Raw genomic sequence first — 120,095 nt, 5'->3', positions numbered from 1 at the left:
TTTCCTCCCACCCTCTTTGGGCCCTCCTTCAAGCACCTTCCCAGAACCACTCAGGCTGGGCTAGGCGCCCTGCAGCGAGAACCCCAGGGCTTCCTTAGCCAAGCACTTATCATACATGTCTGCTTTCTTCCTCTGTAGATCAGGATCTTTCTCTGATAAGTGTTCCCTCCCTGGGCAGATCTCTGACATTCCCAGAAGTTCCTTCCTATGAGATTTCTTGAAACCTCAAGCATATTTCTGTTAGTGTGTTATTATGCTGTGATGGTCTCCGACTAACACTGAGAGGGACTTTGTCTTATTCATCTTTGTGGCTTCAGGTACAAGCACATTGCCCAGAACACAGCGGGTATCCAACAAATTATTTGTTGAACAAAGGGATAAGTATCTAAAACTTCAGAGAATACTGTTTTAAAAACCCTTACCCAAGGATTTTATTGATTTTAGAGGGGGTGGGGTGCAGAGAGAGAGAAAGGAGAGAGAAAAACACTGATGTTGAGAGAGAAACTGACCGTTGCCTCCCAAATGCATCCTGGACTGGTGATTGAACTCATGACCTAGGTATGCACCCTGACCCAAAACAGAACCTGCAACCTTCTGGTGTGCTGGATGCCACTCCAACTAACTAACCAACTCGGCTGGGGCTCAGAGAATACTTTTAATGGCAGGAGAAATAGGAATCATGGAAAAATCAACAAGACAAGTACATCGTAAATCTCTGTGGGAGAGCTCTGGCCAAAACCACACTATCCTATCTTTTTGGGATGCTTAGAATTCTGTTATCTACTTTTGTCTTCATCGCTATTTAATATATGCTAAGTTTACCATTATAAATTTATGTTATAAGCTTATCATGTCACTGTTTATAAACTACAAATAGTTCTAAGAACTTGGAGAGAAAATAGTCTGTTCACTGTGTATAGTTTACAATGCTAAGGCATAGATATTTCCCCACAATGAATAAATTTTCATAATCTCTTGTTTAAAAGTTTAATAATTTCATTATTAATGCCTGAAGTAGTTGTTAAAGCAAAGCACACAGAGATACATGTAAGAAGTTTGCCTATAAACACACTGATGGCCAAAAATGGAATGTGACTCAGATCAAAGAAATAACTTAAAAAACAGGCACAAAGTAAATCTTACTCTGAAATCTATTTTCAACAACAACTCAAACACGAATGGTCAAACTAAGAGATAGACTTTGTGACTTGCCATTAAAGCGTGGTACACTGATAACACAGGAATGAATAAAGGGAAGTGTGAAATACAAAAATGTTAATGTAGTGTTTATGGTGTTACACATAGAAGAAACATACACTAAAATCTTTGTTAAAGCCTCACTATAGCCTCACCAAATTTTGTTTAAACTTGACTTACCGTATTCTATGAGTGTTCCTGCTCCTCTAAGTAGATTTCTTTCCACTTCTTGAAAGATGTGTTTTAAAGCAATTGTGATAGCTTTCAAGAGCCAAAGTTAAGCTCAATAATGTTGGACTAACAGCCAGCTGAATAGGTATTTTTGGACGAAGCACTCTGACTGGTGTCCTCTCAATCATGCCCTGTTAAGTACCCAGCTATGTATTCTATCTACTTTAAGGCAGGCCCTGCATAGTGAGGATCAGGGAATCGTTACACACTAGTTTCTGCTAACATTTCCTCATGCACAACAATGGAACATTCGTGCATATGGCTGTTGTATGTGTTCATGGCTGCAGCTGACACATTTTAGGAGTTTGGTAGCAGCTCCAACAGTTAAGTCCTGCCTGCTCTGTGTAACTGAGAATACAGAAGCGAACAGTGGCTTCCAAACTGTGGTATCTGGGAGCAAATTTGAGAGACAAGTTTCCTGCTGTAGACAAAGTAATGAAGGGACTCTGTGAGCAGAAAAGCATGTCAAAATCAGAAGAAATCTTACATGTCTGGGAACCATGTGACCCAGATTTTCCAGTGCAAGCACAATTTCAGATGTTCTGCTCCTATAAGATCATGAGTCATGGGTCATCTGGGCCACCACCTTAATTTTATAGGCAAAGAAATTGAGGATGAATAATTTGCTAAAGATCACACAGTAATTAATGCCAGATGGAAATGCTAGAGTGTTCATTCCTCACTGTCCTAACCAATCCCCAGGACAGAAGTCAAGGTCTCTTGAAGTTTAATTCTAGACTATTTTTTTTTTTCCCACTATATTACACTGACTATGCTTTTTATGAGTTGCATCATTACAACATTTCCTCCTACAACAAGAATGAATGAAGTTGGGGGTTACGAGCTAGCAAGAGGTTATTTCAATGAAACTGGGAACCTTTCAAGAGTGAACTAACAGCTAGCAAAAGATCTAAACATGTGAACTTTATATTTGTTAGAAAACTTAATGTGAATTATAATGCACAAAAATAGACCTTAAAACAAAAAGTAGACCTTAAAAACTGACTCAATACGAACCATACAATAAAATGAAGAAGCGAGGGGGAAAAAATCTTAAAGAGGAAAAGTGGGCAACATACAGAGTGAAGCAAAAGAGGTTTCCAGTTTATTCTTGTATTATTACTTATTATTTATTATTTTCCATATGAACAACTGTAGATCTACTTTTGCCCTCCCTTGTATATTCAGGGATGCTTGTTTAGATGTCATGATTATTCACTACTACTTAAAAGGAGTCTTAGACATCAGGGTTTAGAAATTTTCTCAGTCTTGATCAAAGAGTTAACAGGAGAAGCAAGTCAGACAGACATATGCAGTCTGACTCTGGGCACTAGTGTTGTAGGGACCCCTCTAACCACCAGGACGTGAGAGGAAGCTGGGAAGGCGAAAGGCTCCGGGCCTCAGATGATTGACAGAGTCACAGGTTTCCGAATTGTTTAAAATGCTACTTATTTCTTTAAAAAATTAACTTTTCTGACAATAAACGTACTTACATTTTTGTAGAAATCCTGAAATACTGGAGGAGAAAATAGGAAGAAGAAAAGCTCTCATTTTTCGCACATCTAGATAACCTCTGTTAATGTTTGCCTATGTTTTTCATTCTTTTTCACCAAATACAGTAATATTTTTATAAAACCGAGATATCATGTTTATAGATTTTAACTTCCTCCTTAATTCAGTAAAATATTATGAGCATTTTCTTATGTTATTTAAAATTATTTGCAAGCAGTTTGTAAATGGCTGCCTGATATCAAAATCAACCCTACTGTATGTAATGACTTTCTCACTTATAAGTACTATAAATAATGCTGTGATCAGTATCTTTGTATCTAAATTGTCCACATTCCTATAGAGAGGAGCACAGAAACTGAACTACTAGGTAAGAGTTTGAACAATTTAAGGTTCTTGATAACATCTGTTAAGTTAACTAACAGAGAAGTCACACCAGTTACACAGTGGGGTGGGCCTGTCACCAGGTGAGGCACGTTACCACTGCCTCAGTCTCTCTGAGGGTAATCATACAGACTTTTTCCTGATCTGGAAGACAAAAGGAGCATCACAGTGATATTTTAGTTTTGTTTTGGTTATTAGTGAGTTTTAATATGTTTTCACATGAATTTTAGCAATTTCTATTTCCTTTTCAGTGAATTTTTGTATGTTTTATAGATTATGCTGTTACAGTTGTCCTAATTTCTTTTCCCTTTGCTCCCCTCCACCCAGCAACTCCCCTCCCTCCAGCAGTCCCCCACCCTTAGTTCATGTCCATGGGTTGTGCACAAAGCTCTTTTCAATATCCCTGTTTATTCTGCACACTCCTACTATGCTTCTTAATTCCTGCACCATTTTCCTCTCTCTCCTCACTTCCCCTTCCCAGCTGCCCCGCCCCCCACATGCTCCCCATACCTATGATTCTGTTTCCACTCTGGTTGTCTGCTTAGTTTACCTTTGTTTCCATTCCCTAGCCTCTGTTGTTGATAGCTGTGATACTGCTTTCATTGTAATGTTCATAGTTTTGATCTTTTTCTTAAATAAGTCCCTTTTCTTTTTCAGTGAATTACCCCTTGTGTGTTCTTTAACCATTGGGAGGGAGTTATTCTTTGGTAAAGTAGATATATAATAAATAAATGATATCCCATAATCTTTCCTCACAATCTATTTTCATGTAACTTGAGCAAATTATTTTCTTTTAAATTTTCTAAAGAAAACTTCATTGACTCGGAGTAAAATAAATTCTTAAATCTGTTACAATCGTATAACATTTAAATAATTATTAAATTAATAATTTTCCTCTAAAAAAATCATACATTAAACATTTTACAGAGAAAGGCGTTAGACCTAGCTCTGTCTCAAATCAGAAATTTTATCTTAAACAAGACAAAATTTCAATGATTTTAATTTTGTTTAGCTGTAAAATAAGACTCATAATCTTTGAGTCCAACTTCAAAACTAGGCAGTCTTGTGCTTACATAAAACAATACACAGCACCACCTAGAGGTAAAACATAATAATTTTATATATTTTCCATTAAAGATAAATCTTTAGTCTTTAGCAAAATATCAAGTTGATAAATTTTATATTAGCATTGAGTAAATGTATAAGAATTTTTGTATAAGAATTTTAGTATCCTCTACAAGACAGAATAAAACTTTTCTAATAAATAAGTCATAGCACTTGCAAGAATTCTTAGCTCTTATATAAATCTAGCTCATTTTTTCCCTACCATCACTTTTTTAGATCTACCATTGCCTTTGGCATTGCCTGAGAAATCAATGACATTATCTGAAGTCCGACTCTAATGACCATAAGTGTCACAATTACATAATAATGTGGTATATTGTAATACACAATATATATTGGGTATCCTAGATGCTGTCTTTACCCTTTGGGGCTCTCTGGACTTGATGAAACCATGATCAAAAAACAATTTCTCCATGATTAGATATACAGTGTCACACTTTCTGGCGTCAGCTTCAGGAAAAAGAAGCCCAAGTGGCATCAGAAAATTCCACTGGTGGCGCTCTGAATCTGTTTGGACTTCTCGAAGAAAAATGTAATCTATGGAAAGGATTGACCTCTATGGCTGTCCTATCCTGCTAACATCTAGATTATTACCACAGCTTTGTTTCAATGCTGATGTTAGCAACAACGTTCTCTGTGGGGGACAGACAGACATGGGGAGATGTGGGAAGCAGACAGGCTTGGTTTAAGAGGCTCTGACCGCTGTGCCTTGGAGCCGCCCCTGGCTGGGCCCTTAGCCAGCAGGTTGTCTCCCAGGCCTGCTCTGAACCCCACCCTTCAGGGGATTTTAAAGATAGAATAGAAATACAAAGTGGCTTTTAAGGAAAAGGGAACATGCTCTGTTTTTCTCTGAAAAGCCTCAAATACTTGTCAGTAAAATGTGAAAAACACAAGGATTAAGTAAGAGGAAGTGCTTTTGACCTTGTGCAAAATACCTGGATGTTTCAACCCTGTATTGATCTGCATTTCCCTTTCACTCCCTACCATTTGGGAAAGTGCTGCGTATTTTCCTTAAGTACTTCCGCATGTGGAAAGTGGATAAAAACTCTGGCTAATAAAGAAACGGGGGCGATTTTCCACTAGAGAAAACCCCCTCGCTTCCTTTCTCAGATGGAGAGTGTCTGAGTAGTTTCTTCGTCCACTCCGAGGGACCCGGAGTCTCCCACAATTCTCTTTATAACCCACTTTGGAACTGCACTATTTTAATTTGTACTTTCTAAATTATTCTGAGTGTTTTTCAGCTTCATCATGTTTAACCTTCTAATTAAACTCCAAGCTCTCCAAGTGACGAAGTATCTATCTTCTGATTGTCTTGGATTCACTCAGGGGCGTTATACTGTGAATGTTTGTGTGGACCAAGTGACAGTGCCTTGCTAGTGACTATGAAGACAATTCCTGTGACAAAGGTGAATGTACAAAGCAAATGAAGTTCAGGCACAGAAATGTTAAAAATTTGCTGTGACAAAGTTCAGGAAGAGTGTTGCATAAGATCTGAGTTGACCTTTCACTGATGTAACTTAGATTTAGATAAAAGAAAACAAAATCCTTTCAGAAACTGCCTTAAATCTGTACGGGATCCAATTTCTAACTCATATTTTGGGGAATAGATTCCCTTTGGAGAATTGCGTAATTATAAATTGTTCTGATCAGGGAAGAAAAAAAAATATTAAAAGACTTTCCCAACTGTATATCCTGAAAGTTTTCAAACATCCAGAAAAGTTGAAAGAATAGTACTATGAGCACCAATAAACCTACCATAATTAACATTCTTCAACTATATTTATTTCTGAAACATTGAAACTAAATTGCAGATAACATGACACTTCCCTCTGATATACTTGCTCAAACATCATTTAAGAACAAGGATATTCTCCTTCATAACCCCAATATCACTGTCACATGTAAGAAAAGTAACAATTATGCTCTTATCTTCAGTTGAATTTCAAATGTCCACAATTGTCCCAAGGTTGTCCTTTACAGCTGTTTTAAAATAAATAAAAGTCGAGATCTAATCAAGATTCACAAATTGCATATAGTTTATTTTGTCTTTGAAGCACTCATTTATTGGACACTTACTGTCTGCCAGATTATACTACAGGCTTTTGTATTTAATTTTCACAAGAAAATCTGAGATAGTTGTTATGTAAAATGGTAATACCTTACATCTGAATACTCTGTTATATCTTAGTTACTCATCATTATATTCACAGAATCCAGCAAAGAGCCTTGAACATACTAGGTACTAATACATAGCTGTGGAATAAGTAAAACATAGTGTGCTTGTCCATTCCGATGAAAAAACTACAATGAAAACCTGAAGATCAACTACCCAATTTATTGCGATAATACACTGAGGCAGAGGTAGCTTTGCAGCCACACTCTGCTTTTCTGGGCACTTTGGTGGGAATGTTTGAGCAGTCTCCTGTTGGCTGCCTCCAGCAACCTGCCACAGGTTTACAATTACAATTCACGCCAATTTTGCATCTATTCAATATATTCATTTTTTGGTTTTAATATTAAAAGTGGTTTTAAGTTTCACATCAAGGAGGAAAAGAGTATCCCATTTGCTTTACTAGGCTACAGGGCATACCAAATTTGGACACAAATAAATGAAAGGAAGCCAATAGCAAATATCAGGTTTAGCATCCAGACAATTTTTCTCCTTTGGGAGTTCTACTATTTTGAGGACTCAGATTCACATAAAGATACAGTTATTAATAGCATTAATACTTTAATGTTTGTGAGTTATGGCAGGCTAATCCCTGACACACTAGACACAGAATATTGCTAAAGAGGTAATTAGAGTGTAATGATTTCAGCTTAATTTTGGTAAACATTTTATTAAGTATTATCAGGTAGGTAAGTCATTTATGTCATTTATTGGACTAAGATGGCCTCTGATGCTTTGTGAGTCTCTTACAATCTAAGAGAAACATTTGCCAAGGAACTGTTTTAGAAAAGATGACTGATGATTTTTTACCATGAAGACTCTAATTTCTATGACATGTATGTAAAGAATCTGAAATAACTCAGTTTCCATGATAAATATTAATTACAGTAATCTGGTATATAAATGTATAGTACTGCCTTCCAGTTGTTAGTGGAATCTGCTACATCAGCCAACTCTGTAAGTCACCCACCAGCATTTAAGGTGAACAATGGAGCCATTCATCTTATTTGATTTTGACAATTTGTTGTGATATCTGTTTGCTTCTCTATGAAGAGGAATTATTTAAACCTGAATTCAAAGAAATACCTACCTTCCCCTGAGCAAGCATACATCTTTCAAAAAGACAATTTCAGTTACTTCTTTGTGTGATAAAATTGCATAAAAAGGCTGGTACTACTATGACTGATATGACTGTTTCCAAAATTTACACACCCCCCTCCCTTTTTAACCATCCCACTTCACAGACTGAAAAGGGAATGAGGCACCTTCTCTGGAGTAAGGTACCTTCAGGAAGGGTACAGAGTGGCAGGTGTGTTCAGAGTGTGTCCAGGTTTTGGTGGCAGCCTTGTCTACTCCTGCAGAATTTTTCCTCTGTCAGAAATTTGGCCTCAATTATGCAGATATCCGCAAATTGTTTTCCAGTGAATGCTGTACTCATGAAAACCCTGACCTTTGTTGAAGATTGCATCACCAGCCAGGAAGCATTTTTCAAATTACAGTGTCTTAGGAAACATTAGCAATGTAGAGCACAAAAACCCAGAGGAGCGATTTCCATTAATAATCATGTAGAAGGCCCTTAGTATTTTTTTAGGAAAGAACTATCCCAACCAAAAATATATAACTATTTCCTTTTAGAAAACTAGGATAAAAATGTCATGAGAGGAGAAATTTTGTCTATTTGGATCATTACTGCATCCACAATGCTAGCTTAGAGTAGGCATTCAATACATGTTTACTAAAGGAAGAAGCTGAATGTTTCAACTCCTGAGGCACCTAGTAGGCTCTGGAAGACAAGGCCCACCAGCAGACCTCTCAGACTAAGCAGAGCCATGAAGTGGGTGCCTGTGCTCCACACGGCTATATAACCTGAGGCAGCTCCAGAAACCAGGTAGAAACAACACATTTGAACTAGACCCAAAAGGACCTGAAGGCACAAGCAAAGTGAAAAAAGCAGGTGGCTTACCCGCTCAGCCTTATGCTCAAGCAACACTGGTGCTCTTCTTTCAACCCTCATCCACTGAACCGTGGGAGCTCCTTAGGACCAGGCCGATGCCTGGAAAACCCAAATCTACTAGGTGAAGAGATTTGTCTTGCCAGATATTAAGAATTATTTTCCAGTCTTAGTTACTAATACAGTTTTCTGGTATAATATAGACAAACGGACCAACTGATAGCTTAGAAACAAGCTTATATGTGGATTTTCGATATAAGACAGAAGTAACATCATAAATCATTGTAAAAAGGATGGAATAACTGGCAAATGGTGTTGGGACAATAGGATATCCATACTGGAATAAATTTCAATCTGTACCTCCTACCTAAATGCAAAGTTAGGACCTAACTATGAAACAAAAATCACTTTAACTCTTAGAAGGACACATGCTACAACAGGGATTAAATTTCAAGATATTATACTAAGCATAATAAGCCAATTCCAAAAGGACAGATAGTGGATCATTCCACTCATGTGAGGTAACCTGGAGTAGTCAGATTTATAGAGACAGGAAGCAGAATGGTAATTGTCAGGGGCTGGGGAGAGGGAATGGAGAATTAGTCTATAATGAGTAGAATTTCAATTTTGCAAGATGAAAAAGTTTTGGACATGAATAGTGGTGACAGTTGCATAGCTATGTGAATGTACTTGAAGCCACTAAACTGTACACTTAAAAATGGTAAAAATGGTAGAATCCTGAAATCCCAATTCAAAAGAACTTATGCACCCCTACGTTCATAGCAGTGCTATTTACAATAGCCAAGTGCTGGAAACAACGTAAGTGCCCATCTGTAGATGAGTGGATTAAAAAACTGTGGTACATTTACACAGTGGAATACTATGCAGCAGAAAGAAAGAAGGAACTCCTGCCATTTGTGATAACATGGATGGAACTAGAGAGAATTATGCTGAGCAAAGTAAGCCAGGCAACAAAAGAAAAATTCCTTATGCTATCACCTATTACAGGAAACTAGTGAACAACACAAACAAATGAGCAAAACTGAACGAGAGGCATGTAAACAAGGAATAAACTAACAGTAACAAGGGGGGAGGGGGGAGGGAAAGAAGGAGGGTAAGTCGGGGAAGGGTTTAGTAAAGGAACTAGTATAAATGACCCACGGACATGGACAATGGGGTGGGGATTGACTGTGGGAGAAGAGGTGGGCTGGGTGGGGGGGAGCAATGGGGAAAAAAGTGGGACAATTATAATAGAAAAACAATAAAAATAAATTTTTTAAAAAGGTGAAATGGTAAATTTTAGATTATGTATATTTTACTAAAATCAAAAAAAATCTTAGAAAAAATATAGACAATATCTTCCATTTCAGTAATACGACACAGTTATGCAGAAAGTCCCTCCCATCAATAACCTAAAATGTATAATAAACATTTAAAATATTCTTTCAAACACCACTTGATGACTCCCAACACCCCAAGATGCAGTTTTAAAGTGGTCCTGGATTAGGAGAACTCTCAGCATCTGGAAGAAGTATGTGTGACACCCTTTGAAGGAATTCACCTTCCTATGAGGCCTCACAGAATTGCTACAAATAATTTTTTGTGAAACAAGCAGCTTACAGCATAAAAATAACCAAACACATGAAACAAGGTGTCATGGGTAAAAACCAGCAGAAAAGGACTCAGAAAAATTGTTATTAACCTAAGGAGTAGTCTGTATGGTCTGAGATACAAAAAAAAGATGTGACAAATTTATTAGTCTGTATTGGTACACAACAAAAATAATGATTTATGGAGTAAAATTTGAAAAGACAAAATTAAAATGCAAAGCAACAGTAACATAAATCAGGAGGAAGATAAATGGAGTTAATGTGTTCTAAAGTCTTTACATTATACCAAAGGTAAAAGTATTGCTTAGATTATCAGAACTTTGATAGGTTAACATGCACGTTGAAATTTCTAGTAACCACCAAAGAATAGAAACAGTGGACTATAATTTCCAAACAATGGGAAAACATGAAATGATTATTCAAAAACACTGAATCAATAAAAAAACTTAATAAAGGAGAAAAAAATTGCACATATAGAAATCAGAAAATAAAATGATAGGTTTGAACCTAAATACATGAGAAATAATATTAAATTATAATGAACTAAAGGCTCCAGTTAAAAGGTAGCATTGCCAGACTAGATAAAATTAAAAATCCAATGATAATCTCTTTAAAAGACGTCAAAAACATAATGCAGATAGAAAAGTTTAAATTAAAAGGACGGTAAAAGGGTGTGATTTTTTTTTCCAAGCAAAATTGTCTGGCTGTGATGGTGAAAGCTTTTTTGAATGGGTGGCAATCTTTTGCCTGCAAGTGAAATTTTCACCTACTAGAATAATGGGGTATTCCAAGGAAGGCCCTTATTATAGCACCTATCTGAATGGCCTTGCTCTGGACATGAAATCACTGACATATGAACACACACAAAGCTAGAAGTTAAACTGTTCTATTGTAACACAGTCGTTAGTATCAAGATATTGTAACTTTATTGTAGAAAATTTTAATATACAGAAAGAAGAAAAATAAACTCAGTTTAATTGCTCCATTAAAAAATAAAATTTTAGGGGACTTCCAGCCAAGATGGAGGCCTAGACACTATGGGTCTCCCTCCACAACTAAGAAGGAATACAACTACTTCAAAACTAGAGATGACCAGAAATTCCAGAAAATCGAGCTGCATGGAGCACTCCAAGCACCAGACCAGACCACACAGCTCACAGTTCCAGTGCTGGAGACAATAAAGCCTCATTGCTTCTGACTGTGCAAACCAGTGGGGATTGGGGTGGAGGAAGGAACTGCCAGTCTCTCAGCAGAGTCCGCTTGTTTAAGGGCCCCCATGGTCCTAGAACGTTCGCAGACCCACACACTCTGGGAACAAGGGCCAAGGCAACAGCTAGAGAGGTGCCAGTCCAATACAAAAGTGGGAGAAGTGCCTGGAAACGGGGCGAGTGCTGAGAAAGTGCCACGGTTCCCTCTCAAACCCCTCCCCCACAGATAGTGCTACAATGTGGTGAAACGAGTCGCCTTGTGCTGATGAATACCTAAGGCTCCACCCCTTACAACGTAACAGGTGTGACAGCTCTACCTAAGGCACAGAGGCAAACAAACACAGGAGCCTGTTAAGATGAGGAGACAGAGAAGTATGGCCCAAAGGGAACGGATCAAGTTTCCAGTGGGACAATTAAGCAATGAGGAGATAGCCAACCTAACAGACGAAGAATTCCAAACACTGGTGATAGATGCTCACAGGCTTGACAGATATGCTTAAGTAGGGCAAATGCATAAGGGAAGAAGTGAAGGCTATCCTAAATAAAATGATGGAAAATCCACACAAAACCAATGGTGAAGAGAAGGAAACAAGTGTTCAAATCAATGATTTGGAATATAAGGAAGAAAAAAAAGTCAACCAGTATGAAATGAGGAAACAAGAATTGAAAAAAATGAGAGGCTTAGGAACCTCTGGAACAACTTTAAACAGATCAACATCCGAATCATAGGGGTACCAGAAGGAGAAGAGGAAGAACAAGAAATCAAAAGCTTATGTGAAAAAATAATGAAGGAAAACCTCCAAATTTGATGAAGGAAATAGACATACAAGTCCAGGAAGCACAGAGGGATCCAAAGAAGCTAGACCCAAAGGGGATTACACCAAGGCACATCATCATTAAAATGCCAAAGATTCAAGATAAAGAGAGAATCTTAAAAGCAGCAAGAGAACAGCAGAGTTACCCATAAAGGGGTGCCTATTAAGACTACCAGCTGATTTTTCAAAAGAAACTTTGCAGGCAAGAAGGTACTGGCAAGAAGTATTCAAGGTGATGAAAAGCAAGAACCTACAACCAAGACTACTCTATCCAGCAAAGCTGTCATTTAGAATGGAAGGGCAGATGAAGTGCTTCCCAGACAAGGTAAAGCTAAAGGAGTTCATCATCACCAAGCCCTTATTACATGAAATGTTAAAGGGACTTATTTAAGAAAAAGAAGATCAATACTATGAACATTAAAATGACAACAAACTCACAACTACCAACAACTGAATCTAAAAAATTAAAACAAAAACAAACTAAGCAAACAACTAGAACAGGAACACAATCATAGGTGTGGGGATCATTTGGAGGGTTATCAGCTGGGAGGGAGAAGGGGGAGAAATGGGAAAATGGTGCAGGGACTAAGAAGCATAATTGGTTGGTACAAAATAGACAGGGCGAAATAAAGAATAATATAGGAAAGGGTGAAGCCAAAGAACTTACATGCACGACCCATGGACATGAACTAAGCAGGGTGGAATTGCTGGAGGGGAGGGGGTTACTGAGAAGAGAGGAGCAAAGGGACAAGAAATTGGGACTACTGTAACAACATAATCAATAAGATATACTAAAAAAAAAAAAAACAACAACTACTTCTTGTCTCCAAGCTTGTTTTGGCTCTCTCCTCACATTGCTGGTAGTGGACCCTTCCTTCCTTCCTTCCTTCCTTCTTTCCTTCCTTCCTTCCTTCCTTCCTTTCTTCCTTCCTTTTTAAAAAGATTTTACTTATTTATTTATTTTATTTATTTTTATTTTTATTTTATTGCTGTTCAGTTATGGACACTTTCTAAGAGTGCAAATCTGATCATGGCCCTCCCCTGCTTAAAATCCTCCAGTGACTCCTCATCCCTTATAGCATCAAGTCTAAGTTCCTCTGTGTGACACAACAGGACCCTCTGTGATCTAACTTCTGACCACTTTTACAGTTTTGTTACCCACCCACATATGTTTTGTTCTCAAATACCCTGCACAATTTGCAGTCACTGAGTCACAATCTTTTTCACCTCCATTGTTGTACTTAGTGTGTTTTCTTCCTGGAATGGATTTTTTCCCCTCTCCTGTCTGCTTTTGAAAGTCCCACATAGACTTCAAACTCAGTTCAAGAGTCACATCCTCCAGGGAGATTTCTGTCATCTTCAGTCACAGTTAAATGTCTCCTTGTTCTTACCTGTCTTAGTGAACTTTCTACATTGTTCTAATGATTATTTAGTATAGTCGAGGGAGACAGACAAGCTTATGGCACTGTTCTTCCATGAGTGGTGATGAGAAAGAGTGCCCGCTCCACTCTCTCAACTGGTGTATAGTTCAAAATTCCTTAAACTGGGGTCCTCAAGTCCCCAACTGTTTTTAAAACAGTGGTTTATTATTTACCAACTATTCATTTCTCACCATAATGCACAATTAAAAGGTTGTTTGTTTTTTTTTATCCTTACCCAAGGACATTTTTTTTCCCATTGCTTTTAGAGAAAGGGAGAGAAACATTGATGTGATATAGAAACATTGATTGGTTGCTTCCCGTACATGCCCAGACTGGGACTGTACACAGCAAAATCAGGACTCGAACCCATATCCTTTCGGTTACTGGATGATGTGCCAACCAACTGAGCCTCACTGGCCAGGACAAAAAGTATTTTTATATACAAAGACCTCTTAGCTTATTAAGTCAGTATTTCTCTGTTGACACATTCTTAAAGATCTATAAGAGGTATTTATAGGAGACCTGATCATTTCTCAAGGTTGAAAAACACCATTCTGAACAACTGGCTATGATCTTTATAACCATGTCAGTTTTCCTTCATGAAAACCTAAGTGACCAAAACAGAAGAAAGCCCACACTATTAACCTCATTATCATTACACTGGTTATGGGGTATGACTCCCAAACACCTTTTGGGTGTTTTAGAAGTCAACCTTAATAAAACTGACACCTTCCTAATTCAGAAATTCGAGAAGCTTAGGCATAGAATGAAGCAGAGATGTTTAAAAAAGTAATCTGATTATTAGCATTCTAACCTAAATTAACCCCAACAACTACAATAATAGGACACAGTAGTGAGACTCATATCTCTGTGTTAAATAAAAATCTGGGCAAGTGGGAAAAGACTGGAGAGGTCCTTGGAGAGAGAGAAAAGCTTTAGGTATAAATGTAAGTTTAATCATTTGAGTGCGAGTTCTACACAGGTGACCACTGTTGAAGTGGAACACATTTCCCTCCTTCTCTAACCCTGGGAGTCAATGTCAGAACCATTTTGCTAACAAGACGCTGGAAGTAGCTGTTGGGTGAAGCACCGGTCAGGTGTTGCACCGCACTAACTAGTCGGCCGCCTCACTCACCTTTCACCACCTGCTATACAGGACAAGCGGGCCTGGCTAGGCCTTTGGAGTATCCCCATGGGCATAATGCCTCAACCAACAAATTCTCTTTTCCTCCCTCCATCTTTTTATTCTCCTTTTTAACATTTTTTCTTGAAATCCTGATTCCTTTTTTTCCCCCTCATAATTTACAGTCCCTATCTCCTTTGGGGTTCACCTCCATTCCAATTTTCCCTTGCTCAGTAAAGAAACAAGAGGTCATTTCTTAGAGTAGATATTTACTGAGGACATATGGGTGCCAGAAACTGTGACCAAGAAAGGCTCCGTTCCTTTGCCAGGGTCATCCTCAACCTGAAACGTAAACAGACATATTAAATCATTATAAATGATGGTAAATATCACGAAGGAAATTAATAAAAACGGGGAGAGGGGCACTAATTTAGATAGGATGGCCAAGGTATACAGGTTTCTCTGAGGAGGTGATGTTTAAGCAGAGAGCTGAAAGATTAGGGGACCTTGACCTGCAACAGATGTTGGTGAATGTTCTGGGCAGAAGGAACATGTTTAAAGACAAGAACTAGCTTGACCTGTGAGAGAAGCTGAAAAGCAAGGCTTGGCTGGAGCGCAGTGAGAGGAGCATGATGCCAGATGAGGATGTCCTGGAGAGGGTGGGCCCAACTCTCAACAGGCCTAATGGGCCAAGATGAGGAGTTTGACTTTTCTGAGCCAGGGGATGCCATGACAGTAGGAATTTTTCTTTTTTTTTTCCATTTTGTTTTGGTTTGCAGGGGAACGACATGATCTAATATAAGAGGATCACCCTTGCAGCTGCAGAGAATGGGTTGGAAGGAGACAAAACTGAAACCTGATGAACAGCGAGGTACATTGCTTTTTCAACATTCACGTGCATACAAGTAACCCGGAGATCTTGTTATTACGCAGTTTCTGGTATGGGGGCTGAGATGCTGCTTTTCTATTAAGTCCCCAGGTGCTACTGATGCGGTTGGTCTAAGGACCGCACTCTGAGTAGTGAGCTGCTGGGGGACTGTATGATATCCAGGGGAGAGATGACAGCGATTCAGAACAGAGTCATGGCAATAAAGATGGAAGAAAGTAGGTGGGTCCAAAATACCTTTCATGTTGAATTGGGAAAAACTAACCTTTTCCTCTCACCCCCCTCCCTTATTTTAAACGAGAATTCTCATGTAGGGTGGATGAATTTTAGGTCAAAAACTCTCAGTAGGGCTATATAGAAGTCTCATGTAAATGCTAGTGAAACTTCTGGGCCTGACTATGCTAAAAGAGCATTTCTTCTCCTGTTACGATCTTCCTCTATTGACATTTATTGGTATTGCCAATCCCAATCACCTTTCCTAATTCCTGGAATTCTCCCCAACCCTATGGTGGGAAGCATAAAATTAATAATAATCAGAACAGTGATTCTCAAAGTGTGGTTCCTCAGAGCAGCAGCAGCGGCACCCAAGGGGAATTTGTTAGAAATGAAAAGTCTTGGGCTGCACCTTATACCTCCTGAATCAGAAAGCCTGGGGGTGGGTTCCAGCAATGCCTTAACAAACATTCCGGGTGGTTTTGATGCTCATTCAAGGTTAAGAACCACCAAATTAGAAGATTAGAAAATATTAGTGTAAGTGGACATTAACATCATGGATCCAGGATCTTTCAGAGAGGATTTTTCAGAAAGATAAGAAAAGGAAGATAGAACAACAGTAACCAAATATGTTAGAACACCTGAAACACACGAGAAGAGGCCATCTGAGCCCCGTGGGCCATGTGCATGGGCAACTTTCACTATTACAGTCTGCACTTCCTGTGTGTTACTAATATAACAAGAGTCATAAACAAGTAGGGAAAAGAAAAAGTCTTATCTTCTTTTAGTGAAAATAAATTGTTTAATAATTTTCAGCTTAAGTGAATATTTGGTATTTGCTCTTATCATTGTACCTCTCCTTTGTACTAGCAAAAATTACAAATTAGGAGTATGAGAATGGAGGCACTTAAGGGTCACTCAAGGAACTTTTTCAAAATATACAGGGTGAGCAAAAGTAGTTTTATAGTTGTCATATAATTTACAATAGCTTTATTAACTCAACAAGAATAAACTGTGTTTCTTGTACTCGCAACTGTAAACCTACTTTTGCCCACCCCTGTATATCTCTCAGCTTCTCCCCCAACTGACATGTTGTTGTAGGAGTGGATTAGCACATGTATCTGAGAAATCTTCCTTGTGAGTCTAATCTACTTCCATCCTCACGTGTCCCCACATTCCCACCAACTACCTTAGCCTCTGTCAATGCAGGAGGAAGTATCAGGATCCCCACATGTATCTTCTGTCCATGATTGTACTTACTATCATGGACCCATTATGGTGTGAGATAGGATCTCTATTCTGAGGGAAGCAATTTTCTACATAAGAGAAATAACCAGTGAACAGTATTAGACTAAATGCAATCAAGTGCTCTATTGTGTAATAGAGACTTTAGGACTATTAAATTTGGAGAAGGACAAGATCTAGGTTTCCCACTCATTTTCATAATGTTATCTTCTCATCTTAGAATATTGAGGCCAGATGGTCTAAGCTGCCAGCAGGGCTAATATGTACTCACATTTCACTCATGCATATGAAAAAGAAATAAGAAGGAAAGACTAACAGCGGTTACATTATGAAACACACCTGAAAATTACAGGTGAGTTAGGGTCAAGGTAACCTAAGAGAGAAAACAAGAAAGGTCTTTTGATGAAGAGTTACTGTTGAGCTTGTGTGTTTTTCATGTTTCTCCATTCCTTTCCTGTTGCCTGATTCTTTGACATTTTGCTTCTTGTTTACGTTTTCTTTTTAAAAATTTATTTACTGTTTTTCTATTACAGTTCTCCCATTGTTTATTCTTTTAGTAGTGGATAAATCGGACAAGGGAAATAGTAAAGAAATTTTATAACTTATATTGTCCTCTTTAATAATAAAATTCTAGTGATGAGAACATTTCAAAGTGTTGGCTAAGCTTTATGAAGAGATATGGATGTGAATTCCAAGATGTACTGGTCAGTGAAAAAAAACAAAACATAAGGTGAGTATAGTGTATACATATGTAATTTCTGTTAAAAAGGTGAAAAATATAATTTGTATTTATGCATAACTGCTTTGGGAGAAATACACAAGAAACTGGTAACACTGCTCCTGAAAAAAGGAATCAGGTGACTGGTGCTCAGGGTAAAAAAGGGGAGTTTTCACTGGATACTTTTATTTTTCTTGAATTTTTAAACCATGTCTGTATGACCTATTTAAAAAAATATAAATAGCATTTTTAAATAGTATTGGCTAAGAAGAGAGTTAGGAATCTCAATCCTTCTTCTAAAAGGCTTCATGGTATAATAGAAAGCATTGTTTTTGGAGTTTAAAAAAAAACAAAACAAAACAGACCTGGTTCTAAAACTTGGTCTGCTACTCACTAGTTTTTTGTGACCTTGGCCAAGTTCCTTAAGTTAGCGGAGTCTCATTTTGAGCATTAATAAAATCGATATAACAAAAGCTACTTTGTGAGGATGAGATATTATATAAAACTACCTTGTGCTTACTAAATGGTAGCTATTATTCTGTGGATTTCAATGATCCCTGCTATCCATTACCACCAATTATGAGTTGGAGATTGATTAAAGGGAACCTGAGGCATGAATAAGACCTAAGAGTCTTAATTTACAGATACCAACTAACTACCTGTGGGGGAAAAAAACCAAACATTTTTTTAAAAATTGTATTCAGGTGCTTTTTGGGTCTTTGGGTACAAAAGTCCAAACGCTTTTTAAGGCTTCTTAAAGATTATCCTAAAAGATCAAGCAATTAATGGCATTTAATGATGGCCTCCTCTATAATGCATAATGGTTTTCTCTCCTTTGCTACACCCACCCACCTTTCCTACCCCTGTTTTTTGGAAGTGCTCACCCTATGAAAGCAATAGCACATAAGCCTTTTGCCTCATGCTATGTATACCTTCTGGGAAACCCAAGCTAAGACTGAGGCCTGTCTAATCCTACTGAAGAGCTTGGGACTGTGTAGCAGATACTACTGGTGCCCTACCCATATTCCTTCAGGCCTTAATATTCATAGGGCTTGCTTTCTGTACTGACAGAATGCGTACCTCTTGCTCTGCTAGTGGGCTTTCTTTGCCACTCAAAACCAAAATTTCCTCCCACTCTGTAGGTTGTCTTTTAATTTTCTTGATGGTATAGCATGCAGCCCAAAAGTTTTTAATTTTGATTAAGTCTAATTTATCTTCTTTATCATTTGTCCTCTTAGTACTGTATCTAAAAAATCATTGCCTAACCCAAGCTCACTAAGATTTATTCCTGTTTTCTTCTAGTAGTTTTACAGGTTTTTTTTACATTTAGGCCTCTGAACCATTTTTATGAATGGTTGAGGTAGAGGTCTAATTTCATTCTTTCACATGTGAATACACAGTAGTCCAAGCACCATTTGTTGAAAAGATTATTTTTTCTCCATTAAATAGTCTTGGCATCCTTATGGAAAATCAACTGACCATAAATGTAAGGGTTTATTACTGGATTCCCCATATTACTCCATTGAGCTATATGTCTATTCTTATACCAGTACCACACTGTCTTGATTACTGTAGTTTTGTAGTAAGGTATGAAATTGGGAGGTGCAAGTGCTCCAGCTTCGGTCTTCTTCTTCAAGATTGTTTTGGCTTCCATCTTTTGCTTTTTAATTTATACTTTTTGGATATTTTAAAAGAAATAATTTTGGATTCCAAAACCATAAAATATTTTTCTATATGGTTTTCTTAAACTTTTCTTGTTTGCCTTTCTCGTTCAGACCTTTGATCTATTTGGAATTTACTTTAGTGCATGGTGGGAGGCAGGGGTATAATGCCATGCATTTAAATTGTACTAACACTTTCTTTTTTAAGTTCATTCTTTCTTCTATTGACTCACAAAGCAAGACTGCCATAAATCAAGTTTCCATCTAGTTGGGTAGTCTATTCTATTCCCTGGTAATTTTTTCCTGTCCCTAAACTAGCACCACACTGACTTAATTACCATAACTTTTAAAAAAAGGTAATCTGTAAGACAAATCTCCACACATTTTTCTTCTTTAAGACTATAATTTTGGCTCTTATATATAAATTATAGGTATAGTTTGACAAATTACAACACAAAAATACTTTGGATTTTGACTGGAATTGCATTGACTGTACAGACCAATTTGAAAAGAACTAATATTTTAAAAAATAGTGAATCTTATTGATAACCATGCTACATCTCTTCATTTATTTAGACTGAGTCACAATATTGTAGTTTCAGGGGCGTCTTTTACAACCTCAAGTCCATTTAGGTCTTCTCTCCTTTATGCCTCCTGTCTTCTTCCTGCGCTTAAAGAGAATGCTTTCAACATATCAAATTAAGAAGCTTCGGACTTCCGGCCAAGATGGAGGCTTAGACGGACACGCTAGGTCTCCCTCTACAACTAGAGAGGAATACAACTACCTCAAAACAAAGGATAACTAGAAATTCCAGAAAATAAAACTACACGGAAGTCCAACATATGAAGTTATAAACCAGCGGTGCTATTTGGGCAGGTAAGAGTTAAAGAGGGCAAAGCTGTTTGCGGAGCGGCGGGCGGCGAAAAATCCCGGCGCAGTCAAGCCCCTGGCAGTGCGTGACCCCAGCACTGGGGAGAGCGGCCACCGCATCGCCTTGAACAGTGAGGCCCAGGGGGGCGGGAGGACGGATCCCGGTCTCCTAGCTGAATAACTGTGTGAATCCATCTTGGACCCCCGCCCCCAAAGAAAGAAAGCACCACAGGGCTGCGAAATAGGTCGCAGACAGGCGCCGGTCGCTGACTTGTGATGCGTACACAGGCACTGCCCCCGACAGCTGGCCCAAGAAAACAAAACGCATCTGTCAAAATGAGGCAGACAACTATAGAAATCCCGGTGACACAGCTCACCAGGCAGCAGATAGAGAACCTGACAGATGAGCAGATAAGAAACCTGTCAGAGGCTCAGTTCTGGGCCATTGTTATCAGGTGGCTTACAGAATTCACAAAAGAGCAGGAAAAAGATAAGAAAGAAGCGAAAAACTTTCATAACGAAAGGAACAAAACCGCATACGAGACAGATGGTGAGGAAAAAAAATCCAGAGTTCATTTCAACAAACTGGAATATGGAGAAGGAACAAGCAGTCAACCAATGCAGCGAGAGGAAATGGGAAGCAACAATGAGAGGATCAGAAACCTCTGGGACAGCTATAAAAGGCCCAACATAAGAACCATTGGTTTGCCAGAGAATGAGGAAGATGAACTAGAACTTGAAAAATTGAGTGAAAATATAATAAAGGAGAACTTCCCAGACTTGGGAAAGGGAATAGACTTGCAGGTCCAGGAAGCAAGGAGAGTTCCCAAGAGACTGGACCCAGGGAGAACCACTCCAAGACACATTATAATCAAAATGTCAAAAATTAAAGATAAAGAGAGAATCTTAAAAGCAGCAAGAGAGAAGAAAAGAATTATGTACAAAGGGGTCCCAATTAGACTATCAGCTGACTTCTCAAGGGAAACCCTACAGGCAAAAAGGGACTGGCAAGAAATATTCAAAGTAATGAAAATCCAAAACCTACAACCACGAATACTCTATCCAGCGAAATTGTCATTCAGAATAGAAGGACAGAGAAAGTGTTTCCAGGACAAAATAAAACTGAAAGAGTTCATTAGATCCAAACCACTGTTATATGAGATGTTAAAGGGACTGGTTTAAAAAACAGAAGCTAGGGAGATGAAACAAAGGCAAACTAAATAGGCAACGAGAGTGGAAAAGGAACTGTGGGTACGGGAAGCATATTGGGGGGAGGTCAACAGGGAGGGGGAATGGGGAAAGGGAGGGAGATGATATAGGAATTGGGGATCAAGGTAGGAGGGAATGGAATAGACGGAGAGAGGTTGGGAGGAACTGTATGCACAACTAATGGACATAATCTAAAAGGGGGGGACAACTGGAGGGAGGGGGGCCACCGGGTGGAGGGGAGCAGAGGGAAGGGAAATCGGCACAAATGTAATATTTTAATCAATAAAACACATTAAATCTGAAAAAAAAAAAACATATCAAATTAAGAATAATGTTAGCTGTTGGATTTGGTAGATAACCTCTATTTGGTTAGAAAAGACCTTTTTTATTGCTTGTCTGTGGAGCATTTTTTAAAAAGTCATGTGTGTTAAATTTTATCAAACACTTTTTTTTATAATATTAAACTAATCCTGGGTTTGTGAGATATACCCATCCTGGTGGTGGTATATTATCTCTTTTATACAGGGTCAGATTCCATTTTCTAACTGAGCTTATTTAGGATTTTCACTATTACAATTTTCACTATGGTCATAACAGTTTCTCTATTGCCTTAGTCTGGTTATATTGATATAGTGATATATAGGTATCAAGGTTATACTAGCTTTATAAAAAGAGCTGGTGAGCTAATCCTCTTTTTCTATCCCCTGATATAGTTTGTACAATATTGGAATTGTATGTTCCTTGGCTGGTAGAACTCTGCATCTAAAGTGTGCTTTGCAGGAAGATTTAATTTACTGACAATTTATTTCATGGCTAAAGAACTACTATTAAGAGGTTTAATTTGTTCTTGAGATTGCTTTCTGTCAATTTTGATCTACTTTTCAAGTTCTTTTAGCATAAACATGTTTAAAATATCTTATTATCTTTTCAATGTTGAAAACATTTCTGGCTAAATCCTCCTCTTCATTCCTATTATTGTTTATTTGTGCATCCTCTTTTTTCTTTGATCAACCTTGCTGGAAGTTTGCTGCTTTTTACCATGCCATCACTTGCTCCTCTTATTCTTACAGTTTTCTCCCTTCCATTTTGTTTATTCCGCTGTTTCTTTTCTAAGTTAGGTTTTATTCTCTGGGCACAAATTTTAGCGTTTCTTCATTTCTGATAGAAGCATTTAAGACAATAAGTTTCCCTCTAAGCTCTGTTTAGTGGTAGTTTTTCAGGTATCCAATTTCCATTTACTTCTGTTTTCCTAGTTTCTACTTTCTGCTGAGATTCCCCATCTGTTCACTTATACGTTTAAAGGATAACATCACCTCTTCCTTTAAACCCTTGAACATACTTATAATAGATGCTTTGAAGTCCACATCCAATTATTCTAACATCTAGTGTCATCTCTCTTTCTATTGACTATTTTGTCTCTTGATTAAGGGTCACATTTCCCTCTGTCTTAAATTACTTGTCTAGTAATTTCTTATTGTACATGAAATAAGTTCAGCTGTTACATTGTGAGGACTTGTATTTATTGTCGTTTTGAAAATAGTGTTGAGTTTTATTCTGATAGGTTGTTAATTACTCTGAGTCACCTTGATCCTATTTTGCTTTTGTCCTTAGTCTTAGAGCATAGACTTTACTGGAGTTTCAATTGAATGCCCAAGACATTCAATAAGATATCTCCATGGAATGAAATTCACAGTCTTCCTGCACTGGTATTTTTGTTAACTGCTCAGTCACCTCAGTCACTACTGGTAGGTCTGACATGGTCTTGCCTTACACATGTGTAACCAAGCACTTAGCCATAGTCCTGAACATAACCTTCCCACAGACCCCTGAGAGTTCCCTCTTCACAGCTCCATCATTTTGGGCATACTGACCCACAAGCTCACTCAGCAGTCCAAACTCTCATTTCTGCCTCTTCTACCTAGCCATACTGCTGCTCTGCACTAGCACTCACCTCCCTGCACCTCACATCAGAAGGGGCTCCCATTCAGAAAGTCAAGGCAAACATAAAGGGCGCCTGTTGATTCTGTCTCTTAAATATCTCTTGAATCAGTCCACACTTCCTCCTCTTATCTGCCAACCCCTAATTCATTTCCCCCAATTGCCTCCTAACTGGTTTTCCCACATATATTATTTGTGTGCTATCCTCTCCTCCATTCTGCACAAAGTGCCTAGAATGAGCTTCTATAAATGCAAAGGATCATGTCACTTTCTTCCATAAACATGTAAAACAAAAACCAAACAAATCTAAAACTTCAATGGCCTCCCATTACTCTCAGAACGAAGACCAAACCCTTAAGGAGGCCTCTGAGATCTGGATCCTGTCTACACTGTAGCCATATTAGCTTTCCTCCCAGTACTTCAAAGTGAAGTCAGTGCTTACTCTGCCTAAACTACTTTCCTTTGTACTCTCTGCTTAGTCAACTCCTCCTCATTTTTTCTTCTTTAGCTTCAATTTCTCTAAAACCCAAATAGGTTAAGTAATCCCCAGTTGAAAGCTCACCTAACATCCTGTCCTACTTCTGTATAAACTTATGCATTGTTGGTCTCCCCTGCTCTGTTATAATAAGTCCCACAAGGGCTGAAACTATGTCTACCTTATTCCTCTTTGTGTCTTTGATTCCTAGCACAGTGGCATATGGTAGGATCTTAGTATTTTTCAAATGATCAACTCACTAAAATGAATAAAGGATGTTTGAACAGAGAGTTTGTGATATGATAGAGGGTGTGAAGCAAAGCTTGAATCCTCAGGTGGAAATCTAAGGAAATTCTCCCTGGGGAGGATGATTAGCAATTAACATGGAGAACATTCTTTTCGAGGGCAACATGTGTGGTTCTTTTTTTATTTATTTTTTCATTTGCTCAGGTTTTGGCCTGGAAGAACGAGGCTCTGAATTTTGGTGTACTCAAAACATACCAGTAAGTGCAGAAGAAAGATAATCTGTGTCTCCATTTTGCAGATGAGGACATTGAAGTGCTGAGAAGTATAATACTATTTGTGGTCTCCAAACAGTTTGGTGACTTTTGAATTATAATGTGCCATATGTATTCTGTGTTTGACATTGAGGTATGGCCACTGTTCTAAAAGTGTTTTTATGAGTGGATAAGGCCTATGATTAAACAGTCTGACACTGATAACGAATCATCCACATCCTAAAATGTTTCCAACTGAATGTCAGCTTAATACAGTCATCCTTCCTTCCTGAGGTAATGACATTGTTCTCAAGAGATTTTTGCCTCATATCATCAAATAGATCATAACTAAGGTAAACTAAATTATGAAAACGAGTTTTTATGCACCCGACTTCCAGGTTATCTGTGTCATGGAAGCACAATCCTCCATAAATATGTAATTCTCTTTTCTTTGGCCACAGCTCTTCAGATAGTTTACCAGCCCTCTCATGCATTTTCATTTAAACATTATGTTCTAGCTGTGTGACTAACACTGACAAATTTTTCTGTGACAAGGATCTTCCTCATGCTTGACCAGCCTGTCATCACTTCCCCTAAATGCAGGGTGGTTCTAAGTGAATGATTTTTTAGAGGCATTCCTCCTCAGTGGCTGGGTGTGACCTCACAATCCAGCCAATAACTTTTAAAGAGTCTAGTAAACACTTTGGGCCAGACAAGGATGATTTCAGTTTTTTTTCTTCAATCACAATTACCTAATTGTTAAGACTCTTGGTCATCTTAAGGAAAAACTGACAGAATTTACTCAAAATGTTTGTGCATTGTAGCCTAGTTCTATAGCAACAGAAAGTAAACCGCTGAAAGAACAAAATTTTTCATGGAAAAATCATGATAAGTATATGATAAGAAGGGTCTTTATTCAAATTGTACCTCACATCTGGCCAATTACTTGGAAAAAAAAGCACCTAAAGCATTTTTGAACCAATTCTCTAATGCTCAAAACTTTTAAATTGCTTGAGGGTATAATATTTTGTGCAGCTTACGTTTATTTTTCATTTTTAACACAGTAAAATGTTATAAGAACTGAGGTTATGTTTAATAAAGTCATCATTAAGTTTTATTCTCAATCTACAATTTTCATGGGGAATTTATTATATGTCTCATCATTTTAAAGGGAATGACTGAAAGGGGGATTTAAAAAGTTAGGCATGATTAAGAGTTTAACAAATGATTGGAAAGATAAGACTAACACATGCAACACAATTATGCAGTAATAAACAGCACTCTGTAATCAAATGCTAGATTGTATAGTAGCCAGAGTTAGTGAGGATGTTAAAACATTGTTTCTGAGGATGTAAATTAGTAAAATCTTTTATTTTATTTTATTTTTTAGGAAATTGAGAATACCTATTAAATTTTCCATCATGATTCTCCTCCACCCCCCCAAAAGGCAGAAATAAAATCCAGATACAAGTTTTACAACCAAGGCTACATTTTGTTTTTAACTTTTTTCATGGACAATTTTAAACATATACAAAAACAGGAAAATGCATCTTTATGTACACATCACCAAGCCACACTAATAGTTTTATTTTCTTGGCATTATCTTCCTCTAGCAGTATTCACAAGGCTCACTTTCTCAGAATTTAACTCAAATCACCTCACAGAGGCCTTCCATGAACATTCTATTTAAAATTGTACCCCCCAAAACTCCCTTTACCTTTTCTCTTTCTTATTTCTCACCATAATATTTCTTACCTTCTATCACATCATACTTTTAAAAATAATTTCATTATCTGTTTTCAATCCAATAAATTATATGAAGGGAAGACTAGCAAATGCTTTCTTCATTGTTATATTCCATTACCTAAAATAATGCCTGATATATAGAAGCACTTAATAGTGAAAATCGAGGAATGAATAAATATGTGTTGGTATGGGGAGACATCCATGATATTACATTTGAAAAAATAGGGAAAGTGCAACACTGTTTGAATAGTATCATACCATGCTGGGTGGAAAAAAGCAGATTGTGACTGAGGCAGAAGCACTCACTAAACATTTTACTCTCCACACTGTAATTTCCCAGCTTACTTGCCGCTGGGCGGGGTTGTTGGTACTAGTTGTGTCTAATAAATTGTGATTGGAAGTGGACTATGTCTATTACGGGCCCAGGCAACAAAAACTGCATGTGTGATTTTTATAGTCTCTTCACTGCTGAGATGAGTAAAGGAAACATGTATTGCAGATTATGACCACAACATGGTGGAATCTCCAGTCCCCTGGGTCCCTGAGTGACTGCATGGAGAAACCACTCTGCCAATCTGTTAGGCAGGCAGCATTAGCAAGAAATAAACTTTCGTTCTGTTAAGTCACTGAGATTTTGTCATTTGTTACTGCAACAATACATGACTAATAGATGTACAAAAACTAGCATTTATTAAGCATTTACTATATGCCAAAAGCCATGCTGAACACTTTACATATCCTTATTAAAGCCTCACAAACCCTGTAAGCTAGGATGACTACAGTGTGATAAGGAAAGTGAGGCAGTGTGAGGACAAATAACTTATTCAAGGCTGCCAGCTAAATGGAAAAGCCAGAAATGGAACCCAGGCAGTCTGGAGTAACATCAACCAAGCTATTAACAGTAGTTATCCCTGAGGGCAGGATTATGGGGGTTGATCACTCTTTGTTCTGTATTTCTGTAATGTTACACATTTTTCAATAATAATTCATTACTATAATAAACAAATATATAAACTATATGTCAGATACTTACAGACTACAAAAAAATTGGTATAATCAAGGAATGTCTAAAAATGAATCTCTATTAATCTGTAGGCATAACTGGTTTTATGGGTGAATTCCAGAAAATAATGTGAATCACATTATAGTTCACGGTAAAATTGGATTTGTTTCCTGGGGGAAAAAACACTCCTATATATTTCAACTTTTGGCATTAATAAAATGTCCATACCCATAGCAGGATGAATGTTGCAGTTCTGGGGATGCTTTCCAGGTTTTTCAGTACAGAAGAGTACTTCTTAGAAGAAAAGCAATAATAACAAAGCAACTCCTTATAGCTAAAAATGGCTTTATTAAATGTATATTTAAAATGTTCTATTCAGTTCTATTTAAACAACATAAATATGGCATAACATATAATAATCAAGTGTAGCCTTGGCTGCTGTGGCTCAGTGGATTGAACCCCAGCCTGTGAACCAAAGGGTCGCTGGTTTGATTCCCAGTCAGGGCACATGCCTGGGTTGTGGGCCAGGTCCCTGGTTGGGGGCCTGCAAAAGGCAACCAACCGATGGATGTTTCTCTCATACATCAACCTCTCTCTCCCTCTCTTTCTCCCTCCCTTCCCCACTCTCTAGAAATAAATAAAATCTTAAAAAAAAAAAAAAAAAAAGCAAGTGTACCTATAGTTTCTCTGGTTGCCCAGAATCCAAATCCCCACTTTAGGAATTCATCAATATATGACTCTTAACAGGAGGAAACTGAAAGGCCAAAATATTGGTTGTCCCAGACTGTGGGCAGCCATGTAGCATGCATGTCACTTGAGTATAGAGCTATGATGGTGAGTATTCGGATTGCAATTCTATGATGCTGTCCCCATACCTGACCCTGACTATGTTCTTCACTGCCTACACACTCTTGCCCTTTATCATTTTCTGAGTCTGGTTCTCCAGCTTTCCATTGATTCTGTAAACTAACAATTCTCCCAGAGCTGGTTTCTTTTGCTTGGGAAGCAAGAGCCTGGCTACCAAGCATTAACTATTGGCAGCTATATAATTTGAAGGCACAGGATCTAGAAGAAAATGAGTCACCATTAAAGGACTAAGCAACAAGACCTAAATTTATTATATGACAATTAATATCATAGAAGCACCTTGCCTAGACTTAAGCTATTTCCACACTACACACTTCTCCCAAGTTTGATCTTTTGCTTTCCAGAAATTCCTGTCATATTTGAGTATTCCCTAACTTCATACATGTCTCCCTATGCTTAACTCCTATCTTTCATTTATAATGTGAAACACTTTCAAAATGGTGTTGTAGATTTAATTGTGATCCTGGACACACAAGTAATTCCAGCAAGCAGAATGATAAAAACAATAGGGGGGCTGCAGCACTCTCTGGCAGTCAGCAGTGAGCATGAGACCCCAAGTCCTTTTATAAGGATTTCAAAAGTTACAAAAAATAGAACGGGGTGGGGGTGGGGGTGTGTGTGGCTCTACAGCCAATAGTGAAAGAATTCTTACAATGTATCATTAACGTGTAAAATACAGCTAGGGTAACTCATGGCTTAGATAGCACCTATCAAGGATACAAAACAGACTGGCTAGTCCTCAAGGCCAGCTCCAATTAAGACTTTATTTACAAGGAGGCAGATGGAGTACTTAACAGACTTCTTTGTTCTCAGGATTCCATGACTCAGTGGCCTGTACAGCCTAGAGCCGCAGGCGGAGACAAGGCCGGCTTATCTCCTGAGCCACAGGACACCTGGATAGAGGAGCATGTAAACATGCCCCCAGAGATCTGAGTTTCTTCAACATGGTGTCATTATGTAACATGATCTATTCAACAGTAGAAACGCTTTAAATGTGTGGCTTAAGTTATAGAAAACAAATTACTGAACTATTTTATTAGCTTAAGTTCAAAAGTCTATAAAACAAATATAACCTCACCTATAAGAAAATCAAAATTACCTGAGTTTTATTTGCCTTATGGATATAATAATGCCCACTTTATTTCACAATAATTGTATAAAGACCAAATGAAATAGTCTGTGAACATATTTAGAGAATTAGTATTTTAAAGTATGTTCTGTATTACTTCAAGTCTTAAGAAACATTGTAAGACATGCGATTAGTTTACATACCACTAAAAAAGAAATAATGCAGCCAATTAAAAATTATAACACATGCTTCCTTTTCACTTACATTCACTGTAAGATACACCATTAGTTTATATACCACTAAGAAAGAAACAATGTGGCCAATTAAAAACTACAACACATACTTTCTTATCACTTGGAACTTTTACTTAATATCTAGTAAAAGAGCCCTTTATACTTAATTAGACATGGATTGGTATATCCAATTCTTGTGCAAACATTAAGTGGAAAATATGAGTGAAATAAATTGGTTGAAGTACTCTTAAAACTGCTCATGAATATAACATCACTGAATCATTTATTGACTTAATCACTGATATCCGTGTATTTCCACATAATATCATTATGTCTGCCTTCAAAAATGTTGGTGATACAGCATTTCTTATAAGAATCCATTAAACATTTTTCTGATTTAAGATGGCAATGTAAGAGGCTCCTGAACTCAGCTACATAAAGAATAATTCCCTCTCAATGAAATTCAGAAACTAGCTGAGTGACGCCCTCAGCAGCCAACAAGAAAATACCCACACTGAAATGGGTAGAAGAGGCTCTGACACACTCTCACCATAAACCTCCCACTGAGCACAGCGACACACCGACAGACAACTGGAAGAAACTAACAATTCTCAGCTTCTTCCTGAGGAGCAAAGGGTCCGTGTGGACCTCACAGCTCACACCACAATTTTTAAGACTTCCTCTTGAGATGTGGGCCCCCCAAATATCTAGCTTTGAAAAATCAACAGGTCTTGCACCTACAAGACCCGCAAGGCAATAGTGAACTAAAAGACAGTTCTTAAAGGGTTCATGGAAATTCACCATGGCTAACCACCCACGGCCCAATGCAGAGGCAGCAGATGAAAAGCTCCCATTCTTTCCATGAAGGAAGCTACTTACTTACCTTAAAAGCTTCAGCCTGAAGAGCAAATGGGGTTCGTGCACATGTCTGGCACAATGGTTTTTGCATCTGCCACCCAGAGGATGCCCCTCGATTGCCTGGCTCTGGTGGTCAACAAAGGTTATGTTTGCAGATCCCACAGGTCTGTAACAAAAAGTAGAGAAATAGTTCTTAACCATCTATTTCTCCAGGGTACTGCAGAGGCAGCAGATTGAAATAGCCAGTCTTTCTGTGAAAGAGGCTATTAGTTTACCTTGACAGCTTCAGCCTCAGGGGCAGGCATCTATCTATCTATCACATAGATATCAACATAGAGAGTCACAGAAAATGAAGAAACAAAGGAATACATTCCAAATAAAAGAACAAGATAAAAACTTCAGGAAAAAACCGACTGAAACAGAACTAAGTGATTTACCTGATAAAGAGTTTAAAAGAATGGTCATAAAAATGCTCACTGAGGTCAGGAGAACAACACATGAACAAAGTGAGAATTTCAACAAGGAGACAGAAAATAGAAGAAAGTATCAAACAGAAATCACAAAGCTGAAAAAGTCTAAAGAAGGGCTCATCATCAGACTAGATAAAGCAGAAAAAAGGATCAACAAACTTGAGGATAGGGCCGTGAAATTCATCCATCAGAGAAGCTAAAAAATAAGTAAAAAGGGGCTGATAGCTTAAAGGACTTATGAGACAATATCAGGTGGCCCGACATTCACATTATAGGCATCCCACAAGAAGAAAAAGGGAAAAGGATGGCAGAAAATTTATTTAAACAAATAATGGCTGAAAAATTTCCTTACCTAGGAAGGAAACAGACATCCAAGTTCAAGAATCCAAGAAAGTTCGAGACAAGATGAATCCAAGACACTCATACCAAGACACATTATACTAAATTGTCTGGATTTAAAGACAAGGAAAGAGTCTTAAAAGCAGCAAGATAAAAACAACTTATTATGTACAAGGGAACCCCCATCAAACCATCAGCAGATTTTTCAGGAGAAACTTTACAGGCCAGATGGAGTGGCACAATATGTTCAAAATGCTAATAGAAAAAAACTGCCAACTAAGAATACTCTACCCAACACAATTGTCCTTCAGAATTGAAAGAGAGTTTTCCAGACAAGCAAAAGCTGAAGGAATTGAGCACCAATTCCTTATGAGAACTGTTAAGGGGACTTAACAATTGGCCTATGAGAAATGTTAAGAGGACTTATTTAAGCTGAAATGAAAGGGTGCTAATTAGCTACAGAAAAAGAAATGAAAATATAAAACTCACTGGTAAAGGTAAATATAGAGTTAAATTTAGACTATTCTAATGTAATGGTGGTGGTTAATCACTTATAAATCTAGTTATGAAGATTAAAAGACAGAAGTACTAAAACTAACTATAATTACACTGATTTGTTAGTGAATGCACAGATAAAAATATATAAATTATTACACCAAAAATGTAAGATGTTTGAGGGGAGAGTAAAAGTGTAGTTTTAGAATGCTTTTGAATTTAACTTGTTAGAAAACTTAAATAGATTGTTATAAATATGTTTTTATATAAGCCTCATACTAACCACAAAGCAAAAGCCTATAGTAGATGCACAAAAAAACCAAATAAATCTAAGCAAACACATCACTACATAAAATCATCCAATCACAAAGGAAGAGATCAAAAAAAGAAGAGAGGAACAAAGGAATTACAAAACAGCCAGATAACAATGAGCAAAATATCAAAAAGTACATACCTATTAATAATTACTTTAAATGTAAATGGACTACATTCTCCAGCCAAAAGACATAGAGTGGCTGAATAGATAATAAAACAAGACCCATTAATATGCTGCCTATAAAAGACTCACTTCAGATGTAAGGACACATACTTGTACAGACTGAAAATGAAGGGATAAAAAAAAAAATCAATGCCAGTGAAAACCAAAAGGAAGCTGGGGTAGTTATACTTGTATCAGACAAAATAGACTTTAAGACAAAATTGTAGTAAGAGACAACGAAGGTCATTGTATAATAATAAGGGGGCCAATCCAACAAGAGAAAATAACATTTGTAAATATTTATGCACACAACATAGGCGCATCTAAACAGATAAAGCAAATATTAACAGATGTAAATGGGAAACATACAGTAATACAATAATAGGGGAATTTAATACCCCACTTTCATCAACAAATAGATAATCCAGTTAGAAAGTTAATAAAGATTGGACTTAAACAATAAATTGAGCCAACTGACAACAGTTCCATTCCAAAGCAGCAGAATATACATTCTTCTCAAGCACACATGGATGTCCTCTAGGATAGATCATATATTGGAACACAAATTGAGTCTTAATAAATTTAAGATCAAAATCAAGAAAGCATTTTTTCAGACCACAATGGTGTGAAATTAAAAATCAATTACAAAAAGAAAACTAAAAAATTTACAAACATATGGAGATTAAATAACATGCTACTGAACAGCCAATGGGGTCAAAGAAAAAAAATCAAAAGAGAAATTAGAAAATACCTTAAGACAAATGAAAATTAAAATACAGTATACCAAAACTTATGGGATGTAGCAAAAGCACTTCTAAGAGAGAGGTCCATAGTGAAAAATGCCAGCATTAAGAAAGATCTCAAACACCATAAGCAAGTAGAATAGAAGAACAAACTAAACCCAAAGTTAATAGAGGAAAGGAAATAAAGATCAAAGTGGAAATAAAAGAAATAGAGGCCAAAAAGACAATAGAAGAGATCAATAAAACTAAGAAGTGGTTTTTAAAAAAGATACACAAAATTGACAAACCTTTAGCTAAGACTCACCAAGAATAAAAAAGAGAGGGGACACAAAATCAGAAATGAAAGAGGAAACATTACAACTAATACTAGAGAAATACAAAAATCCATAAGTGACTACCATGAAAATTACACACCAACAAATTGGACAGCCTATTAGAAATAGATAAATTGCTAGGAACATACAACCTACTAAGACAGAACCATGAATAAACAGAAAATCTGAACGGATTGAATCAGGAAGATTGAATCAGTAAGAATGAATCAGTAACCAATGAGGAGACAGAGAAGTATGGCTCAAAAGGGGGAATAGATCAAGGTTTCAGCAGGAGAACTAAGTGACGAGGAGATAGGCAACCTAACAAATGAGGAGACAGACAACCTAACAGACACAGAATTCAAAACTCTGGTGATAAAGATGATCACAGGATTGACAAATATGCTTGAGTATGGCAAATGCATAAGAGAAGAAGTGAAGGCTATGCTAAGTGAAACGGAGGAAAATCCACACAAAACCAATGGTGAAAGGAAGGAAACCGGGGTTCAAATCAGTGATTTGGAATATAAGGAAGAAAAAAACAGTCAACTAGAGCAGAATGAGGAAGCAAGAATTGAAAAAAATGAGGAAAATTTCCCAAATTTTGCAAAGGAGGTGGACATAGAGGTCCGGGAAGCACAGAGGGCCCTGGGCGAGCTGGACCCAGAGGGCACCACACCAGGATGCATCATGATTGAGATGCCAAAGGTGAAAGATAAAGACAGAGTCCAGGGGGCAGCAGGAGAGAGGCGGAGAGTTGCCTACAGAGGGGTGCCTATAGGACTATCAGCTGATTTCTCAGAGGACACTTTGCAGGCAGGAAGGGGTTGGCAAGCAGTGTTCAATGTAATGAAAGGCAACCTGCAACCAGGATTATTCTATCCAGCAAGGCTATCATTTGTAATGGAAGGGCAGATGAAGTGCTTCCCAGACAAGGTAAAGCTAAAGGAGTTCATCATCAGCAAGCCATTATTATATGAAATGTCAAAGGGACTTACTTAAGAAAAAGAAGATCAAAACTATGAATACTAAAATGACAATAAATTCACAACTATCAATAACTGAATCTAAAAAATAAAAACAAAATCCAACTAAGCAAACCAGAATAGGTACAGAATCATAGATAAGGGGATCATTTGGAGGGTTATCAGCTGGGAGAGGGGAAGGGGAGAAATGGAGATATGCTGTAGGGATTAAGAAGCATAATTGGATGGTACAAAATAGACGGAGATGTTAAGAATAATATAGGAAAGGGTGAAGCCAAAGAACTTATATGCACGACCGATGGACATGAACTAAGGAGGGTGGGATTGCTGGAGGGAAGGGGGGTACTGGGCAGAGGGGAGCAAAGGAGAAATAAATTGAAACTACTGTAACAACATAATCAATAAAATATAATTAAAAAATAATGAATCAGTAACCAAAAAACACAACTCAATAGCAAAAAACCAAACAGTTTGATTTAAAATGGGCAGAGGATCTGAATAGACATTTTTATAAAGAAGACATACAGATGGCCAACAGCTACATGAGAACGTGCTAAACATCACTGTTCATCAGGGAAATGCAAATCAAAACCACAATGAGAATATCACCTTGTACATGTTAGAATGCCTATTATAAAAAAGACATTGGACTGTGGAGAAAAGGGAACTCTTGTGCACTGTTGGTGGGAATGTAAATTGGTTTAGTCACTATGAAAAAAATATGCAGGTTCTTCAAAAAATGAAAAATAGAACTACTATATGCTCCAGTAATCCCACTTGTGGGTATTTATCTCAAGGAAACAAAATCACTACCTAGAAAAGATATCTGCACCCCCATGTTCACTGCAGCATTATTTACAATAGTGAAGACATGAAAACAACCTAAGTGTCAATCAACAGATGAGTGGATAAAGAAGATGTGGTATATATATACATCAATTATATCTCAATTTTAAAAATTCATAAAATAAATAAAAAACATTAGAGAACACACCAATTATTCCATTAAAGTAGAAGCTATTGTCACCAGTCTATGTTGGGCTCCTCATTGCAAGTAAACCAACAGGCAAAGAAGGGGGCCACTCTACTGGCTGTAGTGACTAAATTTGACTATTGCGTAGGAATTGGGTTCCTATGGCACAAAATGGGCAAGAAGGAGAATGTCTGGAATGCAGATCTTTAGGGGTGCTTCTTAAAACTCCTGTATTCTGTGAAATTTTATAATTGTTTCACTCTTTGCTCAATTATAAAATCTATAGGATTCCGTTGTCCAGGAAAAACTCATTAAAAACATAAAGCCAGAATCTGATAAGAAAAGGCTAAATATTTCTTAAGATTAGTGGTGTTCATTTTTACATTTCATATATTCTTTTGTGTGTATGGGTAAAAACAAGGATGAATACAGAGATGTGAATGCCATCGGCCTCACTGATGTTTTAACTTGTGAAAACTGCATGAATCAGTAAACACGTTAACTGAAATTTGACTCAATACAATTTGTTACAGACTATGATGCTAATTCTTCGAACACTATTGTTTAAAGATAAAATACTTTGCAAATTTATTCTACAAGGCAAGAAAGGAGAGTTATTAGCTATGCAACTTTGGTAAATTACCAAACATTTCTGAACCTGTTTACTAATCAGTAAAACGGATACACGTGCTACGTATGTAAAAACGCTTTGGATATGAGAGCTCAGAAAAAAAGTCATTTTTTCTGCTAACCCAGGGTTTCTCAATCTCAGCAGTACTGATATTTCAGACCAGGTAATTATGTGTTGTGGGGCACTGCCTTGTGCACTGTAAAATGTTCAGCAGCATAGCTGGTCTCTACCTACTCACAGCCTCTATCATTTGGAGAGATGCCAGTAATAGCTCTACCCCAAAACATGAGGTTGAAAATGCTCCAGACGTTGCCGATTGTCTTCTGGGAGGCAAAATCACTGCAGTTGAGAACCAGTGTCATACCCCCATGTTCACACAAGAAGAATTTGAGGGAGAAATAAAACAATAGCCTAGAAAAAGTATAATGCAGCTTCAGGGAAGCTGGATTTGTGACTCAGGAAAGTGGATAAGGAGCTTCAGTTGCCAGTAAGCCCCAAAATCCCGAATAATGGGTGGACTATTAAGGAAAGGGGCAGCAAGGAGCAAATGAGGAAGGTAAGAGGCCCAGCCTTTGGTCTCCGAGACTCCGAGGCCCACACTAGTCTCCACTGACAGCGCTTAGCTGACGCCTAAGTAGAATTATTTCCACTAAACCAACAAACCGACGCCCTGGCGACGGCCGTAGGGAGCAAGCTAATAACGCTAACCTCCCGCCGCCACGGGATGAAGTCCCTGCCCAGTCTCCGCCCGCGCCTCGCCTCGCGCGTGACTTACAGCCGTAGGCCCCGCCCAGCTGCGCACTCGGCGGTCGCTCCTCGCCTCCTCTCTCCTGCGCCTCCGCCGCCTGCGCGAGGCCCTGCGTAAGCGGGGGCGGGGTGGAGGCGTTGGCGCTGCCACGTTTTGGTGGCAGCAGCGGCGACGGAGACTTTGGCGCGGGAGGTGGAGGAGGTGGGGCTGGCGCTGAAGCAGGATCCGGGTCCAGTGTTGTGTACTCGAGTGGGTGAGTCCGCCGGTCTCGAAGAAGAGTGCCGACTGCGGGGCTCTACAGGTGAGGAGGGGTGGGGGCCCGAGAGCAAGAGCGGGGCCGGGCCGGGGTCCTGGGTGCCTTGGTGGGCCTGCAGATTTATCAAACAGGTGTGACTCTGCCCTCTGGAGAGGCACAGTAGGCCCTGGGTGGGGGAACGGGCAGTTCCGTTTCGGGAGCCGGGCATTTATCCTTGCCAGCTGGGTGCGTGGACGCTGGGTTGTTGAGCGGATACGCGCCTGAAGGAGAGGTTAGGGATGATGGCCCGTGGCCCTACCGTGCAAGGGTGTCCCTGGCAGGGTCCGAGCGAAACTAACTTCGCTCACCGGGCTTTGGCGTGGGGATCGAGACAGCTGCTCAGTCTCTGCCGCCATCGATATGAGTGGGCTTCAGAGCCCTGGATCCCCTTCCCTAACCCCCACCCCGTTCCTTTCCGAGGCGCACCCCACAGCCGTTGTGAACCACTTAAGATCACCTGCACTGTCTACACCGGGCTTTCACTACGGGAGACAGGGACTTCCTTTGTCTCTTTTCCCGGGGCTTCTATCCCTAGAAACACTGAGTACTGTGATTTCTGTTACAGGAGCATAAATTTATGTAAACCGGATTCGGTTTCATTCTGTTGAACAGGAGATTATGGGATTAGTTTTGTTAAACTATCCACTCGTGAACGAATCGTGGAATGGATCTTAAGAAATCATTTAGATCAGTTCTTTTCAGGCAGGATTCACTGACATTTTTTAGCATAGGGGAGACAGAGCTACCTGTCTGGTATGATGATGTCAATTTAATACCATAGCGCAGAGCTCAAGATGGGAAAACGAGATAGGATACTAATCCAATTCACTCAATTGTGTGCTACCTTGGCGTCGCTTTCTGGAAGCTCTGTGTTCTTCAGTTTCCCGGTCCATAGACTGGAAGTAATTCCTAGATTAAGGATCAAATAAATGACCAGAAAATACTCAAGTGTTAAGTGTAATTGCATAATTTAATGAAATGGCCAGGTGTTGAAATCATCAGCGAATGGGGTGTTCTTTAGATTAAAAATTCAGTCAGATTACCTTGGCCAGGTGGCTTGGTTGGAGCCTCCTCCCATACAGCAAAAGGTTGAGGGTTTGATTCTTCTTCAAGAAACATACTTAGGTTGCGGATGATCCCTGGCTGGGGCCTATGCGGGAGGCAACCCATAGATGTTTCTCCCCACCCCTTCCTCTCTCTCTAGAAATCAATAAATGTATCCTTGGGTGAGATTTAAAAATTTTTTTAAGTCCTGTCAAATTATTATTAAAATTGATATGAAATGTATGTAGGTGAACCCAAGTCCCAAAGAGCACAAGTTTCCCTTTCCCCACCATTCACCATGTACTGAAGTAGTGTAGTGATGCCCCAGGAGCTCTTGAAATAAGTATGACAATTTAATTTTCCCTTAGATTGTTCTTAAATTTTTTATACCAACTTTTAAAATCTTCATCCCCAGGGCCTGTTACTTGTTACTTTCAATGCTTGCTTCTCGCAGCAGCTAGTCCCCATTTGTATTTGAGTGTGCTCTAGAGGCTGGGGAACCAAATTGTTGGAATTGTGTCCAAAAAAGTCAACTGAACGAAAACATGAGGTGATCTTAGTATAGTTTTTGTTATGTCATGTGTGGCAGCTTGCAGATCTTTTTCTTTATGAATTTTCTGAAATGTGACCTCCAGATAAATTTTATACCATTAATTTTTCATTCACTAGGCATGTATTGGGCCAAAGTTAGGCATAAAATGCATGCTAATTTAGCAGTTAAACAGGAAAGGATTTTGAGAAATATGTATGGAGGGTTAGGGCTTACTTTTTAAATTAATATAAAATATTTAAAATAAGACCCCAATGGTAATGAAGAGATTGAGCTTCAAGCAACTGTACGATTATGTTTGCTGAAATTTCCTAGTTTTGCAGTACCAGGGAACATCTTTAGATGCTAAAATATTTCTTTTGTAAGCAAAATAAATTTACCTATGTTGTTTTTTTCTAAAATCTTTTCAAATTTGGTATGAAACCATGTCTCACTTTAGCTTGTTCAACATATTAATTGGATACCAGCAGAATTTTACTATATGGGGCAGAGTAAGATAAAGGAAGATAACCAACCTTAAGTATGGCTCTGTTTTTGTAAAAATGCTCATAAAACATTTTGATACTAATTTCTGATTGCCTAGTTATGGGGCTATTACTTATATCCAGAATGCTTTGTTTAATGTATTTTGACTAGCTTGAAATTTTTACTTTCCAAATATAGGATACAAAAGCTGCTTTTGACTGCGTCTTTTGTAACAGTAAAGTAGGAAACTCTTTCATTAGTACATCTTCAGTACTAAGAGTACAGTCTGGAGTCATGCAGGAGTGGCTACATAATTTGTGGTAACCCATGCAAGATGAGAATGCAGGGCTCTTGGTTAAAAAATTAAGATTTTAAGACAGTGGCCCCAGAGAATTAATCCACCACACAGGTCCAGTCCCTGTGATGCTATCCTGTTGCTTGTTTTTAAATCCTAGGTTTCTTCCTATTGGCTATGTCATCTTGAGCAAGTTACTGTGCCTGCTTCCTGGTCTGCAAAATGGCAATAATGATGATAGATCTTTCGTTGTACTTTTAAGAGTTATCAGGCAGAAAGTGTTCGATAAATGTTAGTATCATTGATTTTTATGATCATTCATGGAATAGGACCATCTGGTTGAGCAAATGGACAGGAAAATATTAGAATTTATTGTTTAAAATTCATTAGTACAGGCTTCATAATTCTAATTCTTCTGTCTCTCTCTTGGAAAGTATTAACCCTATTTTGCATGTTTTCTAGGCTACTTTTTATTGTAAACTCAGATACCTTTATAGGAAAAAGGAATCTAGTGTACAAGTACCTTGAAATTGTCTTAATGTTCATCTAACTTCCCTTCTAAACTTTCTTTAAACTTCATGGTTACAACTATGTTAAATAGCATGGACATCAAAATGTTTAAGTAGTGTGTTGCCTTGAGGAACTTAAATTCTCAATACTTTCTGGCTCCTGCATGTAATGTACACATTTTACTTTATTGATAAATATTTAGCCTATCTGCATACCTGAAAAACAACAATATTGTTACCCATCATTCAGATGAGAGTCCATAAAAAAGCTTCAAGGGCCCAATTATCAGGGACAAACACTAAAATACATGTACCAAAATTAACGTATAAAAAAATCATTTCGCCCTGGCTGGTGGGGCTTAATGGATTGAGCGCCGGCCTGCAAACCCAAAGGTCACCAGTTTGATTTCCGTTTGGGGCACATGCCTGGATTGCGGGCCAGGTTCCCAGTTGAGGGCGCTCAAGAGGCAACTGATTGCAACCTATTGATGTGTCTCTTCTTTTCTTTCTCCCTCCCTCTCTCTCTAAAAATAAATAAATAAAATATATGTATTTTAAACCCTGCAACCCCTTCTCTCCCCCACCTTCTAAAAAAATTCTGTTTCAAGTGGATAGTAAGCTTGTTAAATTTGATAGAACAATTTAATTATCAAAATCATTTCCTTCCCTTAACTATTCTCAGAGCCAGGTACAGTGTTGTTTAGAATATAACATGATCTGAGTCCTTTTTGAGGGGGAACATAAAAGAAAAAACCTCTCAGTATTCTATATAATAAAGTATGATTTTTAAAAATTTCTTTTCTATCCAAGAATGTTAACTTTTAGTTTACCATAAACATAATAGGCAACCTATCATTCTTTTTGTAGTCCCTGTCCAGCACAGTGCCTGACTCATTAATTGATTTAAAGGTGAAAAAAGTTAACAAGAATTTATAAACATGAATTTTAAATTAATTGCTAACTAAAGGCTATCCCGTTGAACACTTGCAATGTGACAGGCACTGTCAGGTGCTTGTACACAGTAATTCATTTCATCCTGGCCATAATTTCCTTTCTATTGTGCAATACAAATAAAAAAACAGATTCTCAGAGTTTAACTACCTTAGCCACAGTCACACATTTGCCATTTGAACCCCAGGTCTGATTCCAGAGCTCATGCTCTTTCCAGGCCGAGGTTTAAATCCTGGCTCCACTAATTTTATAACCTTGGGCAAGTTACTTAACATGTCTGCGTGCATTTCCTCATCGGTTAAAGGTGAGATAATAATCATCTTTATCCTGTGGGACTGTTGAAGTAAATGAATTAGTAGTGTGTCAAGTTCTTTGAGCAATGGCTGGCACATATTAAGTGCTGAACAATGTTAACTTCTATTATTACACTACCCTACCTTCCCAAGCCTCTGTTACTCTGCAACATTACCTATATAGTTACATTGGGTCACACAGGCAGTTTAACCAACCTTTAAGGAAAAGTTAAGAGTTGCCCTATAGGGAACATATGGGAGTTGGGTTATTACGGAAATTGTCCTGCCATTAAATTTTTCCTATATTGCTTCCTGGTTTTATGATAGTATATTATCATATATCATTAAATTCTTTGTTTTGAAGAGCTAGAGGCAAGTGTCAGAATAGTTTCTTTAACTGGGTATAGGGATAGAAATGAAATGCTTTATAGTCGCTTAATAATTGTTAGGAAGACACTTTCTCCAGCAACTCTGCACCACTGAAATGCCTTCCTCTCCTTTTTATGCTTTTATGTAATTTTTTCATCCCTTCTATTTTTATATCTAGTCTCATTTTTATTAGAACCTGCTGATTTCTAAATGTTCAAAAGAAAGGGGAAAATGACATATTTGATCATTTTTTAATAACATGGAAAACACTAGCTGTTCTTAAGATGCTTAAATGCAGCTGAGAAACTTATAAAAACCTGCTGTGAAAAATCTAGTAGATACTTTTAGTGTGAACTTATCATAGTTAAGATCAAATATTACATACAATGAACACAGAATAATTTGAGCCAGTTTATCAGTTCTCTTCAGTTCATGATTCATATAAAAAACCAGGCTTCATGCCCAATAACTTCCATAGTGTCAAATAAAACCGATAAATGGTTTCTTAGCCCAGAAATAAAATCCAAAAATGTGAAAACATTTCTGGCCAAGATGGAGGCTTAGACTGACACACTCTGTCTTCCTCCACAACTAAGTAGGAATACAAATAGCTCAAAACCAAAGATAACCAGAAATTCCAGAAAATAAAACTACATGGAAGCCCAACGTATGAAGTTATAAACCAGCGGTGTTCGTCCGGACAGGCAGGAGGGGCGACTGGAGCGGAAAAGTCGGGCGGTGCTGTCTGCTAGTAGCAGGGATAGCAGTGGGACTGAGAGAAATGCCAGGGGAGCAATCCCGGCTGCAGTCAAGACCCAGCAGCTCGCGATTCCCACGCTGGGGAAGGCAGACCCCCCATTGCCCCCGACTCTGAGACACCGAGGACGGAGGAAGAGACTCCTGGTCTCTCAGCAGAGAGTAATGGCAGGAATCCACCTTCGACCCCCGCCCCCACACAAAGCGCCACAGAGCAGTGAAAAAGGTCACCGGTCACTGGGTAGTGACCAGTGCACAGGGCTCCGCCCCCTACAGCCCTCCCAGGAAGCAAAGGTAAACAGAAAACTGTCAGGATGAAGCAGACCATGATTGAAATCCCGGTGATGCAGCCTGATGCAGCTCACCAGGCAGCAGATGAGGGACCTAACCGATGAACAAATAGGAAATCTTTCTGAGGCTCAGCTCAGAGCTATAGTCATAAGGTGGCTTACAGAATTAACAAAAGATTTGAAACAAGAAGGGGAAGGAATGAAAGCTAGTCATACTGAAATGAACGAAAACACATACGAGACAAGTGGTGAGGAAATAAAACCCAGAGATCAAATCAACAAATCAGAACATAGGGAAGGAACAAACAGTCAACCAGGGCAGAAAGAGGAAACAAAAAGGGAGGAATACGAGTAGAGGCTCAGAAACCTCTGGGACAGCTGTAAGCAAATGAACATTTGAATTATAGGATTGCCATAGGGTGAGAGAAGAACTGGAAACTGAAAAATTATGTGAAAAAATAATGAAGCAGAACTTCCTGAACTTGGGGAAGGAAATAGACTTACAGGTCCAGGAAGCACAGAGAGTTCCAGAAAAAATGGACCCAGGGAGAACCACTCCAAGACACATTATAATCAAATTGTCAAAAATTAAAGAGAGAATCTTAAAAGCAGCAAGAGAGAAGAAAAGAATTATGTACAAAGAAGTCCAATTAGACCGTCAGCTGATTTCTCAAAGGAGACCCTGCAGGCAAGAAGGGACTGGCAAGAAATATTCAAAGTAATGAAAATACAAAACCTACAGCCACAAATACTTTATCCAGCAAAACTGTCATTCAGAATAGAAGGGCAGAGAAAATGCTTCCAGGACAAAGTAAAACTGAAGGAGTTCATCAGATCCAAACCACTGTTCTTTGAGATGTTAAAGGGACTGGTTTAGAAGAAGGAGGATCAAAATTATGAACATTAAAATGAAAACTGCATCACAACAACATAAGCTAGGGAATTGAAACTAAGGCAGTGAGTGTGCAAAAAGAATTATAGGTATGGGGAACATATTGGGGGGAGGTCAGCAGGGAGGGGGAAGGGGGAAAGGGAGGGAGATGGTACAGGAATTAAGAAGCATAGTAGGAGGGAGTGGAGTAGACAGAGGTTGAGAAGAACTACATGCACAACCAATGGACATGGACTAAAAGGGGGGGACAACTGGAGGGAGGGGCGTCACTGGGTAGAGGGGAGCAGAGGGAAAAGAAATTGGGACAACTCTAACAGTATAATCAATAAAACATTTAAAAAAATGTGAAAACAGGTAAGAACTCATAAAAGTCATATATTCACAGAATTCCCATAGAAAAAAATGTTTGAAAAGACCTGCCTAAAGTGGGCTTTTAAAGTTTAAAACTTAAATTTAGTCACTTCTTTACTCTTTGATGGTATTCATGCATTCTTCTATGTGTTTGTAGTTGTGATATTTAATGTTAGATTCGGGATAGCTAAAATAAAATATCATATATCTGTTGAAGAATTTTTCTTATTGCATTTTTATTAACTTCCGCAGCAATCAGTAACTTCCCTTCTATTAAATAAAATAACATTTAAAGTTGTATTTTAGACCTTACTGCAAAGATGAAACTTGATGAAACTCCTATGTTTGACCCAAGACTACTCCAAGAAGTGGACTGGAGCCAGAATACAGCTACATTTTCTCCAGCCATTTCCCCAACACATCCTGGAGAAGGTTTGGTTTTGAGGCCTCTTTGTACGGCTGATTTAAATAGAGGTATGAACTAAATTCCCAAATCCTGATTAGAATTATAATTAACGTTCTGTTTTCTCCACAAACATCATGATGATGATGATAATTTAAAAAAAGAATACTTGCCTTTGGATTATATTTGTATAAATTTTTAAAGTGACTGAGGACCCTCAATTTCAATGTGTATGTGTCATGGCAAAGATCAGATATTACTGTGAAATATTTCAAATGACTTAAGTACAACACTGCTCCTTCCTATAAGAAGCCAAAAGACTTCTCCTAAAGGTGAAATTATCATTTATAATGACACATATGGAAGAATCTTCTCTAAGAAGCTGGATGGAGAATGAGGGTAGAGATCGTTTGCCTTGGATACGTTGTGAAAGGTTTTGTCTACATGTTATTTTGTTTTTTAACATCTAAATTCTTCAAAATGATTTTCTTAATTTTTAGTAATAGAAAATCAACTTTGTACAGTTTTCTTTTGGTTAAGAAATATGAAGAAACTAATTTTGGTCAAATTAGTCATTGAGTATATAGAAGTTAACACTCTCAGAGTTCTAAAATATATTGTTTACATAAATTTGTGATGACATTAATGAAATTAATCAGGAATATTTAAAAATGTCTCAACTTGTATTTTTATTTTGTATAGTATCATATTTGGTCATTGAGAATTTTGCACTTTTAAGTAAATCAAAGCACATATTTGGGAAAATTACGCATCCTTTGCATTATATTTAATGCAAATTACATTGAGAAATGTACGTGCTGGTTCTATGAATATTGAATATTAAGGTTAGTACCTTTCTAAGAATCTTTCTAGGCAAAAATATTGGTAAAACCTATTATTCTTTGTTTTAGGTAGTGATTATAGATAGAAATAAGGGTTTTAGTTTAATCTTTTGAAATAATTTTGAAATGATTCATTAAAGTTTTGAAAAAATAATTGCCCATAATCCCACCTGCTTATTTAGTACATTGCTTCATTTGATATCTTTTTCATTTGCTCTTCTCATGATTTGCAATTTGTTTTTGCATAACTAGGTTTTTTTAAGGTACTAGGTCAGCTGACAGAGACTGGAGTTGTCAATCCTGAACAATTTATGAGTAAGTACTATAGCCTCTATTTTCTGAATTTAAAGAAATAAAGGGAAACAAAACTTTATTTTTGTTTAGAGCTCTGTTCAGTCTTACTACATGTGCTTATGTTCAAATAGAAGTTTTTCAGGTAAGTAATTAGCTATTTTTATCTTAAAAATTTTTTTTTCAATTACAGTTGACATTCAATACTATTTTATATTCGCTTCAGGTGCACAGTGGTTAGACAATAATATCCTTTAGAAAGTGTTTCCCCCAATATTTCAGGTACCCACCTGGCACCATACATAGTTATTACAGTATTATCAACTATATTCCCTATGCTGTATATGTCCTGTGATTTTTTTGTAACTACCAGTTTGTTCTCAATCCCTTCATCTTTTTTACCCAGCCCCCCAAACCCCTCCCATCTGGCAGCCATCAATTGTTTTCTGTATGCATGAGTTTTGCCTCTGTTTTGCTTGTTCATTTATTTTGTTTTTTGGATTCCACATGCAGTGCGGGGTTGAAGTAGTTTACAGTTATGAGTACACGCAACACTGAGTTTATTCTTGTATTATTATTTATTATTGTATTTTTCCATACAACTATAAACCTACTTTTGCCCCACATTGTATAACTGAAATCATGTTATTTGTCTTTCTCTGTCCAATCTTTTTCACTTAGCACAATACTATCTGGGTCTATACATGTTGTAATAAAGGGAAAGACTTCATTCATTTTTATGGCCGAGTAATATTCCATTGTATATATGTACCACAGCTTCCTTATCCATTCAACTTTTTATTGGAACATTTAATTAATTTACATTTAAAGCAGTTTGACGGGTATGTAATTATTGCTCTTTTTGTTTGTTCCTGATTATTTTTATAGTTCTCTTCCTTTCTTATTCTCTTTTGTGTTGATGACTCTCTGTAGTGTTGTGTTTGGATTCCTTTCTCTTTTTTCTTGTATATCTCTAGTAGATTTTGGGTTTGTGGTTACCATGTGCTTTACATGTAGCAAAGCTAGGCTTATAGTAGTCTCTTTTAAATTGATGGTTGTTTAATTTTGAACACATTCTATAATTCCTACCATTTTTATTTACTCACCCCTTCACATTTATGTTTTTGTATTTATCTTTGTGTTTATGTGTATCCCTTAATTCATCGTTGCAATTATTCATGATCTTCCTACTTTTGCCTTTCAGCCTTTGTACTAGCTTCAGTGTTGGTAATCCACTGTTTCTATTGTTTGCCTTTGTCAGAGAGAACTTTTTTCTTTGCAATATTTTCTTATTTTTTATTTTTTTCTTCAGTAAGAATCATAAAATTTCTTGTAATACTAGTTTGGTGGTGATGAATTTCCTCAGCTTTTTCTTGTCTGGGAAGCTCTTTTTCAGTCCTTCAATTCTAAATAATAGCTTTGGTGGATAGAGTAATCTTGGTTCTAGGTCCTTGGTTTTCATCACTTTGAATATTTCTTGCCATTCCCTTCTGGCCGGCAAAGCTTCTGTTGAGAAATCACCTGACAGTCTTATTCAAGCTGCCTTTTGGGTAACTGTTTTTCTCTTGCTGCTTTTAAGATTCTCTCTTTAACCTTTGTTATTTTAATTATGATGAGTCTTGGTGTGGACCTCTATGGGTTCCTATTGTTTGGGACTCTGCACTTCCTGGACTTATATGTCTTATTTCCTTCACCAGATTAGGGAAGTTTTCAGTCATCATTTCTTCAAATAGGTTTTCAGTCCCTTGCCCCCACTCTTCTTATAATACTCCTATGATACAGATGCTGTCACACTTTGTTATTCCAGAGGTCTCTTCAACTGTCCTCATTTTTAAAATTCTTTTTTCCTTTGGCTATTCTGATTGGGTGTTTCTTGCTACCTCGTCTTCCAAATAGCTGGTTGGATCCTCCTATCTAATCTGATACTGATTTTATCTGTGTGTTTTTTTATTTCAGCCATTGTATTCTTCGTTTATGACTGATTCTTTTTTATGTTTTCTCTTTATTTCTGTCTCCTGTCTCTTTGAAGTTCTCACTAAGATCATCCATCCTTCCCTTAAGTTCATTGACAGTCCTAACCAGTGTTGAATTCTGCATCTGGTAGACTGCTTGCCTCCATTTTGTTTAGTTCTTTTTCTGGAATTTTGTCCTCTTTTTCATTTGGGTCATATTTGTTTCATTTCGGCAGCCTCCCTGTGTTTGTTTCTATGTATTAGGTATATCTGCTATGTCTCCCAGCCTTGGCAGAGTGACCTCATGTAATGTGTCCTGTGGGGTCCAGTGGCACAGTTGTCCAGGTTGCCTGTGCCAGGTGCTCATTAGGTATCCCTTGTGTGGATTTTGTGTACCCTTCTGTTGTAGGTGAGCCTTTACTGCTGTTGGCACATCAGTGGGTGAAATTGACCCTCAGGCTGACTGGCTGTGAGCACTGACCATGACTATCGCAGACAAGCTGTTTTGTGGGCATTGACCCCATGGATCGGTATTTGCTTCAGTGGGGCTCTGGTTCCTTCTCAGTCTGCTCTTTGGGTGTGTTGTTTGTAATGTTAATTGGGTGGTGCTTTGGTGTGGTCTGAAGCTGGCCACCAGGTGTATTGGTGCTGGGGCCTCTTGATGCACACAGGCCAAGGTCAGCTGCTACCTGTGTCCAGCCTGGAGCCACCTGGTAGGGTTGGTAGCTGCTTGTGCTGGGCATTAAGGTGCCTGGACGTGGTTATGCTGTGAACTGAAGCTGGCCACTATTACTGGGCTTGGGACTGCTAAGCAAAATAGAGTGCATGCTGAGGCCAGCCGTTGCTTGTTTGGGGACCTTTGAGAGATTTTAAGAATGCCCATAGTGCACAGGCTGGCCAACTGTGTGGATTAGCCTCTGAAAGAGGGTTGGGCCTGGTGGGTGAAATGGGTGGGCAGGGTTTCAGAGAATCACCAGGGTGGGTGAGAGTGGTGTTACCCAAGTAGATGGATACTAAGATTTGGTGCCTACCTGCACCTGTTAGCTGTGCTCGCGAGCGGAAGGCTCAATAAAAGAACAATGGTGCCTCCTGGCACTTTAATCCCAGAGAGCTGTGCCTCCGCCCTCACCTTGAACCCAGATAGTTCAGTTCCTTCCCATGTGTCCCTGGCACTTTTTGAACTCCTGTCCTTCTTCTGGAGCTTAGGGCGCTTGTGAGTGAATGAGGCCCTTTAAAAGTAACCCATCACCTCATCTGGATTGAATCCCTACTGATTTTCACAGCCAGCTGTAGTGGGGGTTCCTCTTTCTGGCACTGGTGCTTTGGGCTGGGGACCCTGGTGTGGGGCTGAGATAACCCTCCCAGTTCTTAACCTCCACACATGGATGTGGGACCAGCCCATTTCGTGTCTCCATCCCTACTAGTCTTGATGTGGCTTCTTTCTATCCTTATAGGACTTCTGTTCAGCTAGTCTTCAGGTGATTTCCAAGGGTGGATCTATATTTTAGCTGTAATTTTGATGTGGTTGTGGGAGGAGGCAAGCACAGCATTTACATACTCTGCCATCTTGATCAGAAGTCCAAATTAACTATTTTCTTTTTTAAATGTTTTACATGGCTAAACTGTTTCAGCATACAGATGTAGTAATTATCATGTTTTGCAAAATACCTGACCACTTCTAGATAATTTTGCAGCATAGTACTTAGGTGGCAACTCTAGGGACTGATTCTTCTTTTATTGTATTTTATTTTTCATGTAGTTAATTCAGAGAAATTTAATCACTAAATCAAAAATGTAAGAGAATATTTTCGATACATTTTTGGTTCTTTTCTGTTGAATTTTAAGGTTAGCATGTAATTTAGTTATAATCGAGCTCTCCCCCACCTCTTGAAATACATATGAGAGAATGGAAGTCAAGGGAGGTTGTGACTCACCCAAGATCACAAGTAGTTATAGGTAAGGAAAGACTAGAACCTTTTTGACTCCATCCAGTGCTCCAACAGTCTTTTTTCTATTTTCTGTAATTTCTTCCTTTCTTTCAATAGCTAATTTTGGTTTTGTAACATACCTCACCCTCTGGAGATGAAGACCATTATTTTGATTCTCATTGTTTTCTTTTATTGACTTTCTTCTTCCTACCCCAGACCCCTATCTAGAACAGGACTGTGGAACTATGTGAGACTATTAGGCTAATTTTTTATTCCTGAATTTCTCTTTGCATGCATATCAGATTACATGAGAAACTTATTTCAGCAATATAAGTACTAAAAAAATCAAATTTGAGAGTAATGTACTTTTTCTATCTTTGCTCCTATTTCCTGTGACTTGAGAAAATTACTTGGAAAAGGAAGTATATTTTTCACATACTTCACAGGTGCTTTCAAAGGAAACAAAGCTAAATGATGATTCTAATTTCTAAAAAAGCAAGTCATGTAATCATGAAACACTTGAGATCACAAGGGAAAGACTGAGAACTACTTTCGTCAAAATATTTGGAAACCAAAGACTAAAAATTACAGAATGGAGCCATGTAAAAACATTTTGTTAAAATTTGCAGTTTGTTCTATTCAAATATCTGTTAAGTGTAAAGATTGAAGAAATTAATGTAAAGTAAGTAATGATTCATTTGTCACAGAAGTGGCACATCTACAATTTATTTAAGTGCTGTTCATCTAAAATGGCTGCATTAGTCTTGTTTTTACTTTATTAGCATATTCTTTACATGTATGAACTGTATTCTAATATATTGATTGCTGATATTTCAACTACCTGATCATTTTTAAGTTTTTTTTAAAATAAAGTATAAATTACTGTGGTGAATAGCTTTTTAAATGCTCAATAATGAAGTCAGCTTATCCCAGTATTTTTAATGTCTTCTACATAACATTGCTTTCCAATTTCCACAGAATCCTTTGAGCACATGAAGAAGTCTGGGGATTATTATGTTACAGTTGTGGAAGATGTGACTTTAGGACAGATTGTTGCTACAGCAACTCTGATAATAGAGCATAAATTCATCCATTCCTGTGCTAAGGTATGTGTTTCCAATAATGCTTATGAGCTAAAATGGACAGGTGTTTTCTAGCAAAATCTATGTTGAGTTTCCATTAGACAAATTTGTTTTCTTACTACTTTTCATTATAAAATAAGAGGTATATTGCCTTGAAAAAAGTTCTGCTTCTTAGAAATCACAGAGGCAATTTCCCATTTTGTTCTAGTTATGAGGAAGAACATTACTAACAATATGAATTTTATTTGCTAAAAATTGTTCTGTAAGGTATTATATTTGATGTGGTCATAGAGAAACCAAAAAAGCACCATGAAATTTGGCAGTAATCTTTAGAATGCATAGTGCTTTTCTGAAAAACAGTACTTTGAATATACTACACTACACAAATTCCATCAAATTTTAAGTGGTAAAGGGTTCAGAATACTATAATCTTTTCTAATTGTGACACTTCTAATGACTATAGAGGTCCTTTAATTCTCATAACTCACATGAAGTAAAGATAGGAACAAACAATGGGGTGGGGAGGTTCAGGATATAGACAAAATAAGATTAGGCCACAAGTTGATGCATTCATTATATTACTTCCTCTACAGTAATAAGTAAAAAAAAATTGATTTTGCATTTTAGTCTAAGTTTACAAAACATTTATTTTTGTCAGTAAATTTTTACCATCCATCATTTATTGATTCACCTAAAAACAAAACTACATGCTTAGTCCTTTAAATATTGTAAACAGCCCTGGCTGGTGTCTCAGTGGATTGAACACCAGCCTGCAAACCAAAGGGTCACTGGTTTGATTCCCAGCTGGGGCACCTGCCTGGGTTGCAGGCCAGGTCCCCGATTGGGGGTGTGTGAGAGGCAACCACACATTGATGTTTCTCTCCCTCTCTTTCTCCCTCCCTTCCCCTCTCTCTAAAAATAAATAAAATATTTAAATATTCTAAATATTTTCAGAGAGGAAGAGTAGAAGATGTTGTTGTTAGTGATGAATGCAGAGGAAAGCAGCTTGGCAAACTGTAAGTAGGCAGAAACAAGGTAACCCTGAATAAATTAAGATGCTTTTGTTTCAGTTTATAGTTTCTTGTCAAGATACTTGTTAAACATGTTTTCCTGTTTGAAGTTCATTTTAGGCGTCATTAATTATTAACCCATTCTCTACAGTTGGGACTGAATTTAATGAAAAGTATTTTTATATTAGTTTTCCTATAAAGGTTGAGAATTGGAAGTGTACTGTTTGACAGACAGTAAGGGTGAGTTTATATGTGTCCTATTTATTAACAGGCTAAAGGTGATCAGATAATGTATATTTAAAACAAACTAAAATGCTTTGGGTGGTTTTAATACTTGTCCACTTACAATTTGAATATTTAAATGAATATAATGGGAAAGGCTTGGCCATAAACCTATTTCTGATATAAATTGAGATTTTGTGTAATATTCATATTGTTACCAAAATCCATTTTTATTAACAAATGCTCTGTGCCTCCCCCACCCCTTTTTTTATTTTCAGGTTATTATCAACCCTTACTTTGCTAAGCAAGAAACTAAACTGTTATAAGATTACTCTTGAATGTCTACCACAAAATGTTGGTTTCTATAAAAAGTTTGGATATACAGTATCTGAAGAAAACTACATGTGTCGGAGGTTTCTAAAGTAAAATCTTTTAAGAAAGACAGTTGTTAAAGGAATTAATGCAACAGCGCTATGTACCCTTTCTAGAGTTAAAATAGTTTGCTGCAACCCAGTGACCTCCACAAATACTGGGTTGAAAAAAACATTGTAATAAAACAAATATAATGACATGTAAAAGATTACTTTGGTTGGTGGGATATCTGTGAATTCAGATTACAAATGAATGATATAAAGAGGATGATTTTTAAGCAAAGGAATATATTTTTAACTTAAATCTTTTCTTGCATTGTATTTTTCTAAAGTTTGGCTTCATTTCTTGGTAGTCACAGTATAGGAGTTATGTGTTTGTTATCTGTATTGCTTATTTTTAAAAAAGGGTAAAATGAATAAGACTTTCTTATCATTCATAAAATTAATATTTTTGACTCAAAGAAACATCTAAATACAAATTAAGATTACGTCATTTCCCATATATTACTTGAAATTGGATACGTTAGATATATAACTAAATGTAGTACATTCCAACACTTGATCCTAATACTGTACCAGCAAATAATCTGGTCAGCCTTTTAAAATAGAAATGAAAATTAACTTAATAATGTGACAAGATTCAAAGTAAAACAGTTTAAATGTATATCTAAAGGTTTGTAAAATTCTAATGTAGGTAAAGTACCAGCTATCTAATATGTGAAATATAATACTTATTCAAGGTACCTAAGGGCAAATATAAGGTACTTTTTAACAGTGAATTAGCAAGTCATGGCATATATTATGTATTTCTAACCTAAATTCCAATTTTTTCATAAGTGAAGCCTCTTAAGAGGAACATTTTTATGAACAATAGATTATAAAATTGAGTGGAATATTTAAAAATGTATATTTGTTACATTCTTAAAATGTTGAAGGAAGCTTTTCTATTTAATGTGATTATGAGAGTACTATTGAATATTATTCTGATCACAATCCTGTTTTGATTTTATTTATTTTTTAAAGTTGAAGTAGGTATGAAATGTTAATGGTTCTAATCTTTTGCATTCCATGTTACATTAAACCTGTTCATATGATGACTAGTCTTCTTAGAATCCTGATGATGTCTGCTTTTCTTGAGTCTTCTATTGAACTATTACATCGTCATAGTTTATAAGTTTAGTTTTGTATTCTTATAAAATGAACTTGGAAAGTAAAGACCATCTGTTTCTCATCTCTTTCTGACTCACACCTGTCTCAACTGGGTTAATGACAGCAACAAAGCTAGTTTTGCCTTTACTGTCAGCAGCTTTATCAAGTACACCCATGTTAAAAAATAAGCCTAATAAAAGGCAAGATTAAATGCTTTACTCCATTTCTTACTGCTGAACAATTTTATGTAAAACTGTCTACAAGGTTGATATTTCAAAAAATTTCTTTAAGTGGTGTTCTTAAGGTCTTACCTTAAATCCCCCTAAAGGGAATAGTTACAAGCAAGGTATAATATCTAAAAATTGTGTCGTGAAGAAAATGATGTTCTGTATTTAGCTTCAGTCATCCAGACTAGGTTAGGAATATGATTTTCTAAGCCATAGTGTGAGTAAACATGAGTACAAAAAAACCTGCAAAAAACTTATTTAACAATATTCACAAATTTGAGTATTGTTTGCCTTTGAAAAGGTACTGTATAATGAAATAGCAGTTGTGCCCCATATATTGTGTATACATGTATTTCATTGATTCTAAGATGCATATTTTTTTTTTACACTTAACATTTTGAAAATCTGGGTGCACTTTATGATCAAGGGCTTAGTTTATTCAGTAACACTTCGCCTTTTAGTGCTATCTAAAATAATGGTGTAGTGATGATGGCATGTTTGATTTGATGAAGAATAGTATGTTGGTGGGCCAATGAGGGGAAGAGATACAACGCAAGAAGTATTTTTTAATAGGCTAGAAACCTACCATTTCCTTCAGGCATGAATTTTCTTTACTTCCAACTCTAAACTTTTATCAATTCCTAAAATTACACTGGCACTGAAATTTGGGCCTTGCATGGACTACTGACCATATTTTTTGTGTGTGTGTGATCGCAATGTTTTGGAAGATACTCTTAAGTGCTTATCAATTTTCAGTGTTCACTTATCTTTCTTAATCTGGGGGAATAAAACCAAGTTACTCTTCCACCTAGAAGTCAACAATCTAAGTAAAACTAAGGCATAAGCAGTATAAACAAGCTTTTCAATCATTTTGAGGTATAATGGCACAACAGCTTTAATACAACCACCAATCTTCACAAAATAATTTTAATACTTTGTGTCTGGGCTAGCAGCATCTTGCACTGTGACATTCCTATACATACATAAGCACTTTATCTAAGTACAAATGTTAAAAGCAGAGTAACATAATCAATTGCCTATACAAAGGTAAGTAGACACTGTAGGTTATTTTTCTTGAATTTTTGCTGCATAGTAAATTGCAATTACATGTCAGTATGTTACTGATCTATAGTATACACTTTGAACTGTGAGGTATGGCAACTCCCTATAAAGAGAGCTAACATGTAAACCTGAATATTTTGAGTGATTTTTTTTTAGCTGCCATGAATGGGTAAGACAAAAAAAAATCCAGCTTTCAAAGACCCTAGGAACATATTTTTTAACCAAAAAATAAAATAAAATCTTTTAGTAACTCTCAGCTATTTCCTAACATTTCCTTTTCGAAGCATTGTTGAATGGATAACAATAAAGTAAATACTGAAATGAAGCTACTAAGTTTGTTGCAGAAGTGTGGGCTAAGCCAGTTACTAAAAAAAAAAGTCCACCAGGTAACTGCTCATTTACTTTACATCAAGTTGAGATACTAATATATGTATATATGCATATATATGCATCCCAACTTTATAATTCAAGAATGCAGTTAAATACTTCTAATTTACCTGAATTACCATGGTAATAAGACAATTAGAAACCTTGTATTCTCTAAAAAGAACATGCTTAACATTTTCTGACATTCTAAATTCAGGTGAAGCACAAAATCCCCCCAAAACATATATTCTGCTCTAAAACTTAAGTGGTTGAGAGTTCGTAGCTATAACAATTTAACATTTCCACCACAGAGTAGATACAAATAAACAAAAGCATCGGTTATTCAAACATCTAATAGATTTTTTAAAAATATGAACCGATTAACTGAAAATAGAAGGTAAGATTGCCATTCAAGTTTGAATATTTTCAATATTTAAGCTTCACACTTTCAAAATGGATAATAAAAGTTGTCCTATGTTTTAATACAATTTCACTTTAAATTCTGTGCCCAGATTATATATTTAATCTTTAAAATTGGGTACTACGTCACTTACACATTATTCAAATATTCTAGCAAATAAATCATGATTGGTTAAGTGTAGTTAACTATCACAAAACATAAATGGGAAAACCGGCATACAGAAATGGAACCAAATGGAAGAACAGGAAGAACTAGTTGAATATTAGGTGGAAGAACGGATCCAAGATAAAACTTGCAATGTTCTTATACGAAAGGAAGAATAAACATCATGTTTTGTCCACAAGACAGTCCCTTTTCCTAGTATTTGTGAGAGATGGTCTTTTAATGTACAGTGCTGGGCAGGCACTTTAGTGACAACATAAAAATTATAGTGGTTAGAAAAAGTGGAATATTACCAACTATAAATTAAAACAACCAAATCTGTATTTTTTGGCCCAACTACTAGAGAGATATGTATGTATACTTAAGAAATTAATTTTAAAAACCTAGATGTACTGCTATGAAGATTCTTTTGAGCAGAATTTCTGCTGAATAAAGCATCATATATTATTAGATTACAAGAGAGATCTTTGCTGACTTATCCAACAGTGATCTATTTACAGGAAAGGTGTGTTACCTGGCAATTTACCAACTAGAATTTCTGAATACTCAATGCAAATCTTGACTCTACCACACCAAATGACCAAATCACACAACAGAGTACAAGATCACAATGGGATTAACAATATGCTGTTTTCAGGGTGGTAAAATAAAGAGAAAATGGGGTGGGGATGAGAAGAGGAATACCACCTGGGTCAACAGGAATAAATTCTCAATTTACAATTTTAATTCATTTCTACTCTCCTGCTATGCTGGATAAAACAAGCTTTTACTGTATTATTATATTTTAGGGAGGAAAGCCAAGCAAGTAACTTGGTGTAATGTTACCTTGCATATTACCTATTGGTACCAAGGGAGCGTATGGAAATAAAGCACCTCGAGAGAGGACTGAGAAAAGTGAGATAGAAAGGCGTTTTGTTTGTGCTAACCTAAATCATCAACTATAAAAAGTTAAAACACTCCTCTCCTCCCTCACAACATACTTAAAATAGAAAAACTGTTTTTCTTAGAATATATATAAATAAGGGAGAAACAGGATCCATAAAGTGACTTTGGATGAACTCAATGTAAAGAACTGATTAAAACACGAAATTTAAAATACACTAAGGTCTCCCACAAATCAATTTCTCCAATAAACAAATCTTCAAAGAAAAGCTTCTGTCTGAACCAGAACAACCTCAAAGAATCATCAGACAATATAAAATGGAGTAAATATTTCCAAATTATTTACTGAGGTTTCTTCAAGCCTCAGACTCTCAGTTTAATTTATGGTTTAAAAACATTACAGAATAATGTTAAAAACTTTTCATTATTCTACATACTAATTTAGAGGTCATGAGGATTTATTTTTAATGATGCAAGGCACTTTTCTTTTTTGGGCTTCATTTAGGAAAAAAATAGTGCTACATTGGTTTATTCTATTTAGAACCATTTTGGATAAAGAAAAACAAGCTAAGCAACTCTAAAAGAACAAACACATTGGCTTTTAAGAAATGCAAAAAGCATCTTTTGTTCATTAAACTTTTTCTACAGACTAAACAAATTAGGAAGGAAGCAATACTTGGATCATCTTTAAGTAGTTGGCTAATGTCATGATTTCAAGATTAATAATAAAGGATCAAGAATTTCTTTTTTAAACAGAAAAGGGTAAATAAGCTATTTAATTATACTAAAAAAGAAATGTGCAAGATTTTGTTAATGTTTCTGTAAGAGGCTCCATCATAAAACTGAACTGTAAAATTATTTTTTAAATGTAATATATAGAACACAAAATGAATTTTTAGCAAACTTTAAGAAATTCTGTTATAAATTACCCAGATTTTATAAACAAATCCCTCTAACTTGCATTTTGTTTAAAGTAATAACTTTATATCATACAAATAAATTTCAAGTATGAAAAAGTGCATTATTGCAATAATACCTCTTTGCAAGTCCAAAATTCTTGGTTTATAATAAAACTGTAAAGTGTTTAAAAAAAAAAAAGGGAAGAAAAGGAGTAAAACCATCAGTGCCATCTATTGCAGAAATCCAACATCTTAAAATGTTGCTTAACAAGTTGCAAAGAAACACATCTGGAAGCAACATACAATTGAAAAGAAACTAGTTGTGTTTTTACCATTTTACATTATTATTCTCTCTAGTGTTTTCTCCTTCCCCAAAAGAAATTCACATCCTCTATATGTTGCTCTTGATTTAGCCATTCTGTGCCGTCGCAACTTGCATGCTTCCAAAATCATCATCTTCTTCAAGTGTTCTCTTCAAACTGCCTAAAATTGATTACATGAACATAAAAGATAATGGGAACTTAAATAAATTCATTTATTAGAATGTTACACCTAATAAAAGTTTCATTTTTAATGAAGTGTTGCCATGTATATATACTATGAAAATTCCATGACTAAACTTCCAGCAAACTTTAGTAAATTCTCTTGTTATGAATTACCCAAATAACTTTGTATCTTCATAACAGGATACATTTCCCTCTTGAGAATTTATCATTTACAATATGTAAGACAAGCTTAACAAATTTTTAAAATAGTTTCAAATTAGAAGTTTTAGAGATAATGGTACATAAATAAGTGGTTTTATAAAGTTTATATTTTTTAGGTACCATAATCATGTGACTTAGGACATAAAACTTAAGAAATTAATTTTAGATTTGTATGATTTTATTTTGTAGATATAATTATCTTTGTTTTCATAGATGCCGCTGAAAATATTTTTCCACTGAAGCTATGGTTTTTATAAACCAACAAAACTAGAGGTGAGAAAAAGGGTGGCAGGCAACAGATTCTTCACATCAGTCTGTTAGTAGAGAAATTTCTCACATAGAATCAAAGCTGTCCCTATATACTCAAAAGGTATAATAAAAAAAAAAAAGTATCTCAATGGAGGAAAACTTGAGGGAACAATAACTGGTAAAGCAGATGCTATATTATATGTCTAACAATGGTGTGGCCTTAAATATATGCTCTAATGGTTGTGCTAAATCACAGTAATTATGTTAAGTCAGAGGGCAGATTCCAACATGAAACTAATGTGTCACTGTAATCAAATAAGGATAAAAATATAAATTAATACAACGGGATAAAGAGGATAATATGCTAGCCATGCTAGCCATAAAAGGCTAAATACCACTGCTCTAACTGAGTTTCAGATGAGGTGCTGCACTTGCCTTCTACTAAGGGAGGTAAGGTACAAATAACTAATGCAAGATAAAGTGAGGGGTAGAGATAAAGGAGTTTCAAATGACAGGACTGGAGGAACAGTAAGTTAATCATCATGTCTTCTTAAGGCGGTAACACCTGAACTAAGTTTTAAAAAAGACTGAATGTGATGCTTTCTAGGTGGAAAAAAAGACACAAAAGAAACCATCATGGAGTGGATATATAAAGAGGAACAGAGGGATATCAAAAAAGATCAGAAGAGCCTTTGATTAGGGTCTATGACACTATCTGTGTTTTTTTCTGTAGGAATTATTCCAATGAAGGCTTTTGTACAGGAAAAACATCACAATTAGAACTATCTTTAGTGAAAATAAATCTGGCCACAATGTTCAGAACAGGCCAAATAAAAAGTTTGGACAGGAGGCCCAGATGGGACTGAACTAATTAAGATTAAGGGTACTATAAAAGAGGGACGGGCCCTGGCTGGTGTGGCTAGTGGACTAGGCGCTAGTCTGCAGACGGGAAGGTCGCTGGATCAGTTCCCAGTCGGGGCACATGCATGGGTTGTGGGCCAGGTCCCCAGTTGGGGGTGTGAGAGAGGCAACTCATTAGTTGTTTCTCTCACACATCAGTGTTTCTCTTCCTCTTTCTCCCTCCCCTGTCTCTAAAAATATTAAAAAATAAAACAAAGAGAGAAGGAACTTTAAAGGTACCGAGGAAACAGACCTTAGCAGATCTGGAAATAACTAGATGGAGGTGGCAAAAGAAAGAAAAGCATTAATGGCCTTGGCCGGGTAAGTGAGTTCATTAGAATGCCATCTCCAATATGCCAAGGTTGTGGGTTTAATCCCAGTCAGGGCACATACAAGAATCAACCAATGAATGCATAAATAATAGGAACAACAAATGGATGTTTCTCTCTCTCTCAAAATCCATAAATAAAATTTAAGAAAAAAGTTAAATGACAACTAGGAAGTTGCATCTGAGGGATGAATGTATAACATTACCACCATGGGCTGTGCAATATTGTGAAGTGCTGGCCTTGTGGTTCAGATCCCCAGTGCGACACATTACCAGGCCCCACACAAAGCAGGTATGTAACCTGTCCTTCCTATTGTATAAGGTGTTTGGTTCCAAAAAGAATGAAATGAACTTTGGGAGAGAAAAAGCACAAATAACTAAATTCCATAGTACTCTAACAGAGTAAAAAGAACAGAGCAAACAAGGGTAACAAGATCTTGGAGAAGGAAGGTAAAAGTTATAAGATTTTGTGAGTGTGATTGAATCATTAACTTTGAAAATGGGGAAGGGGGCTCTGAAATAGGGATGGGAGAAAGGATTGAAATATCCATGGCAAGAGAAAAACTGGTTACTTGACATTAATCACTAACTTGAAACATACTTTCATTCAGTAACCACCATTTATTCTTAAAAAGATCACTCAGCAGATAATACACATCTATTCATTATAAAATTAAAATCTGAAATTATCTTGTTTTAATTCAATAGTCTATTCAAAGTTTTCTAAACAATTTAAATTGTTCAATGTAACTTGTAAGAAGCAAAATATGCTTCTTTTCTGCCTTTTATACCATCATCTTTTTCCCCACCACTTTCTCAAAATGAAAAAATCCTTACCTGTGGTACCAGAATGGACAGATAATGACCTTTCTATCTGGAGTGGTGACATCATCTGTATCGTTAATTTTGCTAGGTAGATGGCTTCATATTCCTTAAAAAATTATAATTTCAACATATATTTATATTGTTGGATACCCAAAACAGTAAGTGATGTGTACATTATTGGTATTCTTAGTTTATACTGAAAAATCAAGTACTATATTGTTGTAAGAGAAAGGCAGGCTTAAAATTTTTATCTCAAATTTCACATTTACTGATGAAACTTTAAATTAAGGCAGGCCAAGGCCAACAAGTTACACTAGGGTATCACACACTTAACTATTAGTCAGTATGTGTCTGGGCATTATGATAAGATAAGTACGATACTTTCACTACTATTATTCTGATAGATGAAGATTTAATGAGAAAGCAGGGATAAAACAATTAGACTGAGGGAGTGGGGACTGCTGGGTGGAGAGGGGGGCAAAGGGGAAAAATCAGGACAACTGTAATAGCATAATCAAGAAAATATAATTTAAAAAAATTAGAAAAGTGGCAAAGTTATAATTTGAAGATGAGATGAAATGCTAAGATAATTAACTAGAAAATTTTTTAGAATCAATAAGAATTTAATAAAGTTGCCAACTGAAAACTTAATAAAAACCAGTAGCTTTCGTATATACAAATAGCCAATTAGAAAATGTACTGGAAGAAGAAACAATCTCATTTCTAATGGGAACAAAAGAAAAATAGGAATAAATTTCATAAATGCAAATATTCTGTGCAGAGAAAACTTTAAAACACTAATGGATATGGAAGTTGATCTGAGTAATTTGAACATGTTCTTAAAGTGAAAGAATAAATATTTAAAGGGGCCATTTCTTTCTGAACTACGAATGTAAAGAGAATATTATTAAAAACAAGTATAAAAAAATTACAGGACTTCTTCCAGTAGAGTTAACACTAAGATATAAATGTAAGAACCTGCCAGGAAAGTTCTAGAAAGAACAATGTGGGGATCTTGAGCCATACCATAAATTGTTTATATATTATTTAAAATTGATACAGGTGCAGCAATAAGGAGATCAATGGGACAATACAAAGTACAGATATACACGCAAGTACAGATCAGAATTTGCTATGAATTAAAAAAAAAAAACATTTCAAATCAGCTGGCTAAAGACAGATTTCCCTAATAAACTCTTATAAACCAATGAGAAAGAGACCTACAACCTGTATGAAAAATGGGCAAACCATAAGGACTTGCAACTCTTACCACCATTATAACAATAACCAAAAAGCTTGTTAAAATACTTTTGACTATTGATATTGATTATGGTATGGCCAAACAGGTACTCCTTGTTTCTTGGTGGTGTTAAGATTATATTATGTCAGCCTTTTTAGAGTCAATTTGACATCACATTTCAAATGCCCTCTAACCCAGCAATTCCACTTTGATCAGTTATTTTACAGGGATATTCACACATGTAAACAGATATACCTATTATTTCTTGCAATACTGTTTATAATCATGAAAGGCTAGAAACAATCTAAAGGCCTATGTATAAGGAACTGGTCATATAAAATTGTTATATATGTACATATACATATAAAAATATTCTGTAGATAGAGCTATATATGCTTTTTAAGAATGATCTTTAAGACACTATGGAGATTTATTTTTCATTTTATTCTCCATAGGCATTGTTGAATTTAAAATTTTTTAACAATGAGTATGTACAACTTTTGCAAATACAGAAATCAGAATAAAAAGATGTTTTTACACAACAGTGTTAATAGGTGCTCTTAAACTGCGGTTAGCTTTGTGTTCTATAATATAAAATGGAATAAAAAACATTTTACACAAGGTAAAGATAGAGATACCACTGTTTCCCTTTTAAGTGAAATAAAAATTAAAAGTAAATTAAAAACAAAAATGAGGTAAGATTTAAAGTATGGTAACTGAGACAACATATATTGATGTCTAAACCTAAGATGTATTCCTGCATAACTGGATGTAATCAGCCATAGCATGTTCTATAACCTATGATTTTCCTTCCTGGAAAAAATTAAATGAGTCTAATTAGATAATCATCTTTTTTAGTGCATCTTCCAGGCACCAGCAAAATCTGAAAAAATATGGAAAAAAAAAAAGCATATAAAATTTGAAAAGCTGTTCTATATAGTACACTTAAAAATCAAAACTTTGTATGTGTGACCAAACTGTAGGAAAAAAATGGAAGGAATTTCTAACATTAATTATTAATCTTATATTTAACAATGTGTCTTTAATCACTTTTTCTGGTAATGGCAGCTTTTAAGAAAACTCTTTTGGCCACAATACCCAAAGCAATATACAGATTTAATGCAATCCCCATCAAAATCCCAATGTCATTTTTTTTTAAAGGGGAAAGAAACAAAACTCCATCACATTTTATAGAACCACAGAAGACTTCAAATAGTCAAAGCGATCCTGAGAAAAAAGAACAAAGCTGGGGGTATCACAGTAGCAGACTTCAAATTATACTATAGAGCTAAGATCATCAAAACAGGATGGTACTGGCAGAAAAACACACAGACCAAAGGAACAGAAGTGAGAACCCAGAAATAAAACCACATGTATATGGGCAAATAATTTTTGACAAAGGAGCCAAAAACACACAGAGGAGAAAAGAAGGCCTCTTCAATATATGGTGCTGGGAAAATTGGAAAGCCACATGCAAAAGAATGAAATCAGATTATAGTTTGTCCCTTTGTATAAAAATTAATTCAAAATGGATCAAAGACCTAAATATAAGATCTGAAAATATAAATTACATAGAAGCAAGCACAGGTACTAAACTTACAGACCTTGTTCATAGAGAGTTTTATGCATTTGATCCCAAAGGCAAGGGAAGTAAAGGCAAAAAGAAATTAATGGGACTATATCAAACTAAAAAGCTTCTGCAGACTTCTGGTGAAGATGGAGGCGTAGGTAGACATGTCTCCCTCCACAACTAAGAAGGAATACAACTACCTCAAAACTGGAGACAACCAGAAGTTCCAGAAAACTGAGCTACATGACAGTCCAACAAACAAAGACGTAATGAAGAAATACTCATCCTACACAGGAGGATCGGAGAGGACTCCGTGTGGAGGCGGAGGCAGAAAGCGCAGTCACACATTAAAAAAAAGTAGGGAGGAACACCTGGGAAACGATCCTAGCCCCAGACCAGATGGTACAGTTCATGGTTCCAGTGTCAGAGGAAAATAAAGCCTCATGGCTTCTGACTGTGCAAACCAGTGGGGGTTCGGGCGAAGGAAGAAACTGCTGGTCTCTCGCAGAGTCCGTTTGTTTAGAGGCCCCCATGGTCCTAGAACATCCACAAACCCACTCACTCTGGGAACCACAACCAGGGCAACAACTAGAGAGGCATGAGTCCCATACAGGAAGTGGGAGAAGTGCCTTGGCGAGTGCTGAGCAAGCCGTATTGTTCCCTCTCTGATCCCTCCCCCACATACAGTGCCACAATGTGGTGAAACAGGTCTCCCCATACTGACAAATACTTAGGGCTCCGCCCCTTACAACGTGACAGGTACGACAGCTCTACCTAAGACACAGAGACAAACACAGGAGCCTGTCAAGTTGAGGAGACAGAGAACTATGGCCCAAATGAGGGAACAGATCAAGGTTCCAGTGGGAGAACTAAGCAACAAGGAGATAGCCAACCTAACAGGCACAGAGTTCAAAACACTGGTAATAAAGATGCTCACAGACTTAACAGGTATGCCTGAGTACGGAAAATGTACAAGGGAAGAAGTGAAGGCTATGCTAAGTGGAATGAAGGAAAGTCCATACAAAATCAATGGTGAAGGGAAGGAAACTAGGGTTCAAATCAATGATTTGGAACAGAAGGACGAAATAAACAGTCAAGCAGTACAGAATGAAAAACAAGAATTGAAAAAAACAAGGAGGGGCTTAGGAACCTCTGGGACAACTTTAAACATGCCAACATCTGAATCATAGGGGTGCCAGAAGGAGGAGAGGAAGAGCAAGGTACTGAAAACTTTTGTGAAAAAACAATGAAGGAGAACTTCCCTAATTTGGTGAAGGAAATAGACATACAAGTCCAGGAAGCACAGAGAGTCCCAAACAAGCTAGACCGAAAGAGGACAACACCAATATACATCATAATTAAAATGACAAAGGTTAAAGATAAGAGAATCTTAAAAGCAGTAAGAGAAAAGAAGAGTTACTTACAAAGGGGTTCCTATTTGCTAACAACTCAATACCAAACTGATTTATCAAAAGACACTCAGCAGGCACAGTGGAACTAGCAAGAAGTATTCAAAGTGATGAAAAGCAAGGACCTACAACCAAGATTACTCTATCCAGCAAAGCTATCATTAAGAATGGAAGGGCAGATAAAGTGCTCCCTGGACAAGGTAAAGCTAAAGGAGTTCATCATCATCAAGCCATTATTATATGAAATGTTAAAGGGACTTAAATTTAAGAAAAAGAGGATCAAAACTATGAACATTAAAATGACAACAAACTCACAAGTATCAACAACAGAACCTAAAAAAAAATAAAAACAAAAACAAACTAAGCAGATAACCAGAACAGTAACAGAATCATTGATATGGGGATCATTTGGAGGGTTATCAGCTGAGAATGGGAAGGGGGAGAAATGGGAAAATGGTGCCGGGATTAAGATGCATAATTGGTTGGTACAAAATAGATGGGGAAGTTAAGAATAGTATAGGAAAGGATGAAGCCAAAGAACTTACATGCACGATCCATGGACATGAACTAATAAGGAGGATGGGATTGCGGGATGGAAGGGGAGTACTGGGTGGAGGGAAGCAAAAGGAAAAGAAATCGGGACAACTGTAACAGTATAATCAATAAAATATACTTTAAAAACAAACAAACAAAAAAACCCCAACAACAAAATAAAAAAGCAACCAACCAAACTGGAGATATTTGCTAACAACTCAATACCAAACAATCCAAGTAAAAAATGAGCAGCAGACCTGAACAGACACCTTTCCCAAGAACATAAAAATGTTTAACAGATCTATGAAAAGATGTTTAACTTCACTAGCTATGAGGGAAATGTAAATTAAAAACAATGAGATTCTACCTCACACTTGTTAGAATGACTATTATCAACAAGAAAAGTAATAACAAGTGCTGGAACCGGCTATGGAGAAAAGGGAACCCTTCTTCACTCCTGGTGGGAATGTAGACTGGTACAGCCACTATGGAAAACAGTCTGGCGGTTCCTCAAAAAATTAAGAATAGAGTTACCATTTAACACAGCAACACTTGCCTTGGTACCTACCAAAAAAACTCGAAAACATTTATTTGCAAAGATGTATGCATCCCTATGTTCATTGCAGCATTATTCATGGTGGCTAAGTCATGGAGACAACCAAAGTGTCCTTCAATAGAAGAATGGATAAAGATGTGGTACATATATACAATGCAATACTACTCAGCCATAAGAGAAGATGAAATACTGTCATTTCTGACAACGTGGCTGAACCTTGAGAATATTATGCTAAGTGGAAAAAAGTCAGTTAGAAAAAGCTAAGAACCATATGATTTCACTCATATGTAGGACATAAAACTGAAACTCATAGATACAGACAACAGTATGGTGGTTACCAGAGGGAAGAGGGATAAAGGGGGCCAAATATATGGTGACAGAAGATGGTCTGAATTTGGGTGTACACTTGAAACCTATATGATCCTAAATGTCACCCCAATAAATATAATTAAAAAAAGAAAAATTCTTTTAAATAGAAATCTAACCTTGAAAGAAGAATCAAATCAGAGTATGGCAATTTTTAAGTATTTACAAAGTAAATTCTACACCTAAATTATATGAACATTAGATTTTAATTATCCTACTTTCTGACTGCCTTAAAGGGGAAGAAAAGTTACCTGAAGTTGATGGACAAATCCAGCATTAGGATTAATACAAAATCTTCTTTCTTGAACATAAGCAAATGCATCTCTAAAAACAGAAAATTAAGGCACTGTTATTAGTTCATGAATTAATTTTTCCGGAATTCATCTAAAATAGAAACATCTAAAAATTTATCTAAAATAGGAAATCATAATCATACAGCTTATACTCCAGAGTAGTAGTGAGTTGTACTAGAAAACTGATAGCATGGTCAGACGAATTACAATAAAATGGGATTATAATTCCTATCTTGGAGGGCTATTGGAAGATGGTAGTAAGTGTCAAACTCCTTGTAGAGAATCTGTCACATAGTATTTTATTGTACATACTTAAAATATTAAATTGGTCAAATGAGAAGTATATCTACTTCTTTGTGTTGTTATGAAATTTAAATGAGACAAAAATGCCTAGAATAGTACTCGGAACATAGCAGAGACCCAATAAATGGGAGTTACTTTCACTATTATTACTGACAAGACACCAATTAGAGAATATATAAAACAAAGTCTCCCAATGCTTGTTAATCTTTTTCATTAAATAAAGCATTTGTATTCAAATAATATTCCTTTAAGAACTGATAATTTTAGGCAAACCTTTTCATTATAACTTAAATGCAAAGGATACAAAAAAAAAAAAACAAAACCCCAAAACAACTGAATAAGCATTTGACTGTTTATTATGTGTTAGGCATGTGGCTCCAATGCTGAACATAGCTCAAATGAAGACCGAAATGGGGATCTTGGTATAAGATGGAGAGGTTTAAAAGTGCATGTCATATTAAGTTTCACTGGCCATGTTAAGAATTATTAAGGATCAGAAACCTTTGAGAGCTTCCTGAAGTTAAGGAGATGATACAATCAGATCAGATTTATCTTTTGAAAAGATCATTCCAACTGCAGTGTCAAGAACAGAACAGACTGGGGAAAAGAATACAGGAGACCACTAAGAAGGTTCCTATTGGAAGAGTCCAAGGAAGGCGCAACTGGAGCTTGGGTAAGGTGATTAAATGATGACATGAAAGATATACTCCATGTATTGGACTGGCCAGAGAGTCCATGTTTTTTTCCTGTAAAATAAAAGGCACATTTTCCATTTTCACCAATAACTTTACTCATTTGGCTATTTTGAGTATGTCAGCTGTCTCCCACTATTGGGTTCTAGTAGGTAGAGGCCAGGGGTGCTGCTAAACACCTTCCAATGCATAAGACAGCCCCACAGCAAAGAATTGTTTGGCCAAAATGTCAATAGTACCAAGATACTTTGAAAACCACTCTGACACATTCAATCAGTCCCAGCACCGTCTCCATACACTACACAAATCTTTTGTGTGTGTTTCCATTGCGTTTTTACCTTTCTTGAAATAATAAATCATGATATGTTGAAAATGTTGCACATTTTCTTCTATCTTTAATATTAAAAGGGCTACACAAAACTTTACCAATTTTGATATTTAAAAAAAATTCATGCTGATATGACAGCCGTCACAATACAATCTAACAAAACTTTTGAATGAAGTTAAAGACAACTAAGTGCTACTAGAGCCATCTTATGGAAAAAAAACCAAATGAACTTTTTGGCCAACCCAATATATTTTAGGACATAAAACACACAGGACTGGGTAAAAGATCAGTTTGGAAGATGAGGAGTAAAAGAGAAGGAGATGTCAATGATTGCAAGATTTCTAATCTGTATAACACACAATAAGAAAACAAACACTACACTAGCCAGCTTTTTGCTTTACTTTAGGGTGAGAAGCTCATGACCGCTTCTCTCTCTTTTTATCTTTGTAGATGCTTGGAAAAGATAATTTTAGATAAGAAAGACTATACTAAATTATGAATAGAAGCTAAAACAATTCCTAAGTAATTTTTCATCCAACTACTGTTAAAGGAAAACATATTAGACATTTAAACAAAGAAAGTGGCCCTGGCTGGTGTGGCTCAGTGGACTGAATGCTGGCGTGCGAACCAAAAGGTCACCAGTGTGATTCCCAGTCAGGGCACATGCTTGAGGGCATGCAAGAGGCAACCACATTGATGTGTCTCTCTTCCCCTCTTTCTGAAAATAAATAAATAAAAATCTTAAAAAAAAAAAAAAAAACAGAAGGAAATTGGCCTTGGCTGGTGCGGTTCAGTGGATTGAGAACCAGCCTGAGAACCAAACAGTCGCTTGTTGATTCCCAGTCGGGGCACATGCATGGGTTGCAGGCCAGCCCCAGTTGGGGGCGTGCGAGAGGCAACCACACATTGATGTTTCCCTCTCTTTTACCCTCCTTTCCCCTCTTTCTAAAAATAAATAAAATCTTTAAAAAAATTAAATAAACAAGGAAAGCAGAAAGCAATAACATGTGTCTAGGAGTTCTTAAACTCAAGACTAACCAGTTTCTAGCAGTAAGTAGTTTTCCATAGATTACTGAACTCTCCTTGGCTTCTTAAAATAACAACAGCATTAGCTCCATAAAACCAAAAAATTTAGCCTAGATAAGGTAAACAAGCTACAAAGGTTAAGAGACTAAGCATGGGTTATAAGGGGTACCTCATAAAAAATAACTAGATAACAAAATCAAAAGAACATTAACTTCAAACTCCCAACATCTCCATTAAGTTCTATTTTAGTAAGATTTAAATTGTGGCTAGGTTTCAGAGTACTTTCTTACCTGTACTTCATTCCAAATGTTTCCATAATGTATGCAATAACAAAGGCAGCGCTGAAGAGGGGGAAAAATTTTAGGAAAAAAAAACAAAACAGAAAACACAACTCATTAATTAAATGCTACAGAAAAAAAGGATGATCTTAAACTTCATACCTCCTGGAGATCCCTGCATTTCCATGGACAAGAACTTTTCCTGAAAAACAAGGAATAGTTATTCTGATAGAAAAAGACCTGATTCAACAGCTAAAATATATTGAAACTCTGTACTGTACTACATTAAAATAAATCTTTTCTTCAACATTTTATATATACCACTTGGATATTTATAAATATTCAAACTGTTACAATTTATTTGCACTAACTGTGTGGAGAATATAACAGACTTTTAGGTTTAAGAGATTTAAAGCTGACCTAGAATTTGAAAATAGTTCCATGGGGATATTTAAGAAAGGCTAATGAAACTAAAAAAGAAGTCAAGAAAACACAAACTGGGGATAGTCCATTATATATAATTACAACTTCCATATCCTGAATTTAAAATGAATAGTAACTAAAAAATTAACTAAACAAATAATCTCCTAAAAATAAACATTAGCTAAGTAAATATTTACCTCCAGTTTGTAAGCTCCCATCAATAAATTCTTTAGTCTGAAGGCAGAGACAATGTGTTATAATAAAACATGTAGATTAACAAACATAGAGTGAAACAAAATATACTGAAAATAATTTCCTGCTAATATATATGAATAAAAATTACATTAAAGAATTTTCAAAATGCTACAAATACAACTATTTCAGGTTTTAAAAATTATATAGGAATTAAAATTTAATTGAAGTCAATAAATTCAAAGTGTGATTTCTCAAATTTTAGGAGATAATAAAAAGGTTTTAAAAATAATAAATATTAAAAAAATTTGTAATCCCACAATTTTCAGTCATAACAAAGTAAAAGTTTTAGAACCACAATTAAGTGGTCAAACCATAAATAAATTTTAAATGATATTAAAATGCTGATACCTACCATGGGAAAAAAACGTATTATATTTTCAACTGGATTATCTGCAATATCCAAGACTAAATATCTGAAAATAAAATATTTTGTGATAAGCATACTTTCAGATAAAACTCATTATGTATTAAAAACTTTGAAAACTTCTAGACAACCATATAAGAATGCAAAACAACTTTCAAAGTATCATATTCCCAAGAACTAGACAATACATTTTCTATTGCTCAAAACAGGATTTAAAGTCTTAAATAACATTAAAACTTCTCTGAATTTTTAGTATAAAATAATCTGTCTAGTTAAAATAGAAACATCACAAGTAGGAAAAGATGTTCCCCTAAATCAGAGTGGTCCTAGAAAATAAAGACAGAAAGTGCATGAATTCATTCTTCTTCTATTTCCACCACTTCCCTATGACTAGAATAGAAGATTCTTCTCTGAATGGCCTTGTGATCCACACCTCCTTATAATTCAGAGAAGCCTAAAGTCTGAAAGAGAAGGAGCTAACAAAAACTGAAGGCAGTCTGAAGGAGCCATGAGTCAAACATTCACTGTTTAAACTAACATTCAGTAGGATAAAAATGTCAAGAGACCACCTGTCCTAGAATTTTACACTTTGGAAAACAGTTAAAGTAAGACATTATTATTAATATGCTAGGCTTTTTGTGTGTGTGAAAACTTCCATATCTAAACTATTTAAGATAACCTGCTTATTAACACAACTATAAATAAGTTAATAAAATTAATTTTTAACATCAGTATTGTTTTAAAAATTACAGTTAATGATCATCAGGGCTTATGAAAGAGAAACTGGAGCTCAGGATCCAAGGATAATCCAATGGAAAAACCATAAGGATTCTGACAATGAAGAATATCCTAAAGTGATTGGGCAGGCCTGATATATAAAACATTGCTTTGGGGGAAAAAAGGTTAATTCAGAGTCAAACTAAAATATTTTACTGCATGTCATTTTGAAGGTCAAAAACTACTAGTTGACCTATCAATCTATAAGCCAGTACTCTAAGTACTCTTAAGTCTAAGGAGAAAACATTCTCCCTTTAGGAAAAAGAACCTTCTCAGGGTATTAAAAATAAATGTGTAGTATGGCATTTTAAAATATAACATTTTCATTTTCTATAATATACATAAATCTGTATGTATTATGCATAATACACATATACAATAGAGAAATATTTAGAAGGAAATATAGCAAAATGTTAACTAAAGTGTATTTTCTGGGTTGTGGAATTATGAATGACTTCTAAAATATTTTTCTTGGTATCATTCCAGTTTGTCCAAAGTATGTATACAGGACAAGTATTTCTTTTACAATTAGGAAAAAAGCAATCTTATTTTAAAATACAGACATACATCTTTTAAAACTAGTTTTTATTAACTGAGAAATATGTACATGTAGTCTATAAAATATATCTGCAGTGAAAAATAGGTCCCTATACCATCCTAGACCCTGAATTTCCCTTCTCAGAGGCAGTGACTGTCAAGTTTCTAGTCTATTGATCCAGAAATTTTCTATACATATACAAGAATATATATGTCTAATGCTTTTAATTTATTTTTAAATATAGTGAGAGTATACATGGTCTGTACCTTGATTTTTCTTTCTTTTTTTAAATACTCAACCAAGGATATATTTATTGATTTGAGAGAGAGAGACAGAAAGAGAGAGAGAGAAAAAGAGAAAGAGAGAGAACCATCAATGTGAGAAACATCAATCACGTTCCAATTAGGGATTAGACCACCAACCTAGGTATGTGCCCTGCCTGGGAATCAAACCTGCAAACTTCTGGTATACAGGACGACACTCCAACTGAGTCACCCAGCCAAGACTGATTTTTCTTTTCTTTCTTTTTTTTTTTTTTAAAGGATTTTATTTATTTACTTTTAGATAGAGGAGAAGGGGGGAAGAAAGAGAGGGAGAGAACATCAATGTGTGAGAAATACATCCATTGGTTGCCTCTCACATGCCCCCAACTGGGGATCTGGCCCGAAACCCAGGCAAGTGCCCTGACTGGGATTCAAACAGGCAAGCTTTGGGTTTCCAGGCCAGTGCTCAGTCCACTGAGCCACACCAGCCAGGGCAAGACTGACTTTTCTTTTAATAAACCTTAGGAGATTATTCCATATCAACACACAGAGAAATGTTTCATTCTTCTTCATGGTTACAGTATTCTATTGTGTGTTCACACGATATATTTCACAGTGTCTTCTACTGATGGCCATTCAGGTTGCTGTCATTTTTACAAACAATATAGCAGAGCATTAAAATATTTTTAACATAAATGCTTTTATATAGACACAAAATATCTCTAGAATGATACTCAAGGAAGAATTTTGATAATAACTGCCTCCCAGGAGACAAAGCTAGCTGTCGAGATTTAGAGAAGGAAAGAGACTTTCATTATGTACCTTTTTGTACCAAGTGTACTATACTCTTAATTTTAAAAATAAACTTATAGAACATTAAAAATCATTACATGTTCAATAGCACTCATTATAAGATAAAGGAGAAAGGCAAATTAATATTATATTAAACACTTTTTAATCCAGTAGATTTGGAAAAATCTTTAATGTTTTATAATTCTGTTTTGGAGAAATACCAAAAAAGCAAACAAACAAACAAACAAACAAACCCAGAGTCATTCTTGTAATTCCACAGTGGAAATGTAGACTAATCCAATTCACAGGAGGGCAAGTTACAACATCTATTAAAATTTTAAATACCCAAATCCAGCAATTCCACATCTACAAACTTATCCTACTGATGTATTTATATATGAATACTGACATGTACAGGGATACTTACTATATGTGATATTAGCAAGTCTGGAAACAATCTAAATGTCCAACAATAGGAGAAGGGTTGAATAAATTTTATTGTAGTCATACAGTGGATTACTGTATGACTTAAAAAGAATAATGCATCTCTCAGTAACAACATAAAGCAACCCCCCACCCCCTAAAAAAGCCAGTATATAAAAACAAAAGTTTATTTGTAGGAAATATGCTTACATATGTAACATTACTCTAAAAGGATACTCAAAAAATAAGTAACAATTGGGATGCCTTTAGGAGGGGCCTTGAGTATCCCCTTGAACACAGGAATAGGGAAATCTACTTTACCATACACATTCTTCTGAACGTTTAGAATTCTGCATTATGTGCATGAATTACTTATTTAAAATATTTTAAAGAAAATTTATTTTTGCTGCACATAACATTTTAATAAATCATGGCAATAATTCTTACCTAAATAATTGTTGAAAGTTTGGTTTAATAAAGTTTGCTTCAATATTTTGTCTTATGCATATTATATGGGTTATTCCATGTTTCTGTAGTATAGGTAGCTATAAAAAAAAAAGGCAAGGGAGAGAAATAGTTTAAAATATAAAACATTATCTTACTGTAACACAGATGTTTGAAAATACACAATTTGGCATTAAAATACAGCCACATCTGAACTTTAAATAAAGGAAATTAAAGCTAATTTAAAAATAATATACCTGAAGTAATCAGCAAGAAATTTCAATGATTCACGATAATACAGTAAATGTCCTCAAAAGGTTACATCTATAATTTTAGAGCTTGATGGGAGTTTAAAGATAATTTATTTGGAAAACAATACTATATAGTATTTAAAAGCATGGGCTTTGGAGTTATGAGAGGCCAAGCTTTATATCCCAGCTCTTCTAATGACCTGAGCTCTGTGGCTGTTTTCTCATGTGAAATGGGGAAAACACTACATATTCACTGAGTGCTTGTTAAGAATTATATGTGATAACATATAAGGTGTTTAGCATAGTGCCTTCAGCACCTGTCAAGGGTTTTCTAAATAGGGGTTACACATATTGACTATAATCTTTTTTCTTTAGAGGGGACTAAGACATAAACAGTTGTTCAACATCACTGACCTAGTTAATAATAGCAACATCAGAGCCAAAAATTCTAGGTTACTCCTGGCCTCTCCCAGTACACTTTCTCTATTTCAAGGCAGAATTAATTTATACAATTCACAGAATCTAATTAAACCTTTCAGGGTTTTAAAATTCTACTAAAATTTAAAAAGGCAACTCCAAATACCTTTTTTTATCATGTGGTGCTTTTTTGGCTTGAATTATAGACCAATTTAACACAACTGTAGAAAATATCAAAATTTTATTTGCAAGTTATTATAGGTTTCAGTGAATTTATAGATAACAAGTTATTTTAATAGCCAAATGTAAATCCCATGGACTTTATACACTGATTCATATCAAATATATGTAACAGTGCCTGGAACATAGCAGTTGTTCAATAAATGAATGAACAATTCATGTTGGCATGATATATCAGAATAATCTTGAGTTTTCTATCATATGTTAATCTTAAAAATCTATATATTTAATTCCCACTTTCTACATTAAATAGTCTAGAACAGTAATACTAATAATTCATAAGAATAGTCAAAGGATAATCTATATTTGTTATGGACTGAATGTTTGTGTTTCCCATAAAATTCATATGTTGAAGCCTACACCTTCCAAGGTGATGGATTTAGCAAGTACAGGTCTTTGGGAGGTATTAGACACCTCTCAAGGTAATTGGCTTAGATGAGGTCATGGGGGTGAAGTCCTCATGATGGAATTAGTGCTCTTTTAAGAGGAAGAGCCCGTTTCCTCTCTGTTGTGTGGAGACACAGCAGAAGGCAGCCTTGGCAAGCCAGGAAGAGGGAACTCACCAAAACCTAATCTTGTTGGCACCCTGATCTCAGACTTTCCAGCCTCCAGGACTGTGAAAATCAATGTCTACTGCTGAAGATCTAGTCTTTTATTATAGGCATCCATTATTTTATTATAGCAGCCTGAGCTGATTAAGCAAATATGGTTTTCAAAAGTTTTAAATATTAATTTTTGCAGTAAATTTTCTATGTCTAGCCAAGATTAGAATTCAATTACCTTTGTCTTTTCAAGTATATCCTGAGTAAGGGGAAGGCAGGTAAGCATTTGATAAGATTATTAATTAATGTTCCATAATCACATTTATCCAACCTCCAAAATGAATTCAACATTATTTATATTTGATCTATGATATATGAAGAAGTTGTAATATCTATTAATGTGAGGAACTATAAGACAACATATAACAATCTGAAGTTATATGTTAAGGACAATAACAATTTGAAGACCTATTATGCTATTGATAAGTAAAAGCAAACCTTATCAAAGTAGAATCCACATGTAATATAGAAAAGTGTTTTTTTTACTATTCAATAGATTTGGTTATATAAAGCAAATTATGACCTTATCATACCTAAAACAATATAAAAGTTTTACAAAAGAAATACTTTATTAGTTATTATAAAGAGCCTTAATTTGTCCTTTTTAATTAAAACTGTATTTGAATGTAATGAAGGATAGGCTTAAATAATGAGTCTTAGAAAAGGAGTTTATTCTTCAACATTTCTCTATCTCCATTATAATTTTCTTTTTTAAAATCCTCATCCAAGGATATGTTTTGCGATTTTAGAGAGAGAAAGAGAAAGAAAGACTGACAGACAAGAGTGACAGATGTCGACTGGTTGCCTCCCATACATACCCCAACCAGGGACTGAACCCACAACCTAAGTATGTGCCCTGACCAGGGATCAAACCCGCAACCTTTTGGGTTTATGGGACAATACTCCAACCAGCTGAACCACCCAGCCAGGGTTCATTATAATTTTTTGTTTTGTTGTTACATATTTTTGGAATGATGGTATTCAAAGAAATATGGGTGACTCAGGATGGGAAATAATCAAATTTTGTCACACAAGTCTTTCCTCTGTCTGATAAAATCATGGTGACATTTAGAGGGAAAAGAATTTGAGGAGAAAGATCTGTAAACAAATACGTATTATTTAATAAAACATATGGTATAATGGAAATACAAAAAGCAAATAACATAATGTAAAACCATCTTTAAGAGCAGTATTTTGTGAATACTAAATTATTTGTGCAATAACTTTATATTTGTCTTTTATAAAGTTAGTCACATTTAAGTCCTACAGTTACCTACCCTATCATTTCCAACCCATCAAAATGACTAGGATGCCTCACCTGTCAAAAAGCCTTCCAGTTTCAAAACGAATGACTCTAAAAAACTCCAAGTCAATCCAAACTTACAACGACATCAAATTGTATCAGGAAAGCTTAAAATTCTACCATTTTTACAAAACCTACTGTAGGCAGGTATACATAAGAATACTGACTTCTAAATAGCCAGAGTTTAAGAGAGAACATTTGTGATACAATGTTTCACCTTTTAAATCAAAGAGAATTATGATTGTTGTAATTCACAGGGCTGAATCCACTAGGAAGTAGCAACAACATTGCTACATATATTAAAATGAAATCTATCCTCTTAACTGTGTAACTGAAGAGATCAATTTCAATTTGACTATATAAGATATTTTTACATAGTGCAATACTTTGTAATTAGGGAGCATCCAGACCTCTAAACTCTGGAAAAACAAAAATAAGATTTGAGTCATTTCAATCAAAATGAATGTGTGTGCATGCAAACACAGATAGCAACACACACACTGACCCTTGATATAGGGAAAGGTTAATTAGAAATCCTTATTTTTGGCTTTATATTTTTAGAGGGTAAATAAATCATTAAATAAAGGTCCATTCTTTAGTAAATCAAACATATGGATTTCATAAGAAAAATATAGAAACTCATTTGTGATTTGTGGTGAAACACTTGAGAATCATTGGCCCAGTACAATTTGGAAACAAGTAGGTACTTCAGAGTGACAATTACTATTAACATGCAATTATTTGTGGAACCCTCCCTCAAATAAAAATCTTACTACTAAAAAAATTAAGTACTCCAAAAAAGTTGGCAATAAAGTCTCTTGATAAACCTAATCTAAAATTCATACCTTGCTTTTCATAGCAGAAGAATATGGGCCTAAAAACAATCCAGGTAAAATTTCCTAGGAAAAAAAAATTGAGATATTTACAATCAGCAATTTAAATCTACATAAAATATGTACCATAAAAGTAGATTTGTGGAGTGTTTACATAGTTGTTAAAATAATTTGCTAAAAAGCTTGTTGTTTAGGGAGCATTTCCTAGCTACCTTGAGAAAATAACTGGAAAAACAAATGCAGACATGCTTTATATATCAAATGAGACATTCGAAGTTCAAATGTGGTTCTGAATAATATATTCCAGATATTTGAAATACCACAGTGGTCTTTCCCCCCAGTTTTACTGACAATAGTGCTTTTATAAAAAGTTTGGGTAGAATTAGTACATTGTATTGTTATCTTTTACATTAATAAGACATCTGTAATTTTACTTCTATTCTCTGTTATAATCCAGAAATACGCATAAAGAAAATCTTCCCTTTGGAATTACACAAAACCTAATTCAACCAGGTCAAAAGCAGCACAAGATACAAGATTAAACTGTTACTGATAGTTAATAATAGAAGAAAAGTATAGCAAAGTTAAAAAAAAAGATATCAAATGTTTGCTTAACAGTTTCAACAATTTAAATAAGTACCTTCTGTATGCTGAACTAAAATTTATTCTATGTAAATTCAACATAATAAGCTTTCAGTCAGGCTCTATAATACCCAAGATACTAATAAAGTAGTTCAGTTCTATAGAATATATTTGTGTATAGGTCTGATTTCTCCTACCAGCTTCTTATGGGCAGAAATAACATTTTACTCATCTTTGCATTCCCCACAGCACCAAGTAAAATGCCTCATGGTACTCACATATTTTTTTAAAAATAAATTTTCACTAAGAATGAAAAGAAACAGGTTTTTAGAAGTCAAAGGATTCCCAGGAGCTGAAGACATTTCTTGACCCTAGGTCTAGCAGAGTTAACTGTAAATGCTGAGAAACGCAAAAGAAAAATGAACTGTTATGAGATTTAGCTATAACTTAATTCGTTCCACACTGTGAGTATTCAACTCAGTCTTCTGGAGGAGGTAGTTATGAAAGTTGATTGGAAATCACTAATATAATACATCATATAGTATCTAGGGTATGATACAGCCTAATTAACAGCTTTCGGTATACAGTCAACTCTCTTGAACTTATCTAAACTAGACAAACATAAAACAAAAGGAATATAAATATCGAGCCCAATTTTTCAGATGTAGAAAAACAAAATGACTCGCTAAGCATGTACATATATTACTATGTTCATGGGTCTAATCTAAAAAAAAAAAAAGCAACAATTCATTTCCCATCTTTTAAGATCCACAATTAACTTTAAATATATTATTTAAAAATACTTAATGATGAACCTAGAGATCATGAGTCAACAGATGAGCCACAAAGGATTTAAATCCTTTGTGAAATTAGGTTAAGTTATTTAATGATAATAATATGAGTTGGCTTAATAAACAAAAAAGGTGGTCATACCTGCATCTCTCGTCTCATAGGGTATGTCCACTCCTTAAAAAAAACAAACCACAAGAATAAAAGTAAATAACATTATAAAAAATTTCACCCAATTAAAGGTTAAAGATGTGACATCCAAGTGTGTGGATTTTTTAAAAAACAGATCATACTTTAAGAATATTCTATAAGAATAACAGATTCAATTGGCTTCACAAACACCTGAAAATTTAAGTGACAAGAAACAATTAAGGTATTCTTTAAATAATCTGGCTTCCAAAATTATGATTGTTACTTCATACAATGGATGGAATGGTTCATTAATTATAAGAATAGATATTCCAGAAGTTTCTCCCCCAAATAACCCTCTAAATCAGAGATGTTAAATAGACATTTGTCATTCATGACAACTCAAATCAACTGGCAGTCAACAGCTAAAACAATGCATGGAGAAAGACTATAGATGAAAAGTACTGTGATCAATAAACAATATCTGTGATGTATGAAAGAAGAATGGTATGTGACAACTATTTGCCATCCCTGATCTGAACTGCCAGATGCTTATCAAACAGCCTTTTCCATATTTTACTTGGGCTTAAGAATCTGTCTGGTTAATTCTCTTGAAAGATACATTTCAACAAAACACAGATTTCATTCTGTCTTCAGAATTTAGACTAAGATAAAAAAGATAAAAAATAATGCAAAATGCCAATGGCAAAGAATAAAATATTTTAAAAGTTAGAAAAAGAAAAATGTTACAGAGAATTGACACGAAAAATCAAATATAACACAGATAGTCCTAATTTGTAAACAGACTGCATTCCAAGTTTCTAATTTGTTTGCTGCATAAAATTCAGAATTATAAAGTCATTAGGTTTCTAAAGATAAAACTGGAAGTTTTCTTTTTAAAAATTTTTATTTTGAAATAATTTTAGGATTACAGAAAAGTTGCAAAAGAATGTATAAGAAATTCCCTTTATCCAGATTCCCCAAGTCAGAAAAGTTTCTTTTTTTTAATCCTCACTCAAGAATATGTTTATTGATTTGGTGGGGGGTGAGGGGGGCATCAATGTGAGAGAGAAAATCAGATTAGTTGCCTCCCATATGCATCCTCAACTGGGGACCGAACCCATAACCTAGGTATGTGCCCTAACTGGGAATCAAACCTGCAACCTTTTGGTGTATGGGACAATGCTCTAACCAACTGAACCATGCGGCCAGGGCATCAGAGAAATATTTTTAACACATAATGTTGAACTGTATACCTATAGTAGAAAGGGAGAATACTCCTGCAATGACAGCAGGCTTTTAAAAAAAGAAAGAAAAAACAGCCCTTGCTGGTGAGGCTCAGTGGACTGAGTGCTGGCCTGCAGGCTGAAAGGTTCTGGTTCGATTCCCAGTCAAAGCAAATGCCTGAGTTGTAGGCCAGGTCCCCAGTTGGGGGTGTAAGAAAGGCAACCAGTCAATGTTTCTCTTCCTTTCTCCCTCCTTTCCCCTCTCTCTAAAAATATTTTGTAAAAAATAGAAAATAAACAGAAAATGTATCTTATTTTTAATCTTGAAAATTGGTCTCAGCAATGTAGAAGTAGACTGTAAATCCTGAGAAACCATCTATGTAATGATAGTTAAAAGATACTCTGAAAAACTATCTTTAAATGCACAGCTAAAATAACAAGCAACTGCTTTCTATCACTACAGATTAGTTTTGCCTATTTTTGAACTTCATATAAGTGGAATCATACCGCAGTACTATTTTATGTGTGGTTTCCTTCATCTCACCTAATGCCTATGGGATTCATCCATAATCCCTATGGGATTCATCCATGTTGTTGCGTATGTCAGTAGTTTGTTCCTTTTTATTGCTGTGCAGTATTCTACTGTATGAATACTCCACAATTTACCCATTCTTCTGTGGAGATTTAGGTAGCTTCCAGGTTTTTGCAATTACAAATAAAGGTGCAATGAAAATGTTATGTGCCCTTTGGTGGACAAATGCATTAGTTTCTCTTGGATATGTAAATAGCAATGGAATTGCTAGATCACAAGGTAAGCCTGTATTTGGCATTACTAGACAGTGCCTACAATTTTCTAAAACCAGTTTACACTCCCACCAACAGGGTATGGAGCTTCTAATTGTTCCACATCCTCATCATGGCCATATTTTAAATTGCACTATACAGTAGTCCCTCTCTATATCGTGGTTCACTTATCGTGGCCTCACTATGTTGCGGGATTTTAAAAAATATTAAAGTATTTATTGCAGATTTTTCACTATATCACGGGATTTTGTGGTACTGTATACGTTATGTTGTTAAAGTTACATAGGTTTAAGAGTGTAGAATTTGTTTAAGAACATAAGTAGTGTTTATAAAAGTGTGGAAAAGGTTAATAAGGGAGTGGGAAAGGTTAATAAGGGACTGAGAACTGTTTATAAGTGTGTGGGAAGGGTTTATAAAGCCTTAAAATATATATAAATACTAAAATAAATGTAAGGTTCCTACTTCACAGATTTTCACCTATCCCGGGGGTGTGTGTGTGTGTCCTAGAACGTAATACCCGCAATAAGTGAGGGAATACTGTATATGTGAGATAAGAGACAATGCCTAGGACCTGCTTAAAGTGAGAAGTCAGATCAAGAACAAAAAACTGGGACCCCAAAAGGCAACACTCTCAGTGAAAGATAAACTAAGGAGGGGGAAAAATGAACCCCCACCTCATTCTCAAAGAATGAGTACTCCTGCCTTTCTTAGCTTTGGGTCTGAGTAGAATGTGGTGGAATGGTGGGGTGGGGTCTTCTTAACCACAATCTAGCCTTCACTTAAGTTTGGCATTAGAATTCAATTATCTTTGTGAGGCCAAGTGAAAATTTAACGTCAAGTGGTCCTGGGTACATAGTGTCCATGGGTTCCTGGGAGAAAAATAAACGCATTTTTCTCCCCGAAGGTCCATACCCTAAACCTAGATCAGAAATAACTCACACAGTAAGTTCAATGAGCTCACAATTTTAAAAAAATGACTTAAAAAAAGGGGGTCGTGGAAATGAGTTACTATGGAAAGCATATATAACTGAATGACATCCACAGACAGCAGATATGACAATAATGAAAAATATAAAACATTTAATATAATGACACATAATAATATCAAAAATTTGACTAACAATTAAGAAATTGATACTTAAAAGAGACAAATGAATATGTAGAAATGAAAAACTGCAATTGAAATTAAAAATAAAAAAGTGGACAGGCTAAACAGAAGAAAGGACACAGATAAAGAGAGAATTTGTGAACTGAAAAACAGAAGTGACCTTTCAAATGACCCAAATTCAGAGCTGGAAAGGTCTACCATCCATAGATTCTAAGACCACAGAAGGAGAAAAAAATAAAGGAAAGATATTATTACACAAGATACTGTTCTTGACGTCAGAAGAATGGTGGTATGAGAGGTATCCCCAGTCTCTCTCCTTCAAGTTACAGGTTGAACAGCTATAATTCAAAAAAGGATTCCCTGTTGAACACAAATACATCTGAGAGATCCACACATTGAAACATCTGAAAATGCGTAAACTTGGAAGCAAACAGGTGAGAAAGAGGCAGTATAGAGACAGGTGATATTAATGCAGCCCAGAACTCACTCAGGGTCTCCTGCGGGTGAGGAATCAGATTACAGTGTACATTCTCTGCAGCACTTAGGAGGCGAGAGGTAGAAACATTCCTGGCCTGAGTGGTCAGCACATACTGTAGCAAAACCCAGTAATGGGGTTAGAGATGAAACACAGAATTATGGCAGTTGTGGCCTGGCAGCCCCCACAACCAGGCAGAAAACAAAGCCACTGGAGCCTGGCTGCTTCCCCTCTCCCTGTCTCTCTTACTCACCCTCCTTCAACCTCCCAGAGCTCAGAGCTCAACTCCTCTCACCTAGAGCGAGCAGCAGGCCTCAAAGGAAGCTGTAGTGGTGAGTGTCCAGTTGCAGGGCACACTATGTGCAGCCTTGAGAACTGGAGAGGCAGACGCACTCCTTCCTGAGTGACAGGCACATACTGGGGCTGGTCCCCCTGACAGAGGTGTGACAACTGTGCTTACTGGGAGGAGAACAAAGCCACAAACTCAGAAGCCAGTCTCTCCCAGCCCACGATACTCCCACCCATAGCAGCAGGCCAAGGGGGCACCTGGGACACCTGGGACACAGTGCAAGAACAGGTTGCAGGGGGCTGCACAGGGATTTCACAGGTTCGAAACCCCCCACCAACCAGATTCCTCCACAGGCGTGGTGCTCGGAGACCGAGAGGATCTGGTCACAGAGAAGACGCCTACTTCCCAGGGAATACGGGGCATTTTCAAACATACCACAGAAATCCAAGTAGATGAAGCAGTGCAAGAGAAAACAAAAACTTGCACTTGAGCACAACTTAGTAATTAGAGAAATAATACTCTTTAAAGATAGCAGATTTCATTCCCATAAATGCCTAGACAGAGAAAATTTCATCAAATACCATGAATAACCAAAGTAACAAGGCACCTTAGAATAAAAATGAAAAATATCCGGAAAATAAACTTAAAGACGCAGAAAGATGTGATTTAAATGACAAGGAGGAGGATAAACGGTGATGGAAAAATTTTTAAAAAAATTAAAAATTAAAACAAATGACAGAGAATTCAAGACTGCAGTTCTGAAAAAACTCAATGAAATATAAGAAAACTCAGGCAGTTTAATAAACTCAGAGGTTTAAATTCAAAAAAAAAAAAAAGAACCAAACAGGCACTCTCTCACCAAGGCATGCCTGCTTGAATCTTCTTTTCAAGAGTACTTTCCTAAACTCCAAGGGAACCTCTTTTGCCTCTCTAACTTGTTTCCTTAGCCCATTTCTTCTCTCACTCACTTTTACTCTGAGCTCCAGCACAGGGGTAGCAGCTTTGAAAGGCACCAGTGGTACACAGGGAGAAACTGAAGTGTCTGGCATCAAGGTGAGAGGAGGCCATTGTCCTTTTTCTAACCCCTCCCCCAACAGAGCCCCAGAGTAGACAAGCTGATATGCCATATCTGAGACTCCATCAACCTGGCTAACACTGTTGGACCTGCCTTGGAGATCCACAGAGACTCCACCCCACCCAACTTATGGGCCACCCAAGCTGCTTTTCCATATGAATGCTGGTCTTGGCTAGTGCTTCACAACTTCCTAAATCCTATCAAACAAGCCACAGCTGGTGTCAATGAGCTCCAGGCCTGGCACTACCAGCAGCCAGCTGAGATTCACAGCTTGGCTTCACCTGGGAATCTTCAAGGCCATCACAAGGAGCAGCTATCCCAGATTGCTGTATAGCTCAGGCAGGGTGCCTCAGGCAAAACAGAGGTGGGGGCTAACCTTGGCCTGCACCACCAGGGTAACTCCAGGGCCAGTGTCCCTAGTGGACAGCTACAGACCACGCTGGAGCACCACCACCCTGCCCACTGCACAGCTGATCCTTCATGGAGGGCAGAGGTTGGTGGTCAGTGGTTACAGCCAATCCTTGCAGCTGACTGGCCTGGGTAAATCCCTCCCATTGATCTGCCAACAGCAACCAAGGCTCAACTACAAGAGGAGGGTGTACTCAGCCCACAAGAAGAATGCACCTCGAGTACCCAGCTTGGGTGATAGGGGAGGCTGAGCCACTGGACCCTACAGGACACCTACTACATTAGGCCATACTACCAAGAAACGGAATCAAAGCAGCTCTACCCATTACACAGAAAGAAACACAGAGAGGCTGCCAAATTGAGGAGACAAAGAAATATGGCCCAAATGAAAGAACAGAAAACCCCAGAAAAAGAACTAAACAAAACGGAGGTAGCCAACCTATCAGATGCAGAGTTTAAAACACTGGTGACCAGAATACTTAGAGAAATGATTGAGTATGGCCACAAAATAAAGAAGTGAAGGTTATACAAAGTGAAATAAAAAAAATATTCAGGGAACCAAAAGTGATGGGAAGGAAGCTGTGATTCAAGTCAACGACTTGGAACAAAAGGAAGAAATAAACATTCACCCAAAACAGAAAGAAGGAACAAGAATTGAAAAAAATGAGAAGAGGATTAGGAACTTCTGGGACAACTTTAAATGTACCAACCAATATCCAAATCATAGGGGTTACAGAAGAAGAGGAAGAGCAAGAAATTGAAAACTTATTTGAAAAAATAATGAAAGAAAACCTCCCTAATTTGGTGAAGGAAATAAACATACAAGTCCAGGAAGCACAGAGAATCCCAAACAAGCTTGACCCAAAGAGGACCACACCAAGACACAGCATAATTAAAATGCCAAAGCTTAAAGATGAGAATCTTAAAGGCAGTAAGAGAAAAGGAGAGTTACCTACAAAGGAGTTCCTATAAGACTATCAGCTGATTTCTCAGAAGAAACCTTGCAGGCAATAAGTATTCAAAGTGATGAAAAGCAAGGACCTACAATCAAGATTACTCTATCCAGCAGGGCTATCATTTAGAATGGAAGCGCAGGTAAAGTGCTTCCCAGACAAGGTAAAGCTAAAGGAGTTTATCATCACCACGCCATTATTATATGAAACGTTAAAGGGACTTACTTAAGAAAAAGAGGATCAAAACTATGAACATTAAAATGACAACAAATTCACAACTATCAACAACTAATCTAAAAAACAAAAACAAAAAATTGTAAGCAAACAACAGAACAAGAACAGAATCACAGGTATGGGGATCATTTGGAGGGTTATCAGCTGGAAGAGGGAAGAGGGAGAAGTAGGGAAATGGTACAGAGATCAAAAAGTGTAATTGTTAGAAACAAAATAAGACAGGGGGGAGTTAAAAATAGCATAGGAAAGGGTGAAGTCAAAAAACTTACATGCATGACCCGTGGACATGAACTAAGGGGATTGCTGGAGGGAAGGGAGGTACTGGGCGGAGTGGGCATGGCGAAAAAAACTGGGAAAACTGTTACAGCATAATCAATAAAATATACTTAAAAACAAACAAACAAACAAAACTCATGTCATTTCACCAACATTGCCCATAACATATGGTGTCATGATTCAGATCACCTTATCACCTTCTGAGTTGGCTAGAGGCTCCTCCTTACACCTCCAATATCCTTTCTTGGGACCTCCTTGTGACAGAGCTAACCTTTAGGATCTTAACCTTTAAGATCCTGAGCCCTTTCTCTTATAATCTGAAAATAAATAAAGAACAAAACAAGTTCTGGAGCTGAGGAACTCAATAGAAGAGATAAAGAATAAACTAGTCAGCTTCGGAAACAGCACTGACCAAATGGAGGAAAGAATTATTGCTATAGAAGATAGAAATCTAAAAATGATGCAGATGGAAGAAAAAAGAGAGAGAGAGAGAGAAAAAAAGCAAGCAAAAGGAAAGAAGGAAAGAAGAAAGGAAGGAAGGAACAAAAGAAAGAAGGAAAGAAAGAGCGAGAGCAAGCGAGAGAGGAAGGAAGAAAGGAAGGAAGGGCTCTATGAGAACTATCTGACTCCATCAGAAAGAGCAGAACAATGGGTATACCCGCCCCAACCTTGTGTGGCTCAGTTGGCTGGACGTCATACTACAAAACGAAGAGCCACCAGTTTGCTTCCTGGTCAAGGCACATGCCTAGGTTGTGGGTGCAGTTCCCTGATCAGGGCATGTGCGAGAGGCAGTCGATCAATGTTTCTGTCTTACATCAATGTTTCTCTCCCTCTTTTTCTCCCGTCCCTTCCCCTCTCTCTAAAAATAAATAAATAAAATCTTTAAAAAAAAAGAATGGAACAGCTATAGGAAATCCTCTTATATCAATAACCACCACAATGTAAATAGACTCAACTTACCAATGAAAAGGCAGACTAGCAAGGTGGAACAAAAAACAAAACCCAGCCATATGCTGCCTTCAGGAGATACAACAGCTGCAAGGACAAATATAGACTCAAAGTGGAAAGGTAGAAAATGATACTCCAAGCAAATGGCATCCAGAGAAAAGCAGATGTACTTATATCTGAAAAAATACATTTCAAAATTAAAAAAAGGTAACAAGAGACAAAGACAGACATTTTATAATGGAAGGGGGCAATACATTAAGAAAACTAAACACTTATCAGTATGTATGCACCCAATCATGGAGCACCAAAATATATAAAGTAGTAACAGAACTAAGGAAGAAACTGACAAAAACAATCATAATAAGGGACCTACATACACCAATGACAGCTATGGATAGATTATCCAAACAGAAAAATCATTAAATAAATATTCTCCTTAAATGACACATTAGAGCAAATGGACATAAACATGTACAGAGCCTCTCACATCAGAACGCCAGATTATACATTCTTCTCTAGTGCACACAGAACATCTCAAGGATAGACTATATATACACTGGGACACAAAAGTAGACTCAACAAATTTAAGACTGAAATCAGACCAAGCATAGTCTCTGACCACAATGCTTTGAAATTGGAAACCAACTATAAAAAGAAAGCAGGAAAAACAACAAATATGTGGAGATTAAACAACATGCTATTAAAGAACAACTGGATCAAAGAATAAAAGGAGAGATCAAAAGACACATAAAGACAAATGAATATGACGTATCAAAACTTTTAGGATACAGCAAAAGCAGTCATAAGAGGGAAGTTTATATCACTACAGGCCTATCTCAAGAAGCAGCAAGATCAGTCAAATGGAAAAAGTCAAAAACCCTATGATTTCACTCACATGTGGGATATAAAACTGAAAACAACAAATGAACAAACGACAAAAACTCATAGACACGGAAAACAGAGGGAAAGGGGAATGGGAAGAAATATTAATAGAAAAGGGTAAAGGGAGGTCGAATAAATATATGGCGACAAAAGGAGATATGACTTTGGGTGGTAAACACAATGCAATAGACAGATGATGTATTATAGACTTGTACACTTGAACCCTGGCTGGTATGGCTCAGTGGACCTAGTGCCTGCCTGTGACCAAAGGGTCGCCAGTTTGATTCCCAGTCAGGGCACATGCCTGGGCTGCAGGCCAGGTCCTCAGTTGGGGCCGCACAAAAAGCAACCACACACTGATGCTTCTCTCCCTTCCTTCCCCCCTCTCTAAATATAAGTAAATAAAATCTTAAAAAATTATACTTAAAATCTATATAATAGTATTAATCATCACCCAAAAATTTAATAAAATTTTTAAAAGAAATTAATGAATGAGAATTTTCCAAAACTGGTTAAAGATACCATGCCTTAGAAACCAGGAGCCCAATAAACCCCAAGCAGGATAAGAGAAAGAAATGTCCAGGTGAACAATGAAACAGCAGCCAGCAGCATACCAAACAAAGAGAAATCTTTTTTCCAGATTAAATGCAAATAGAAAAACGGAAATGAATAGATCCCAAAAGATCTACACATATGCAGTCAATTTTCCGGAAACATACCAAAACAGTGCAATGGAGAATGAAAAGTCTTTTAAGTAAGTGGTGCTAGAACAACTGGATAAATATCTGGAAATTAAATGAATCTTGATCCTACCCCCAGACACACATACACACAAACATCTATCTTCACTGCTGTATCTATTTCCAGTGCTTGGTAACAGTGCCTGGCACATAGTAGGCATTCAATAAATACTCACTGAATCAATAAAAAAAGTGTGTGTGTATAAACACAAAAGCAAAAATGGTAAAACTTCTAGCAGAACACAGGAGAATATGTTTGCAACCTTGGAAAAAGCAAAGATGTCTTAAGAGAGTGCAAAAGGTACTAACTGTAAAGGAAAAATAAACTGGTAAATTACATTTCGTGAAATTAAAAACTTAAGCTCAATGAAATGCACTGCTAAGAAAATGAAAAAGCAAGCCACAAAGTGGAAAAAAAGATCTTTAATACATACATCCAACAAGACATGTATCCAAAATACATAAATACACATCAACAATAAAGTGGCAACACAATTTTTAAAATGGACAAAGACATCCTACCACTGAAAATATAAAAACGGCCAAAAGCAAAAGAAAAAGTACTCAACATCACTAGTCATTAGGGAAATTCAAACTAATTAACTAAAAGATACCACTATATACCCAAGGCTAAAGTTAAAAAGACGAACACCACCAAATGTTAGTAATATAGTGAAGCAACTGCAACTCTCAAACATCGCTAATGGAAGTGTTAAATGAAATGTTAAAAATATACCCACCCTGTTATTTAACAATTTTACTCCTCAGATTTACCAAAGAGAAGTGAAAACATATGTCCACAAAAAGACTTGCACAGAACATTTAAAGCAACTTTGTTCATCATAACCCCAAATAAACCAAATGTCTATCCATGGTATTCATATAACGCAACAGACTAAGCGATAAAAGAATCAACTACTCATAAACACAACATTGTAGATGAATTTCATATAGATATTATATTCAGTGAAAGAAGCCATAAACAAGAGTCCATTTTGTATGATTTCATTTATATGACATTCAAAAACATATAAAACTAAACTCTGATATGTTGCCCATTATGGGATGAGGTAGGGAGTGCCTGGAAATGGATATCAGGTAACTTTCTATGTTGGTAAAAACAGTCTATACCTTGATGGGGTAGTTTCATTGGTATATACAGGAGTGGGCAAAAGTAGGTTACAGTTGTGAGTACACAGAACACAGTTTATTCTTGTATTATTACTTATTATTGTATTATTTTCCATAGGGACAACTATAAACCTACTTTTGCCCACCCTGTACTAAAAGGACAAAGACAGTGCCACTGGTTATCATGGCACCATTTGCTGAGCAGACCTTGTTAAACATGACTGCCATTTTACTCTTGTATGTCCCCAGGACTGAAAAATTACTAGAAAAGCAAGAACAGAACGGGACTACCCACTTCCCATAGCCACAGGCAAAAGATAACACTGGAGAAAACTGCAGCTTACACAAAACCAGCTGAAACCTCCTGTGTTGCAATGCCCCTAACAGCCCAGTGGCCACACAACACCAACCCTCACCCTCTATAATCCAATAAAAGCTCAGTCCCAACCTTTTGGTTCTGGGTAATTTTCTGTGCCTAGCCCCTTTCCTCCCTTGGAAAGAGAAAAAAACTTTGCCCTCTGCATTTTCCTCTTTCTGTGAATTTTTTCACAGCTTGTGTCAATGGCCACCCTAACATGTATTTTTACTGAAACTCACTGAATTGCCCATTTAATATCTGTGCATTACACTCTATGCAAATTTTATTTCTAGTTGCTAGATGAGCTGCTACCCCTATTCATGAATCAATTAAAGCTGCTTAGCTATTTTTGTTTTTTAAATTTTGTTTTTTATCAAAACCAATCAAGATTCTTTCATTAATTCAACAAACATTAGTTAAGCTTATGATAATATACCAAACACTGTGTTAAGTGAAAGAAACAATGCCAAATAAGACAGAAATTTACTGGTCCTTATAAAACTTTTAGTCTATCATGGAAAATAAAGAGGAAAAATTATTTTGCTTCTGGGTTCTTGACTGAGATATCCCTGTAATAAAATATTAACTGGGAAAAAACCCACAAAAGTTCAATAAGATGTATAATTCCTGTATACATGGGAGTGTTAAAAAACAAAATTCACCCTAGTGAGTTTGAAGATTTAATGGGTTCAGTTAAGCAATTCATGATTGGGCAGCATCCCACCTAGAAAACAAGGATATTCTAATGAGCTGTACAAAATGCAAAGCTTTTACAGGCAGAAAGAGGGTGCGACTAAGAAGTTAAAACAGTGGACTATTTCAGGCAAGGACACCACTTTCCCTTAAGGGAAGGCAAGGGGTCTTATCAGGCAGATTACTTCACTAGTATTGAAGAGAAAATCCTAGGCTGATTATGTGTCTGATAGAGGTTGAACTGCAATTAGATCAGGTATTTAGGTTTGGTATCATGGGCTTTCAGCATGAGTGACACCATTCTGGGTCTGTTATTTTCTATTTAGAAAGGAGGGACCCAAAGCTGAGTAACTTACCAAAATGGCTGAGGCCACCATCTTAAATATCATCTTCAGCTGATGACAAAAGAAATTGGGAGCAGGGGAGTCAGTTATGGGAGGTTATCGGGGAAAAGCATAGTAAACAAGAGTAAGGCCATTAGGCAGATGTATTGTCTTCTACACTGGTAAGTGTTTCTAGAGGTAAGGTCATCCCCTTCTTCCTGGTTGGGATGGGAGACTTCCCTACAAAAGATTTTTCCTTACAAAAGTAAATGTCTTTTACAAAGGGTAACTTCTATATGTACTTGGTTTCCAAAGCTTCTGCCAAACCTGCCATTTCTTAACATTAACCAGCCTGAAATAATCCTTATGCCAAAGAGACATATTTGGTATTTATGTAATGTGCTGCACTAGATAATTACAATGTCACTATGCAACAGAAGTGTTCTCGGCTCCATCACATGGGACCACCATTTGTATACGTGGTCCTTACTGACAGAAATGTCATGCAACTGCATGCCTGTAGTTAATTAGCTGAGGGCAAGGGGAGCAGTGGTAGCCATGGCAGAGGAAAACAGCAAATGAAAATGTTCTGCAGTAGGGGAAAAGTGAAAGAATTACAGGAACTGAGAGGAGATAAACATAACTAGGGTATGCAGAGAAGAGAGAGAGGAAGAGTAGCCATAATGAGGTTAGAGGTAGGTAGATGCAAGATCACACAGGACCTTCTAGATGATGTTAGGGGTCTGAACTTCATCCTTAAAACAACGGGATATCATGGTATAGTTTTAAACAAAGGAGTGTCAATCTTTTTGCAAACATATGAAAACAGCTAAATGTTTGCTAGTTAAGACTGAAATGCTTGGCTTGACTCCTTCTTGTGCCTACATTGTTCCATGGCCTTCGGGTTAACAGCTCCTGCTTAGTCTTGCATAGAGATGTGCTAATCATTTCAGGAATTCTGCGTGGGGTTGAGTTTTACAAAAATAGCTCCTCCCATTTCTTAAGATGGATTTGAGGAACTACTAAGGTTCCCATCTTCCTGACTGGTGCCCCTCAATCAATAAACTTCCTATGCCAAGCTCTGATGTGGTGGGCTTTGGCCTTTAAAGCTTTGGGCACTTTGGACAGGTAACACTAGCACTGTCCTATAAAGAATGCCCTGATCAGTATTTCAATAATCTTGAAAGTAACATTCTTAAAGAGATGATAGGATCATAGCTTGATCACATCAATCATTAAGAGCATTCATTACTTTACATGAATTCCATTTTTACAAAAGTAAGATTTGGATTGTAATTTAGCTTTCCATGTAGCGCTTCCTATGTGGAAGACACTGTGCTGGCTGGTCACGCTAATTAGATTTAAAACAATTTGACACCTCACATATCTCATTGGAAAGTAGAAAATTAACCTTCTGTTTTATTAGTTTATCATGAGTATCATGCCCTATTTAATGGTTATTTATAATTCTTCCTGCCCAAAAAGCACTTTCCATCTTCTGTGGAAATGTCTACCAATGATAAACTTCACTACCCTAGCCAGGGAAGTGACCTAGCCTGGGCCTTTCATTGTATTTACCACTTCCCGGCTAGTGACTGATCCAAAGGACAGGCATATGAGCTAAGTTGGCTCAGTCCTCTAGATTTTAAACACTAAAGGTTGGAGCAAAGTGCTTTTATTCCTCAATGCGTAGGCCCCATCACGGTATAAGCCCAGAGCAGATGATGGCCAAACTCCTTGTGAAAAAGCCCAAGGAAAAGCAGTGACGCGGAGAGAAAGTAGAGACAAGCGCTGAGAGGCAGTAGCAGTTCAGATGTATTAAAATACTGTCTAGTCAAGACCCCGAGATTAGCTGCACCTCTAGCTTTCTGGATTTAGTTACTTCTTTTCTTCTTGCTTAAACTAGTCTGAGTTTTGCAACAAAAAGAGAAGAAACATCTAATGCTATGAAATAAACAGTTGGCTTTCAGTAGGTAAAATTTCCATCATTATCTATTAGGCTTTAAACAGTACTTCTGCCCCCCAGAAAAGAAAGCTATATTCCCACTAAGATTTTATAATTTTTGCAGGGATAACACATATTATACACACAATAGAAGATTAAGTGTAAAGGTTTTAAACCTTTTACTAAAAAAGGAATTTATTTATTTTTAGAAAAAGGGAAAGGGAGGGAGAGAGGAAGAGAAATATTGATCGGTTGCCCCTTGCATATGCCCCAACTGGGCCAGCTGGCATCCCAGCCATGTGCCCAGACCAGGAATCAAACCAGTGACCTGACCTGTTGCTTTGGGGAATGACACCCAACCAACTGAGCCACACTGGTCAGGGCAAGTCGTTAAACACTTTAAACTAGAAATTTTAGGATTTTATAAAGCAGGGAAAAATAAAAGAATTAATAAGATTCATGAGATCAAGGTTCTCACTGTGTTTGTTACCATGGCATATCACTTATTCACAGTAAGCTATCATTTCTTCACCTGAAAACTGGGAATGCTCTACATTATTCCTAAGATTGCTTCCAGTGCTGAAATGACTGAATAATTTTGAGGATATGTAAGCATACTCCTTATATACACTATTCTATATTAAACAAAGAAAAGAGTTAAATTCACTTTTAAACATAAATTCAACTTTCCCCCCCCCATTTAACTAAGAGTCTACTCTGAAAACATATGCAATTTTCAAGGATCACTACCACAAGCAAAAGATCCCTCCAAACAAAAAATGTGACATTCTATTAAATAGAATGAATATCTGAGGTAAACTGGTCTCTTAAAATCAGACCTTTCTTTTTCCAATTAATTTTTAGATATTTAAAACTAGAATTTGTAGATGTCTTTTTCTCTTTCCTTGATCATGCTAGAGCATACCTTATCTTGTTACTAAATTAGATTTCAGAAAATTCTAGCGACAGATAGAGGGGGGAAAACTCAACTCAATACAAACGTTAGACAGGGAAGAAGTAAAGTGGGTTATAAAAAGAATCCCAAATTAGAAATCAGGGGACCAAGTTATAAAGAATTTTATTTCATTATTAACTTTCCCCCAAAAGGAAAGATTTCTGATTTAAGTTTTCAGATTCAAATGAGCCACCTTTGTAGCTTTGCCTCAAAAAAAGACAAATAAAAACTACTTTGGGAAATTTTTAGAAGGCACATTTTGAAGGTTAGGCCCCAGGTCTCTTCCACATGTGGGTGGGTGGGTGGGGGTGTGGAGCATGTGTCCTACAAGCGAACTCTGTGACACCGAAGATACCCGTCAAATTGAGAAAAAAGCAACATTACCCTCATGTTGCTTTGGCAATAAAAGGGGAACCTTACTCCAAGTAATAAGTCCTCGACGCTGACCTAAGGGGGGAAAGGGATTGCTTTTGCTCATCTCATTAACCTAAGTACACCCGACCCAGACCCAGACCCAGACCCAGACCCAACCACAAAGCCGGAGCCTCAGGAAGGAAATAAGAACTGCCTCAGGGAAAGAACCAACCTACCCTGAGCTGGAAGCTCCACCCCGAGGTCCCGGGACGCCCTCGTGAGGCAAGAGGGCTCCTGTACCACTGGAGACTTTGACGGTTGGGGCCTGGGGTTGCCCCTCAGCCTGTGCCGGGCCAACTCACCTCGGCGTCCTCTTTGCACTGTGGGATAGAGGGAAACTCCAGCTTCAAGTCCTCCATGATCCCGGCCGGCGGACTGGTGGGTGAGGTGGGAATAGGAGTTATTTGCCAGCCCGACCCTCGGGCTGGCAGTGAGAGGGAGCGCCGGTGAACTGGAGGGTTGACGGAGAGGCAGCGGCCTTACAACTAACACACGCAGACCAAAGGGTCCCGACGACTCCGGCGGCGGCGGCGACCACAGAGCGGAAAAGGAGGGTTGGGCGGCTCAGACCCGGCCGCCATGCTGCTGCTGTCTCCCTACCCCCGATTCTCCGCGCCCCTCAGGCCGCCCAGACTCCGGCACAAGCTCGAGCCACACAACCGTCTTCCCTTTTCGCTCCCCGCCCTCCCCGCACCGCCCCAGCCAATCCCAGCCCACGCGCGCCTTCGGCCCGCCTGCCGCGGCCGCCAGGTGTCAGCACGCCGGCGCCCCACCCCTTCGCGAGAGCGCCGACGCTATGGGGGGGCGGGGCCTCAGGGGCTTCTCAGCTCTAGCTCACCGGGTGGGGGTGGGGGAGGCGGAGCTGCGGCAGAAGGCTGGGAACATCTGAAGGTCCTGGGAAAGGCAGTAAGGCAACCTGAAACAGCTAGGCCTTTTCCAAACAGACGCAAATCTCTTCTTCGGTGTAAGAATGGTCAAACCATTCTAGCCACCAGTAGCTGGCAACTGCATGGAAAACCATAGTTTCTCCCTTCTCAGAATCCTGCACAATCTGAGGTGAGGTTATAACCAAAAAAGTAATGAGTGAAGCATTCATCTTAAAATTGTTATGCTACCTAGAAAATGAAACACCCATCACTTTTAAGCAAATTGAAATGGTGGACTTGTATATATGACAACTAGAAAACCTTAAGAAATGCAAATAAAGTCTTAAGAAACAGAAATGGAATTGATAGCTCAGTAAATTGTACATAATGCTGAAGAAAGTTCTCTCCTTTTAATTTGAAGTTTATTAATATTTAAAGATGGTTATAAACTACATGGCTTTCAGTATCTCTTAAAAAGGACTCGAGTTAATACTACATTGTTAATAAAGATTGGGCATATGATGTTTTCTCTGGATCTAGGGAAATACTATTATCCTTTTTGTTTTAAACAGGTGAGGAAATTCAAACTCAGAACCCACACATAAACATTTAAGATCTGTACACCAAACTGATTCTTGAAAAAAACAAAAAGCCACCAAATACTAATTAAATTGCAAATTACAATTAATAAAGTAAAAAGAATCACATGGATATTTGACCAAGACTCCCCCCCAAATATCCTATTACTTTTTATAGTTATATTTATGAAATGCATTGTCAAGATACACAGAAATGGAACTGTTCAATAACTTGAGTAATAGGTGGCTAGTTTCAGTGATCCATTTTCTCTACCACTATGGAATCTGTTCTCTACCTTTTAAGGTTATAAAACGATATACAATACTCTGCTAGTAACTTTAAGGAATGACTGTAATTACCCAGGTCATTTATAATTTGATTTTTAGTGTTTATGAACCTGAAGTTGGGTTTTTTTTAAACACCTTTGATAAGATAATCCTATTTGATGCCCAATGATGATTTCCTATTGTAATTTGTTAGTTTTAACTGCCACATATGAGAAAGAACTGTATATAGGTAATAGAACTTTTGTCTTGAACATTTCTGACATCAACACCCCATACATCAAACACTCTTAGCCTGGTATCCATAGATACCTATCGAGTCCATGGATGAACTTGGAAAATAATAAATCTCATTAAGTTTTAGTATTTGCAAAACTGTATATAGTTATGTGTGAATTTTTCTGGGAAGAGGGTCCAGACCTTAACATTCTAAAAAGGGAACTAACTATTATCTCATATAACCTAAGAAAACCAAGTCACATTTATTAGTAAATATTATTTTCAATCATAATCTTAAAGGTTATGGATGTGCATGTACTATTTAAATTACCTATTACACAGCATAATCATAGTAGGTGAAAACTGAATAAAGACTTTCTGGAAGGAGGAATATATATAGACATAAAAACACATGACAAGATATTGACATGAAAACTGTGGGTACTGTTTTAAATTAAAATTCAAAAGCCAACAATGTAAATACAACTTTACTTCAGTTATTAAATAATTTACTTACTAAAGAACCTGAAGGACTATAGTAAATGTACTCTTACAAAAGACAGTATGTGTAGAACTGAATCAAACAGATTTTATTCAACTCTTTAGGATGAAGAAAACAAATGATATAAAATAAGTCATAAGAAATGCTCTTTGTACTACTATCTCAAACCATTTTCAATGTTTTACAAAATGCTTACCGAGCAAATACGAAAAGCCACAACATACTCTTATAACTTTTGCTGCAATAAATGCAGCATTAACAAATATATATATTTCTTCTGTACCAATCTTAAATGTATAATTACTGAATTACTAATTTTTGTTATTCATACATATTTTTAATCATACTTTTAATGAGATCATTGCCGATACATACATTATTTTCCTTAACTTCATTTTTACAGTAAGCCAATGTCTGTCATGCAGCCATCAAAATCCTTACAGTAAATTACACAGGTTTGTAGTCTAATTTTGACTCTAGCTTCTTAGAATCAGCCACTTTTCTGACTGCTTTCATGAAGTCTTCCTGTACTACAAAATCATGATCAGCACGAATTGCAAACATACCTGTGGAGAATAAAACAACATGACTGCTATATATATATGTAAATTAAGAAAACTAAATAATGTAATTATATGAAACAAATGTGAAGAAGCCTAAATTTACTACTTCTGAATCAGTAGTTCTGATTTGTTAAAAATAACTATCATTGTTATAAATTTCCATAGCTATCATGAGCATTATTTTCCAAACCGAAAGCTAGAAAACAATGAGACAATTATCTGAATATTTAAAATCCAAATCACGCAATCCCTGTACCCAATGGCATCTTGAAAAACAACAACAACAAAAAAACACAACTATAAACAAAACATACACATTTTAAGCAGCCATATGGTTTATTTGTTTTAAGATTTTATTTATGCTTAGAGGGAGGGGGAAGGAGGGAGAAAAAGGAGGAAAGGAACGTGGATTGCAGGGCCCTAACTGGGACCTGGCCCACAACCCAGGCATGTGCCCTGACTGGGAATTGCACTGGCAACCTTTACAGGCTGGTGCTTAATCCACTGAGCCACATCAGCCAAGGCTAAGCAGCTGTTTCTTAATTCTAGAGGCAGCAGTTCCTTGGAAGGAAGGAGCACATGTATGGTTTGGGAAAACACAAAATACCTCCAGTAATTCTGATAGCCCTTACTTGACAATCAAAAACACAGAGTATAATAGGACAGTTTAAAAAGCCAATAGTGGCTTTAACAAAGCTCAGTACCATTATTCATGTATTACAATTACCTTAATAATATATAAATCGATATTTTAATGACTTTTCTATTCAAGTATCACAATTCAATATTTTTCCTTCAAGTTTCTGGTGTGACTTGCCAAATATTAATTGACAAAAGGATAAAAGTTTTTGTGTGTGTTTTTTTCTTTTTAACATTATGTAGTTATATCATGGATATAGATCCCAGGTTTTGAGACACTTCTCATTTCATGATAAGCTACAGCTGATAAGGTATCACTATCTACTAATTAAATGAATCCTACCAATATTTTCATTGAGGACCTGCTTGTATTGAATTTGCACATATATGAGTGGGTTTGACAAGAAGATTTCAAGGGTTACTACCTATCTTCCCTTTCAAGATTTCTAATTACAAGGAATCTTGAAAACAGCTACTCTATGTTGGCCTCAGAAATGAGGTGAATAGAAAGATTTCTTAATGATTTTTTTCAATACTAAAGTTTTAAAATTTGTTTAGAAGGCTACAACTAAATTAGGTAAGTTATCTTTCCAACCTGTGTTTCCAAATTGTTTAGTGAATGAGTGAACCTGAGATACATACTAATCCAGAAAGTATGACAATCTCTAGATTTGAAAAGAAAATACAGTAGTCCCTCTCTATATCGTGGTTCACTTATCACGGCCTTGCTGTATCGTGGGATTTTAAAAAATATTATATTTAATTATTTATCACGGACTTTTCACTATATCGCGGGATTTTGCAGTACTGTATACGTATGTTGTTAAAGTTATGTAGTTTTAAGAGTGTAGAATAAATGTAAGGTTCCTACTTCGCGGGGGGGTCTAGAACGTAATACCTGTGATAAGTGAGGGAATACTGTACAACTGTAACTGAATATGGTGTCTTAACTTACAGAAAGATAAGTTAACAAAAAAAGTTTGAAGTCTAATTTTAAAAAAAAAGGAATTTCAGTACGTTTCCAGATGTGAATGTCCCACCCAGTTAAAAAGCTAAAATGCTAATCCACACAGAAGTTAATAGTTCTTTGTTGGAAATAGCTAAAAATATATTTTTAATATGTGGACAAAAAAAAGGAGATCATAATTTGATGGTGTCAGCCTTTGAGATTATGACACTGTTTTTGTTTGGACTCCACTTTCACTAAAACAATCTTTTAATAATAAGTTGGTCAGTGTAGACTTTGGACAGAGAATGTCCTCAATTATTTCAAGTAGTTCAAGCCACATAATTTACCTCTAAATATAATACTTTTGTTCAGTAATAAGTCTTTGTGAGCATGATTTACTCTGAGGGTTTCTAAATCTACAGATCTTTGATTCAGATACCGAATTCTAGTATACCCACAAAGATCTCCTATGGGAAAGCCATGACTGACGAGCCAGCCTCTTTAAATACTATGTTGAATTTTCAAGAAATGTTAAAATAAGGCCTAAGGTGACATGAAAAAGAAGAAACCACATATTTTAACACTTACCGTAAACATTAATTTTTTGGATTTTAAGATTCTGTGTAGAGAACAAAAACTAATTGACTCTATGTAGGGTTTAAAAGCCACTTGGTACTAGAAATAAAGACACACAGCCCACAGAAAAAATTATATTTAAAAACTACTATATTTTATAAAAGTTGAATGAAAACAAAATTCATAAATCAATTTCAAAGCTTAATACTGGCAGACTAGCATCAGAAAGCATGTCATTCACTTTGGAGCAGATTCCTCTGGAGCTGACCCAGTCCCATTTCAGCTACGGGTGTGGGTGCTCAGTTCTGTACAGCCTCACCCTTACTTCAGGGAACCAGTACCTATGACATTCATGTCTTTCCACATTCTACCCGAAGGCATCCAGAAGACCAAAAGAGTTAACATTCTCAAGGGCAAGTCTCATCCAACAGGGGATGAGAGCTGGTAAATAAATGCCAACATCCCACCCTTTACCTGGATAATCCTAAATGGCATTCTGTATATTTCTCTGTGGGTCTTATCAAAATCAAACCCTCCCTCAATGGTACACCCTTATAATAGCTTTCCCTTTTCCCATCTCACTTGCCCTGTTCTTTCCTGTTTCTTAGAATCTGTCCCCCAAAACAAGCACCTAAGTCGTTACAAAGCCCAGGCTCTGCTTTTAGACAAATTCAACACATTTTTAGCAAATTCAATAAAAATCAATAGCAAAAATTATACTTTAAAACCATACCTGCTTCAGTACAAACATTTCTCAGGTCTGCTCCATTAAAGCCATCCGAAAGCTTCACAATTGCTTCATAATCTGTTTAGGAAAAAATACTGGAAATTAGTTTTTAAAAGGAGACCTCTTTTTGATGTATGCTCACATGAAAAATTTAAACTGAAGAGCTTGCTTTGAATTTGAGCAGCTAGGCCTCATCTCTGTTAACATTCCACAATATTAACAGCCAAAAGCTATACTTCTGTTAAGTAACCCAGCACCAAGCAGAAATAAACATACTTCCGAAACTTTAAAACCAAGAAATATGATCAACATCTGAAAGCATCTTAATTTTCTATGTAGTGAAACAGTTATGCACATGTGAACTTCAGATTATCTGTCAAGCTATAACTCATTAAAACTGTACCCAAATCTTTAATTTAAATAAACCAAGGCATCCAAAACAAACTGTAATAACAATGGGATTTAATCACATAAGCCAAATATAAATATACCAAAAATAGTTATCAGAAATACTTTTATCATGAAATTTTCAAATGCTAGATCAAACACTGGGTAGTTTTTTTGGTTTTTGTGTAGGCTCCAAGTGTTATCAGATCTATGATAACAATAATTATTAAGACCTTTCTATTCACATAACAGACTTAAAGAACTGTCAATTTAGAACAGCAGTTACAGACTTGATATAGAATAGGGAGAAAAAAGGGACAGCATAGGCCACTACAATGTAAGTGACTGATGAGACACCCTTTATCAGGCATTCTAGAGTATGTCAATTTCCATTAGAAATCATAGATATTCATTAATTCGTCTTCATTCAGATTCAAATTAATTGTAAACTTCCTGAGATTAGGGATTCCCGAGTTTAACACAATATCTGATGCCTAGAAAGAGCTCAGTATTGGAAGAAATCTATAAATAGACATTTTAGTTTAGCCCAGTCTTTCCAAAACTCTTTCACATGAGTAATGAGAAAATTAGTGAGAGGCAATAAGCTATTTGTAATTATTTTGGACCATTAACTTCTAAAGGAATTTTAGAGTTGCTTAGTAATTATACTAGATTCCCTTAGTCCAGGGCTCAGCAAACTTCCTGTAATAGGCCAGAGTAAATATTTTTTAGGCTTGGTAAGCAATACGGTCTCTGTCAAAACTACTCATTTCTGCTGTTAATAGTAGGAAAGCAGTCATAGACAAACTTCAAATAAATGGTTGTGTTACAACAAAATTTTATTTACAAAAACAGAAGGCAGATAGCATTTGGCCTACAAGCCATGGTTTGTTGGACTCTACCCTAGTCTAGTCTCAAATCTATAAATAACTATTTTATAACCTCTCCTGTCTTCAAATCTCTAATAATCCTTTCCCATCTTCACTCTGAACTTGCTTCCTATTTCATTATAAAATAAAAGCATTCAGAAGAAAACTGCTACAAGTTCCTGCCATATTTGAGAACCTGTCATCATCAGCATCTATATATTCTTTCTTCATATTCTTGTAAATAAAGTCTATGCTCGTAGATAAGGCCAATGCCTCCTCACAGAAAGTGGATGATCAATTTCTTGCTCTCCCAGATCATTCCCATCAGCATAAAAATTCAGTTCTCCTATCTTGAAAATGCCCCCAAATCCTCATTTCCATTTCTGCTACAGCTTTATTTCTTCTTCTCTCCCCTTTTCTATAGAACTCCTTGAAAGAAATGTCTAAACTCAGTGTCTCTCCTCCCAATCTCTCTGAAACCCATTTGAAGTAGGCTTTCATTTCCACCACTCCAAAGAAATGCTTTTGATAAGTCACCAATGATCTCTACATTGTAAATCCAAAGGTCCATTCTCAGAACTCTTCTTACCTGACTCACCGTCTGCATTGGACAGTGAATTAATCCCTCCTTATAACAATTTCTTCATTTATATTCTAGAATACCACCAACTCCTACCTCTTCGCTATCTATATTCACTTCCTCAGAAATCTCATCTAATCTCAAAACTTTAAGAACCATTTTTATGTTATTATCCACATTTATATCTCCAGCATAAACCACCGTAATGAACTATTGATGTGTAGAGAATTACTAATCAGCATCTGTATCTGGATATCTAATTGGCATCTCAAATTTAATATATCCAGAATCAAATTCCTTATTCTCTCCTTAAAATGGGATCTTTCCAGTCTTCCCCAATTTTAACTGATAGTAACTTCGTTTCATTTGTGTGAGTCAAAAACCTAAGTCTTCCCCGGTTCTTTTCTTTGGCTCACACGCCACATCTAATTCATCAGCAAATTCTGTCACCTCTCTTCTCAAAATATATCCAAAAATCTCATTATTTTAAAACATTGCTACCACCTTAAACCAAGCCACCATCATCTTTGCCTGGATCACTGAAATAACTTCCTAACTAATCCTCTTGCTTCGTTTCCTTTTTCATGTAGCCAGAAAAACCTTATTTAACCTAAGTGAATTTTGAAATGTTTACCGATGAAATGAAACATTTACAGATACATTGATAAGATTTGCTTTTTAAAAATACAGAGGGAAGATGAGGGGTGGGTGACATTACAGAAGAAAAGTTGCATTTGTAGAGGTAATAATTATTGAGGCTGGATGAGGGGTGAATACCTGTGATCAAAGTTCACTATACTCTTATTTCTACTTCTATTTATTTCTTATTTTCTACAACAAAAAGTTAAAAATAACGGAAAGATCATTCCTTCGCTACCAAGCCTCCAATGGCATCCATAGATTTAAAAATAAAAGTCAAAGTTTCTATATGGTGGCCTCAAATAAGGCTCTACACAATCTGGTCCATACTTCTATTTCACTTGCTAGCACTGTCCCATTTATTCTGCCACAAACACCTTGGCCTCTTCGCTGCTCTACAATGTTCGAGACAAATACCTTCTTCAAAGCCTTCTTGCTGCTCCCTCTGCATGATTTTCCCCAATATCCACATCTAGTTCCTTCACCTTTGCAGGTCATTGCTTAAACATTACCCTCTTGTTAAGGCCTCCCCGCTCACCACCTCCATTTACATTTTACACACACACATGCAAGTACACGCACAACTGCTCCTGGCATTACCTAGTCCCTTTTCTTGCTTTATTTTTCTTCACAGGACTTACCACCATCCATTACACTATATCTTTTACTCAATTTATTTGTCTTTTCCTGATGAGAACTTACACTCATAAAGGCAAGAATTTGTCAGTTTTGTTCACTGCTATATTCCCAGCACTTAGAAAAATTCCTAACATACAAATGATGGTCAATAAATATTGCTGAATTTAAAACCAGATTTGACAGACTAACAATGCTATAAAATAGCATTTTGCTTAATTTACCAAATATAAATACACATAAAAATAGGTTATTTCCTTACCTATTTCACCATGCTTTGTAATGGGACCTGCATGGATTTTCAATATATCTAATCTTGCTTGTTCGTTTGGTAAATCAATATCTGAAAATAAGAAATTCTTTTGTAGTCATTTTTTTTTATATATATAAAATAGGGAGGAAAAAGAATGGAAAGAGAATTGAACGGAGACACAGGGAAATGCACAGCAGGTAAAGAGCCTTAACTCACGTATTTTTCTATCTAATCTTCCCGGACGGAGCAATGCAGGATCCAGTGTATCTGGTCGGTTTGTAGCCATGATCATCTTAACTCTATGAAGAGTATCAAATCCATCCATTTGATTCAGTAACTAAGAATATATTTATAAGTAAAAATCATAAACAGATTTTACAAAACATCCCATTAAAAATTACATAGGTACAACTTTTATATGCCTGATACCATGAAATGTATTGCCTACAGACAGCTACATATAACCTTCAAACTGATTATTTATGGAAGCCTATTTTTTCTCCCTCGTTAAGAAATATGTTTTCCATCCTTTTTATAAATAGCAGGAAGTTTTAATAAGTCTGAAGGTTTCCATCTGGTCAAAAACTATGAAACTAAGTGGATCTGATTTCTAGTGTTCAAGTTTTTTTCATACAATTACTTTTAAAACTAAAAACTAATAATAAAATCTAGCATATAAAGTGCTTATAGTATGCCTGACATAATATTTAATTAGTATAATTAGATGCAATGATTTTTCTACAAATTTGATAAACCCATTAAATATCATTTCAAATAATTCTATACATATTAGTGAGACACTAAACATATTTAGTTTGATTCCTAGTTCTCTTGAATTTTGAAAAACCTAACCATATTCAACAAACTCTTTAAAATATAGCTAGTCTCACATGTATATTTCTTTCCCAAAACATGTTAGCCCGCATATCAGTTGCATGAATAAAACTAGTATTAGTGTTGTTTTAAATACCTCAACTTAGGGTTTCTAAGAGACTCTATAACTAATTTTGAAACACTGTATATTTTCTGAGCAAATGAGTATAGTTTATGAAAAGTAATTTTCAAATATCCACTCTCAGGCAGAATTCGACAGTGCATTACCTATGCTACCTAGCTTCTATTTGTAGAAGCTGGAAATATATTTGGGATCTTGCCATTACTTTCACAGATTTTAAAGTGAGAAAAGGCATTATGTACATTCTAATATTCCACCATCCATCTTCTTCAATTATCAAAACTATTTCAGTTTCCTCTCATTCTTAGCAATAAAGCAAGAAAGGAAAGTGTTAGTGATTTTTAGAGCAGCCTCATAAATAACTCATTTACTGTCAACAGTTTTACTATGACTATTACTCATAAAATGTCTTAATAAAACTAATGCAAGATCACATTTACACTATAAGTAGTACCATATACAACTTACATATCTGCCCAAAAGACATAAAATACAACAGCTGACAATTAAATGAGAATTTTGTAGATACTCCTATTATTTTCTAGTAGTCATTTTCTTACTAGGTAGTGTGGTGGAGAAATGCGTTCATTCCTGTCACTATTTTCAAATTTCATAAAGCGTATTCATTTAAACTACTGCACATATTTAACCTCCAAATACCCGAGTTCACCTCTTTATTCAATAAACATCGATTTCTTTATAAACCACCTTTACCAAATATTACCTCCATTAAAGTTCTCTGAATCTCTCTATCAGCTGAAGTGCCCTCAGAAAACCGACGACCACCTAAAAAAATTATATGCAAATGCATATGCATTATTCTTTTCCTCAATAACTATCATTTAAGAAAGACTATGACCGTGTCTGGGGTTAAAAACATTAAAATGAAAATTAGGTATTAACTTCTGGCCAAGATGAAGGCCTAGACAGACACACTGTCTCCCTCCACAACTGAGAAGGACTACAACTACAGTAGTCCCTCTCTATATCACGGTTCACATATCATGGCCTCATTGTATTGCAGAATTTAAAAAAATATTATATTTAATTATTTATTGCGGATTTTTCACTATATTGCAGGGTTTTGCGGTACTGCATATACATGTTGTTAAAAGTTATGTAGGTTTAAGAGTGTAGAATATGTTTAAGAACATAAGTAGTGTTTATAAAAGTGTGGAAAAGGTTAATAAGGGAGTGGGAAAGGTTAATAAGGGACTGGGAAAGGTTAATAAGGGACTGGGAATGGTTTATAAGTGTGTAGGAAGGGTTTATATAGCCTTAAAATATATATAAATACTAAAATAAATGTAAGGTTCCTACTTCGCCGATTTTCACCTATAGTGGGGGTGGGAGCGGGGTCTAGAACGTAATACCCATGAAGTGAGGGAATACTGTACCTCAAAACTAGAGACAACCAGAAGTTCCAGAAAACCGAGCTGCATGGAAGTCCAACAAACAAACATATAAAGAAGAAATATGCATCCAGACAGGTACAGGGGGTGAAGCCGAGGCAGAGAGGATGCAGTGTGGTGGCGGCAGCGGCAGCAGCAGCAGTGGCAGGCCAACAGAAAGTGCAGTCACATGTTTTAAAAAGTTGGGAGGGACACCTGGGGAGCATTCACAGCTCCTCACCAGACGACGCAGCTAACGGTCCCAGCACCAGGAAAAATCAAGCCTTATTGCTTTTGACTGTGCAAACCAGTGTGGGTTGGGGTAGGGCAGAAACTGTTGGTATCTCAGCAGACTCCGCTTGTTTAAAGGGTCCCCACAGTCCTAGAACAACCACAGACCCACCCACTCTGGGAATGAAAGCCAGGGCAACAGCCAAAGGGGCGCCAGCCCAGTGTGGAAGTGGGAGAAGTGCCTGGAAAAGGGGCAAGTGCTGGGCAAGCAGCACTGTTCCCTCGGACCCCCTCCCCCGCATACAGCGCCACCATGTGGTGAAACAGGTCGCCCTGTACTGATGAATCCCTAAGGCTCTGCCCCTTACAACAAAATAGGAGTGACAGCTCTACCTAAGACACAGAAGCAAACAAACACAGGAGCCTGTCAAGATGAGGAGACAGAGAAGTATGGCCCAAAAGAGGAGGAAACGGATCAAGGTTCCAGTGGGACAACTAAGCAACAAGAAGATAGCCAACCTAACAGACGCAGAATTCAAAACACTGGTGATAAAGATGCTCACAGGCTTGACAGTTATGCTTGAGTACGGCAAATGCATAAGGGAAGAAGTGAAGGCTATGCTAAGTGAAATGAAGGAAAATCCACACAAAACCAATGGTGAAGGGAAGAACCCTGAGGTTCAAATCAATGATTTGGAATATAAGGAAGAAAAAAACAGTCAACCAGTATAGAATGAGGAAACAAGAATTGAAAACAATGACGAGAGGCTTGGGAACCTCTGGGACAACTTTAAACGTGCCAATGTCTGAATCATGGGGGTGCCAGAAGAAGAGGAAAAACAAGAAATTGAAAATTTATGTGAAAAAATAATGGAGGAGAACATCCCAAATTTTGCGAAGGAAATAGACATACAAGTCCAGGAAGCACGGAAAGTCCCGGGTGAGCTGGACCCAGAGGGGACCACACCAAGTCACATCATGATTAAAATGCCAAAGGTGAAAGATAAAGAGAGAATCCTAAAAGCAGCAAGAGAGAAGCGGAGAGTTGTCTACAAAGGGGTGCCTATAAGACTATCAGCTGATTTCTCAAAAGACCCTTTGCAGGCAAGAAGGGACTGCAAGCAGTATTCAATGTGATGAAAAGCAACCTACAACCAAGATTACTCTATCCAGCAAAGCTATCATTTAGAATGGAAGGGCAGATGAAGTGCTTCCAAGACAAGGTAAAGCTAAAGGAGTTCATCATCACCAAGCCATTATTATGTGAAATGTCAAGGGACTTACTTAAGAAAAAGAACATTAAAACTATGAACACTGAATTAACAGCAAACTCACAACTATCAACAACTGAATCTAAAAAATAAAAACAAAATCCAACTAAGCAAACCAGAATAGGAACAGAATCATAGGTATGGGGATCATTTGGAGGGTTATCAGCTGTGAGGGGGGAGAGGGAGAAATGGGGAAATGGTGCAGGGATTAAGAAGCATAATCGGTAGGTACAAAATAGACAGGGGGAAGTTAAGAATAATATAGGAAATGGTGAAGCCCAAGAACTTATATGCATGACCCATGGACATGAACTAAGGGGGATGGGATTGCTGGAGGGAAGGGGGTACTGGGTGGAGGGGAGCAAAGAGAAAAAAAAATTGGAACTACTATAACAACACAATCAATAAAATATACTTCAAAAAATTAGGTATTAAGAATTATACTGGCAAAGTTAATGATTTTGGTGTAACTTTTTTTTTTTTTTTTGGTCTGTGTCAAAAGTTATGCATTAAAATTGGCTAAGCTTTAAGAATTTTTAAAAAATTACATCCCATTCATTTTGCTACTTTATAAAAGTAGCAATTAGAGGAAAGGGAAAAAAGTTCCTTTAGATTTAAAAAAAATTTCCTAACACTTTCAAGAAAAGTTTAAAATAAAATTTAAAAGATGTTACTCTTACCGATAGCATCTATTTCATCCATGAAAATAATGCATGGCTGATGGTCTCTGGCATAATTAAACATTTCTCTGATCAAACGAGCACTTTCACCAATGTACTTGTCTACAATAGAACTAGATACAACCTGATTAAAGAAAAAACATTAAGGTAAACACAAGATAATTCAAATACAATTTAATTTCAACATCTATAAAAAGAATCTTCCCTTTACCTTTAAGAAATTGCAGTCCAGCTGGCTAGCAACAGCTCGTGCCAAAAGTGTTTTTCCTGTACCTAGGAATGACAAAAGTAGTCCTAATTAGTTGGAAAGTAAAAAACTTTCAAAAGCCTTTTAAGAATATAATCCTTTGGATAGTAAATTCTGAAAAATGGAAACTAAATCCTAAGCAGAAGTGAAAATTCCATAGTACTTCTACTCTCAATATTAAATTTAAATTTTGTTGAAAATAGCTTGTTATTTTAAGCACACTGAATACAATAACTTTAGAAACATATTAAACTCTATTTACAAACAGACTACAATAGAAACTTGTTACATTAAAATTCCTTAGTCTATCTAGCACACTAAATGGATCTTTTACCCATGCATGATAGTGTATATTAAGTATTGTTTATTTGGAATCTATTAATTTAGTGAGTATGGAAATCTTTGAAATGTTGGTATTTTTCATTATACACTACTAAAGAATTACACTTGTTAAAATCATCACCAATCTCATCTTTTTAAGTATTAACATAGTAGAAAGCTGTCAAGCTCATAGTGCCAGATCGAAGTTTTCAAAAACTATAATTTTCCTTGAAAGCTCAGATTTTATCACTGGCTACAAATGGTGTCAGTTGTTTTCTTTATCATGACAGGCTAACTTTATTCATTTTTGAAAAACGTGTGCCAGGTAACCAATAATAAGTATGAATAACCAATAACTAGTCTGATAACCAGATTGTCTGTAAATTATCCTTTCAGCTAATTCAGCTAGCGACTGAAATAACTGCACAAGAGATTAACTATCCTATTCAATAAGCAACAGAGGTACTTCATACATATTTTCCATTTCATCACACAGAATAAAGATGTTATTCAAGTATCAAAAGATTTAATAACATTAATAATTTTTACTACTTCACCAGGGACATTCACCAGGGATCAAGAAACATAACTGGTAGGAACAAAATAGACAGGGGGATGTTAAGAATAGTATAAGAAAGGGTGAAGCCAAATAACTTACATGCACAACCCACAGACATGAACTAAGTGGGGGGATTGCTGGAGGGAAAGGGACTACCAGGTGGAGGGTGTCAAAGGGAAAAAAATTGGGACAACTGTAACAGCTTAATCAATATACTATACTTTAAAAAGTGAAACTGGCTTTTTTTGGGGTTAAATACCGCAAGTGAGTGGTCAAAAACACATTGACTATTAGCACCATTTTGTGGCACTGACGTAACTGATGCATGCTATGGCATGAGTAGTTTACCCACATTGCATTTGCACCATCGGCACAGACACCAACACAGTGGAAAAGGTAACTAACATCTTGGCATTATGAAAGTAAGGTTTGACTTTGTAGATTCCCTGAAAGTGTCTCAGAGACACCCAGAAGTCTGTGAATCATAAAGGACCATTACACTAGAATCACATGGCATGTTGATATATAGTTGACCCTTGAACAACATAGGCTTGAAATGCACAGACACCAACACAGTGGAAAAGGTAACTAACATCTTGGCATTATGAAAGTAAGTTTTGACTTTGTAGATTCCCTGAAAGTGTCTCAGAGACACCCAGAAGTCTGTGAATCATAAAGGACCATTACACTAGAATCACACGGCATGTTGATATATAGTTGACCCTTGAACAACATAGGCTTGAAATGCACAGGCCCAATAATATGTGGATTTTGTCCAATAAATATCTGTCCTGCTTTCAATCCACAGTTGGGAGTCCGTACATGCAGATTTTGATATCCCTCTAGGTCCTAGAACCAATCCCCAAGGATACCAAAGGTAGTTAAGTTTTGAGGGAGTCATATGTTATATGTAGATTTTCAAATGCGTGGGTGGGTGGTCTGTGCTCCCAATCCCATGTTGCTCAAGGGTCAACTGTATATCCTATAAGGCACAAGAGAACTAACCATGCTGAGAGAACAGCAGACACACATCCATCTCTCCTTACTCTGAACAGTGTGGAGTTTGGAATTGCCCAAGTTAAATTTTCAACATATATTTTTACTCCTTCATTCATTCATTCATTCATTCATGAGGTGGACATAATTCAATACCAACCTGGTGGTCCATATAGCAAACAGCCTTTTGGAGGTATTATTCCTACACGCTGGAATAATTCTGGATTTGTAAGAGGTAATTCTATCACCTAGAAAAGAGGTTTCATGCTTCTTAAGCAGCTGGTAAAAATTTCGATGTACTTTCAAATATTTTAAGTAAAATATCAGCATAGTTAGATATATGCATCATAATTCATAATAGATCTAGAGTTCCATGTTATGTAAAACTATATTAGAGGGTTTTCTTCAGGTTTCTCTTGCATCTAAAAATGGTTTAATATTTTTAGATTAATTAAAAACTGTGTGGTTATTTTAACAAATTATGACTAGAGTGACAGTTACATAGGCATATAATCCGTCAAAACACATTTGAATTGTACACTTTAAGTCTATCATTTTATTGAATATAAATTATGGCTCTGAAAAAATTACACTACAAAAATCAGTTAATCAAAAAATAAAAGTAAAAAAATATATACTATTTTGCATTTGGGAATACAACACAAAATAATTATAAAATGGGGAAATATGGGGAGTTAAACTGCCACTAAGAAAAAAGTATCTAAAATTTTCATACATTGGCATTTTGTCATGCCTTAAAAGAACCACATATTCTACTTTCAAGGTCCTAAGACTGATTCAAGGAAAGAAAACTGGAGAACAGAAAAATTGAGGGTTTGACTACCCAACTTAAACTCTTTACAGTACCAACAACTTTGAGAGATAAACTTCTATTGAATAGTTGTATGCATAAGGTATGATTAAGACAAGTTAAAAGTGTGAGAAATCAATACTCTGAAGTGTACGCAGATAGAAAAGGGTCCTGTGTGCACATGTGGTGGGTGTGTGTGAGAAAGAGACAGAGATTCTTTCTGCTCCTATGCCTGGTGCAGCAAATCCCTATAAAAGACAAGATTTCACGGTTTCACGAAGCACTTTTCTTCCTCTGTTGACCTTTCATTAACTACAATGTGAGAACAGGCTTTAACTTATGCTCAGGCCAGTGGTTCCTCAACTATGGTCAAAAAACAATTTGGTTACACAATTACTTGGAATACCTGTTTAAATGCTAATTCCTTTGTCCCTGGCCCTCTCCCCCCACTACATCAAAACCATGCAGAGGGCCTAGCAATCCTATCTTTAGTAAGACTTTAGGAAACTTAATATACTGAAGTCTAAAAAGTACTGGCTTAGGGCTTAAATCAGATGAGATAAACCATTCCAACTGTCTACATTTATTCCTAAATTAGGATGAAATCAATAATAGGACAATAAATCTGCTTTAAGGAGAATTGTTAAGAAGCCACCAGTGCTATGAAGCAAGGCAATCCTGATTAGATTCTTTACCTCAGAGCTTAAAAGGTTTAAGCCAACCTAAAACCAGTATTTTCTTAAACAGCAGTAAACAGCTCTACCAAAATAAAATATTTAGGGCACAGGTAATTAATTTTACTGTAAGAGTGAGAAACTAACACTAATAAGGCTATGGGAAAAACTACATTACACATGTTATCCAAATGTGCTCTGACCCCAAGTAACCTATTATATAATGAAAATCACAGATGGCATGAGCATTGTATTATACCAATTATTCTTAGCTTTTTATTTCTTTTTCAAAAAGAACAGGATTTTTCTAACACCAAATTATCTTCACAGTAACAAACACCTATATTTCCCCAGCTAGAAATTCAGTGCTCTTCTTCCCTCAGCAAAGACATTAACTGTATAATATTCAGTAACCACCATTTAGACAAGTAATTTTTCATTCTCTTTCTCCCTTCAGAAATCTTAAAACAAATACTATTTATTAAATTCAGATAACAAAGCATACAACTACCAACCTCTCTTAATTCCCGAATCTGTTCTGATAGCCCTCCAATCTCAGAATAGGAAACATTCCCAGGGTCTTCATGAGACATGTTGTAAACGAGTGGATCCACCTCTCTTGGCAAATATCTGCGATGACAAGGTATACAGTCTAAATGACTTGCTTGTGCAAGCACCTGTCTGTGATTCTTATTTTTTTAAAAATGTTTAAATTAATTAGGAATTATTAAAAAAATATTTAAAAAGTGGCAAAATATGCAGTGATCTCAAAAAACATATTTTGGATAAAATCTTCCCTCTGTGAAAATGAACTATATAGAATAAGAAAATTACCTCATGATGGTTAGTGTAGTCATATCCAAAGCAACTCTTGTTCCTGGCTTCAGCTTACTTTTGTCAAGCTAATTTTGTAAAATAAAAGGAGTTACATAAACACTTAAAAAGAGGAATAACACTAACAAGAGCATATTTAGAAGCCAAATAATCATTTTTACCCCTCAAAGAGAACACTAATATTAGATCACAAACACATGCCAGCAAAGGATATAAATGTTATAATTCAATGCTATTTCCATCTGCCTTTTTTGTGCAATCTCAGAATGAAATGTAAAATCACTAACACACAGAGTTTGAGGTGGCAATGACCTTGTTTTTGAAGAAGGAATGGACTTTAGTATTTTACCTTCAAAGGCTCACTATTTAATATAGTTCTATTCATTATTTTGATTAAGCCACTGTAATACAGTGACTTCAGCAACTGGTACCAAAGCATTTATACAGAAATCTGTTAAGTGAACTCTGGCCAGGCAGCTCAATTGGCTAGAGCACTGTCCCAATACTCCAAGGTTGTGAGTTCAGTCAGGTTAGAGTACATGCAAGAACCAACCAATGAATATATAAGTAAGTATAACAACAAATTGGTATTTTTTCCCTCCCTCTCCTTCTCTCCTCCTCTCTAAAATCAATAAATTAAAATTAAAAAAAAAAAAACAAAATAAACAAAAAAAACCCTGACTGGTGTGACTCGGTAGAGCATTGTCCTGCAAAGTGAGGGGTTGCTGGTTCAATTCCCAGTCAGGGCAAATGCCTGGGTTTTTGGTCCTGGTCGGGGTGCCTACAGGAGGCAGCTGGTCAGTGTTTCTCTCTCACATCAATGTTTCTTCTCTCCCTCTCTTTTTCCCTCCTTTCCCCTCTCTCTAAAAATAAAAAAAATAAATCATTAAAAAAAATGTTTAGTAAACATTTTGGGAGAAGGAAAGCAGTGTGCCCATTAGATTTCTTTTAAAAACTATAGCTTTGGGGAAGAATGTGTTACTTGATAATTAGAGATAAGGGGGAAATGCACTGTTTCCCCTTAGGAGATTTTTACTGAAATGTTAAAAAAGATAAAACAGCCACCACCCTTCATGCTTTTACTACATGCCAAACAGTATGCTAAATACATTACATATTAGGTTGAACCATACTAAGTAATTTATTGACATATATAGGCAGAGTAACTTATTTGGCTAGAATTCTATAGTATCTATCCAACAGAATCACTTCACATTAAGGATGTTACTTTTCAAAAATAAAGTTATGTTTTCATAGTTTAAAAAACTGCTTGCCAATACAATTTCAGAATCATACAAATTACTAACCACTTTTGACAGGATTTTGCAAAGAGCTTTAAGTTTAGGATTCAGTACCAATTAAAAGTGGAAGCAGGCAAAATACTAGGTTTAATATAAAGAATTAAACTGAGAAAAACCATTGCCAGTAAGTGAGGTACCTGAAAAGCAGCTAAAAAAAGATCAATTTGAAGCTATTTAAAGATTTACATCTACAGGAAATATATACTCTGGCTCTTCTAATGTTTTCCAGTTTTTGTTTGTTTTTGGTTTTTATTTACTGATTTTAGAGAGAGGAAGAGGCGGAGAGGGGAAGGGAAAAAGGTAGGGGGACGTATAGAAAGAGCAAGTGGGGGAAGGGAAGGATGGGAAGAGGGGGAGACAGACAGACAGACAGAAACATCAATTTGTTATTCCACTTATTTATGAATTCATTGGCTGATTCTTACATGTGCCCTGACAGAGGAATCAAACCCATAACTTTGGCTTATCAGGATGATGCTCTAATCAACTGAGCTACCTAGCCAGTGCCAAATTTTCCAGTTTTCAAATACTCCCTTGCCCTCATACAACCATAAAATATCTTGGAAAGGTCAACTTTTGGCATCCAAAGGGCCCTAAAAATGGACATAAAAATCCTGTGTCAGACTAAGCATCTAATATTTTGATTTAGAAAATGTCATCTAACTCATATGCTAGGCAAAATCTTAAAATTAAGATTTAGTCTCTGAGTTAAATTCTATTCTACAGCCATGCTGTATCAATATTTTAAAACCTAAAGGTGATATAACAAATACTCAGAGAAAGTCCTTCCCAATGAACTTATAAGTATGCCCTAAGGATATTTCCTACAGAATTGGACAATACATAAATTGAATTCAGAGGCTACTAATAATTCAAAACCATTTGGTGGCATGTTTGATGACTGAAAAATAAAATGTGGAGTTATTTCAATCTGCCTATTCTAATTTAAATGGACTCATACATTTCTGAATATTTAAATATAAAACATAAGTAACTGATAGGGTCCTATCCTTTTAAATCCCCTTAAAAAAAGGCATTAAAATAAAATGATCTGAGATATTTTCTAGTTCTAAAAGTCTTTGATATCTAAGTGTGTAGTGCTGAGACTACTCAGTACACTAGAAAGTAGAGACACTAAGAGTCAAAGCTCATGGTTTGAGTTCAGACTTTGCTAATAATTAGTTATATCTTAACAAATCACCTTTGTGAGTTATGAGCATAATACCTGACCTGCTTACCTCAAAAATTAAATAACTTATATGAAAATACTCTTGCCAATTATAAAGCACTATTACAAATGTTAAGTGTTACCTGTCGACGGCAACCCACAACATATCTTGGTCCATTTGTAGCTTTAACAATGACTAGAGAAAAAAATGAAAGAAAAAAATTTTAAAATAGCAAGTAGAAAATAAATATACCCACAATAACAACAGGTTGAATTTGTCCTCCAAGAAGACAATACATAGTTGAAAGAAAATTAAGTCTATGCAAGAATAGCATCTACCCTCATGCGTGTCATTAGAAAAATAAGCATTTTAAAAGTTGGTGGTGGGAGGCAGAGTCCACTCTTTTTTCTTTATTAATTAACAATCTAATCCACTTACATTTTTCTTCAGTTAATTGCTTAAGTACTTCACCCACAATCTAGGAAGAAGAAAAAAAAAAAAGCATTACCTTTTGCCAAGAGCTAAAAAAGCAATCACCATCACCCCTTATACCGCATTACCTACCTGCCCAACACTTTGTAGGGCCTTCAGATCATTTTCAGACTTTTCATACTGCTTGGTAAGTTCTTTTAATTGTTCCCTTACTGAAATAATACAATGTGAACACTTTTAATAAACAATATTCTTAGTGAGTTTGTTACTAAGTCTTGCTTAAGTTTGCCTATTTCACTTTACATATTTTTACAGCCACTATATCAAAACACAAAATAAATAATGCTGTTTGTAGGTGACATAGTTAAAAACGAAATGTTACAAGAGAGCAGCAATATATACACATATATATTTTAAAAAAACAATGTTTAGTTGTTTAAGCACATTTTAGGTTACATTCTTAGCAGATATTGACACCGACACTTCCGGATTTGCGACTACAAATCCAAATGATAAAAGTGAGACCCTTTCTCATTTCTTCACCTACCCACACGGATTATTACTCTCTGGCTTTCTACACTAATAAGGGCTCCACAGAATTATATTGCTATGGTCTTCATTTAATTCAACCACTCCGGCTTTTCAATAAAGGTACACTATGAAAAAATATAAGTGCCCTTTTAGCTCAGCAGTTGAAGGAAACTTGTGTGCTTGATACAACTCAAAAACACAAGAAAAGACGCGGAGGAGGGTTATTACAACGAATGGACGCCTCAAACTCCGCGGCCGGCTTTCCACTCCACTAACCACCCGAGTCTCATCTCTTGCTTGAACTTTCTTGACTCAAGCCTCTTTCCCTCTCCCGGTGCCAGGGCTCCATCAACATTGCCCTCCTTGCACCCCAACCTGCAAAGCATCCCTGACTCCCTTCTTCCCCACGCCTCCTCTAGGCTTCTTTCAATTCCATCTCAGAATCGGGAATGCTCTTTCTGTCACCTGGACCAGACTGAGCCATCTTCACGCCGAAGAGGCTCTGCTTCCCAATCTCAGGGCCCGATGACAAAGCGCCTTGTCCCTGGACCGAGGCCTTTCCATCGCCAGGGCTAGGTTGCCGGGCTCGGCCAGAGGCCTCCGCTTTGTCAGAGACAGAAGAGGGTTCAGGCACGAGATCATGTGGAAAGAAAGATGCACTCACACTCCTTGAGACGGCCGTCGATCTCCTTGTGCTCCAGCAGCTTCTTGCGGTAGTCCTGTAACGCCTTATCTCTAGGGTCCGCCATGATGAGAAGCCGTCGCTCATAGGGGATGCCGGGAATGGCCATGGCCGCCCGGGCGGGGGAAGAGGCGGGGCGAGGGAGAAGACCCTCCTCGGAAAGGCGGGTTTGTGAACAACTCCGCCCCTTCCGGTTTGCACCGCCTCTCTACTCTACCTCTCCCACTACTGCGCCTTCACCCAGGGCGTCGGTGTGCACCGAAGGTAGCTTCCCGCCACACTGTCCCCTGCTGGTCTGGCTGGGTTAAGCAGGGTGCTATTATCCTGGGCGTTCTGAGAAGCCTTGCTATTCTTGAGTCACTGCTGTCCCGGAACCACAAAACCCTTAATAAGCTGAGACGGGAGTAAAGGAGGGAATGTGCGACCTGTCTATATACAGAGCTTCGACGGCCTGTCGGTATAACACAGACCTACTATCCAGGATCTCCAGGTACAGAAGGAGTAGGCTATCTCATTCACTTATTCATTCACTGACAGAGGTACCAAGAGTACAATCTAGTGGGGAGATTAAATAATTTCATAGTGTAATAAATACTATACTTTAATGGAAGTAAAACATAGTAATGTTATAGAGCAAATGAGAACTAATTTAGAACAGATGTCTGAAATAAGCACCCATTTGTGCAACAAACTGAAAAAGAATCTTCCAAACAGAGGAAATAGCAAGTGCAAAGATCCTGAGGTAAAGAAGAGCTTGGCTCACTTCCAGGAACAGAAAGGAGGTCAGTGAGAGCAGAAAGGGATGGGTTGTGGAGATGTGGGCACAAGATAAAGAAGCTGAGGTAGGCTGAGTCAGAAATTTGAAGTCTGATAGAACTGTCTTTCAGATTTCTGTACTTTTGGGAAAATTACTTAATCTATACTCTGTAAAATGAGAAAAATAAGTGTACCTATCTCATAAGGATGTCATGAGTATTAAATAAGATAGTGTGCCTATAGTTATTAACATAACATGTGATACATAGTAAGCATTCTATAATTATTCTAAATTATTTATTTTGAAGGTAGTAATGACCTCAATTTTTGCAGTACAGGTCCTTTCTGATGCACCATTTCCCAGCAGTGTTCCTGAGGAGACTTTATCATTGTTCCAATAGAATTATTCAAACTCCCCAAACAAAAGTCCATTTGATCTCCTCTTATCCACTGGCCCTGAATGTTTGAGTTTAAATACCTATATCCTATCTATATATACAAAGTGTAAGTTTCTGTGAATTAAGTTACCAAACTCACATAAATGAGGTCTTCAAATTTATTAGGAAAACAAATCTTATGTGTGTTGTGTGAATGTTCTATTCTGTTTTTCTAAATATAACTGGGAATTGCAGCAGACAATAAACAAGGAAAATGGATTGAGCAGAAATAGTCCCTTTCCCCACTCAGCTGCAACTATTCTGGTCAAACTAGTCCATCCATACCAAAATATAGCAACTCTGACATCAAGAAATAACAAAGGGAGGATGAGGCAGAGAAAAAAACCACAGCTCAGTTTGGTCCAATTCAATAAATATATATGAGCACATACTAATGTGTTATTTCAACATAACACACCAATGTTTTAAACTCCCTTGACCTATGTTCTTTTTCTCTTACTCATCTGGCAAAGTTCCAACTTCAGATGAACCTATCTATTTTCCCCAATGCTTCATCAGAACAACCCTGTTTCTTCTTTATATGTACCTGTAAGACTGGATTCCTCTCCATCAGAAAATGTAGTTCAAATTATAGTTATACATTTGTAAGTGTGATTATATGGTTAGTGTCTTTTTCCAGTAGACTATATGTTTCAGGAAAACAAGGACTGGGACTATTTCTTGCTTGTTATTGTATCCCCAGGAGATGGTTATATATGTAAGTTATTGAATGAATAAATATGTATGTCAGATACAAGGATAGGTAAGCAGAGATAAAAAAGACTAAGAAATGTCATTAGCTCTCAAAGAACTTACACTATCATAGAGTAGAAGAGATGTGGGAGAGTAGGGCTCACTTATTTAAGAGAGTCATTAAAAGGGTTATTATAACAAACAGTGATGAGATAGATTTAAATCTTCAAAACATTATTTAAGGATAGTCTCCTAATCTACTTAAGTATAATTAAGCATTTATGAATGTTGTGGTTTTAAAATACGTACACAAATTTTTAAAGTATTTCTCGCTTCAAGTAGTGGAGCCTAATTCCCATCCCCTTCCCGCATCCCTCAGGTCTAGTGACTTGCTCTGGACAAATAGAATAAATTGGAAGTAACAGTATGCAACTAGAGTCTAGATCATAGAAGGCATTTGGGGCTTTCTCCTTACTCTCCATTGTCTTGCTCCCTCTAGGGGAAGCCTGCTGTCATGTGATGAGTTCACACCAGCAGATCTATGGAGAAACCCACATGGCAAGGAACAGCCAGCAAGAAATGAGGCCTCCTGCCAGCAGCCATGTGAGTTAGCCCTCTTGGAAGCAGAGCCTTCAGCTTTAGGCAAGCCTCTAAGTGACTAAAGCCCTAGTCTTGATTGCAACATCATTGGAAACTGAGTCACATAACCCAGTTCAGCTGCTCCTGAACTGTTGGCCCACAAAAACTGTGAGACAATATATGTTTGTTGTTTTCAGCCCTTAAGTTTTACCTTGGGGTAAAGTGAAACTGCATGGAAGTCCAGCAAACAGATATAAAAAAGAAATACTCATCCAGACAGGGAGGAAGGGCGAAGCCAGGGTAGAGAGGACGCGACGTGGTGGTGGCAGCAGGCTGGCCAAAAGCGCAGTCACACATTTTAAAAAGTCAGGAGGGACACCTGGGAAATGTTCCCAGCAGAAACTTCTGGTCTCTCAGCAGAGTCCACTTGTTCAAAGGGCTCCCATGATCCTAGAAAGTTCACAGACCCACCACTCTGGAAGCAGCAGCTAGAGGGGCAGCAGCTAGAGGGGCACCAGTCTGGTGTGGAAGTGGGAGAGGTACCTGGAAAAGGGGCGAGTGCTGGGCAAGCAGCATTGTTCCCTCTCAGACCCCTCCCCAACATACAGCGCCACAATGTGGCAAAACAGGTCTCCTTGTACTGATGAATCCCCAAAGCTCTGCCTCTTACAACGTAGCAGGAGCGACAGCTCTACCTGGGACACGGTGGCAAACAAACACAGGAGCCTGTCAGAATGAGGAGACAGAGAAGTATGGCCCAAAAGGCAGAACAGATCAAGGTTCCAGTGGGAGAACTAAGTGACGAGGAGATAGCCAACCTAACATATGAGGAGATAGACAACTTAACAGATGCAGAATTTGAAACACTGGTGATAAAGATGCTCACAGGCCTGACAGATATGCTTGAGTACGGCAAATGCATAAAGGAAGAAGTGAAGGCTATGCTAAGTGAAAAGAAGGAAAATCCACACAAAACCAATGGTGACGGGAAGGAAACCAGGGTTCAAATCAATGTTTTGGAACATAAGGAAGAAAAAAACAGTCAACCAGTGCAGAATGAGGAAGCACGAATTGAAAAAAATGAGAAAAACTTCCCAAATTTTGCAAAGGAGATGGACATACAGGTCCGAGAAGCATGTAGGGTCCCAGAAGAGCTGGACCCAGAGGGAAGCACACCAGGATGCATCATGATTGAGATGCCAAAGGTGAAAGATAAAGACAGAGTCCAGGGGGCAGTAAAAGAGAGGCAGAGAGTTGCCTACAGGGGGGTGCCTATAGGACTCTCAGCTGATTTCTCAGAGGACACTTTGCAGGCGGGAAGGGACTGGCAAGCAGCATTCAATGTGATGAAAGGTGACCTGCAACCAAGATTACTCTATCCAGCAAAGCTATCATTTGTAATGGAAGGGCAGATAAAGTGCTTCCCAGACAAGGTAAAGCTAAAGGAGTTCATCATCACCAAGCCATTATTATATGAAATGTCAAAGGGACTTACTTAAGAAAAAGAAAATCAAAACTATGAACACTAAAATGACAACAAACTCACAACTATCAACAACTGAATCTAAAAAATACAAAATCCAACTAAGCAAATTAGAATAGGAACAGAATCATAAGTATGGGGATCATTTGGAGGGTTATCAGCTGGGAGGGGGAAGGAGGAGAATGGGGGGAAAGGTGCAGGGATTAAGAAGCATAATTGGTTGGTACAAAATAGACCGGGGGAAGTTAAGAATAATATAGGAAAGGGTGAAGCCAAAGAACTTATATGCACGACTCATAGAGGTGAACTAAGGGGGATGGGATTGCTGGAGGGAAGGGGGGTACTGTGCGGAGGGGAGCAAAGGGGAAAAAAATTGGAACTACTATAACAACATAATCAATAAAATATACTTAAAAAAATAAACTATCTTTGTGCATTACTTTGATTTAAAAAAAGTTATCCAAAAAGCCTAGGAATTCTAACTTCTATTCCTACCTCAACATTTTCCTACTGCTTAGCCATAGGCATATTTATTTAAGTGTATTCTGATAGGTAATTCGGGGTAGATATTTGGAATGACAAGTTTCTAAAGACTTGAGTGTTGTGGCTGATATGTGAGCAAAGTATGATAGCTGCTACTTGCCTATCTGCTACTATTCCCCAGTCTCTGTCTAGAAAAATATCAGTTCCTGTCTGATTAGTTCTCTATCACTGTGTAACAAATTACCCCAGTCCTTTATTAACATTTCCCATTCCCTTATTAAGCTTTTCCACACTTTTATAAACACT

General features: G+C 36.7%; 3 protein-coding genes across 4 annotated transcripts; 1 reads left to right on the top strand and 2 right to left on the bottom strand.

Annotated features, from left to right (window-relative positions):
- Positions 1-36,540: 36,540 nt before the first annotated feature.
- On the top strand, positions 36,541-51,783 carry GNPNAT1 (glucosamine-phosphate N-acetyltransferase 1). Of its 2 annotated transcripts, none has more exons than XM_090270887.1 (6): positions 36,541-36,711; positions 43,777-43,944; positions 44,968-45,030; positions 49,865-49,992; positions 50,923-50,984; positions 51,479-51,783. In XM_090270887.1, the coding sequence occupies exons 2-6, from the start codon at positions 43,791-43,793 to the stop codon at positions 51,624-51,626; spliced, it is 555 nt and encodes a 184-aa protein (XP_090127013.1). In that variant the 5' UTR covers positions 36,541-36,711; positions 43,777-43,790; the 3' UTR covers positions 51,627-51,783. The 2 variants fall into 2 exon arrangements, with proteins under 2 accessions (XP_090127013.1, XP_090127012.1); XM_090270886.1 differs by having other exon boundaries at positions 36,647-36,711; positions 43,766-43,944.
- A 4,592-nt stretch (positions 51,784-56,375) lies between these two features.
- On the bottom strand, positions 56,376-93,684 carry STYX (serine/threonine/tyrosine interacting protein). Its single transcript, XM_090270885.1, has 11 exons — positions 93,308-93,684; positions 77,784-77,816; positions 76,281-76,334; positions 72,626-72,723; positions 69,374-69,434; positions 68,964-69,000; positions 68,506-68,545; positions 68,356-68,406; positions 65,675-65,747; positions 59,761-59,854; positions 56,376-57,222 (listed from the first exon to the last, which is right to left on the bottom strand). The coding sequence occupies exons 1-11, from the start codon at positions 93,362-93,364 to the stop codon at positions 57,149-57,151; spliced, it is 672 nt and encodes a 223-aa protein (XP_090127011.1). The 5' UTR covers positions 93,365-93,684; the 3' UTR covers positions 56,376-57,148.
- A 1,834-nt stretch (positions 93,685-95,518) lies between these two features.
- On the bottom strand, positions 95,519-115,500 carry PSMC6 (proteasome 26S subunit, ATPase 6). The gene is made up of 14 exons (XM_090270884.1): positions 115,341-115,500; positions 114,278-114,357; positions 114,152-114,191; positions 113,856-113,908; positions 111,244-111,311; positions 110,925-111,039; positions 109,085-109,172; positions 107,013-107,074; positions 106,802-106,925; positions 103,953-104,014; positions 102,490-102,610; positions 102,283-102,363; positions 98,916-98,987; positions 95,519-96,021 (listed from the first exon to the last, which is right to left on the bottom strand). Exons 1-14 carry the CDS (start codon positions 115,465-115,467, stop codon positions 95,903-95,905), a joined length of 1,212 nt encoding a protein of 403 aa, XP_090127010.1. The 5' UTR covers positions 115,468-115,500; the 3' UTR covers positions 95,519-95,902.
- Positions 115,501-120,095: the final 4,595 nt, after the last annotated feature.

This window comes from Furipterus horrens, unplaced genomic scaffold (genome assembly GCF_987537825.1).
Source record: "Furipterus horrens unplaced genomic scaffold, mFurHor1.1.pri manual_scaffold_3, whole genome shotgun sequence".
Taxonomy (NCBI): Eukaryota; Metazoa; Chordata; class Mammalia; order Chiroptera; family Furipteridae; genus Furipterus; species Furipterus horrens.
The sequence above is the reverse complement of the archived record's forward strand: the minus strand, read 5'-3'. Positions and strand labels throughout refer to the sequence as shown.

Bases quoted from the DNA above. Each gene is read 5' to 3' on its own strand.
- GNPNAT1 (XM_090270887.1), top strand. From the start codon at position 43,791: ATGAAACTTGATGAAACTCCTATGTTTGACCCAAGACTACTCCAAGAA. The intron at 49,993-50,922 runs GTATGTGTTTCC...AAATATTTTCAG, and splicing joins TCATCCATTCCTGTGCTAAG to AGAGGAAGAGTAGAAGATGT. The intron at 50,985-51,478 runs GTAAGTAGGCAG...TTTTATTTTCAG, and splicing joins GGAAAGCAGCTTGGCAAACT to GTTATTATCAACCCTTACTT.
- STYX (XM_090270885.1), bottom strand. From the start codon at position 93,364: ATGGAGGACTTGAAGCTGGAGTTTCCCTCTATCCCACAGTGCAAAGAG. The intron at 72,724-76,280 runs GTATGAATTTTA...TTTTTTTTATAG, and splicing joins CTTCTGCTATGAAAAGCAAG to CTACCTATACTACAGAAACA. The intron at 57,223-59,760 runs GTAAGGATTTTT...AATCAATTTTAG, and splicing joins TGTCCATTCTGGTACCACAG to GCAGTTTGAAGAGAACACTT.
- PSMC6 (XM_090270884.1), bottom strand. From the start codon at position 115,467: ATGGCCATTCCCGGCATCCCCTATGAGCGACGGCTTCTCATCATGGCG. The intron at 111,040-111,243 runs GTAATTTTCTTA...TTGTCATCGCAG, and splicing joins ACTACACTAACCATCATGAG to ATATTTGCCAAGAGAGGTGG. The intron at 102,364-102,489 runs GTGAGTTAAGGC...TCTTATTTTCAG, and splicing joins AAGATTAGATAGAAAAATAC to ATATTGATTTACCAAACGAA.